This window comes from Schistocerca cancellata, chromosome 2 (genome assembly GCF_023864275.1).
Source record: "Schistocerca cancellata isolate TAMUIC-IGC-003103 chromosome 2, iqSchCanc2.1, whole genome shotgun sequence".
Taxonomy (NCBI): Eukaryota; Metazoa; Arthropoda; class Insecta; order Orthoptera; family Acrididae; genus Schistocerca; species Schistocerca cancellata.
The window spans coordinates 989706317-989850495 of NC_064627.1; positions in this window are offsets into that span (position 1 = coordinate 989706317).

Below are 144179 nucleotides of genomic sequence, written 5' to 3' on the forward strand. Positions count from 1 at the left end.
ATTTTCAGAGACGGAAAAAACGTCGACAGAAGCTTCCAACCCAAGAAAGATATTAAGCTTTCTCAAATTTTATGAATGCTATAAATATAGAATTGTTGTTGTCGTGGTCTTCAGTCCTGAGACTGGTTTGATGCAGCTCTCCATGCCACCCTATCCTGTGCAAGCTGCTTCATCTCCCAGTACTTACTGCAACCTACATCCTTCTGAATCTGCTTAGTGTATTCATCTCTTGGTCTCCCTCTACATTTTTACCCTACACGCTGCCCTCCAATGCTAAATTTGCGATCCATTGACGCCTCAGAACATGTCCTACTAACCGGCCCCTTCTTTTTGTCAAGTTGTGCCACAAACTCCTCTTCTCCCCAATTCTATTCAATACTTCACCATTAGTTACGTGATCTACCCATCTAATCTTCAGCATTCTTCTGTAGCACCACATTTCGAAAGCTTCTATTCTCTTCTTGTCCATACTATTTATAGTCCATATTTCACTTCCATACATGGCTACACTTCATACAAATACTTTCAGAAACGTCTTCCTAACACTTAAACCTATATTCGATGTTAACAAATTTCTCTTCTTCAGAAACGCTTTCCTTGCCATTGCCAGTCTACATTTTATATCTTCTCTACTTCGACCATCATTAGTTATTTAGCTCCCCAAATAGCAAAACTCCTTTACTACTTTAAGTGTCTCATTTCCTAATCTAATTCCCTCGACTACATTCCATTATGCTCGTTTTGCTTTTGTTGATGTTCATCTTATATCCTCCTTTCAAGACACTGTCCATCCGTTCAACTGCTCTTCCAAGTACTTTGCTGTCTCTGATAGAATTACAATGACATCGGCGAACCTCAAAGTTTTTATTTCTTCTCCATGCATTTTAATACCTACTCCGAATTTTTCTTTTGTTTCCTTTACTGCTCAATATACAGATTGAATAACATAGGGGAGAGGCTACAACCCTGTCTCACTCCCTTCCCAACCACTGCTTCCCTTTCATGCCCCTCCACTCTTATAACTGCCGTCTGGTTTCTGTACAAATCGTAAATAGCAATTCGCTCCTTGTATTTTACCCCTGCACCTTTAGAATTTGAAAGAGAGTGTTCCAGTCAACATTGTCAAAAGCTTTCTCTAAGTCTACAAATGCTAGAAACGTAGGTTTGCCTTTCCTTAATCTTTCTTCTAAGATAAGTCGTAAGGTCAGTATTGTCTCACGTGTTCCAGTATTTCTACGGAATCCAAACTGATCTTCCCCTAGGTCGGCTTCTACCAGTTTTTCCATTCGTCTGTAAAGAATTCGTGTTAGTATTTAGCAGGTGTGACTTATTAAACTGATAGTTCGGTAATTTTCACATCTGTCAACACCTGCTTTCTTTGGGATTGGTATTATTATATTCTTCTTGAAGTCTGAGGGTATTTCGCCTGCCTCATACATCTTGCTCACCAGATGGTAGAGTTTTGTCAGGACTGGCTCTCCCAAGACCGTCAGTAGCTCTAATGGAATGTTGTCTACTCCTGGGGCCTTGTTTCGACTCAGGTCTTTCAGTGCTCTGTCAAACTCTTCACGCAGTATCATATCTCCTATTTCACCTTCATCTACCTGCTCTTCCATTTCCATAATATTGTCCTCAAGTACATCGCCCTTGTATAGACCCTCTATACACTCCTTCCACCTTTCTGCTTTCCCTTCTTTGCTTAGAACTGGGTTTCCATCTGAGCTCTTGATATTCATACAAGTGGTCCTCTTTTCTCCAAAGGTCTCTTTAATTTTCCTGTAGGTAGTATCTATCTTACCCTTAGTGAGATAAGCCTGTACATCCTTACATTTGCCCTCTAGCCATCCCTGCTTAGCCATTTTGCACTTCCTGTCGATCTCATTTTTGAGACGTTTGTATTCCTTTTTGCCTGTTTCATTTACTGCATTTTTATATTTTCTCCTTTCATCAATTAAATTCAATATTTCTTTTGTTACGCAAGGATTTCTACTAGCCCTCGTCTTTTTACCTACTTGATCCTCTGCTGCCTTCACTACTTCATCCCTCGAAGCTATCCATTCTTCTTCTACTGTATTTGTTTCCCCCATTTTTGTCAATTGCTCCCTTATGCTCTCCCTGAAACTCTGTAGAACCTCTGGTTTAAACCGTTTAGCCAACTTTTTGCCGTTTCTTCAGTTTTAAACATAGAATTAAACATAGAATTACGAACGCTAATTTCTTGGATTTTCTTATTGTGATCGTATCGCTACATATAAATTACCTGGTTAAAAGTACCTCTGTACACCTGTTAGTGAAGTGTATCCAGCCTACGGCTGTATGATGGCTTGAACTCTGCTGGGGAGGCTTCCACTGACTTGTGTGAATTACTGTGGGGGGAGTGGGAGCTTATTCTTCCTCAAGAGCCGAATCTGATCAAGATAATGAAGTTGAGCGCCAGGGTCTGGAACAGAGTCAATGTTTGAAGTAATTCATCCCAAAGGTGTTCCGTTTGGTTCAGATCGGGACTCTGGGTAGGTCAGTCCATGGAATGTTGTTGTCCACAAAACCATTCCCCACAGATGCTGCTTTACGACAGGTTTTATTGCACGGTGATACAGACAACCATTGTCTGCGAGCTGTTTCTCTACCTAACTCAGTACCCAGTGCCGTAAAATGGGTTCATATCGTTCTGCGTTTAGCGCATTCTTAAGCGCGTTTAGGAGACCATAACTTATCCACGAAGAATACCTCCATATCATAACATCACCTGCTGCATACTTCACTGTTGGCACCACACATTATGGCAGGTACATTCTCCATGAATTCGACAAACCCAGACCCTTCTATCAGGGGGGCCTCGTCACGAACCACACAGTAGAACCACAGAGTAGTCTATCAGACTACCGAAGGGACTATAAAAATGTGTGGTTCGTGACGAGGCCCTTGTTCATTGTACCCCATTCTTTCTCATTCTTTAAGCACAGTTATTGTGCTAGCTGGAGTGGTGGCGGTACTTTGGAACCTCCCGCTAATTTCATACCATACTTTACAGCCACGCTCTGCAATGCTCGAGATCCCTGTCAGACAGTGTGGCTCGGCCTAGACCTAGCTTACTTCCGTTTTCCACTTCACAGTCACGTCACCAACAGTTGACTGTGGCACATTTAGGAGGACTGAAATATTTCTATTGGTTTTGTTACTCAGGTGACATTCAATATTTATTCTATGTTCGAAGTCACTGAGCTCTCCTGATCCACCAATCCTTCTGTTATTGCTTCCCTGTTAACAATACTATGCTTGCCACCTCATACCATACCGGCGAGTCTGGCTCTCTTGAAATCTAAACGTTAATTATGCATCGCATAGTGGCGTGCGATTACTTTTGATCCGATAGTGTAAGTGAGAGGAAGTAATATGTTGATTGACACTTTGAGGATGTAACGTTCTTTATATAATTGTATTTGTTACAAGTGTAACGTTCTTTAAAAATAACTTTGTGTTATCCAAATTTACTGTCTGATGTGTTGTTGAGCAAATGGTGTGCTTAATCAGTTTTACTGTAATAGAAAGAAAAATTAAACAACTTATTCTGGAAAACCAGTATCTAATGCCTATAACGTGCCTATAATGGAATCCATCCCTCCCAAGTTTACTCAGTCTCTTGACCACCGAGTTCTATGGCCCTGTTCAATAAACTGATAAAATTCCCTATGCAAATAAACAATGAAATTCATTTCCCTTAGCTGCTGAGTATTCTGTTCTCTCCTCTGTAGGCACACAAAATATTCAATCTTGGCTCATCGAAGTGCAATGCCAGCTGTAAAATAGCTTCATACAAAGAATGTCGCACGACATGGTAGAGGATGAGGTACTGATAACAGGATATGCTAAGACCGAATTCTTCAGTTCCAAACTTGTATTCAAAATAAAGTTTCTCCTTCACAAAATCTAATATGAAACATTTTATATCAACTTCAAAATCAGTCAACTTCTCAGCTGTTGTACAATTCTCACTTACTGACGTAGTTAACAATACTTGGATTGTTACACAAGAAAAGGTCTGACATTGTTTGACAAAATGTATTCGAAAATTTAACTTGTCAAATGGTTCAAATGGCTCTGAACTCTATGGCACTTAACTTCTGAGGTCATCAGTCCCCTAGAACTTAAAACTACTTAAACCTAACTATCCTAAGGACCTCACACACATCCATGCCCGAGGCAGGATTCGAACCAGCGACCGTAGCGGTCGCGCAATTCCAGACTGTAGCGCCTAGAACCAGCCGGCTAACTTGTCTGTATCAGGTTTACAAAGTACATAAAATTACAAATTGGGCGTACCTAATCAACCTATACATTAAATCTGATGGAAGATACTTCGTTCCTACATTCAAGGGACGGTACTGTTAGAATAAGCAAAATCCACATTGCGTTGCTGCATACTTAAAACTAAATATACAACATTCCATTACCTTACGAAACTGTATTATGCTGCGTCCAAAGGCCTACATCTAAATTCTCACAGCTAGCCACTAGCTTTAACTCTTACATTCTACCTTTAACAGAGTGCAACGGCAACTGCTACTGCCCACTGCGCGCCCCTACTTACAATCGATTCTGCCACTCAGGCAACATCTTTGGTACAGTGGTGTCAAAGATACAATCTCTTCTACATGTGAAAACCATTTCATCTCATTTTTCATGAAATATATTTCAGAATCGGCTCCACGTACAAGTGGGCCCCTCACAAGGATCGTACTACCTCGTAATTTCAAGAGTAAAGCTATGCATGATGCACGACTCCTATGTTGTACGAGTAGCTTTTACTATTGGAGTATTACGAATATCTTCATTGGACTCTCGCGCTTACCTAACGAGACTGTGACAAACCGTACTATTATTCGTTGGATCCTCTCTCCCCGTTCTATTAATTCGACCTGGTAAGGCGCCGAGACAGACAAGCATCACATAAGAAATTGTCGAATGTTTTGTTAACAACTTCTTTCATGAATCAATTAAGTCTTCTTAATACTGTTCCAATGAATCTCAGGCCGGTATATGCTTTTCCTAATAATTGTTTAATTATAAAATTAAATAATATTCAGGGTCAACTGCCAGCAGCAGCACCAATCGTAAATCCTCCGCAGGATCACTTGCACCTATTTTTTGTGTTATACTGTGCTCCATTTATTTTGGAAGCCAAACAAATCTAATAATCGGCATAAATTCCACAAATACCTATTATGTGCAACAAGGAGTACTGTTTCCGTTTTCGAGAGCGAGAAAGTAGCCGATCTTCCTTAAAACCGCAGAAAAAGCACACTCCTTTCCAGCTTCATTAGACGGTCAGTAGGCCACCCTCTGCCAAATACTAGCCTGCTGTCCTATGTAACAAATTTCCCCCTGTCTGCTTTCTCTCCCTCGTCTACAGAGCCTACTATTGAAACCATGTGCTTTCTGTTTCGTGGAATTTACTGTTTAATTTCAAACTTTCATAATCCTTCATGTTTCTAATGTCATCAAATACGACGTCGAAAGCACTGAACCCATTAACATCCAGACAATAATTTTTTTGTCAAGTTCACCACCAATTGCAATAAACAGTCACATAACCGGTTTCAGTGTATTGAAATGTGACAATATTCCACAAATAATTTTGTCATAATCTATAAACAGCATTACATGCGCACTGAATATCACGAAAAATAGCCCCAGATGTATCAACAAAATTTACACACATCTTTCCGTCACATGGTAAAACATACTGATAGCAAAAATTTTATGGTGTGCTCTTCATTTAGGCCTTAGGAAAGAGAGGAATAGTTTTGTGAAACACAAGAAACCGTAAAAAGTAAAAATTTTAATATTTTATACAGGCTCCAGTTACATTAATAAGACCACTGCCTGTATTCGATGTCTACGTGCAATAACCACGCACAGTCAGTACGTAGGAGCACTAGCAGTGGAGGGTAAATAAAGACGCGGAAAACAGTGCAGTCGTTGTCCCAAACTGTCGTTCACCCCAGTCGTCTATGGCTCATCAACAGTTTATGGACTTAGTCGTTTAGGAAATGCTTCGACCCTTGGCCCGAAAGCCAATGATCACGCCCTTTCGGTCATCAGATAAATCACTCGGTTTCCGCATTACGACAACGACTGCACTGGTTTCCGCATCCCCCGACACGCTTTATAGACACTCCACTGCTAGTGCTGCTACCTGCTTGTGGCGTTCGCTGTGTTATTCAATGGTTTGGTATTTAACTAATTCGTAAATGAAAATGGTAATGTTATTTCATTACAGTGACTAATTACAAAATAATTTTTTCTCCCGGCTAAAGATTTGGTCAAGTTGCTAAAGAAATCCAAGTTAACGTTGTGTTAAAGTGTTGTCTGTAAACTGTTCACTAAATCACAGTTCATACAACAGTTTCTATACAATTATTGATTATGACGGAAACAGTTATCTTCAGCAAAATGATCATTAAAACCACCGAATACCAGCCGCGCACAACACTGACATACGTTACCTGAAACAATATTCTTCGCAACTCGTACATAATTAATTTCGGCTCCATACATCAGCAAGAAAAGTTTTTGTAATATGGATCGTGCTATGAGCACTGTTTTTAAAGAACCAATCTGATTCGAGTTATTTTCATTAAAATGAGTTCGGGACCACCGGTACACATTTATTTTTACACATTTTTATTACCTTCGGCATTTGCCTGCAGAGTTGCGTAATTTGAATTTGCCGCTGAGATAATTGTTAAGATGGCGGCAGACAATTGATACAGACTTGCTGTTGTTAGAGAAAATTTCCATTTAACAGGATAAGTATTTGAAATGCTTATTAAACTTTACTTTCATATTGTGCACTATTTAGACTAATTTTCATCAAACAAACCTTTGATACTTTCGTAAGAAATACAGATAAAAACTCGATACAAATCGCTATCATCAATGGCTGCGCTCCTTGCAGCGGAAAGAGATAATTAACGCAGATAATGCTTATTGAGAGAGGAATTAAAGTTACAAATAACTATTCACTCATATTTATAATAATAATGAACTCTATTCTCAAGTAATAATTAACAAATAATTACAATTTCTTAACAGACCTCAGTTTGATATGCGTCTTGCGTCCGCAGCCTACAAAAGCCAACCAACAAAAGGTAAAAACAAAGGAAGACAAACGCAGATCATAAAAGGAATTTAGAATTATCATTGTCTTTGTATGATACACATCGATATGTCCAATTACATCATAAAATATTACATAAATAATTAATATTTATCATCGTTTTATTTCACTGTTTTCTTCATATGTCGGATAAATAATGTTTATAACTGTTAGACGCATAATTTCCTGTCGTCGCACTGTGGCTAAAATTTACCTCGTGGATGCTGTCTGTATGTGGTTACTGCACGTGGAAGTCGAATACAGGCAGTGGTCACGTTGATGTGACTGGGCCCTGAATAAAATATTAGAATTTTTACTTTTTACAGTTTATTGTGTTTCAAAGAACTATTCCCCTCTTTCCTGATCCCTAAATGAAGAACACACACGATAAAATTTTTACTATCAATCTGTTTTACCACGTAAAGGATACATTAATCACCATTTTTCGTGATGTTCAGTGAACATGTAACAGTGTTCGTAGATGTGTTGAGACGAATAGACGAGCAACTATTGTGCGACCGACCACCCAGCTGAAACAACAGACTGCCAACAGTGTCCCCTCAACGAGCGTTCGTCGTATGTTGCTGCCTCCGCGGCAGACCCCTCACCCACGCTGACCGCTGTTCATCGATGACGAAGGCTGGAATCGAAACCCCAGTACCGTAACTGGACGTCCACTGAGAGGCGGGCGACAACTGGCCTTTCCAGGTGAACCGCATTTTATACTCCATAACACAGATGACCGTTGGCTAGTACCGTCGTGAGGGTCCAGGCCGGAGGAGGGAACATGCTCGTCTGGAGAAGGTCTGTAGATTATGAGGAAACCGTTTGTGGACTATAGCCACATCTGGAGATGGCACTTAATATGCCGAAACCCACAATGTGGATGTTTTGTAGTAACTAGTGGTGATGTCCACGTAATAAATTATTGCCTGAACACAAAAGGTCACACTCTTCAGTTTCTCTAAATGTCAAGTCTTAATTAACATTATTGCCATTGTAAATCTACATCTACATCTACATGGATACTTTGAAAATCACATTCAAGTGCCTGGTAGAGGGTTCATCGAACCACCTTCACAATTCTCTATTATTCCAATCTCGTATAGCGCGCGGAAAGAATGAACACCTATACCGTTCCGTACGAGCTCTGATTTCCCTTATTCTATCGTGGTGATCGTTCCTCCCTATGTAGGTCGGTGTCAACAAAATATTTTCGCATTCGGAGGAGAAAGTTGGTGATTGGAATTTCGTGAGAAGATTCCGTCGCAACGAAAAACGCTTGCCTTTTAATGATTTCCAACCCAAATCCTGTATCATTTCTGTGACACTGTCTCCCATATTTCAGGATAATACAAAACGTGCTGCCTTCCTTTGAACTTTTCCGATGTACTCCGTCAGTCCTATCTGGTAAGGATTCTACACCGTGCAGCAGTATTCTAAAAGAAGACGGACAAGCGTACTGTAGGCAGTCTCCTTAGTAGGTCTGTTACATTTTCTCAGTGTCCTGCCAATAAAACGCAGTGTTTTGTTAGCCTTCCCCACAACATTTTCTGTGTGTTCCTTCCAGTTCAAGTCGTTCGTAATTGTAATACCTAGGTATTTAGTTGAATTTACGGCTTTTAGAGTAGACTGATTTATCGTGTAACTGAAGTTTAACTAGTTCCTTTTAGCATTCATGTTGATAACCTCACACTTTTCGTTATTTAGGGTCAACTACCACTTTTCGCACCATTCAGATATCTTTTCTAAACCGTTTTTCAGTTTGTTTTGATCTTCTGATGACTTTATTAGTCGATAAACGGCAGCGTCATCTGCAAACAATCTAAGACGGCTGCTCAGATTGTCTCCGAAATCGTTTATGTAGATAAGGATTATTATAGATAAGAATTATTATTAATAAGTATTATTACTGGAGCTTGCAATCATAGTCATACCCATAGTAGAATGTCAGCTGTGCAGGGTGGTCATGATTAAGCTTTCGGTATTTTAGAGGGCCCCCATGAAAAACAAATGATCGCAGGACAATGAAACTTTGCGGGAAGATTTGTAAGGGGATGTGGAGAGGAAATAACGAATATATCATTGAAAGAAACACATTTCAATTTACACATAAGAGGGTAACATTCGTTAATTGCGTACCAAGTTTACGGTCCAGCCTACAAAATTTGCTTACTGCGACGACCATCTGCATCCAAGATAGCCCGGAGCCGTACTATGGATACCAGTTCACAACTGTTCGCAGGACTTTTCGAGCGATGGACCATGGAACGTTCAGCTCTCGTGACACAGATCGTCCACTTACTGAAGATCGCACACTGTGTCCAGCATTCTCAGCCAGGACAACAGTGACCTGTTCAACAATTAGCCGTCGGCCTCACCCACAAGCAATTTCCAAATCGGCAGACACTTAGAACTTGCGAATCTTGGTCTTCAACTCCGGTGTGGAAAGAGGACCTTTCCACATTCCTTCAATGCGTCGATACTGCTGCTGTTTTGATAAAACAGCTTTACGACTAAAGCCCTGCTCACGTTGTCCAGACCCATGTTGACTGTCTGGAGCTGGAGTGTACACTGATGCTCGTGTTTCAATCTTACGTCACCGTACCAGTACCGGCGCATAGCGGCAAGTCATGAGACTAACACTAAATTGAAATATTGCAGCGCACAGTCTAGACATCGTTCCCATAAGCTGGCAAGGGAACCTCCCCATCGCACCCCCTTCAGATTTAGTAATAAGTTGGCACAGTGGACAGGCCTTGAAAAACTGAACACAGATCAGTCGAGAAAACAGGAAGAAGTTGTGTGTAACTATGAAAAAATAAGCAAAATATACAAACTGAGTAGTCCATGCGCAAGATATGCAACATCAAAGGGAGTGTGAGCTGAGAAGCGCCGTGGTCCCGCGGTGAGCGTGAGTAGCTGCGGAACGAGAGGTCGTTGGTTCGAGTCTTCCCTCGAGTGAAAAGTTTACATTCTTTATTTTCGCAAAGTTATGATCTGTCCGTTCGTTCATTGACGTCGCTGTTCACTGTAATAAGTTTAGTGTCTGTGTTTTGCAACCGCACCGCAAAACCGTGCGATTAGTAGACGAAAGGATGTGCCTCTCCAATGGGAACCGAAAACATTTCATCGCAAGGTCATAGGTCAACCGATTCTTCCACAGGAAAACACGTCTGATATATTCTATACGACACTGGTGGCGGCATGTGCGTCACATGACAAGAATATGTTGTCGACCCACCTAATTTGTACACTTGGCGAATGGGTAAAAAGATTCTTCTACCTTGCCCGATTTAGGTTTTCTTGCGGATGTGATAATCACTCCCAAAAAAGTGATGAAAACATAAGGGTTCGTCACATAAACTGAAAATAAAAAATTAAAATTTTTACTAGAGAGAATGCTTAAACTAAGGACTTCTCGTTCCGCAGCTTTTTTTTTTTTTTATACGCTCAGTCTTGCATCCCACCCTTTGGTTGTCGTTGTCGCTAATCAGATGAAGGTAGACTGTTCCACGATTGAGCTTCGTCTCCACTCACGGTGCACATGTTCTGCAAAGACAACCTTTGTTTTCAGTTGCATGCAAGATTACTGTCGGCTCTTCTACAGCAATCGACCTATGTAATTTACTGGTGTCAGATTCTTGCCATATCAAACGGTCCCTTCATGACCGTACTGCTACACAAAGCGTGCTGCGGCACGCATCTGTTCTTCATTGCAGAGCTACAAACGTGGGTGAGCTCCACCTACTCTTCAGCACGGTCAAAACGGTAGGGCTCGTCCGGGATTTGAAACCGGATCTCCTGCACCCAAAGCAGGAATCATACCCCTTTTTTATTTCTTGTTTTTTTTTACTTTTTTTGTATTTTAAGTACCTTTTGCGTGTTTTTTACCTAACAAAAGAAATAAAACAAAATCCTAGCCACCCCTACTTGGCACCGCCACTTGTGTCCCTGCCAAATAAAAATGAACTCTTACCTCTTCAGGCGTTGCCTTCCTAACTATACGTAACCACCCCCAACTAAAATGTGAAGAAACTACACTATACAGAACTAACGTGTGTGCATCAACCCACAAAAACACGAGGGAAGGGTATTTCTAGTAGGGTGCGGAAGGTACTTTTCTTATTTTTGTACTTTTTTAATTTTTATTTTTATTTCTTTAATTTTTGTTTATTTTTTTATTTATACAGATATCAATGTGCGAACAGTCATAGTTAATCAAACTTGGAAAACTAAAACTGAATAAAGACACCATCGAAGATAGTAAACAGAAATAACATGAAAATAAAGCTACCACTTCGTAGTTAGGCTTCCCAGCGACTGCGCCCACTGATAAAGATTGTTCAATATATGATCGTTTGCAGTTCGTTCTGACCTCATCTGCCACTGCCTGGAACATTCCAGCTACACGGCGGGCTGTGAAAGGCACTCCATAGGTAGTTTGCGAAGCATTGTCGATATCTGGTATGCCCGGAAATAGCATGATGTCTTTCTTGCAAATAGAGCCAGAAGTCAAGTAAATTCTTGTGTCCGTCACGACAGAGGTAATGGACCGCATGTCCACGTATCCAGGTGACGGAGTTGATTCGAGTCTTGGGGTAAAATGTCTCATCCGGAAACAATAACGTGCGTGCAGATATATGCTCCGGCCTAACTCGCGAGAGATAAGCCAGCATCTGCCGCACTAGGTGCCAAACCGGTTCCGCCTCTCCACAGCTGAGGCGGTGCTCGTCAGAATCTACCGTATTACAACCCACACAATTGGGAGATTCTGCCATGTGGATATTGTAGAGACGTTCTTGCGTCACCAGCTTCCCATTAACAACTACGTACAATTGGGAAACGACATCGGAATCAAACATGGCATCGTGTACAGTCTTCCACACCACGCGCCACCGTACGTCAGGATATTTTAGTTCGACCACATTTAGGGGGAGGCGTTGCAGCATGTCATGATATAGGCGTCGAGTTGTGGCCATTTGTGGTGTCGTGAGCGCTACACTGCAATAACTTTGTTCTAAATAGAAACGTCCTATACAGTGTGTCCCAGCTATCTTGTCCACCCAAAATATCTCTGGAACAATAACAGCTATTGGAAAACGACTTTCACCGGTATCAATGTAGGGCTGGGGCCCATGAATGTACATATTTGGAAACATTCTAAAACGAAAGCATATGTGTTTTTTAACAAAAACTTATGTTTTTTTAAATGGACCTCCTATATTTTTTCTTCAGCAATCCATAGCATGACAAAGCACATACACAATGGCGTTGATTGCATCGCAATATTCCCATTACATCCCAAGTTATTAAGACGCGAAGTTGACGCTTGAAACACCCGACAAGCGCAGCTAGCGCACGTCCTGAGGCTCAGGCGTGAACTCCATGCTGCCCGTAATCGCGATGTGATTGACATGTGTAATCACACTTCCATATTTATCAAGAGGTCCGAAACGAATAATACGGTCTGCTGCCATCCTGCATTAACGTCGTACATTCCAGCAGGTATTTATCCCATAGGCTAGGGGTGATGCGGTTCTGTAACATATCTGTGTACCGCAACGTTAGTCACAAAGTTAACTTCGCTTATCATTAATCCGTTACTAAAAAGGTAATGTCATTCAACGTTAAAACTTTACTTTGCTGTAGATCTAGCTCAAGTGACAGTTAATCATTCACTCGTGGTAGTAAAATTCATGTTGATGGTTTTAGTGAAACGAGCAAGTGGACTAAAAGTTTTACCGTTGTTTCGGACCTCTTGATAAGTATGGAGGTGTGATTACACATATCAATCACAGCGCGATTACGGGCAGCATGGGTTTCACGCCTGAGCCTCAGGACGTGCGCTAGCAGCGCTTGTCGGGTGTTTCAAGCGTCAACTTCGCGTCTTAATATCTCGGGATGTAATGGGAATATTGCGATGCAATCAACGCCATTGTGTATGTGCTTTGTCATGCTATGGATTGCTGAAGAAAAAATATAGGAGGTCCGTTTAAAAAAAACATAAGTTTTTGTTAAAAAAACACATATGCTTTCGTTTTAGAATGTTTCCAAATATGTACATTCATGGGCCCCAGCCCTACATTGATACCGGTGAAAGTGGTTTTCCAATAGCTGTTATTGTTTCAGAGATATTTTGGGTGGACAAGATAGCTGGGACACCCTGAATAAAAGAGGGGCGCTGGGATGTCCTGTAGTGGCACCGGCGCTCTTAGTGAAGCAGGTCGTAGCGCCGTCAGAAGCAAACTCGTGAGGCTCGTAGGACAACGGCGCAGCAGACATAAATGTGAGCTAACATAGAGGGCAATGGCCCTATCATGGACATTAACTAGGCCGAGACCACGTTTTTCCTTGGGGAGGGTAAGAGATACGTATCTGATCTTCAGTAACATACCAGCGGTGACGAAGTATCCCAGCGCTTCCATAATGCTACGAGCCATAGGGTTCGGAATGGGTAGCGTTTGGGCGACATGCGGCATGCGAGACGCAAGGTATACATTGGCATAATACGCCCGCTGAACGATGTTGAGGGATTGCAAGCGCTGATTTGCAATTCCGGCCCTAATTTGGTTAAGAAGGCGCCGATAATTGAGCGTCGTCGCGCGTCGCATGTCGTTCATGAAATCTAAGCCCAAGCAGCGGACAGTATCACTGTAGCGTAAGGGGGCAATGTGTTCCTGTGGTAGCCCAATCCCGATGATCAAGGCGACAGACTTGTCAACGTTGATTTGGCTACCAGAAGCTGTACCGTAGGTTGCACTCCAGTCCAAAGCCGCAGCCATATCGTCAGCTCCACGTATGACGATCATTAAATCATTCGCATATGCGGTGCAGCGATAGATGGAGCCGCCGAACTGTATCCCAGTGAGCCTGTCTCGGAGACCACACAACAAAGGTTCTAAGGCCAATGCAAATAACAATGTTGAGAGTGGACATCCTTGTCGTACTGATCGGCGGATAGGCATGGGTGCCGTCAGTCTTCCATTAACAAGAACTCGAGAAGTAGCCCCGTGCAGAAGGCGTGTCAACACGGTGATAAAGGGGTCGGGGTATCCCATGCGCCGTAGAACGGCCGTGAGGAAAGTGTGGCCCACACGGTCAAAAGCCTGGCTAAAGTCGATAGACGCGAGGGCTGCCGGCAAACGTCTCACCCGTGCAAGGGAGATGAGATCTTTGTAACGACATAACGCAGTTCTGATGTTGTTGGGTCCCCCCCCAAAGACGTCTGATCGCTGGACAGGACGTGCAATAATGTGCCGCGAGTACGTTCTGATAGCAGCCTCGAAAAGATCTTGAAGTCGCTGTTCAATAACGTTAAGGGGCGATAATCTCGGACATGATTCCGTCCCTTCGGCTTATGGATGGGGACAATCAGACCTTCCAAGAACGGTGCAGGCAACGGTATACCCGGGGACATCAATTCCTGAGAAATTTCAACCCAACACGGTACCAACAGTTGTTTAAATGCTTGATAGAACTCTAATGGTAATCCATCGATTCCTGGTGATTTATGGGGAGCACCTTTACCAATGACGTCGAGCACTTCCTCTTCTGTCACTTCTCCCAGTAAAGTCGGTACCATGTCTGGTGGAACTGTACCGTGGACATGTGTTGAAACGGCGTCTACCGTCGTCATATCAGGGAGCACTGCTGAATAAAGTTGAGCGTAATGCCCATAGAAGGCTTCTGCTATATCTACTTGTTCTGCCACGTGTCGTCCGTCGTCCGTTATCATGTCGGTTACCAGTGCCCTACGGCGCCTTCTGCGTTCTAGGAGCACGTGATGCATAGATGGTCTTTCTGGTTGTATCATGTCTGGAGCACGCGACCGTATAACAGCACCCTGTAAATGATGGCGTGCTAAGGAGACGAGCTGCACTTTCGCGCGATTGACTATGATCTGCCTGTCAGGTGAGGGCTCCATAGCAAGACATTCCCGTAGGACGGTGTAATAAAACTTTTCTGTGCTCCTCCTCCATGCCGCCGCTTCCCGGCCGTAAGCCATGAAGGTGCGCCTAAGAGCAGGCTTCGCACATTCAATCCACCAACTGAGGGTCGATCGGTAACGACCACGACGCAGTAAGGACGCGTTCCACGACTCTTCGATAGCATCTTTACATGCCGGCTCGTCCAGATGGGCAACGTTCAGTTTCCTGGGGGGCCTACTGCGCCACACACGTGCAGGTTGGAGGGCAATGGTGCAAATATATGCTGTGTGGTCGGTGAATGCAGTGGGCCAGAGCTCTGCTCCTCTCGTCGCCGTCGAAAGGGTATCTGTGACGTAAATCCTGTGTAACCGACTTGATGAATGACTTGTGTAATGGGTGTAACCAGGAGCTGGGCCATGGATGTAGCGCCACGTGTCGATCAGGTGGAGGTCACGCACTAGCATTTCCAATTCCTCACACCGGACGTGATGTGGCTGCTGATCAGACGGAGATAATGTACAGTTAAAATCTCCTCCGATCACCATATCGTCTATGCGGCCCATAAATAGACGCGTAATATCTTCAGAAAAAAAGCGGGCCCGACCTCTCCGCTCCCTGATCCTGAAGGGGCATATACATTGATGAGTCGGACACCGTTGACAGTTACTGCCATGGCTCTTGCACTCGGTAAGTGCAGTACGTCCGTAGCCGCCAAGCCGTCCCGTAGCAGGATAGCCACGCCACAATCGGTAGAAGAGGCGTGGGAGATGTGGGCGGTATATCCGTAGAAGTCAGGGAAACTAGCGACACATACTTCCTGTAAGAGGGCCACGTCGATGTCCGCCGCATCGAGCATGCGTTGTAGCGTTGTCAGTTTGTGTGGTGCCCTTATCGCGTTGATATTGATGGTGGCAAGGCGAAAGGTGTGCTGCCTAGCCTCTTCTAGGGTAGACGCCATGGCAATCAAAAATAACCGCAAGAGATGCCGGACCCACTGAACCCGTTACAAATTATGAGTCTTTCACGCTAGGAGTAGCATCCCCAATGCCACCCCCTCCCCTGTCACCCGTGCCCTCTCCAGGAAGTTCCTCAACATCGTCCGACCACAGTGGGTGCAACACGATGCTGTGTAGCTGATCAGCACCTAAATCTCTCTCACGTACGTCGTCTTTGGCAGAGGTAGTCGGAGCGCCATCCATCGACGCGACCTGCTGCATCTGTGGTGCAAGTTGTAACTGGGCACTCGTAGTATGGGCAAGTGAACCGTCTACACCACTTAGATCTGCAGCAGGCGCATTATCCATGCCGTCTGATGAGATGTCACCTTCTTGACCGGCCGTGTGTAGGAGGCAATCGTCAGAAGGGGTCCGCCGACGTCACTTGCGTCGTCGAGGCGAACGTTGCTTTCGAAGGTGGACATCCGTATCCGAAAGTGGGAGGCAATCCAGCGTCGTATCACCTTCCGCTAGGAAAGCCGCGGTCGGAACAATGTTCGCGTCCACGTCCACCGCGTTCTGAATGTTATGTTGTGTCTGGATTCCGTGGGACTGTTGCTGCTGTTGTTGCTGTGGAGGGGGCGACATATGGGTTGGCATAGGGGGTCCTTCCTCTTCCTCCCTTGGTACTTCTGACGTCGATGGAAGTGTCTGATCGCCCGTTTCGCCCTCATCTATGGTGCGCATCGTCGTCTGAGCGTACGTGAGGGGCAGGATTGTCGTCCCCGTCGGGGAAACGGAGTCTCCCACTGGTAGCTGCGTAATTCTACGTTGTAAGCAGCTCGATCGAACATGGCCTTCCTGCCCACATCCGGAACAGGTACGCGGTTGATCGTCGTACATGATGATTGCACGACAGCCACCGATGTTCAAATAGGACGGCACATGTTGTAAGAGGTATGCGATGTATGCGCTGCCTGCAACAGGTAAGACTTAGGAGAGTCTCTGACCAGAGAGCAGTATGTAGTTATTGTCGCTAGTCGGCATTAGTCGGCAGTAGTCGACAGTAGTCTGCGTGAGTCGACAGTAGTCTGCGCGTGTCGGCAGTCTGCTCTGGTCGGGACTCTGGAGGATGGGTATTACTGTAGAAGGTAAAGAAGCAGCCTTGCGCTTATCTAGTAATGTATGTTAACTGTCATCCAATTTCTTTCAAAAAATGCCCCAATAATAATTTTTATAATATAAAGTAATTTGTTTTTAAAAAAAGACATTCATTTCAATTTAAAGATTTTATTCAATGAATTATCTTTCCTTTCATGAATCACAAAGCATAGGCCAGTATTGCACGGAGCTGAGACGAAAATTTTTTTAGGTAAGAGCAGATATATTCGCAGTTTTTATTGAGGTAAGAATTTTTGCTTTTTTATTCAGAGTACAGGGCCGTGGCGCAGCATTGCTGTCGTCATAAAATTTACCAGGTTACTGATTTTTTTTATTATTTCCGGGTTTAGGAATTGAATTTTGTGGTTACATTAAATGTGAATGCATTACTGCACGGAGACTATAAATGGGAACCAATTTTGTTCAGAGGTTACAATATTTAAAAAATTCATTATAATTAATATTTCCGTGGGGAGGTTACACTTGGTTCATGGTTCATTCTCATTATTATTATGATTATCGTGGGGAGGTTACACTTGGCGACACTCGGCCAGGATCGTATTTCTTTGTGAATCTTCTGATAAGTAGTCATATATCTGCTCTTATTTACTTAAATGTAGTTTGCATCTGGCGCAAAGCATTTACTAATTTGTCACTCTTTCTTTCGCAGATCATCGGCAATTTATTGCTCTTTGTTGTAATTGTTTGTTCCCTTTTTTTTGCTTTGTCTTTGTTTCATTTGTGCTTAATTTTGATTTGTGAAAAATGTCGCGAAAAACTCTTAAAAGTACATCGCGATGTGCAATGAGTGAAATAGCCGACTCGAATAATTTGACCGATAATACTTGCGACACTCAGTGTAATGATGACAATCCTCCATTTACAGACAATCAGTGCCTACCGACCACTAGTAATGATTTTGATCCTAATGATGAACAAATAAATTCAATTGTGTCCTCTGTTAATTTAACGACAATTAATGACGCGGGACGTTCTGTTATAATGAACGCTGCCCAGCTTGACACACCCGGTTTGCAAAATTTACGTAATGAACAGATTTTTTTCTAACGAAAATGAACAGCGTACTCAAAGTACGACAGATTTATTTGATTCCGATTTAGTGACCAACAGTGCACATTCGTTTGGCAAACCTTTTCAAGAATTACTGAATGACCAAATGGTTACAGAAAACGTGACAATTGCAGGTATGCCATCAAACAGCACAGAGAATAGAGTAGATAATATTGGCTTGGATCAAATTATGGCAGTATTGCTACAACAGAGTGAAAATTCCAAACAGTCAAAGAAAGAACAAGACAACAATTTCAAACAACTTAATGAAAAACAAGACAACCTTAATGAAAATTTCAAACAACTTAGTGAAGAATAAACAGCTTAGTGAACAGATTACAGCCGTAGCTGCGCAATGTCATGATACTAAGGAACAATTACGTGAGGAAATTAAGGGTTGTGCTAGGAAAAGTAGTGAAGAAATTAGATCTGTTGCTCAAAAATTAAATAATAGACGTGCAGCTACAATTAAATTACTTAGAGACGAAATTAGTGCAGTCGGTAAACAATGCTCTGAAAACGCAACACAGTTACGCGACGAGTTTAAATTAATGTCAGCAGAACTTTCACGCACACTGGATGCAAAAGTAGACGCGAAATTTGACCAACAGAACAGTCAAATTGACGAACGTTTTAATCACCACTTACAAAATAGTGAAACGCGTTACCGTAAAATCATACAGGAACAAAATAAAGTAAAACGACAAGTCATGGAAACAATTACTGCACAGAGACAGGAAGATAAGCGTAAATTGTTTACGAAGGCGAAAACATACGTAGACAATATTGCTACAGTATCAGACGAAATTAATACTATCAAACAGTTGAACACCGAATAGGGTGATGAAATTTCCGATCTTAAATCAAAAACAGATACACACACAGTAGACTTTCAGACAGTGACCGACAGACTCGAACAATTAGAACTAATACAGGATCCCGATGCCATCAAAGCAGACATTAAAAAATTTAACGAAACCACACGTAAAATACAAAAGCAAATTAATGCTTGCGACACTAAAAACGATGATCAGGTAAAAATACTGACTGAAAAATTTGATGAATTGGCCAGTGGTATTGACGTTATTGAAAGTAATAATGACAGCAAATCAAACGATACTTCACAGATTTCGTTTAATCAAACAACTGAATTCCAAAATTTACAGCAGACGATCAGTGAGATAGATTCGTCCAATAATACATTACATAGAAAATTGTCAACTTTACAGCAAGAAGTGACAGAGATGAAAAATGTTTCAGTCAATAACACGTCACAGCATACGGCACATTCAGAACATTTGTCACACTCACACAGCCAGTATAATTTATGTAATTTACAGAGATTACGTGACTTAGATTCCGAACAATCACAGACAAATAGATTCTCATACAATCTTGAACCTGTTCAGACGTACAGAGACGATAATTTTGATTACAAACATTTTCTATCAGTGAGAAAATTTAAACGATTTAAAAATGACAGAACACAGAGTCACGCTTTGGACTGGATATGACGATTTGCTTTTGTATTTTTATCAGCTTGGCCTGTAATGCAGAAACTAGAATTGGCGTGGACACAACAATTTGTTTTTGAATTTTTACCGGCATTGCCTGTAACGCAGAAGCTAAAATTTATTCGCAGTGCGTAAGAGACCTCAGGGGATTCATTACGCTTTAATGAATATGTGCCGTAGTGTGCACAGGGCCCCGAGCCATAGTAGTGCTGTTTCATCTTTAGTTTTCTGCACTGCTGCCTTCTCTTCTACTATCCTTTATATCTATCAAAACAACTCTTCAACTATCGATCTATCTAGAATTAAGAATGAGTAAAGAAAACCTGATATGACAAATTTTACCGAAAGTGACAATTTTCATTAGACACTCCAGAACTACCAGCGTAATTTTGATAACAAACAAAATTTTAATCTGCAGTATGTACAAAAATTTTCAGCAGTTGCAAACACATTTTGGTAACAATACAGGTTTTTCTCCGCAACAGCACCAAAGCCAGCCGGTTAGCATACCTAACCAACAATGCAATGTACAAGGTCAACCAAGCTTTAATGTTTCGCCGCCTACACGTATAGAGTCAGCTCCAACAAACAGTAACGCACAGAAACAAGGAAACCAGTACGTACAGAAAACACACCATTTCAATTCCTATCGCAATGCACCGTATAGAAATGATTATCATGACAGACGTAAAAGTAATGAGCACAATTTTCTGCGTACGTTTAATAACGGTCGGTCTTATCAGCAGCAAAATCATCCGCAACAACATATTATCATGAATGAACCAGACAGTAGATATCATCCCGAACGTAACACGTCAGGAAGAAATAACAGAACAGTTCAAATAGTGGAAATGCCACAGCATCGTCCGGAAAATAATAGCACGTCAGATAGAATTTGACTAAATACAGTACAGGTTGCATCTTCCAGTAACGCAAGCAATACTTTTGACACAGAGAATTTTGTTCACGAAAATGTTATTACTTTTGACGACATCCGAGACACTCTTTTGCAGGAAAGACCAGTTACTCAAAAAACCATTTCACACCCTGTCATCGAAGTAAAAATTGGATCATCCAAATTTTCAGCAGTAATCGATTCTGGATCTCCTATGACAGTTATAAATGAGGAAACTTTCAACGAATGTAACAAAGAAAATACCTATCCTACGTTACCATTAGGCAAAACGAAAGTAAAAGGAGCAGTATCTGGTAAAGGAGTAGATGTAAAATTACAGACACATTTATCATTTTGTATTGCAGGTCATACATTTCACTCAAATTTTTGGATTGTTCCCTTATTGACGACAGACGTTATTTTAGGTACGAATTTTCTGGTACAACAGGACGCAATTATTGACTTTCAAAACTCCTATTTAATGTTAAAGGATGTTTAGAATTTCAGCGCTCTTTATCTGCAGAAGAATAAACAATTAATCGTACAGAGGTCATTTCCGCATCACGTAACATAGACTGTCGTTCCACATTGTTCACAGATACGTACGTGCACAACTATAATACTCCAGACGAAGCCGACTATGACGTTATACAAATGATTTCTGATAAAGTTAAACAGAGCAGTGCAAATACAGACGACGAACGCACGCAACTACGCAAAATTCTTTTACAGCAAGCTCCAGTTTTTGACAACGTTCCTGGTACTATGTCCGGTTTTATGTATGAATTTCAAGTTAAACAGCACGACACATTTAAAGCCAAACATTATCCCATTCCGTATATTTACAGAGAACAAATTAAGAAAGAATTGCAAGCTATGCTTGACCAAGGAATTATTGAACCGGCACTTAGTTCAAATGGTTCAAATGGCTCTGAGCACTATGGGACTCAACATCTTAGGTCATAAGTCCCCTAGAACTTAGAACTACTTGAACCTAACTAACCTAAGGACATCACACACACCCATGCCCGAGGCAGGATTCGAACCTGCGACCGTAGCAGTCTCGCGGTTCCGGACTGCAGCGCCAGAACCGCTAGACCACCGCGGCCGGCCGGCAGTTAGTCCGTACACAAACCCGCTCCATATTGTTAGGAAAAAGGATGGTTCACTTCGCCTCGTACTTGATTCGCGTCACATCAATGACATTATTATTAATGAAACGGATCGCCCACAGACACTAGAAGAACTTCTACAGAAATTTCATGGTACTGCTATTTATTCCACATTAGATTTGAAATCGGGATTTTGGCAAATTCAACTCCATCCGGACTGCAGAAAGTACACGGCTTTTCTTTGTTTTGGTGGCTGTTATCAATTTTGTAAATTACCGTTCGGTTTAACTATTTCTTCAACAGCATTTATTAACGGTTTGAATACAATAATTCCGACAGAACTTAAAGACAGAATCACAACGTATGTAGACGACATTCTTATTGCAGAAGCTAACTGGTCTGAACACAATCTGATTCTTGAACAACTGCCGAACTTTTCGTGCACAAGGACTCACAGACAATCTCAGTAAACCGTACTTTGGTAAAACTTCTATAAAATTTCTTGAACTTGTAATTTCAGCAGAGGGCATTGCGCCTGACCCGGAAAAACTTCAAGCTTTACGTGACATTACTGTTCCTACGACGAAGAAACAACTACGCAGTTTTTTGGGTTTAATTAACTTTTTTCGTAAATTTATCCATTACTCTGCTTTAGACACCCCTAGATTATGTCAATTGACAGGTAAAAACACTATTTGGTCCTGGGATAAGCAAGCACATTCTGAATTTATGAACCTGAAACATGCTTTGTTGAATGCACCACTTTTCTCGCACCCAGATCTTACTAGAAATTTTTCCATTGCCGCCGACAGTTCTAACACCGCTTTAGGCATACACATTTTTCAGGAAATTGAAGAAGATGGCACTACAGTAATTAAAAACATCACCTTTGCGAGTCGCATTCTGTCACCTGCTGAACGCAATTATTCTGTTACAGAACTTGAAACATTATGTGTTGTATGGGCATTTACGAGATTTCGGCATTTCCTTTATGGAAGACATACGACCGTTTACACAGACCATAGAGCGATACAGTTTTTAGTTTCCGCTAAATTTACACACGACAGATTAAGCAGATGGAAACTTTATTTACAAGAATTTAATTTTACAATTGTTCACATTCCCGGTACACAAAATATTGTAGCAGACGCACTATCCCGTTCTCTCAGCAACAATCAGCAAGACATCGCAACCAACTTCTGCAAAGCAAATTTCAGCGTCATGTACATTCAACAAGTTGCATTTGAAAATTTCATTTCGTCGTCATTACAAGACATAGCACAAGAGCAGAGTAAATACAACGTATGGAAAGAGATTAAACACCTTTGGCAAGATAGGAATAATGTTACCATTAGAAACCATTACACTACACGCAATGATATTCTGTTTCGCCGCTCTCACCCTGACAGCAACAATTGGTTATTATGTATTCCTGACGAGCTTGTTAACAAATTGATTTGGTATACTCATTTAAGTTACGCACATTACGGAGCCAGAAAATGTTTTCTTATACTGAGACAGAACTCTAATTTTACCAACTTGGAGAAACGTATTCGACGAGTTTTAGCGTAATGTAAAATCTGCCAGAAAGCAAAGTCAGATACGACTTCACATATTCCTCCATTACATCCCATTGTACCTGTTAAATTGAGACACATGGCCGCTGTAGACACTTTTGGTCCGATTCCCAGAACTAATAGAGGTTTTTGCTACACTTTGTCGCTGTTGAACTCACTTCAAAATTTGTTACCTTCACTCCGTTACGCAAAGCTACTGCTAAAACTGTTTCGAAAGCATTTGTAAAACATTTTCTATTTCATGTAGGGCATGTATTGAAAGTAATTTCCGACAATGGATCACAGATTCGATCTGCCATATGGACACGTATGTTACGAGCTAGAAACATTTCCCCGATCTACACTCCTGGAAATTGAAATAAGAACACCGTGAATTCATTGTCCCAGGAAGGGGAAACTTTATTTACACATTCCTGGGGTCAGATACATCACATGATCACACTGACAGAACCACAGGCACATAGACACAGGCAACAGAGCATGCACAATGTCGGCACTAGTACAGTGTATATCCACCTTTCGCAGCAATGCAGGCTGCTATTCTCCCATGGAGACGATCGTAGAGATGCTGGATGTAGTCCTGTGGAACGGCTTGCCATGCCATTTCCACCTGGCGCCTCAGTTGCACCAGCGTTCGTGCTGGACGTGCAGACCGCGTGAGACGACGCTTCATCCAGTCCCAAACATGCTCAATGGGGGACAGATCCGGAGATCTTGCTGGCCAGGGTAGTTGACTTACACCTTCTAGAGCACGTTGGGTGGCACGGGATACATGCGGACGTGCATTGTCCTGTTGGAACAGCAAGTTCCCTTGCCGGTCTAGGAATGGTAGAACGATGGGTTCGATGACGGTTTGGATGTACCGTGCACTATTCAGTGTCCCCTCGACGATCACCAGTGGTGTACGGCCAGTGTAGGAGATCGCTCCCCACACCATGATGCCGGGTGTTGGCCCTGTGTGCCTCGGTCGTATGCAGTCCTGATTGTGGCGCTCACCTGCACGGCGCCAAACACGCATACGACCATCATTGGCACCAAGGCAGAAGCGACTCTCATCGCTGAAGACGACACGTCTCCATTCGTCCCTCCATTCACGCCTGTCGCGACACCACTGGAGGCGGGCTGCACGATGTTGGGGCGTGAGCGGAAGACGGCCTAACGGTGTGCGGGACCGTAGCCCAGCTTCATGGAGACGGTTGCGAATGGTCCTCGCCGATACCCCAGGAGCAACAGTGTCCCTAATTTGCTGGGAAGTGGCGGTGCGGTCCCCTACGGCACTGCGTAGGATCCTACGGTCTTGGCGTGCATCCGTGCGTCGCTGCGGTCCGGTCCCAGGTCGACGGGCACGTGCACCTTCCGCCGACCACTGGCGACAACATCGATGTACTGTGGAGACCTCACGCCCCACGTGTTGAGCAATTCGGCGGTACGTCCACCCTGCCTCCCGCATGCTCACTATACGCCCTCGCTCAAAGTCCGTCAACTGCACATACGGTTCACGTCCACGCTGTCACGGCATGCTACCAGTGTTAAAGACTGCGATGGAGCTCCGTATGCCACGGCAAACTGGCTGACACTGACGGCGGCGGTGCACAAATGCTGCGCAGCTAGCGCCATTCGACGGCCAACACCGCGGTTCCTGGTGTGTCCGCTGTGCCGTGCGTGTGATCATTGCTTGTACAGCCCTCTCGCAGTGTCCGGAGCAAGTATGGTTGGTCTGACACACCGGTGTCAATGTGTTCTTTTTTCCATTTCCAGGAGTGTATATATCCAAGTACCACGCTTCTTCGAACCATTGTGAACGATTAATGAAAGAAATTGGTAAACTGTGTAGAATATACTGCCATAAATAAATATTGATTGGGACACACACATACTCTCATTCCAGGATGTAATTATTCCATACCAAATGAATCTACTATGCTATTTCCTACTGTTATAGTGAAAAATGTTGAACCACCTAACAAAATTAAAGAATTAGTACCTTTTCTACATCTCGTCGACTACGACACCATGAAATAATTGACATTGCGCTGAAAAACATCAAACGTGCCGCAGAGCGCCGGAGAAGACAGCAAAAACAGGTTTGTACACGCCGTGACTTTCACATTGGACAGAAGATATTAGTACGCACACATTATTTATCTAATAGAGGAAAAAGTAGATGTAGTAAATTTGAGCTTCTATATGCAGGTCCATATCGAATTCGCAGCATTCCTCACCCCAATGTAGTACACGTCGAAACTTTGAGAAACAGAACAACCAAAGGGAACCACCATATCTCCAACATCAAACCCTTTATTGAATGAACATACTTTATGATTTATCACACTGTAATGCCATTTCCTGATTTTTTTATGACCACTTATGCAATTATATTCACATGAACACTTACTGATGGTTATCATATTTTTTCTTGGCAAGTGCCCGGCAAGGTAAGGTTAGCAGGTCGCTTTTCTTGTCGTTACACATCAGACCGTGCACATTTTTCCAGATAAACTTACATATTTTATGACCAATTATGCGGTTCTATCTAGTGACATATTAATTTTATCAAATTCTTTCTCCATTAAAGTCTTCAACTCTCGCCTCTATCAACTACACAACATACAAGCTGAACAAAGAGAGGCATTTCTTGTTGTTACACATCAGACCGTGCACATTTTCTATTTTTCATGTATGTATGATTGTTTTACTGTTTTGTTTGTATGCACCATGAAATATTTAAAATATAACAAACATTAGTTGACTTTGACATTTTGCCTTATGATATCTCAACATCGTGACTATTTTACATTTTGCTGCTACATTGTGATACTCTGTGTACATTTTTGCACCTGAACACTGTCTATGTTTTTTGACATATTACGTTTTGTGTCATGCTATGCTGTATGCTCCATTATATCACTAGAAACCAGCTTTTATTTAATGGGTATATGATTTAAATGCAAGACATTAATCATTGTTCATCATTTTCAGAAACAAATAACGTGTAAAAGAAATAAATTAAACAGAAATGGGAATTTCACCTTCGGAATGAACGAAAGAAGATACAATACCTCGTCACGAAGAGTAAATGGATCAGAATTAACAAGCATTAACAAGAATATACTATTCACATCGTATAATAGCAATCTTAACTAATTTTTTCTTTCAGAATACGAGGCGATTGATGCAGACTGTCAGACAGAACTACACATCTTAGTTTTAATGATGAAATATGCTAGAAATAAGGAACTCTATACTATGAATAGTTGTATAATGAATAATGAAGTGACTTTTTTGCAGATGATAATGAATGATGATGAACAGTGATGCAGAATATGCTAATATGGATAATAAAGTTTTTCTTCACAGGTGATGATAATAATGGAATTATGGTGATATGGGTAATGAAGTTTTTCTTTGCAGGTGATGATAGTAATGATAATGAAGTTTTTCTTTGCAGATGAAAATAATGATGAAGTTTATATATTTACTGTTATTTAAGAAATGCTCTGTAGTTATTTAGGTATTTGTTGCAGTTCGTTTTGACAGTATGTCTTATGTCGCATGGTATGATGACTGAAGGTTTTGGAAAGGACAGCTAGAGAACATATATATTTAATACACATTTCACTACCTGTTAATTCGAAGTTCCCTACTTTTCAGCATAATATGCGTTACTTCTTTCAGTTTAATAATCCATTTTGTATTTTTTGGAGGAGAAATTATTCATGAAATTAATGTGCTATAAGCAGTTGGTCATTAAACCTATGTCATTCATGAATGTGATCACATATACTCTATTTGTTTCATAACCTTGCTACAGCTGACTCATGACGAATGACGTTACACATCTTCATTTGCAGCAATAAGTCAAATGCAAATTTTATTATGCCCCAGCAATTAATTATCGATCCCAACGCAATGCATCGCTATCACACAAAAAAATATATTACCAGTCCCAAATAATCCTACCAGTTTAAAAGAATTATAAGCAATACTGAATGATGTTTTCTAATAACAGACTTTGAGTAATAGTTCCAGAGTGTTACATTTTTAAATATGTCCTATGTCACTTGAATGATGAGTTCTGAGTAATATTGAATGATATTTCGTAATAATGCATGCATGCTCTACACTCATTAGCTCCTGTTTTGACTGATGACTTCTGATGATTTGTAACTGGCCACTGATTGCCAATAATTATTTTTAAATATGTCATATGTCACTTGAATGATGAAAAATGTATTGTAATACTCAATACTTGCTGGCCAATGAATGCCACTGTTTCTTATATTTTAAATTTGTATTATGTCACTTTTATGCTATATATATGAATACTAGTAGCTTGATGCTACATTCATTAGCTCCTGTTTTGAATGATGACTTCTGATGGTTTGTAACTGGTCAATGAGTGCCAATGTTCTCTGTAAATAGATAACTTATGAACATTATTCTGCAATACTTCATACATGGTACAGAAATGTTCAGTAACTGGGCGATGAGTGCCTCCAATTAATCAAATCAGTTGATAGACTAGTAATTATCAATTATGACTGGCATAAGACTTAATGTCCTTTACCTTCTGATCTAATTACCAGAAATTACTGTAATATCCGTTTGTCCTGTCTATCCTCATGCTCATGGAGCACAATATTTGGTTTTTGCACTAATTCTACGTTGGTGTACCTTACAAGAAGTGGTGTTGACACGACATGCTGTCCACCACCTTGACCGATGGAGATGTTATTATGGTCCCACTGTTTGGTGTATCTAATGTACTACCAAAATGATAACATGGAATATTAGTACGACATTTCAGTGTCTTGGCTACACTGATTGATACTTCTGGGAAAAGAACTGGTTTTCTTGATTCAAGCCTTAGTGTTTTGAAAACTCAGTCATTAAGAAAACTTGAAAAAGGCATAGTTCTTAGCGTTGGTGAAATGAAAGCAAACAGTAATTTATGTTTTGACCAGACAGAACAGATTTTTGGAGGACCGCACAACAATGCCCACGTTATCGTCGTCAGAATTTTCGTAGAAACTTTGAGACAGCCGTTTCTAAGGACTTGTTGACTGAAACGATTAAAATAATAGAAATTGTTGAATTTAAAATGAGAACATATGGACCATCAGACAAAAAGCTTTTAGGGAGTCTAAAAGTTACATTTGATAGCTCAGGATTTCAATATCCATCAAATCAAAACAAGGAAGTAGGCCTAAGCACTTTTTGTGATGCGCCTCATGCCTTAAAACTGTTGCATAATCATCTGCTTGGAGATGCTAATCAAGTGAAACCTGGCAGTTTGCTCACAGAAGAAACATTCGTTAACTTAGCTGAATTTCAAAACACTGCTGTAGATTTACAATATACCTATAGAGTTCACTTGAGGATTTGATGTGCTGAATTCCACACCTTCAATTGATGGATATAAATAAGCAGTGCGTATGGGAATTAGTTGCCAGATAAATACAACACGTTAAAAGAACTCTATGATATCATTGTCACAATGGCATCAATAAGAAGAAAGGAGGAGGGGCGAAAAAATAGAAAGAAAAAAATTGACCAGCAAATTTGCGTGATACCAAAGGAGATAAGAAAACGGAAAGGGGTAAACCCAAAAAAATAAAAGGAAAGAAACCTACTGAGGTTTTCTTCGTTTCAAAACATGTGTGTGAAATCTTATAGGACTTAACTGCTAACGTTATCGGTCCCTAAGCTTACACATTACTTAACCTAAATTATCCTAAGGGCAAACACACACACCCAAGCCCGAGGGAGGACTCGAACCTCCGCCGGAATCAGCCGCACAGTCCATGACTGCAGCGCCTTAGACAGCTCGGCTAATCCCGCGCGGCTTTCTTCGTTTCAGAAATGGTGTTTGATGTGTGTAAACAGTCTATACTCTTTGTTGGAAATTAACTGGAAGGATACAAGTACGTCATGTCACGTCTTCAAGATACTCTTGAAATATACTTTTCCAAAGTAAGGGGACTGAGGAGATTTTATAGCCACCCTTTGCATAACACCATCTCCCCCTCCCCCCCCCCCCTCAAAAAAAATAAGTCTAAGAATTTTCAGCCATAGTGTGAGCGAAATACTATGAGGTAGTACATTAAGAATGAGAAAGAATTTGATACCTTAAGCATTAACATACTGTCAGAAGCTCGAGATACGAGAGATAAGGGTAATCTTCTGAGAAGCAACACACTTACTGTCTACAGGAAAGTGAATGTGACAACAAGGAAGTGAAATAGATTGTTTCAGTCCCAATGGGGCACTGTTAAATGGGGCGTTCCCCAAGGATCGGTGCTGGGGCCACTGCTGTTTCTCATTTATATAAATGATATGCCTTCTAGTATTATAGGTGATTCAAAAATATTTCTGTTTGCTGATGACACCAGCTTGGTAGTGAAGGATCTTGTGTGTAGTATTGAAACATTATCAAATAATGTAGTTCATGAAATAAGTTCGTGGCTTGTGGAAAATAATTTGATGCTAAATCACAGTAAGACTCAGTTTTTACAGTTTCTAACTCGCAGTTCAACGAGAACTGATATTTTAATCAGACAGAATGGGCATGTTATAAGCGAGACGGAACAGTTCAAGTTCCTAGGCGTACGGATAGATAGTAAGCTGTTGTGGAAAGCCCATGTTCAGGATCTTGTTCAGAAACTAAATGCCGCTTTATTTACCATTAGAACAGTATCTGAAATAAGTGACATTTCAACACGAAAAGTAGTCTACTTCGCATATTTTCATACGCTTATGTCATATGGTATTATTTTTTGGGGTAATTCTTCTGATTCAAAAAGGGTATTTTTGGCTCAAAAACGGGCTGTTCGAGCTATGTGTGGTGTAAGTTCTAGAACCTCTTGTCGACCCCTATTCAATAGTCTGGGAATTCTGACATTGCCCTCACAGTATATATTTTCTTTAATGTCGTTTGCTGTTAGCAATATTAGCTTATTCCCAAGAGTTAACAGCTTTCACTCAGTTAATACTAGGCAGAAATCAAATCTGCATGTGGAATGCACTTCCTTGACTCTTGTGCAGAAAGGAGTGCAGTATTCTGCTGCACCCATTTTCAATAAGCTACCACAAGAACTAAAAAATCTTAGCAGTAGCCCAAACGCTTTTAAGTCCAAACTGAAGAGTTTCCTCATGGCTCACTCCTTCTATTCTGTCGAGGAGCTCCTGGAAGAGCTAAAAAATTAAGCAAATTCCAGTGTTCCATTCTTGATTTTCTTTATTTAAATTTACGACTTGTCACCTGAATATGTTTTTTTTTTAATTTCATTTTATCTGTTTCTAATATCGTGTTATAATTTCATGTATTGACTCGTTCCATGACCATGGAGACTTCTCCTTAATGTGGTCCCACGGAACAATAAATAAATAAATAAAAAATAAATAAATTGTTTCGGAGGTGGGGGCAATTTTGAGAATTGCACAGAATACTAAGGAGAAAATGTTCCAACTTTGAAGGTAAATGGTGTGTGTGTGTGTGTGTGTGTGTGTGTGTGTGTGTCTGTCTGTCTGTCTGTCTGTCTTCTCCTACGTTTTTGTCCTCTGTGGCTGCAACAATGTCCCATCATTCTGACCCTTCCCCTAGCGAGTGCTTCTGACATAAGCCTTTCTTCATGCATCAGTTCTGCGAAGCATCTCATTTGTTAGTAGTCCCGCTAATTTTCGCCATCCTTGTGTAAATGCTGCAAATGACCGTTTCTCTTCTCTGGTTTCCCACAGGCCATGATTCACTTCTATACAGTGCTGTGTTACATTTATATATATTTACATACATACTCTGCATACCACCGTAAAGTTAGTGGCGGATGGTCCCTCTACAGACGTAAATTCTACGAAATTTGTTCCTGAAATGGAGGCCCACTTTTAACACTTGTGGACATCTTTTTGTGAGGAGTACTGTTCTTACCTGCTGCGTCTGCCATTCGTTAATCTGTTTCCAAGGCAGCCTAGTTCCTTCACTTTATCTACTATGTGGTCTCCAATTTTGATATAGAGTTTATCGTTAAACTCTTTTTTGCGACGCCTTTTTACTGCCATGTTTAGTCTACATCCTGTGCTCATCAGACTGTTCGTTCCATTCAACGGGTGCTCCAGTTCTTACTTGTTGTACCAGACGAAAATGCTCTAGTCGGTGAAATGGTGGGTTCTTTTTACTTTGTTACGAGAGGAGAGCAAATGGATATTATAATAAATAAAATATTTCATCACTTTATTACAACATAGACAAGATGATTTACTTAATTTTTTTTACAACCCATTTCCTCAAAAATGTCATTAGTACTTACAACTGTCATTGAACATTAACTCTTCACGTGATAGAGACGAACTTCAAATCTCTCACTCAGAAATATATTTAACAATAACTTCCATACAGTGTGCTGCCTGATACACTGATCACACAGCTATATTGCCAGAAGACTATGCTGCCACCTTAATCGATGAGCGCAGACTCGACTGATCGGTCCTGCGCTCGGCCTTAAGTAGACGAGCGGTTGCGGCGGCGTAGCGATACGTCTCTGGGCGTGGCTTCGCTACTGCCACTCATTCGTCGATGCAGCTCACAAGAGCCATCTTTTCTTATGGTTTAGTTCGAGGTAGCAACCTTGCTTTGGCTCCTCGCTTTCCGGACGAAACCTGATTACTTACTATTACTGAAGATACACTCCTGGAAATTGAAATAAGAACACCGTGAATTCATTGTCCCAGGAAGGGGAAACTTTATTGACACATTCCTGGGGTCAGATACATCACATGATCACACTGACAGAACCACAGGCACATAGACACAGGCAACAGAGCATGCACAATGTCGGCACTAGTACAGTGTATATCCACCTTTCGCAGCAATGCAGGCTGCTATTCTCCCATGGAGACGATCGTAGAGATGCTGGATGTAGCCCTGTGGAACGGCTTGCCATGCCATTTCCACCTGGCGCCTCAGTTGGACCAGCGTTCGTGCTGGACGTGCAGACCGCGTGAGACGACGCTTCATCCAGTCCCAAACATGCTCAATGGGGGACAGATCCGGAGGTCTTGCTGGCCAGGGTAGTTGACTTACACCTTCTAGAGCACGTTGGGTGGCACGGCATACATGCGGACGTGCATTGTCCTGTTGGAACAGCAAGTTCCCTTGCCGGTCTAGGAATGGTAGAACGATGGGTTCGATGACGGTTTGGATGTACCGTGCACTATTCAGTGTCCCCTCGACGATCACCAGTGGTGTACGGCCAGTGTAGGAGATCGCTCCCCACACCATGATGCCGGGTGTTGGCCCTGTGTGCCTCGGTCGTATGCAGTCCTGATTGTGGCGCTCACCTGCACGGCGCCAAACACGCATACGACCATCATTGGCACCAAGGCAGAAGCGACTCTCATCGCTGAAGACGACACGTCTCCATTCGTCCCTCCATTCACGCCTGTCGCGACACCACTGGAGGCGGGCTGCACGATGTTGGGGCGTGAGCGGAAGACGGCCTAACGGTGTGCGGGACCGTAGCCCAGCTTCATGGAGACGGTTGCGAATGGTCCTCGCCGATACCCCAGGAGCAACAGTGTCCCTAATTTGCTGGGAAGTGGCGGTGCGGTCCCCTACGGCACTGCGTAGGATCCTACGGTCTTGGCGTGCATCCGTGCGTCGCTGCGGTCCGGTCCCAGGTCGACGGGCACGTGCACCTTCCGCCGACCACTGGCGACAACATCGATGTACTGTGGAGACCTCACGCCCCACGTGTTGAGTAATTCGGCGGTACGTCCACCCGGTCTCCCGCATGCCCACTATACTCCCTGCTCAAAGTCCGTCAACTGCACATACAGTTCACGTCCATGCTGTCGCGGCATGCTACCAGTGTTAAAGACTGCGATGGAGCTCCGTATGCCACGGAAAACTGGCTGACACTGACGGCGGCGGTGCACAAATGCTGCGCAGCTAGCGCCATTCGACGGCCAACACTGCGGTTCCTGGTGTGTCCGCTGTGCCGTGCGTGTGATCATTGCTTGTACAGCCCTCTCGCAGTGTCCGGAGCAAGTATGGTGGGTCTGACACACCGGCGTCAATGTGTTCTTTTTTCCATTTCCAGGAGTGTAGCAACGTCATCAGCGAACCTCATTAGTGAGGTATCATTTTACCCTGACTTTTAGTCCTACTCCAGACCCTATGTTTTATTTCGGTTGTCATTGCTTCTACATAATGGGAGAAAGATTGCATGTTTGCCATATGCTCTTCTTAATCCACATACTTCGTTCTTAGTGTTCATTCCTACTTATTCCTCCTGGTTATTATACCTTGTATTCCGTAAGATGGCGTTATTTTACAACTTAGAAACCTTGCTTACATCCAATACGACATAAGCAAGCCCCTTCAACGATAGAAAAGACTGGTTTGTGCTCGTTCATTAAAAACATGTATGTGACTGACATCGTCCAATACACTTAATTTATTGTATAACGTGCATGTTGGGTGACTGGGGAACAAGCAGAACTGTGAAACCCGTGATAGAACGGAAGGACACAGGAAGCTCACGCGTTCCTTCGGACAGTAGGACAGCACAGCCGCTTCCGCCCGTGAGCTGGACCACCTGCAAAACGGGAACGCGTGCCCGGAGGGCAGGAGTGAGAAACCGACCTGGACGGCCGAAAACACATGGCAGCAGGTATTCGCGTACTTTCCTACGGACGTAGAAAGAACTTCCAGAAACTTCGATGTGGATTCTAAACTACGACTGCTCAGCGTTCAGAAACGACGCCTTCCGGAAAGATGGTTTGCCACCAAAAATTAAGGGGGAGAAAAGACTTTGAGTAGCGAAAAGAGGAGAGAAGAAAGAAAGGGGAGAGTAGTTGCGGGGTCATGGATCAGGAGGGTCGTCTTGGAGGCCCATGGCAGTCGACGGACGTCTTCGGCTGTAATTTTGGTGAAGTACAAGTTTACTGTTGTCTCGCTGAGGAGAGAAGTCCTGCGGTCTTGCTTATGCACCGGCGTGTGGGAAAGGGAATTTTCATTGGTGAATCACTTGTTCTACTCCGTTATGCGCTGAGGTTTCACACTGCTCATTGAGATAGTAGTTCCTTCTTGCTATTTAGTACACGGGGGATGTCAGTTACTCCGCGACTAATCACAGATCGCGAGTACATTATAGGGCAGAGCCACACAGTTTAAGAGCCAGTATTAGTACAGGGAGAACCTGAAACTTGTAATCCTTACCTAGTTCTTTAAATTGCTTTTTTATGATGAATAAATGCATTAAAATCATCGCATTTATCCTTTAGTGTATTTTCCTGTCTCTGCATGATATTTTCTTGTCTCTTGTGTATATTTTATAATTTATTCGTTAAAATGGGGACTGGATTTTGTCGGCTTATCTTGACATTCTATCGTATCCACAGGATAAGATTAGGAAACGGATAGGTTATCACATGACAATTTACATAATTAATGAGAATAACTTACTCCTACTGGGAGACGTATAAGTGTTAGGGCGACTTCAGTAGCGTTAAAACATCCATTGCCCAAATAATCACTTGTGCGTGCTCATGGCAAGTCTCCGCCATCAATAGCCGGTAGAAGAAATGAAGTTACGACAGAACTCTATGAAACCGGCCTTTCCCTGTGGTTTACATCCATTTTTTCTGAAAATTTCATACATGTTGCACCATTTTTTTTAGTTATCAAACGCTTCCTATGGGACAACAATTCGTATGAATGAGTCTTTATTTATACGTCCGATATTGTTTATAATATACATACGTGGGCCAAAACTTTACGACCACTGCCCACAGCGAGATCGAATGCAGCCTGGTGGTGTTACGGGGACGTGCCACGACAAGGACAGTACGAGTATACAGGGTGGTCCATTGATAGTGACCGGGCCAAATATCTCACGAAATAAGTATCAAACGAAAAAACTACAAAGAACGAAACTCATCTAGCTTGAAGGGGGAAACCAGATGGCGCTATGGTTGGCCCGCTAGATGGCGCTGCCATAGGTCAAACGGATATCAACTGCGTTTTTTTTTTAAATAGAAACCCCCATTTTTCATTAAATACTCGTGTAGTACGTAAAGAAATATGAATGTTTTAGTTGGACCACTTTTTTCGCTTTGTGACAGATGGCACTGTAATAGTCACAAACGTATAAGTACGTGGTATCACGTAACATTCCGCCAATGCGGACGGTATTTGCTTCGTGATACGTTACCCGTGTGAAAATGGACCGTTTACGAATTGCGGAAAAGGTCGATATCGTGTTCATGTATGGCTATTGTGATCAAAATGCCCAATGGGCGTGTGCTATGTATACTGCTGGGTATCCTACATGACATCATCCAAGTGTCCGGACCGTTCGCCGGATAGTTACGTTATTTAAGGAAACAGGAAGTGCTCAGCCACATGTGAAACGTGTGTGTGTGTGCGTGTGTGGTTTGAGGTTTTCGGGTGCTAAACAGCGTGATCAACTACGACCTGCAATAAATGAGGATGCCCAAGTAGAAGTTTTAGCTGGTGTCGCGGCTAATCAGCACGTCAGTAGAAGACAAATTGCGCGAGAATCGGGAATCTCAGAAACGTCGGTGTTGAGAATGCTACATCAACATCGATTGCACCAGTACCACATTTCTGTGCACCAGGAATTGCATGGCGACGACTTTGAACGTCGTGTACAGTTCTGCCACTGGGCGTAAGAGAAATTACGGGACGATGACAGATTTTTTGCACGCGTTCTGTTTAACGACGAAGCGTCATTCACCAACAGCGGTAACGTAAACAGGCATAATATGCACTGTTGGGCAACGGAAAATCCACGATAGCTGCGACAAGTGGAACATCAGCGAACTTGGCGGGTTAATGTGTGGTGCGGCATTATGGGAGGAAGGATAATTGGTTCCCATTTTATCGATGGCAGTCTAAATGGTGCAATGTATGCTGATTTCCTACGTAATGTTCTACCGATGTTACTACAAGATGTTTCACTACATGACAGAATGGCGATGTACTTCCAACATGATGGATGTACGGCACATAGCGGTTGAAGCGGTACTGAATAGCATATTTCATGACAGGTGGATTGGTCGTCGAAGCACCATACCATGGCCCGCACGTTAATCGGATCTGACGTCCCCGGATTTCTTTCTGTGGGGAAAATTGAAGAATATTTGCTATCGTGATCTACTGACAGCGCCTGACAACATGCATCCGCGCATTGTCAATGTATGTGCGAACATTACGGAAGGCGAACTACTCGCTGTTGATAGGAATGTCGTTACACGAATTACCAAATGCATTGAGGTTGACGGACATCATTTTGAGCATTTATTGCATTAATGTGGTATTTACAAGTAATCACTATGTAACAGCATGCGTTCTCAGAAATGATAAGTTCACAAAGGTACATGTATCACATTGGAACAACCGAATGTTGAAACGTACCTACGTTCTGTATTTTAATTTAAAAAAAAACCTACCTGTTACCAACTGTTCGTCTGAAATCGTGAGCTATATGTTTGTGACTATTACAGCCCCATCTATTACAAAGCGAATAAAGTGGTGCAACTGAAACATTCATATTTCTTTATGTACTGCGCGAATATGTAATAAAAAATGGGGGCTCCTGTTTAAAAATAACGCAGTTGATATCCGTTTGACCTATGGCAGCGCCATCTAGCGGGCCAACCATAGCGCCATCTGGTTTCCCCCTTCAAGCTAGACAAGTTTCGCTCTTTGAAGTTTTTTCGTTTGACGCTTATGTAGTGAGATATTTGGCCCGGTCACGATCAATGGACCACCCTGTATAGGTGACGTAGAGACGAATAGGAAATATGGCAACGAATCGGGAAATTCGCTCACTCAAACGATTCTCATAAAGGGCACATTGTTATGGGTTGTTGACATCTTCAACTTTTATAGTCCTGTCTTCCTCAGTTGCGTGTAATATTATGGCATATTAATAATTGTTACTTATGGACCGTCTGACAGCAACTGAATAAAACACAATTTTAGTGTCATACGCGTTTCGCCTTTATTTTCTGCAAGGCATCATCAGTGGCCTGGAATATGTACATATGTTAGCTATTTTATTTATATTTTTGTCATTGTGCCTATAGGTTATAAACAGTTCTGGTGGTTGGTATTTCCTATTAAGTAGTAATGTTTTGAACTGTACTTACAGGTTGCGTGGACAATTTCCTACATATTACGCTCCTGTTGCATTTTCGGTGTTGTTCTTCTTCTTATGAACGCCAATTTGCGGTTTTTTCCCCATTCCACAACACTATGCACTGAACGCTTGTTTTAAAGCAATGTTTTGGTTTCTGTTACCGATTGTCAAATGTTTTTACCAAAGACCGAATGTTATTGCCAAACTTATGAGTGTAACTATTGAAGTATCTGTGGTCTGTTCGTGTATGCATTTGTGTGTGGGTTTGTGTATGTGTGTGTGTGTGTGTGTGTGTGTGTGTGTGTGTGTGTGAGTGTTTTTTGGTGTGATATATATTTTTTGTGCTGTGTGTGTGTGTGTGTGTATGTGTATTTTGGTGTTTTATATATATATATATATACTTACTTATCGCGAATGGACCCAGAAGGATCACGCAAAGCTTTCTGACGTCGTTTCTTCCATACTTCTTTCATCCGTTCTCCATGTTTTCTTTTTCTTTCTTCTGTCCATTTTGTTCCTGGTCTCTTTAGTGCTTCCTTCTCCGACAATACAATCCACTTTTCCACCTTATTTCTAAAAGTTTTTCTGTCTTTGACATCTTTAAGTTCAATATTTGCTTTTTGTAAATCTAATTTTACTTGGCTAATCCATGGTGTTGTTGATTTGACTTTTTCTATGTAAGTGAGAATTCTGTTGGTGAGTCGTGTGGGGGGAAGTCTAGTGACATGTCCATAAAATTTTAATCTTCGCCTTCTTATGTCTGCTGCCAGGTTTGATATAGTTTCTGTGGTTCTTCTTGATTGTATCCGATATCCTTCTTCTGCTAATTTTGGACCTAAAATCTTTCTCATAATTTTGCGTTCTTCTTTTAGTATTTTTTCTAAATCACATTTTGTGTGGAGTGTGAGCGTTTCACTAGCATATAGTGCTGCTGGCTTAATTACTGCGCAGTAGTGTCTGATTTTTGTGTTCGAGGAGATGCATTTTTTATTGTATATTTCATGTGTCATACCATATGCTCTCTTCATTTTCTGTTGTCTGATCTTCTGTGCAACTTTCTCTCCTCCGGTTGGCTCCAAAATTTCACCTAGGTATTTAAAATGTTTTACTCTATTTATTTTTCCATATTTTGTGTTCAAACTGTGTATATGTAATTTTGTACAGAAAAATTCTGTCTTTTGAAACGAAATTTGTAAACCTACTTTATCCGCGCATTCCTTAAGGATCTCTATTTGTTTGGTGGCGATTTCTTCATCATCTGCAAGTATGGCCAAGTCGTCCGCGAATGCTAAACAAGATATCTCCACGTTGTCTTTGGTTCTACCAAGATGGATTGGTTTCCAGTAGGATTGATTTTTTAATTCTTTTTCCCATTCCTTAATGACTTTATCCAGGACTATATTAAACAGAAGTGGAGATAGCCCGTCACCTTGACGTACTCCAGTTTTTATGAGAAAAGGTTCAGAGATTTCTCCCCTGAATTTAACTTTAGATACAGTGTCTGTCAGTGATTCTTTGATAAGCCTTAGTGTTTTGGAGTCAAGTCCAAGTTCCTCTAAAATGTTAAACAAAGATTGCCGGTCTATTGAGTCATAGGCTTTCTTAAAATCTACAAATGTACAAATTATGGGGGCATTTCTAATTGCTTTGTGTTTTAATATTGTCTTTAAATTAAATATTTGTTCTATGCATGAGCGACCGGGGCGGAAGCCTGCTTGATAATCACCAATTTGGCGTTCCAGCTGCTCTTGTGTTCTTTTCAGCAGGCATGTTGAGAGAATTTTGTAGGTGACTTGTAAAAGTGAGATTCCCCTGTAGTTATTGACATTTGTTCTGTCTCCTTTTTTATGTAACGGGTGAATAAGGGCACATTTCCAATCCTCTGGTAATTTTTCTGTTTCCCATATTTTTGTTATTATTTTTGTGAGCTCTTGCAACGTCTTTGGTCCTAGGTTTTTTAATAGCTCTGCAACAATGCCATCTTCGCCAGATGTTCTATTATTTTTTAAGTTTTTAATGTGACATTTGATTTCTTCCTGTGTTGGTGGTAATGAATCCGGTTGAGCGTTGGCACTGATTTCTTTGGGAAACCTTAAACTAGGTTCTGGGCAATTTAGTAGGTTAGAAAAATATTGAGCCAATACTTGACAGTTTTCCTGGTTTGTTAGGGCTAATTTACCATCTGGTTTTCTGAAACATAAATTTTGAGGGATATATCCTCGTATTTTATCTGCGAAAGTTCTGTAGAAGTCTCTTGTATTATAGTTTTGGAAATTTTCTTCTATGGCATCCAGTTGTGCCTTTGTGTACTTCCTTTTTGCTTGCCTAATAGATTTTGAAACCTGTTTTCTAACCTCGTTAAATAACTGTAGACTTTCTTGTGATTTTTTACTGTTATATTCTTGAAATGCCTTTTTTCTCCTTTCCAATGCATTTTCACAGTCTGAATCCCACCAAGGGTGTTTGAATATCTTTTTCAAGGGGATAGTTTCCTTAGCTATTCGCGTGATTTTAGAATGAAATTCTTCCCATGTGTTTGCCTTTTCCTTCTCCCATTCTTCTTTTACTTTAGATTCTTTAATCTTCTTGGTGTCATATTTCTGTATTTCTGTTTTCTTCTGATGACTTCTTCGTGCTGTAAACTTGATTTTAATTCTAGTTAGGTAATGGTCTGAATCAATGTTTGCTCCTCTGCGTACTTGGACGTCGTAAATTTCTTTTTGTACTGGGTATGAAATCGCCACATGATCTATTTGAAACTCGCCAATTTGTTGTATAGGAGATCTCCATGTCTTTTGTTTTCTTGGACATTTTCTTAGAGATGTTGACATTATCTTCAGGTTATTCTGCTTACATAGTTCGACGAGCCTTGTACCATTTTTATTGGTAAATTTATGTGCAGGATATTTGACTACGGTCTTTTATATATATATATATATATATATATATATATATATATATATATATATATATATATAAAACACCAAAATACACATCATATGTACATATTCCAGGCCACTGATGATGCCTTGCAGAAAATAAAGGCGAAACGCGTATGACACTAAAATTGTGTTTTATTCAGTTGCTGTCAGACGGTCCATGAGTAACAATTATTAATATGCCGTAATATTACACGCAACTGAGGAAGACAGGACTATAAAAGTTGAAGATGTCAATACAGCTATGTCAAGCATTCCCTGTCAACGTGTATACAGGATATAAAATTCAACAAAACATACAAAAAGAACGATTTAAACACTTCTACAGTGGCACAAAAGTCGAAATCATTTGCAGAACGATATTGGTTACTACATGAAATTAAGACGCTCTATTCGAAAAAACAGCACCTAAACATGATGCTCTATGAGACTCATCCAGAATTGGCAAAAAACGTAGGAAACACCGCAGTTTTCATGGAACTAGTAGAAAAAACTGAACACAACACATACACAGCAATGAAACATAACAAACCAAACATAAACAGAAGATAATGAAACTAACAGTAAAAAAGACGCAAAAACACATTTACGTTTTAAATGTGAAACCACATGAACACCAACACACATTTCATCCACGCTTAGTTAACCTAACAGAGACATAACTACACGAAAATGAAAAAATGCTCTTGGAAAAAGGTTTGAAACACTGCACCAATAGCAAAGTGAACAATCAATACATAGAAAATCTCATAGTAGAAACCGAACACATCCTTACACGTGAAGAACAACAAAATAACTGTGGAATAAACATAGGACTGACAAGAGAACTAGTAAAAGAAGAAATAAAAGGCATAATAAAACAAACACAGCAGACACACAATAAGAACAACCAAACAGAAGCAGCTACTATGAAAAGGTTAAAACAAAAGTTAACAGACAATAACGTATTAATAACAAGAGCAGACAAGGGAAATGTAACAGTACTCATGGATAAAGAGCAATACATCACAAAAACCAAGGAATACATAAACACCAACGCCATACAAAAACTGAAGTCAGATCCAACTACACGATTCCAGGCAAATGTGAAACGAACACTGAAAAACATTGAACACACATTCACAGACAAACAGAAATACTACTTAACACAGATAAACTCACAAGCACCAACACTCCGCAGTCAACCGAAAGTACATAAAGACGGAATGCCGATGAGAGCTGTTATCAACTTCAACAGAGCCCCAACATACCGCATAGCCAAACACCTCCAAAAGTTAGATGCAAAACACTATAAAAAGAAAACTCTTCCCCACATCATCTGGAGACACACACACACAGCAAATATATATATATATATATATATATATATATATATATATATATATATATTGCTGTGTGTATATATATATATAACACCAAAATACACATACACACACACACAGCACAAAAAATATATATCACACCAAAAAACACTCACACACACACACACACACACACACACACACACACACACACACACATACACAAACGCACACACAAATTCATACACGAACAGACCACAGATACTTCAATAGTTTCACTCATAAGTTTGGCAATAACATTCGATCTTTGGCAAAAACATTTGACAGTCGGTAACAGAAACCAAAACATTGCTTTAAAACAAGCGTTCAGTGCATAGTGTTGTGGAATGGGGAAAAAACCGCAAATTGGCGTTCATAAGAAGAAGAACAGCACCAAAAATGCAACAGGAGCGTAATATGTAGGAATTTGTCCACGCAACCTGTAAGTACAGTTCAAAACATTACTACTTAATAGGAAATACCAACCACCAGAACTGTTTATAACCTATAGGCACAATGACAAAAATGTAAATAAAATAGCTGACATATGTACATATTCCAGGCCACTGATGATGCCTTGCAGAAAATAAAGGCGAAACGCATATGGCACTAAAATTGTGTTTTATTCAGTTGCTGTCAGACGGTCCATAAGTAAAAATTATTAATATGCCGTAATATTATGGGGTGTTGTTTGCGAATGAGCGTCTCGAAAGGGCGAAGCCAGTGGGCCCTTTGCATGCTACAGTCGTATCTACGGAAAGTGGCTGCAGGATTGTGTAATCACGGTCAGGCGACAAAGTGTGCAGATCGGAGGCTTGGCCGCACTGTGCACAAGGACAGAGGGTGATCCGTGTCAGTTCTCACAACAGAATGTTCCGGAGCACGCAGTTCCGCTCACATTGTTGAACATAGGGCTCGACAGCAGATGACACGTATAGCTTCCCACGTTGAGCCGACGACTTCATCAATTATAATTTCAGTGGGCACGAGAGCATGCAGAATGGAATGTTAATCGGTGAAAACTTGTCGCCTGTTCTAATGAATCGCGTTTTTGCTACATGAGGTAGATGGTGCTGTATGGATACACGGTGAACTGCTTCTGGAAACTTTCATCGCGTCTCTGTACTGCACTATAGTTTCTTCTGTAGATTGTCGCACAGATGACAAAGTGGTAGATATCGAAATAGACGACAGAGGGATAGAGAAACAATTAAAATCGCTCAAAAGAGGAAAGGCTGCTGGACCTGATGGGATACCAGTTCGATTTTACACAGAGTACGCGAAGGAACTTGCCCCCCTTCTTGCAGCGGTGTACCGTAGGTCTCTAGAAGAGCGTAGAGTTCCAAAGGATTGGGAAAGGGCACAGGTCATCCCCGTTTCCAAGAAGGGACGTCGAACAGATGTGCAGAACTATAGACCTATATCTCTAACGTCGATCAGTTGTAGAATTTTGGAACACGTGTTATGTTCGAGTATAATGACTTTTCTGGAGACTAGAAATCTACTCTGTAGGAATCAGCACGGATTTCGACAAAGACGATCGTGTGAAACCCAGCTCGCGCTATTCGTCCACGAGACTCAGAGGGATCATAGACACGGGTTCACAGGTAGATGCCGTGTTTCTTGACTTCCGCAAGGCGTTCGATACAGTTCCCCACAGTCGTTTAATGAACAAAGAAAGAGCATATGGACTATCAGACCAATTGTGTGATTGGATTGAGGAGTTCCTAGATAACAGAACGCAGCATGCCATTCTCAATGGAGAGAAGTCTGCCGAAGCAAGAGTGATTTCAGGTGTGCCGCAGGGGAGTGTCGTAGGACCGTTACTATTCATAATAAAATATATAAATGACCATGTGGATAACATCTGAAGTTCACTGAGGCTTTTTGCGGACGATGCTGTAGTATATCGAGAGATTGTAACAATGGAAAATTGTACTGAAATGCAGGAGGATCTGCAACGAATTGACGCATGGTGCAGGGAATGGGAGTTGAATCTCAATGTAGACAAGTGTAATGTGCTGCGAATACATAGAAAGAAAGATCCTTTATCATTTAGGTACAATATAGCAGGTCAGCAACTGGAAGCAGTTAAATCCATAAATTATCTGGGAATAGGCATTAGGACTGATTTAAAACGGAATGACCATAGAAAATTAATCGTCGGTAAAGCAGATGCCAGACTGAGATTCATTGGAAGAATCCTAAGGAAATGCAGTCCGAAAACAAAGGAAGTAGTTTACAGTAGACTTGTTGGCCCACTTCTTGAATACTGCTGATCGGTGTGGGATTCGTACTAGATAGGGTTGATAGAAGAGATAGAGAAGATCCAACGGAGAGCAACCGCGCTTCGTTACAGGATCATTTAGTAATCGCGAAAGCGTTACGGAGCTGATAATTAAATTCCAGTGGAAGACTCTGCAAGAGAGACGCTCAGTAGCTCGGTACGATCTTTTGTTGAAGTTTCGAGAACATACCTTTACCGAGGCGTCAAGCAGTATATTGCTGCCTCCTATGTATATCTCGCGGAGAGACCACGAGGATAAAATCAGAGAGATTAGAGCCTACACAGAGGCATTTGGACAATCTTTCTTTCCACGAATAACACGAGACTGGAATATAGGGGAGAACCGATAGAGGTACTCAAGATACCATCCGCCACACACCGTCAGATGGCTTGCGGAGTATGGATGTAGATGTAGATGTAGACCCATGTTGGTGGGTGCTGTATCATACTATGGGGGACATTCACCTGGGCTTCTATGGTACTTGTGATGATCTGAGACACCGCGACAGCTGTGGACTATGTGATCTTTGTCTTGAATCACCTGTGCCCATTCATGCTTGCCGTCTTTCTCGTTTGTGATGCCCTCTTCCAGCAGGATACGTGCCCGTCTCACAGGACCTCAATCGTGCTACAATCGTTTGGGGAGCTTGTTAGTGAATTCGTGTTAATGTGTTGGCCCTCCGATTCCCTTATCTGAACCCGATGGGTCACATCCGGAGAGTGGGACGGCCTGTCGAGCACCAGCCCCGAGCCACAAAGTACCGCCCCATAATATACGAAGAATGAGTGGCCTGTGCTTAGATATCTGATACAACATACTTCCGCATTCCTACGAAGGACCTTTCGAGTCGACGGCACTCATAATTGCAGCTGTTCAGCTGTTTCTCGTTTCAAGTGGTCATAATGATTTGTCTCATCAGTACATGTTAATGTAGTTGATAGCAGATACTGAGTGAGGCTGTTCAAGGACGATGCTGTAGTAGATAATAAAGTTGCAGTGCTAGGATCCAATAGAGAAATGCAGGGAGATCTGCAGAGTATCGACAATTGGAGCGGGAACTGACAGTCGACCAACATAAATAAACGTGACGTTGTAAGTTGATTGTGTAATCTACATACGGCTATAGACATTTACCACACAAATTTTGATCGCGCTTCTAGTACTTCGGCAGCCGTAAACAAATGTAGTACGTACTGAGACAATGGTACTGTGGTAGAATCGACAGTCCGGAAGTAGGAAACTCTTTGGGTGCCAGGACTCATTGGTTAGTGTGACGCACCTATTGCTTTGATGACGAATATGGTACTTGTGAATATCAATTAATTGGAAGGCACAAGGCCTCAACAATATTGTGTGTTTCTACCAAACAAGTTTTGTACTTATGTGCTTGCCAGCCAACCTCCTTCCTGCCTAATCATTATACTCGAAGTGTACGAATGAGTCACCAGGAGCGCAGCTTTGGAGCCTGCGCAACGAAAGTGAGACAGGTGAGTTTCATTGGGTGCAGCGTCGCATAAAGCGCCGGCTCGCTGCATCAAACTACATCTACATCTATACTCCGCGAGCCACATGTCAGTGCATGGTGGAGGGTACTTAAGTACCACCATCTGATCCCCCTTCTCTCTTCCATTCGCAAATGGCACGTGAGAAGAACGATTCCCAGTAAACTTATTTATTAGAACGAGTGCCAAAAAACTGGATACATGTCTGGGACTCTGCCGAAATATGAAAGCGATCACATGACAAACAGGTGGGTAGAGTACTAGAGTTACTGTGCCTGCCTGTAGTTCGGCTAGTAGCAACGGCTGACGGCTCGTTTTCATAGAAACGTTGTATTTTGTACTTCTTATCTAACCGGTAGAAACCGTTCCGAAACAAGGAGGTAGATGATTAAGTTACAGAACTGCTCTAAAATTTCCTGGAATCTTTGCAAAGCACGAGACTGAAGAGAATTTTTCTGTCAACAACTTCAACATTACGAAAATCTTGAAGTACACCTTCTCAGAGAGAGAAGAGTAGATTGAGCTATAATATTTCAAAACCCGTCGACTGAAAGTAGAGATATTGTGATATTTAGAGCCTATTACGTATATTCTGACCATTTTCTAGTCTTAAGAAGTTATCGCACTTCAAATATTGTATTGGTCGCAAGTGTTTACGCACTTTTTAGAGTAACATAATGCTGCAAGGGGAGGGTCTTGTTTTTCCTAGCTGCATTACGACTTTGAGGGCTTGCCACTTGTTACTTTATGCAGGCCGTAGTGCTGTACACAGACGTCTTAGTCAGAACCCACGACTCTCATCGCGCAGCAGAATTGTGCTGCGCAGTTGTGGTCGCGGGTATTGTTGTCCATGCAGCGTTATGTGGAGGTGGGGCTGCGCGGTGTTGCCTGGAACTTTATATTATCTTCTATTTACTTGAGGCAATTACACTTATTTTTGAAGAGAAGTGCATTATTTTGGAAGTAGTAAATTATAAATTTATGGCCAGTTTTTATAAGATAGTAAAAAGAAGACGGTAGAGAGTAAATATAGATTTCCCTTCAGCAACACTACCCAGGGAAGAGGACTTTGTACTGAACATCAAGTCCAACGTCCCCTTGTGATTCTAGCCTTGTTACTATTATCCGCATGAACATTACTTCTCGAGAAATTTCTATTTGCTCAGTCCATGCTGATCTAATCCAGTATACATCAGTGTTGTTTGTTAGCGTACTGTTAATGTTTGTTAGGTTACAAAACTACTACTACTACTATTAGGTCACTACATAAGCTAATTTTGCCTGGATTTGGAATAACATCCGGCCACGATCTGATCTAATTAAGTTATGTACGGATATTACGTGACTGTAGGAAAAATAACAACTAACCTGTTAATTATCCTTGTAAATATAAATTTGTCTAATAAAACTAGTTTCTTTGAGTAGTGTACTTGTTGATTTTGTATACATATTGAGAAATATCCAAGATATGTCACTGCTGTATAGTAACAAAGTTTAAATTACTGCTGTGTGTACGATACTTTACCTTACATTTATATTACTTTCTTATTATTACATTTACAATGATGTGTGCATTTATATTATTACCTTATAGTGATGTGTATAGGTTTAACTTGCAATCTAGAACGATGTCTACCCGTAGACTATTCTAATCACTTTTACGTTTCATAACAATCATACGTAATGAGATGTAAAATATGATATTTGACTAATGTTCATGTTAAATGTTGTGTATGTTTTATGTTGTATGTGTTTTGTGTGTCTGTTGTATCAGGTTTGCAGTACTGATTCGTTTCATCGTCAGTACTGGAGCTACTCGTACTACACCGAAGAAACTGGTACACCTGCCTAATATCGTGTAGGCCCCCCGCGATCACGCAGAAGTGCCGCAACACGACGTGCGGTGGACTCGACTAACGTCTGAAGTAGTGCTGGAGGAAACTGACACCACGAATCCCGTAGGGCTGTCCATAATTCCTGTAGGGTCCATGGATTCATTAGATTGTCTCCATACCCGTACACTTCCATCCGCTCGATACAATTTGAAACGAGACTCGTCCGACCAGGCATCATGTCTCCAGTCGTCAACAGACCAATGTCGATGTTGACGGACCCAGGCGAGGCATAAAGTTTTGTGTCGTGCAGTCATCAAGGGTACAAGAGTGGGTCTTCGGCTCTGAAAGCACACATCGCTGATGTTTCGTTGAATGGTTCGCAAGCTGACACTTGTTAATAACCCAGCACTGAAACCTGCAGCAATTTGCGGAAGGGCTGCACTCCTGTCACGTGGAACGATTCCCTTCAGTCGTCGTTGGTACTTTTTCCAGCCGCAGCGATGTCAGAGATCTGATGTTTTACCAAATTCCTGATATTCACAGTACAAAAAAAATTGCTCTGAGCACAATGGGACTTAACATCTGAGGTCATCAGTCCCCTAGAACTTAGAACTACTTAAACCTAACTAACCTAAGGACATCACACACATCCATGCCCGAGGCAGGATTCGAACCTGCGACCGTAGCAGTCTCGCGGATCCGGACTGAAGCGCCTAGAACCGCACGGCCACGGAAGCCAGATATTCACAGTACACCCGTGAAATGTTTGTAATGGAGAATCCCCACTTCATCACTACCTCGGTGATGCTGTGTCCCAAAGCTCGCGTGCCGACTATAACACGACGTTCAAACTCATTTAAACCTTGATAATCTGCCATTGTAGCAGCAGGAGCCGATCTAACAACTGCGCCAGACAGCTGTTGTTTTATACAGACGTTATCAATCGCAGCGCCGTATTCCACCTGTTTACAAATCTCTGTATTTGAATACTCATGCCTATACCGTTTCCTTTGGCGCTTCAGTGTATTTACGTCGTCCTGTCATTGACTTCTACGCCTTCCGTATTGATGAGTCTGTTCTGATTTTGAGACGCTGTTAGTCATTGTCTTCGCTTGTGTCACTGTATCTCGGTTCCTCAGTGCGTTGTACATTGTATTTTCTGTCATGTGTGCTACGTTGTTACGTCAGTGCCTGTATCTAACGCATTCCGAAAGGAAGTGTTCGGGGAAATCAATTTCCCCTCAAGTGTCCTAATTGCTTTCTGAAAGCAACATGGCTGCAGGTGTGTGGAATAAGGGCAGTGTCCATTCAGAAAATGAACGACGCCTCAGCTGGGATTGAAATTGCGCATTTGTAACCACTCCGAGATACTGGGGAATAATGAATGGACTGGACAATCCTTACCACTTTTGTTCCACTCTATTTGTCAAATATCACACGCCAATTTTTTAGTTGGCGCCTATCTTCAATTTTCGGCCCAGTGATTGGCCACTCGCTTTCTCTCACGTCTACCCATTTCAGCTATTGCAGCGATGATTATGTCTCTCTCTCTCACGTCTGCCCGTTTCAGCTAGAATATTGCAGCGATGATTATGTGATGCTGTTCCCAAAGCCTCAGATAGTCTAAGTAGCACACTATTCTGCCCCCTTCTGCCGCCCCTCCCCCCCCCCCCGCGCGCCAAACTGTGATATAATGACGATAGCGAGTCTTACCCCTATTTGGCAGCCCCAAAGTTCAGTACCGACTCAAAAAGTGCACACTGATACATTCTTATGTGTGTAAGTGGTAGTCTCTATCGTGTCGAATTTAATTTCATTATTTTGTGAAGTACACTTCCGGCTTCGTTCGTGTCGTATATGCGTATATGTTCGTTGAAGACATGTTGCTCATTAGTGTGCACCTCCAGGTATTGAGTTACAACTTCGCTTTTTATGTATATGTTGTTGATTTTAGTTGCCGCTGGCCCTGGAGTGATCCTTTCAGCATTATGATGTTTTTTCTGCTGCTAAAAATAATTTGTTTTGGTTGAACCATTGTGTAGCAAATACTGGTCTTATTTTCCAACATCGCTCTTGTGCTGGCCGATATTACAAGTAACAAGTCGTCAGAATACGCAAGCATTTCCTTTGAAGGTGTATCTCCCTCGATTAAATTCAAGAGTTATTCACTGAAGCTCAGTTGTGATATCCCAGAAGATGGGTCCGCAGACAGCGCCTTGTGGACATCCTTTGGTAACCCTATTGATAATCTTGCAGTTGCCCTCTTGCCACTCGGTCTCCGAGACTACTGTACAGGCATCGGGACCTGTAGTTCTCGAAATCGTGGAAAGATTGCTGGACACCAAAGCTTATCAAAGGCGCCAACAGTGTCTATAAGAATTGCAACTACATACTCACGTGGTCCCTATACTACAATTTGGAAAGTCCGATCAATGGATCCTCAGTAGATTTTTCCAATTTAAAGCCAAACTGGTGTTGATTAAGGCTATTATGTTCCCTGTGGGCCTACAGGTGGTTACATAGATGCCTCTCATGGATCTTAGCCAATCTGTGGCTTTTTTAATTACTACTGTGTTAGCATCAGGCCATCGTTAAACGTAGGGTAATCTGCGGTGAGACCTGGTGCAGTGTTTCTAAATGGATATTGTATGGTCCTAGTGTTTTCTTGCTTTTCAAGTCAGGACTGCAGGTGCAAACTCCTGTCCCGCAAACGCACAGGCGAAGGTGTGTGTGTGTGTGTGTGTGTGTGTGTGTGTGTGTGTGTGTGTGTTTGTTTGTTTGTATGTTTCTGTTCGTGGATCGTCATCGCGAAGGAGTTTTTCGAGCAGTTTTTGTGCTGTTCGTCCCCACCCTGGAGTTCCATCACCCCTCCTTAGCATAGCAGGACAAGAGGGGACTTAATTTCTCTGTCATTACTTTTGTATGGTGTTCCCCTTGTTCCCCTCCCCCCCCCCCCCCCCATGTTCTGTTCTAGATGTATCGCGGCATAGTGTTCCCAGTGTCTTGTCTACTCATGATTAATCCAATAAAACTATATAATTCCAGAGACAGTTTCAAGTATCAAACATCTGTGACGTATATATGCAGACTGAAGTGACGAATTAAAATTTATACCCAGGGTGGGATTCAAACCAATGTCTCCTGCTCACTATGTAGATATACTAACTACTACGCCACCCTGAGATACTGGCCTTGTTTAACTGCACGGACTACCCTAGTATGCCTCCCTCATCAATCGAAATTCCCATTTACCCTTCAGGCCACTTGGTATTTCCTATACCCTCGAAAAGCTTTGCAGAGCTTCCATAACTGTACTCGAAGAGCACTTCAGTATCGAATGGAAATGGGGACGCTGCCCCTATTATGTATGTATGCAGATTGAAACGACGAAGGAAAATTTGTACCAAAGGCTGGATTAGAGCTGGGGTCCCGTAAAAAGGAAGAAAGATTTGGTTTAACTTCCTGTCGACATTGAGGTCATCAGAGACAGAGCACAAGCTCTGATTATGTCAAGGATGGAGAAGCAAATCTACGATGACCTTCCAAAGCAACAATCCCGACATTTCCCTTAAGTGATTTGTGGAGATCACGGAAAACCTAAATCTGGATGAGTGGACGCGTTTTCGAACCACGAACTTGGGCTCCTGCACAGTAGGCAGAGGCACAAATCACTGTACCACACTAGCACTAGGGTAGTCCGTGCAGATGTTCAAAACCCCTGTGCGAGGGTGGAGTAGGGGTTAGCGCATCTGCCTAGTGAGCAGGACACCTGGGTTCGAATCCTGGCCTTGATAGAATTTTTTATTCACCGCTTTAGTCTGCATATATACATCATAGTGTCTCTTAGTTTACTGAAGAGTCCAGATTTTCATATAGACATCCCTCTTCTTTGTCATAAGCTGAAACTTTGAATCATCGAGATATATGACTCCCTTTGCTATGCATATCTTCAGGACGCGTTGGTTCAACATGTTTCTAAAAAGATGTGAGCATGAAGCGTTGTGAATCTAGGAAGTGAAACACTATTCTTTGTGTGATCATCACTGAAACGACATGTATATCCGAATGGTGCCAGAAATGACACTGATCTTATCATCCTACATCCCAGACTCACCAAAGTGCTGAACTAGAAAGTGGGCATCATACTCACTTAAATTGTGGAAAAGACCGCTATGTGGTGTGGCAGTTAGTACTCAAAGATAAAAGGCTTGTGAGCTGCACCGTGGGACTTCCCGTCCCCATTACATGACAACAGGTTCTACAGGGAGCTTCCTCATCTCTGTTCAGTCGCGGTCCCCAGGTACAACGATCAGCTACCTTCCTTGTACAATGCATCATTCTCCTTCTAGTTGGTCGTGAGGACGTTCTCACTATAAATGTTATAAACATCCCATGCAAGATTTTCCAGCTCAGGGAGCTAAAAATGGTTCAAATGGCTCTAAGCACTATGGGACTCAACTGCTGAGGTCATTAGACCCCTAGAACTTAGAACTAGTTAAACCTAACTAACCTAAGGACATCACAAACATCCATGCCCGAGGCAGGATTCGAACCTGCGACCGGAGCGGTCTTGCGGTTCCAGGCTGCAGCGCCTTTAACCGCACGGCCACTTCGGCCGGCTCAGCTCAGGGAGCAACCATCTCACAGTATTCCCTCGACATAAGATTTTAATTTCTTCTGATCAGAGTTGTAAGTGTAGATAACTTGATAGGTAGCCACATGTCGTATGCGTCATTCTTTGACAGTGGTATGGGACCGCAGTTTTGAATGCAGTTTTTGCATCCCTGTTTCCCTGTAGTCGTATCTGTCTCTCCCAGATGGTGATTGTCCTCTGGAAGATCCTCCTCTTGCATCTCATAAACTGCCTCAATGTAAACAGTTCAGAGTTTCAGGGAGCATCGGTCTCACGCTGGCTGGTGGTGGTCCATATATATTTTCGTTAGGTGGTTCGTAATGCTTGCTGAAGTCTGTACGCTGCCCCCAAGTCCAGACTCTCATCTACGTTTTCCACAATTTTCTCTCTTATGTAATTTTGAATATCTTCCCAGTTCGCCCTGGATGCGCTGAAAGGGCCTTTGTGTGCGCGCACCTCCCTCGCCATATGGTGGCATTACAACAACAAAAATGGAAGAGCGGGTGGAGAAAATGGCCGGGCGCTATCAGCGCGTCTTGGGTCAAGGCTGCTGGTAATTACGAGCACACGCTGCCCGCCCAGAATGAGGGTCATTAGCAAAAGGCAGCGCCGGCCGGCGCAGTTCCGCCAGGGGCGCGTCATTCCCCGGCACGGTGGCCTCGGCGCGGGGCTGGAGCTCTATACACGCTGACCGCCTAAATGGTGACGCGCCGAGCTGTCGCGTCCCAGCGCCTAAATGGAGGCCCCAGAACTCAGCTAGACTGCAAACGGGCTATCGATCCCCTCCAGTGTGACGCAAAAGCGGACCTGGCTATTTGCAGCCGCGTCCAATCGAGAAGTCTAAAACGAGTAAAACAGGCAGGTGCTCAGAGAATGTACCTTTAGAACAATGTACCACTGTACTGAGGAACCGTCTAGTCGACGTACGTAGAAGCAATTTTAGCTTTTCGTATTGCGTACTAATGATTTGGCAGGAAATGTTAATGATGACTTAAGACTTTTTGCTGTTGATGCTGTGATCTATGATGAAGCACTGTCTAAAATAATGGGCGGATCTTGATCAACTTTCAAACTGATGCGCAGGTCGGTAAGTTTCTTCAAGTAATAGTACATATAAAACTGAGCGTTTCCCAAAAAGGAAAAAAATAGTACTCATAAGTTACAACTGGCGTCAATCAACTGATATAAATACCTTCTTTTATAAAACATTCATTGTAAGACTCTCAGTAGCAATTAGTAACACTGTTACATTATACTGGTTTGACCACATTTACTGTCCATTTTCAGATCTTATTAATCACTCGTTGCGAAAAGTCATGAATCGTCAACAAGGTCATAGTCATAAGCTGTAACATATAAGGAACAGCACTATAGTGCCCTTCTGATATCTAGCATGAGTAAGTGTACTATAGTGCTCTTTTTCAATTTTATAGCTTATGACTATTTTAATGGCCTACACTTTTAGGTTCATACTTTCGACGTACGTACTATAGTGCTCTTTTTTAATTTTATAGCTTATGACTATTTTAATGGCCTACACTTTTAGGTTCATACTTTCGGTCTGTGGCCTATACTGCACAAATTGACTGATGATTCCATAGTTAGTTTCACAATGTACATTTACTGCAGCCTCCTCACAGAAAAATAATATACCACATAAGACAATAGTAACAGTTATGACCGTCCTAGATCAGAGACAAGTTCAAAATCAGAGTCCAAAGAATGTTGTTTCACTGGTCGCTGCAGCACGACTACACCATAGTATTGGATGCCAGGAAGAGTGCTGATAGTGGCTGGACAGTGTAGATGAGTGACGCCAAGAGATGTGGAGTTGGCTGAAGCTCCAACAAATTACATACAGTACATGAATGGCGCTGGTGGCCTGATCAGAACTGCAACTATAACTGACTGCCGGTGTTTTTTCCCCTTTTTTTCCATACCCCACACCCCATATGAGCAAGGGTGGGCTGTTGCCGATACAGTACTCCGCTCTTCACCAAAGAGCAGTCTTGAAAACATAACGAAGAAGAGCTAAAAAAGAACATGAGGACTGTTTTCTTTTAAATTAAAAAGATTACCAATGGACAGCTAAAAAGACGAAAATACACACAATTTACATAACACAACTGCAATGTGGTGGTATAATTCTATGGAAATATACTGGAGCACTGAATTTTCACTTAAAATCTGAAGGACCCGCACTGTGTGAGAAGCATTGTGGGAGGAGATAATATGTTCAATAGGGCTGAGAGGTGTGGGTAAAGAAACAGAGATCTGTTAGGTAGGGGAAACTATGGAGATGATGGATGGGAGGTGAGGCAGATAGTGGGAATGCAAACAGTGGGAAAGACAGAGGGTGAGGCATAGCGTGGTGTGTGGGAAGGGTAGAGCTTACAAGAGGAAAGGGATGAAGATGGCTGGAGAGGGAAAAGTGAGGAGGAGCCCTGATGTGGAGTAAACTGTAAGTGGGGAAGAGATAAAGTTGACAGAAGGAATATATATTGGGTCAGATCTCATTATATGGGAAAGGGAATTGGTTCAAATTCCACTCAAATGTGATGTAGAGTGTGTGGTGATGTGGGGATGGATGGATTTGTTAGTGAAGATGTTACAGCATACCAAGTGTGGTGACCTGAGGTGAGACAATGGGGTTGTTGGAATCTAGTCTGCAGATACTATAGGAGATGTGGAGGTGCTCAGTGTGATTGAGGAGAGGTGGGAATCTGGCTGGTGGAGGTTGCACCACAGCTTACATAGACTGTGGTGGATGGATATCTGTGGGCTCTTGATGATGATATGAACTGTGAATGCAAACTAGTCCCCGATAGTAGCACTGCTGTTCATGCTGTGTGCACTGTCTATGAAAGATGTTATTGACCTCTGGTGGAAGTTGTTATTGAATCTAAACTTGCATCGAATTGGCGAGACACATGAACTGCCTACAAAGGAGTGACTGTGGGCAAGGGGCAGCAACCCACAGCGGCAAATGTCATGCCTGAAAGAAGACTAGCTGAAGATGCAGGGGCCCAGCCTTGAATACACTACATAGACTACAGCCAGTACTCAGTGCCATAGATAGAGCACCGAGAACCAGGCATATTGCCCAATACTGAACAATGATCTGACTGATCAGCTACAGAGAGATGTTTCCACACTGAACTTCTATGAGTCACTAGCCTGGGATACAGACCAACCCTCAGGAAGCTTCTGCAATCTGACCCAGTACCATGTAGAAACAACTCAACCTTCCACACGGTTAGCACTGGACCTGGACTGCTGCATTTAAACCACTGGAACCAGCCTGCTATGATTCCAAACAGATGGACAATGTTGATGTGCCCAGTCTCTGTCGATACAGCCTCAGAGTTACACCATTACAATGATACAGCAGCTACCACCCCACCACCCCACTGGTTATGAATCGCTGATTGGTATTCGACCTTCTTGGCCATTGCAAGAAACCTTCTGCCACCAACTGAACTAGGCCACTCGTCGATGTATCACTGACATCTAACACAGAGCTGAAGGGCGAAGTCCAGGGTTCATTCCTCTACCATTCTGTCAGAATGGCACTGCAAGCTCCAGTGTGTGACACCTTTGCTGCCTTGCCCCTGGTCGCCCACTCTGAGCTAAGAGAAATTTCCGTCCTTGCTGACTCAGCAGCCAGCGTGTCAGAAATGTCAAGCTGAGCACGCCACCCCCCAGGCAGCATGTGTGTGCTGCAGGCAGTTGACTACATCTACCTCTCTTGCCATGTTGACAGGAAATATTACGAGACAACATCAAATTGTGCCATATCAATATAGTTGAATGTATCAGATGGATTAATGAAGGACAGTTTTGTTCACACTCATATTTCTCTCCAACCACCTTTTTATGCCATTACATTCTAGAGAGACTGAGTCACCTTTGCAATTGTACAGGTCCAGAAAGTACCCAGGGGGAGTTGAGTGACAATCACCAAGACGGCTCCCTCCAGTAGCAGTCACTGTGGCCTTGAGCCATTACATTGTGTTCTTTCTAAATAATTTTGACTTTCCATTGCTCATGATTAATCAAATATGAAGACAATCATTAAATGAGATTGAAAGAATGGTATTTATCAAAAAAAACTAATTTGAACTGAGACTGTTACAATAAGTATTTCTGCAAACGTTACGCAGTTACAGCATCTGTCATGTCATTATGTCATCCATTATTACTATACATATATATTCCTAAATGTACTGTTAGCGGCTAGAAATGGGGTGATCATTATGACAGTCATATGTAAGTCAGGTAGCATACCTCAATTCGTTGGTAGGAGTATGCTTAGAAAACTCTTGTGTGACATATTGTATACAATTGCTCAAGTTTGTAGTACCCACACCTTGTAGTACGAGCATAGCATACTGAACACATACAAAACATGGTAGAACTACTGATCACAGGCTCGTTTGACAGGAGAGTGTCACGAAGGTGATAAAATACTTAATTGTCAGATGGATGAAGACAGGCACTAACTACTCCACAAAAGCCTACTCATAGAGTTTCAAGGAGCGCAGTTAAATGAGAAATATAGGAATGAACAGTAGCCAACTATGCCTTATTCCCGTAAGGACCATGAAGAGAAGGTTAGAGTAATGAATGTATGCATCGAGGCACCAAAGCAGTCATTCTTTCTACTCTCCGCACACGAATGGAATGGGAAGAAACCTTAATACATAGTATGATAGGAAGCATCCCTGTCATGTACATTACAATGGTTTGCAGAGTGTGGATAGACACATCTGGTGTAAGTACTTTCTTTGAGACTACCGAGGGAGACGGAGTTGCTATATTAATCTCCAAAGTCAGGTAAAATATGATAGTCTTCATCTTGGCTTATTAATGTCTCAAGGACTGTATAAATCACTTGTGTTGAGTGCTAGGATGGTTCCGTAACTGTACCCATGGCCATTTCTCCTTGGGCCTTATTAATATTGAGACAGTACACCATGTACTATTTCCTCATTGTCAGTTGCATATCTAATTACCATTTGCTACAAAATGTGTATACAGAACTAAAGCAAGCCAGTATCTCTTGAATTAATTTCGATTATAATCTACTGTGAGGTTTGGAAAAAAATAACATTGCTATATTATTTATTGGGAGGTTGGGTTTTCCTGTCTTTTTTTCATTACACTTAATTAACACATTTACATTGCTGGACAAGAAAGTACAACATACAGATGGGAAGGAGGAAACAGAATGAAACCTCATGGATTGAGAGGATATGTGATGTCATTTCAGTGATTAAAAAATGGAGTTAAATTACTTGACAGTATATGCCCACTTATAAGTATGACTTTGCACCCCCCCTCTGCATATAATCAGATGAGGAACGTGTCGTATAGCCCTTCTGTTCTTCCCTGAGGCAAGCTGTCCCTCAGCAGCAGTAAGAGGTTATGTTGAGTGCAGATGACATGTTTTTATTGCACAGCCTACTTTTGACAAATTAATTCTATTTTAATACGAATTGATTTAATTAATTCATATTAAAACAACGTTGATTTTATTAATTCTTCAAAAATAGGTTGTACAAAGAACATGCCAACTGCACCCAAAATACCCACTTACTGCTACTACTATATAAAAATCCACATTAATTTCTAGAGCAATAGAATTACTTCTTAATAAAATTACATGTCATTAAATTCATTATTATTATTTTTTAAGCTTTTCATTTCTAATATTCTCTGCTTCAAAATAATTAAAATCATCAGAAAGATTATTAACATAACAAATACAAAATTTTAGTTGAAACTTTGCTACTCAAAACACTATTTTTTCAGCAAAAGTCCCTGTCTTTTATGGAGAAATTCTGAGCAACACCATACAGAATTTTTTAGAAGTACCAGTATTGAAGGTGGATTACAACCATGAAATGCCCCTTCGATACGTTTCGTGATTTTAATCCACTCAATCTGGCACTGGGCTAATTTCACAAGGCGAAAATTTTATTTTAATTTCATTTGTATCTCAAGCAGCACATTCTAGTAAGATGTTTAAACAGTGCAATTCGATTAAAAAATAAGTGAAAAAATTGTTTATAAACGCTGTGCCACTCGAAATATGTGGTATGTGTTAACTTTTTAAAATAATTTTTAGCCATTATGACGACGATAGTAAACTACTAAAATCACAATAACTCAAAGTTTAAACCTTTGCTATCTATTAAGGAACTTGCAAAATGTGCTTAAAAATTCATATTAATCTTTGCTTTGTTGATGGCATCTAGTAATCAAAATTTAAAACACTTCCTTGTGCACCACTGCTGTGAACATAACTGTGTAACAAAGCAATGGCTACTGTGTGAGTGAGATACAGATAAGAAGGCAGAGCAAAATGGAATGTGTGATTAGATATCCTTATCAGCCACACCCAGCTTGCTCAGCTGATAAATCTGCTAGTGCAATGGTTTACGCAGCAGCTGCCTTGTGGGGGCAGTTAAATAGATCAATTTTAGTTTATTTCTCAACCAAATATTAATCGATATTAAAAATTCAAAAAGCTAGCATAATCTACATCAAAAGAACTATCCAGAAAAAATATAATTAATAAAACTGGATATCGTCTGCTGATTAATATTTTTCAGTAAGTCTTCTGTATCGAGAATCTCATGTCAAATTTTTTTACTCTACATGACTGTATAGAGATGTGTGCCATTTGGTACCTTATTATTAAATATACCCACGAATTTCATCAGTGTCTTTTGACTTACAGCAATATTTTTTCTATGTGTCATGTTAATCACATATATATGAAAATTTGTTATGAAATTATATGGATTTATATCAATGTCTCCTTTGAATTAAGTAATTCCTTTAAAATAGAGAAAATCGTTATAAGCTTTCATATAATTATTTGGTGGTTCTAAATTCCACGTTTCTTGAGGAAATATTTCGTTTCTTCCAGTTCTGAAACATAGATTATTGGGCTTTATGTTATCACATAGTGATAGATCACCCATTGGTCATTTTTAGATTAGTTTCAAATAAAAATAAGTAAGAGATATCAAATTCTATTGAGTTGTGTCAATAGTGAGATGCAATTCCAAATTCTTCTTTTTACTTACCAGCAACTTCCACAGTCTGTAGTTCATATAAAGACCTTGGAATTTTAGAAATTTCAGCATACTTACTCGTTGTTCAAGCTGATAATTTGGTTTGTATTTAACAATAGGTACACGAATTTCCATAAATTTTACAACAATTTCATCATCTTTTATTTCAACTCCAGCATCATTGCAGTTAGCCCATCTAATAAGAGCATCTACAGTACTGGAAGTTCAACCTCCAAGGAAACATTAGAGTAAGACCCCCTTCCCATATATAGTTTTGTAGTTCCTAAATAAACCACCAAGAATATCCAGTCGATAAAGCACTTCATTTTTCTTACTCTTTATTTTTCCAATATTACGTGTGTGTCCTTCAATACTCATTTTATCATTAAGAGATGCAGTCAAATACAACAAAACTGGTGATGAAATAAAAGGCTCTACTCTAGACACAATATTGTTCCTTTCTTTGTGGTTATAAAATCAGAAAGCTTTGCCACATAATTAAAATTAACTTTTTATTAGATTTTCCATCGTAAGTTGGATAATCTCTAGCATCAGCTCCAGTTATACTAAAGCTCATGTACAATTGAGCATAATTAAGATGACATCATCCAACAACTATATTTATGTTAATTTCTGTATCCTTGTTAGGAATATTTAGATTATTTTTTGATTTTTCATTCACAGGGTGTGTATGGAACAGGTAGCTCTCAATCTTGTTCATTTAATAAGAATATAATTTTATTAAGTCGTTCTAAAACAAAACAAGCTTCAATGAAGACAATTAAATCATCATTTTGATCGGTTATAGCTACTTCTAATTCCTGCATAGTATCAAAAATTGGAAAATATACAGGTTAATGTGGTTCATGTATTATTGGTCTACCACATTCAATGTTAGGCTTCAATGAAGCAATGATATTTGTTTCTCAATGAAAGGGATCAGTATGCTTCACAAACATTCCATCAGCTGGATTAAAATTTATGTTGATTAATTTGAGTGGAATAGTTTTAGGAACATCATTAGCAACAGGTTCTTTATTAGCTTCAATAGTCTGACCACTAAAGTGAACGACACTTTGAACATTATCTTTTATATCCATACATAATTTAACATCACTCTCAGTAATAATTCTATTTAAAATTTCATGTGCTCTAAGGTGAATAAATTTTTCCAAGCTTTTTGAACTGTTTTGGCCAACAGGAATTTTTTATTATTCTCTATCACAATATAATTTATTATATTTCCATGTAACACTTGGATTTTAAAAAGTTGTATAAAAACAACTTGTACACATTGCCATAACTTTCTCATATGGATACATTCAGTCTTTTTTTGAGAACAGATGACTCACCACCCAACTGAAATACTTGACTTGTTTAGTATTAATAAGAATTTATTTAATTAAATGAAAATAGATGAGAAACTAATAGTAAGAATTCAGAAGAAAACAAAATATTAACATGGTAAGATTTCATCATTTTCTATTTGTGCTATAAGAGGACCAAGCGGATGTGGAAAAACAACATTAATGATTAACAACTATATTCTAGCTCCAGGATGGTTGAATTGGAATAAAATTAATCACTTGTACATTTATTCAAAAAGTTTAGATCAGCTGAAACATCAAGAGCTTATAAAAATGTGTAAAAAAGTTGAAGATAGGAATAATAAGAAGATTAGTACTTGTATTGAAAAAATGACGAAATTATACCACTGGTCAATGCCAAGATAATTCACTTGTAGTTTCTGATGATTCTGTTCTTGAAAATCAGGATGTAGTTAGAGAATATTTTACTAGAGGCAGACATAAAGGATTAGATCATTTTTATTTAGCTCTGACATATTCTCAAGTACCTAAACCATTAGTCAGAGACCATATACTTTTTATTAAATGTTCAGACCAGACTATGAAAATGTAAATTATATTTACCATGAGTTTGGTATTGGAGGTTTATGGTTTGATGATTTTAAAGAAAAGAGTTGGAACTGTTGGAATGAAGATCAGTTCTAAATTTTTACAACAGATAGTGAAGGAGAAGTTAGATGTTGTACAAAAGATTTCCTAACCTAACTTTTTTTATCCTCATTAAATGAGCACTATAAAAGATGATATTGCAAATCTACTACACCAGGATGAGGGTATTTTACGTGAATATATAACTTCATTGAAAAAAGCTCTTGTTTACATAACAGAATATGTAAAATCAGAAACAAATTGGTCACCATTACACTAGTTCTTCATGGGTTAGTAAAAAAGCTAAAGATGGGCCAGAAATCTGTGGTTGCTATTCTTTTTTTTAGAAATGTAACAGGAGACTACATTATCTTATTAACTTTTATCACTCCTTACATAAAAGGTAGATGTTAAAAATGAATTTAATTAATATGTTTTTATCATTTGGTAAATGTTTTCAAAATATGACCTACAGGTTGTTAAAGAACGTAAATGAAATAGCAAAAAATTAGAAGAACTAAAAGAAGGACTCAAGTTTAGGAAAAACCAACCATAAACAGAATACAAGAAAGATAAAAAATAATGTCCACCTGTTACTGATGCAACTGAAAATGTTACAGAAATAATCCGAATTTTAGGTGATAATGCTCTGAAAGGTGTTGAAGAAAATAAAGAGGTTGAAAAACAAATGGTTCTATGCTGTCATAGACGTTTAGAAGAATTTGGAGATGTACCAGGCTATGTAAGTCCAAAGAATTAATGGTCTGATGATTATCCTGCTTTGTATGACTATACATTAAGAGAATCAAAAATACAAGCTGTATTGATGAAGTATGAAGAAGAGAGTAAAGATAGAAAAAAGATTTCCCAAGCTGAAGGGGAAATTAGAAAACTAAATATCAGTGGAAGAAGTGCACTGATGAAGTATGAAGAAGAGAGTAAAGATAGAAAAAAGATTGCTTAAGCTGAAGGTGAAATTACAAAACTAAATATCAGTAGAAGACTATTAATAACAGTGAAGATAAAGCTTTTGGATTGAAACCTGCTGCTAGTTTAAAATATATTAGTAATTTACCAGTAAAATTTAAGGAAGATAAATTAACTATTGGTGGAAAAGAAAATGAAGGCCCAGACAAATTAATGAATCTTTTAACAAAAAACAGATTACTATGGTTGATATGGGTGAAACATCTGATGCTACATCTGCATCTATGTCTACATCTGCATCTACATCTACATGGATACTCTGCAAATCACAATTAAGTTCCTGGTAGAGGGTTCATCAAATCACCTTCATCATAATACTCTGTTATTCCAATCTATAACATCACACAGAAAAGCAAACACCTCTATCTTTCTGTGCGATGTCTGATTTCCCTTATTTTATTATGGTTATCGTATCTCCCTGTGTAGGTTACCATCAACACAATATTTTCGCACCTGGAGAAACTTGGGGACTGAAAACTTTGTAAGAAGAAGCTGCTGCAACAAAAAAATCTTTGTTTTAATTATGTCTAGCCCAAATCCTGTATCATGTAGTGACACTCTCTCCCTTATTTCTTGATAGTACAAAACGTGCTGCTCTTTGAACTTTCTCGATGTACTCCGTTAATCCTATCAGGTAAGGACACCTGACCACACAGCAGTAGTCCAAAAGAGGATGAATAAGCATGGTGTAGGCAGTCTGTTTAGTATATCTGTTACATTTTCAACGTGTTCTGCCAATAAATGCAATCTTTTATTTGCCTCCCCCACAAAATTTTCTGTGTCCTTTTCAATTTTATTTGTTCATAATCGTAATTCCAAGGTATTTAATTGAATTTACAGCCTTGAGATTTGACTGATTTATCATGTAAGTGAAGTTTAACAGATTCCTTTTAGCACTCACTTGGATAACCATACACTTTTCATTATTTAGGGTCAATTGCAAATTTTCGCACCACACAGATATCTTTTCTAAATCGTTTTGCAATTTGTTGCGATCTTCTGAAAAATTTACTAGACAGTAAACCACAGCATCATCTGCAAATAACCTGTGACAGCTCTCTCCTAAATCGTTTATATAGTAGAAATGACACCATCTTGGACAATGGCAGAATTCACTGCTGTTTTACTCTATGACTTTCTGTCAGTTATTATGAACTGTTACCTTTCTGACAGGAAATCACGAATCCAGTCACATAACAGACAATATTCCATAAGCACGAAATTTCACTACAAGCTGCTTGTGTGGTACATGACGAAAGCCTTCTGGGGTCTAGAATACGAAATCAACTTGAAATACTTTGTAAATATCACTTGACACTTCATGTGAGTAAAGAGATAGTTGTGTTTCACAAGAACGATGTTTTCTAAATCCACTTTCACTGTATGCCAATAGACCGCTTTTCTTGAGGTAATTCATAATGTTCGAACACAGTATATATTCCAAAATCCTGCTACATATTGATATTAATGATATGAGTGTGTAATTTAGTGAATTACTCCTACAACCTTTCTTGAATATTGGTGTGACCTATGTAACTTTGCAGTCTTTGGGTACAGATCTTTCGGCGAGAAAGTGGTTGTATATGATTTTTAAGTATGAGCTATTGCATCAGCATACTCTGAAATGAACCTAATAGGTATACAGTCGATACCATCTGTTGATATATCAAATTATGCAGATATACTACGTAATTCAGGGGCATTATGTTCTGATAATGATCCAAATAAAATAAGATCAAGTAAAAGTAAAAAATAAAGACGTTTAACAAATGGAATTGGTGATTATTTTCCAGAAATTAAGAAATCCACTTACAAGTTCAGATTTTTCAGATGTAAAAACAGATGAAAGCTTAACAAAAAATATATATACAAAAAGCAACTGAATATATTTGGACACATGATATTAGAGATTTTATTTATAGACTAGCAGTTATCCATACAGACATATTAGCTGGAAATAAAAATTATCATAATGAAAAAGTGGATTGACACAAATATTAACAAATAAATTTAACAGTTTTATTATCAACAATCCAAAATGACTTCCATATTTGATTAGATTTTTAAATAGCTTGCTACACACATTCTGGTAAAGTGAAAATTATGGAAAAGGATTAGTTAACAGATTAATTAACAAATTACCTTTTGAAATGCATCTACTTGTCTACAGATTTTGTGATCTGGGGACCAAATTAGATGAAGGATTAGCAAGAGGAGATCAGCGAATAAATTCATTCATGAATACAATAATACAAACATTCAAAAATAACGCTGAAGCCAATAGAAGTCAATGAAAAAAGTTTTGAGAAAGAAAGGCAATCAAGTATATGTTAAGAATATGGTAATTCACATAATAGTAGGGTAAATAAAGATAACATAGTTTTATAAAAGTGACAGATAAAGCAGTCTTTAGGCTGCATCAATGATTTCTTACATCTTGCAGAAGTTGTTGTTCGTTATATCCATTAGTTAATAGAAGGTAATTTCTGTAAAAATTAATTTCTGATTCAATTCTGGTTTGTATTCTATTTTTATTATTTCTTCAAGCTTTGAGTGTCTAAAAGTACTAGGGGCTATTTCCTGAACTAAATTTTCACTCTGTAGTAAAGCATACACTGATACGAAATTTCCGGTCAGATTAAAACTGTGTGCTGGACCAAGAATCGAACTCAGGACCTTTGACTTTCACAAGCAAATACTCTACCCACTGAGCCACCCAATCACGATTCACGACCCTTCCTCACAGCTTTATTTCCGCTAGTACCTTGTCTCCTACCCTCAAACATCCCCCACAGTTTGGCAAAGCCATGTCTCTGCAGTATCCTTTCTCCAAGAGTGTAAGTTCTGCAAGATTCGCAGGAGAGCTGCTGTGAAGTTGCGAATGTAGGAGACGAAGTACTGGCGGAAGTAAAGCTGTGAGGAGGGGTCGTGATTTGTGCTTGGATAGCTCAGTTGTTAGAGTACTAGCCCATGGAAGGCAAAGGTCCAGTGTTCAAGTCTCAGTCTAGCACTCAGTTTTAATCTACCAGGAAGTTTCAAAGAACCATTAGATTTATGGCAAAAATATATTGACATTAAGTTTCGTCAAGACGACAATAATCCTGATATTTTAATTATAAATAAAAGAGAGTGTATGTATAGTCACAGATTCTGTACGGTATAGGTAATGTGTTAGTTCATGCATTTTTTCCAAATATGAATAATGATCCAGCGGGAATACACATGGATGATGGTGAGTTGTGGTACTTCGAAACTGAGGGGAATACCCCAAAAGATAGAACAAGTAAATTTAAATTTATAGTTCATGCAATTGGTCATGCATTAGGTCTAGAGCACACTGATGTTTACAGAGCAATAACACATCCTTACTATAATGGTTCAGATTTAGAATTATATGAAGATAATTTCGATAGTATTCTGAATTCAGGAACATTAATCGACTGTTGTATTTTTCAAGGATAATACATTCCATAAATATAATGAATGAACAAAAAATTAATTAGAGCTGGTACCACTAATATATCATTATTTGACATTGATCGTAATAAACCATCAGTATTAGTTTCTGAGGCAGTAAATATATTAAAAGACATATTGCTAAAACTAGAAAATTTTACATTTCTTAGTAAATTTCTTAGTATATAAATGGAGCAGTTGCAATATAAACCCTGTAAATACTGCAAAATTGAGAAGTCAACTAATAGTTTTAGTTCATAGAAATATACAAAAGATAGTTACAGGACAACATATAGACAATGTATAAATGAATATCATATAAGAGTATACAATAGTGAAATTCCTTGTGTATGTGGAAAAATGTTTCTATATATTATAAAAAACACTTGCAATGGATTCTCAGTAAAGAACATTGGAAGAGACTGTTGTCCACAGGACATAATGAACAACTGACTGAAGGTAAAGGATGTGTTGACTGTCAAGAGATTGATGAAACATTATATTTTTACTCAAATCCATTGTATAAAGATAAACATTCAAGTAGAGATAAGAAATGTACTCAAGAAAATGTGAAAAATAAGAAAGCATATTTTAAGATTCCTCCATAATTTTTTTTATTAAATAGATCAGTTCATGATTGCCCAATTTCTTACTTGTGGTAGAAGAAATAACATAACCAATCACAATAGATTAAGTAAATGAGAATTAATGTAATTGCATCACATAATTTAACTATTCCTACAAGAATTGTCAGTAATGTGATGGTAGTTGAACTCAACACTAGAGCCTAAAAGCTTGGTATTAGAGGCTACAGTAAATTAAGGAAATCAAAGTTATTAAATTCAGTTATTTTACATGATTTTCTATTTCATCAAGAATTATCCCAAAAGATTAAAGCAAGACCAAAATGTATCCCCAAAAAATTATTTTTACAGACTGGATGATGATGTCTTCGAAAAACCTCAAAACCCAGACATGAACAAATAGTAACATTAGATCAAAATTATCCATTCATGAATAAATTTTTTCAGCAAGGAAAAGAGAACAAATCACCTGAAAAGGATTTATTTGAGATTAAAGAAATAAGATCAATATTTAATGAAAAATTTAAAGCTCGGTTTGTTCACTATAGAATTGTCTTTAACAATGCTAATATTAGTGAGATTATATAACAAAAGCACTTAACTCTACAGTTCAAGCAGCTAAAAATAGGACTAATTTTAGAAAAGGAGATAATCTGAGTATGAGAACAGAAAATACAAAAGTATTTTACCCAATTTCTACAGGATATAAAGTGTCACATAATACTAAACTATCTGTTCAAGTCTGTGTAAAAAAATCAGACATATTATCAACTGATGAGTCTATTGCTATAATAAATACTAAATTTAATATTCAAATGTTAGCATTTCCAAGAGATAGCAAAGATAGTAAAATAGTAAATTTAGCTGATGATGAAAAGACTAAAAGGTGCATTACTGTAATTCATTATAGTGATAACCTGTGTTGTCCCAGAGCAATAATAGTTATATAAATGAGTCATACATTTTATCTTAGGCAGAGTACTAACTACTGGTGAAATCACAAAAATTAGAGAAGGCTATAAATACAAACTACATAAAGAGTTAGCCAGGATTATGTAACCAATTAGTAGGAAAGATTTACTCTACACGACATTAAAATGGCTTAACAACTATTGGATATTCAAATAAATGTTGTATGCACTGAAAATTTCAATTAAGTAATTGAGCATGGTCCTCAGAAAGCAATATATCTGTATAAAAATCACAACCATTCGATGTAATTAACAGTATGTCAGTTTCTTATGATTCCATATGTCTGTGATACAGCTAACAAAACATGTAACAATAAGGAAGAACATAAATGCAAAATAGAAAGAAAAATAAGTTTTATACAATGTCACACAACATAATACAATGGAAAATAATAAAACTATACAAGTCATATATATAACACATAAAAATAAAACGTAAGACATTGTGAAAATTTTACTAGATGATTTAACAATCACCAAGAAATTTGTGACATAGCTTATAAATGGAAGAATGTGAAAGAATTTGTTTTGACATTAAAAAAACATAAATGTAGCTTTGAAAGATGTAGAAACTGTGATCCAAAGTAGAAATCAAAAATCGTAAACGTTACATACAATACAAAATACAAAAAGATGATGTATGTGAAAGAAAATTTAGTGAAAAATATGTAGTCAAAAGTTCCAAAAATGTACTAAAATGGTTGTTGTGTAAATGGAGAATATAAAAATTATTATACTTTTGCATATTCGAAATGCAATAATGTAATTGCAGGAAAGCAGTTTAAGTGTTGTAAAAAAGGATTCCCTAAGAAAATTCCTTTTACCTATACTGAAAAATACATGTCATTTGAATATGAAGCTCAACAACAAACAGGAGTACATATTCCAAAACTCATAATAGTTCACAATTGTAGTGGTGATAATGTTTATAAATTTAAAATTAGTTACGAATTCTGTAGCTGGATGATCTCTAATAAACATAATGATTATATGTTTATAGGTTATTATGCTGAATATTATAATTCACAGCCCATTCTGAAGTATTGTGTTGAAAATACAATTATTCCATATACTATCTACACAGGAACCAAAGTAATGTTACTGGAGAAAAAACAAATAGTCTACAAATTACAGACAGCAGCAACTTCATACCTGGAAAATTTACTAAATTTCCAGAAACATTTGATTTGGAAGAATTAAAGAAAGGTTACTTTCCACATTTATTCAATACATGGGAAAATAAAAGTACATAGGACCAGTTCCTGATATTAAATATCATTGTCTTGATGCTACGAAACTGAAACATAGGAAAATATTTTTCAAATGGCATATTCAAAAGGTTAAAGAAAATTATGTGTTCCATATGAAGAAAGAAATTTTGAATACCGTAATCCTCATTTGGATATATTAAGAAGAAGCTGTTTAGAACCAAGAACGAAGATATAGCTAATATATCCATTCTGTTATTTAACAGTTGTTGGAGTCTGCATGACTATATACAGATCTAAATATTTACCCAATAGAAGAACTGCTGTATTGGATAGAAAAAAAAACGAAAATTATAGTAAAGGAGCTGTAGCTTGGTTAAGTCATTTGAACGGTGATGATGGTGATGAAGTAAATATGGGTGCAGTAAAAGGAGATGGTTTTGATAAAGACACCAATGCTGTGTATCAATACCATGGCAGTTTTTGGCATAGCTGTAAAAAATGTTTCCAAGCTAAAGTTATTAGCAATAAAAATCAAGAACCAGTCAACTCTCTATGTCAAAAGACATTAACACTAGAAGGACCATCCCAGTCAATATAATCAGTGATTATTGTTTAATATTTAACAAACAGCATACATTTTAATTTATGGGCCTTATTTTTCATAACTTTTAATGTAACTTGTCTTTTATAATTGCTGTAAAAGACAAATGTCTATTACAAAAATTCAACGAATTATAAACATTTTACCTTAATGTACCACAGGCAGCCATGCTGACTGTGAATGTTTTTATGTGTCATATCTGTAAACGTGCAACAATGGATTTTTTCATCTGCTCATCTTATCTTATTTCATTGTTTGGATTTCATTCCTTCCCTCTCTTTACATTTTACTTTATTTAGTGGAAGAGTGAACATACTTTAGTTTGTGTTCTCTGTCAATACGCAGTTGTGCTCTGCAGAAATTTTGCGTTTTTTATTATTAGGGCGCTCCAGTGTTTTCGTCCAGATGAAGAATTACTGAATTACAGGAACAGTTTACCAGATGAAGATTCTGAAGGAGGAGATATTTTTTAATGTTATGAGTTGGATCATAAAAATGAAGAAGATTATAAAGATGATACGGACTATCAGTCCCATGAAACAGAGCAAGGCAAATCATCAGAGTCGGAAGATGAATTTTCAGAACCTGTACTAATAGCACAGTGCTTACACGTTCGATTCCAGTGGCACCACAAATTCCCACTCACAGCCAAGGAAAGAAATGGAAAAAAATCGCGTTTATCTCAGCATCCTGAAGTTGGAAGTGCAGAGACTGCAGCAGACAGAACAATGTGGACTCGAATTGCACCAGGGCATTAACCTGGAAGATTTGGGTGTCACAATGTGTTGGTAGAAAATCCTGGGCCAACGTGTAACGCTAAGAAATTTACAGTCGCAGGCCATTACTTGAGTACATTGTGAGTGTTGTTAGGCAAAAATATTCTACAGAGAAAAAAAAGCTTTACATAAATTGGAGCCCAAGAACTTCTCCACATGAGTACCCAAAACTGGCCAATTAGAAGCTACCATAGCTATAATGTATGCAAATTGAATGTATGGACGAAAGAATTTCTCTCTGAAAATTCTGTGACCTCAAGTGAGGGGGCCAGCATTTGTTTCTCACTTGATGAGAAGAGATAAGTTCATAAAAGTCTTGCGATTTTTAAGATCTGATGACAAGCACATTCCTGCCGAAAGACTAAAGATGATGCCTGTGCAGCAATTACCCCAGTATGGGATTCATTATTTGTTATTATTATGTGCATATGGACCCTGTCGGATCACACATTACATTTATGATTCGCCTTTCTAATAGCCCATATAGCTTTCATTCTTTCACTATGTGATTTCTTCCTTTCTTCTGACCGCTTCGTCCCTGATCTTTTAGGGACTTCATTCTCTGGCTTCACTACCCATCTATTTATCTTCTGACGGTATATTTTCCTGTCTAATATGTCCGATGTTCCTGTCTGTGACTTTTCCAAGTAATATTTGACTTCTTCTATCCATGAAATGTTCTTCAGTTTTGCAGTATATTTCAAAATCGTATGAGTTAGCATTGAAGATGGGAGTCTATGAATGTGGCCATAGAGAGAGAACTAGCGAGAGTTCTCATGTATCGATGTAAGAAAGTAAGTTTAGAGCAAACGTATGTCGCATCAGTAGATGACAGCTATACTGTAAGATCCCGGTGCAGTTCAAATTGCTTTACTTTTCCCAAGGAGACAGCCGAACATGAAGTAATTCAGCAGTATAGTGAAAAAACAATGTGAATGATTTTCACATCTGAAATTTCTCAACTCCCATCCAAATGAATTTCTCCCTTTAGATTCCGTCAACACCTGGAAGCGATTCTCGTTTTTTTGTATCGATTCACCTGTTGCATCGTGAGCTGAAGACGCTAACACCCGTCGTGGAAATGTTGTTTGGGGAAGAGCTCGTGCGGCAGCAAATGTTGTGGATTAGGAACGGACAGCCCGTTTGAAACCACTGGCCAATCAGTCAGAGTGCAGGGCGGAACGGTGTGTCGGCAATTAGTTCGATGGACGCAAGCCAGTCGTCGGGCGGGCAATTGCAGCGGCATACGTTCCGTTAAAAATACATGTTGGCACCCGCCTATCTGCCTCTGTACTGGCCACGTCGAACTGAAACAGGCGAAAGCACGTTATCAATCAGAGTATCGCCATCCGCGAATTTTTGTTGATAACGGTCTACCGTGTTCCAGTTTTCGTCTTCGTGGAGTTCATTGCTCCCTAAGATTCTATAGTAAAATATTATCAAAAATGCGCCATAAGATTATTAGCTATTTTATGAAGCGAAATTAGACCGTGCGACGTGATAATCGCTCTGGTGACGCTAGTAAACGGCTTATTAAATAAAAATATATCAATCTGTATATATGATATAGGATCTGTAATCTGATTAACCTTTACTGGCTGTCATTTATCCGCTTTCATATATAAAAAAAATCCTTTGGATATAGTACATTCAGTTGTGTATGGAATACAAAAGTTATGTTTGTACTTCTTTAATTTATAAGTCAAAGGGTAGTTTGCAGTTAAACCGTTGCCAATAACATAAACTGCACGCATAGTAATATTTTATTTGAGCAAACATTCAGAATTTTATATTCCGAAAAATCACGAGCTCGTAAAATTTCGACTCCGCTAACAATTACTTATTTTATGATTGACATGCTTTACTCGAAAGTTCTCATTTTCTTCATTGTAAAGAAAACTTTGTTTTGTTCCACAATTATATAATTTGGGGAGTATCCTTATTCAAAATAACTGTTGTCACAAGAATTCCAAAACGTTGCGAATTCAGAGGGTAATCATTGCAAAATTCGAGTCTCGGTATTTTTTAGCGCTGTTTTCATCTGTATTCAAAAATATGACAAACAAACGTATTACTTAAGGAAATATTTCAAAAGTAAAACATTATTTTCTTGACCGATCTATAGCGTCTTTAATGAAGTGAGGAAAATTTTACGCGCCCAAACTTCTGGCCATAAAATTACATTATTTCAGAGTCATTTATCAAATACACAAGCAATACGTAGGCAATAGTTAATCAGGATGACTCCACTGGCAATTTTGTAACAGTGTTGACAACAATTACAAATTTTTATATTGTTATTGAATATGACATCACTCTGTACTTCAGACGTTAGTTCAGCTGTCCTCCGAAAGATTTAAATAGGCTACATTCAGTCATTCCATTACTCCGTCTCCACTAAAACGTAGTCAAGTCAATTTTAGGTTTGTACAATATAAACTTGCCTTTGGGTGTGTGGAGTTCTTTAAGTGGATACTTTAATTAACGGAATCAATGAATATCGTCCTGTAATATTTGATACAAGTAAATCATCACTCATCAAATTAATGACTGCAGAATCAAAAAATGATCCTAATTAATTCAGTTTATTACTCATAAGTAATCAAATATCAGAAGACACGGATTTAACAATAACTGAAATATGTAACATCCTTAAAAACCAGCTTCACCGAGATTGCTTGTAAAAATTTACAAACAATTTTGGCCAATCTGGTTTTTAAGAATAATTCAGATTGCCCCCAACAGTTAACACAAAGCCAAACATATGTGAAATCCATAAACTATTAGCTTGGCAAACTTGGATAAAAGCGCTGGAAAGGTATGAGATGAAGTTCTAGGGGATGCTTATCCATTTTCAGTACAGGGACGATGGCACTTTTTCGTCATTTTGATGGGAATTCACCCTCAGTCCAGGTGTGGTTGAAGATGTTAAGGAGAAGACGCAGACAGTCCGCTGATATGTGTTTGAGCATTTGGTTGTCGATGCTTTATCCCTGGGTATGTATCAGGACAAAGGGCTAGGGCACTGAAGAACTCCAACTCGTTGAATGGAGCGTTATAGGGCTCCAAGTGGCATGTATTGAAAGATATTTGTATTCATTTCATCCACTGTTTAATGATACGAAAGGCAGTTTGATAGTTTTCACATCCACAGGCTTGAGCTTAATCCAGAGCAAAATATTCGGCGGCAGCGTTTGGGTCAGTGAAGGCAGCAACATTCAAGGAAATACCAGGGGTCTGATCTTCGCCTAAATCTGCGAAAGTGGTCGAGTGGTTGAAACATAATGTATTCAACATTCTTGCTTCTGCTGCTTTACTAGTTGGAGGACCTGAGCATGAAGCCATTTAAAGGCAGTGAGGTGCTCCATCTGTGGATGCTGCTTACAGAGTTGGAGAGCCTGCCTGCGATCTCTAATGGCCTCTGGATTTCTGAGGTCCACCAAAGTACTATCTTCCTATGGGAGATCCCAAAGAACAGGGGATTGCTAAAGCTGGCCGATAATAGGATGGCTGCAGTCACCTACATGTAGTGTGGAGCACGACAGTGGACATGGAAGCAGCCCAGTCGGCTTTGTTGAGAGCCCATTTTGATGGGCGCCCAGGGGTTAGACGCTGAGGGAGGGACAGGAAGATCGCTCAATGGTCGCTACCACTATCCAGTGGATGGATGGGAGAAGACCGAGGCTGCAAATAGAAAGATCAATGGCTGAGTAAGTCCCATGTGCTGCACTGAAGTGTATGGGAGCAACAGTGTTCAAGAGACAAAGGTCGAGATCTGCCAGTAAGTTTTCTGTGTCTTTACTGCGGCCTGTGGCCGAGCGGTTCTAGGCACTTCAGTCTGGAACCGCCAGACCGCTACGGTTGCAGGTTCGAATCCTGTCTCGGGCATGGATGTGTGTGATGTCCTTAGGTTAGTTAGGTTTAAGTAGTTCTAAGTTCTAGGGGACTGATGACCTCAGATGTTAAGTTCCATAGTGCTCAGAGCCATTCTTTTGTTATCCGAGAACCCGAGTTCGATTCCCGGTATTCCTTGGGAATTTTTGTTGGTGGAGGGAGTGGAACGGGGTCCACTGAGCCGCATGATGCGAGCTGACGAGCTAGTTGACTGAGAAGTGCCGTCGTCAAGGCGAAGAAAACCGACAACGGCCGGAAGGACGGTGTGCCGACCCACAGCCCTCCATACCGCATCCAATGACGCCGTTGGTACAGGATGTCACGTTGGTCCCGATTAACAAATTAGGGCCGGAAAGCGGAGCAATTTGGTCGTGAGATCGTTCATTCGTAATGCTTAGTGCCGATCAAAAATGTAAAATAAATAGTAATCGATACAGCAACGTGACTGTTATTAGTTTTTACTTATTGCTTCTCCGAACTAACATTCAGGAATGTAATTTGTACTACAGAACGTCGTTTCCTATATCACTTTTTCTTCTTTAATGGACAGTATTTCCCAAATTGTCCGTGACCCTTTCGTTCTGTTTTAGCTGCACACTGAGGTGACAAAAGCCATGACATAGCGAAATGCACAAATACAGATGGTGATAGTATCGCATACAGAAGGCATAAAAGGGCGACACATTGGCGGAACTGTCATTTGTACTCAAGTAAGTTATGTAGAAAGGTTTCCATCGTGATTATGGCCACACAACGAGAATTAACAAACTTTGAACGCATGACAGTTGGAGCTAGACACACGGGATATTCCACTTCGAAAACCGTTAGGGAATTCAATACTTCGAGAGTTTGCTTAGTGTTGCATTGCTAACAGACAAACCACGCTGACTGAAATAATCGCAAAAATCAATGTGGAACATACGACTAACGTATCCGTTAGGACAGTGCAGCGAAATTTGGCATTAATGGGCTATGGCAGCAGCCGATCCACGCGAGTGCCTTTGCTAACAGCTCGACATCCCCTACAGCACATCTCCTGATGTTGTGACCAGATTGAGTGGACCTACACGACTGGGAAACTGTGGCGTGGTCAGATGAGTCCTGATTTCAATTGGTAAGAGTTGATGGAAGCGTTTGAGTGTGGCACAGACCTCACGAAGACATGAACCCACTTTGTGAATAAGGCACTGTGCAAGCTGATGGTGGGCCCATAATGGTGTAGCCTCTGTTTACATGTAATGGACTGGGTTCTCAGGTCCAACTGATCGGATCATTGACTGGAAATGGCTATGTTCGGCTACCTGGAAACCAGTTTCAGCCGTTCATGGTCTTCACGTTCCCAAACAGGACGGAATTGTTATGCATGACAATGCGCCGCTTTACCGGGTAACGCCAGCGTGCCTTTTATATCCGGAAGAAGAGCTATACCCCACCTGGAAGAAAAATGCTGTCAACTGGTTGAAGGGACACGCGGTATTTTACCTGCTGTCCAGTAAAGAAAGGAGCGAAGGAGATTTTTGTACGTACATTTCCGACCAGCATCACAAGCTACTACGCATGAATAATTATTATGATACATACGCCAACTTCCTCAGAAGAACAGTCATGTGAACTCCATTGTAGATGATGCGATTCAGAACATGAAGAAACGAGAGACAATTTGATCTTTGAAAAACAAATACGATCAAGTGACGAACATAACTATCTGGTTTAGACTTGGATTTTTTTCTAAAATGCCAAGGAACTTGTAATTAATTTTAATTTGTTTTATTACTTTTAAATGTCAGTTGAAAATTATGTACTACTGTGGAATGTTATGACTAATAAAAAAAAAACCGGGCAACAATTGTTCGCGATGGTTTGAAGAACGTTGTGGATAGTTTGAGCGAGTGATCTGACCACCCACATGCCCGATATCAACCCCTTCGAACATTTATGGGACATAATCGAGAGGTCACTTTGCGCACCAAATCGTGCACCGGCAACTCTTTTGCATATATGGACTGCTATAGAGGCAGCATGACTCAATATTTCTGCAGAGGACTTTCAACAACTTGTTGAGTCCATGCCACATCGAACTGTTGCTCTATGGCAAGCAAAAGGAAGACCGACAGAATATTAGGAGGTATCCCATCACTTTTCTCATCTCAGTGTATGTATGTTACGTTGTTCCATCTCAATTGCTTCCTCTTCTAATTACGTGCTTTTGACTAGCGTAATTCCGCCAATGCTCCTCACCCTAACGTATTTTTATTTGAGTTATTTTGTCGTGTGTTTCACGCTTCCTCTCCTTTGCATGGTTTCTTTCCTTGACTGTGCTGGATTTCAGCGTCATATGTGCTACGCTTTAGTAGGGAATGCTCTCAGTCAGAAGGCAGTGTGGTGTAAAGGTGTGAAGCAAGCAGGCAAGCATGCCACAGAGACACATTCGTGCTTTCTGCAGCCAACTGAGTGAGTTCGAAATAGGTCAAATCCTGACCCTTCCGAGTGGCGGGATGATCCTTTCGGAGAATAGCCACACAACTTGGAGACGGCTGCGCCAGTTGTTCAGCGATGGTGGTATCAGTGGTCACGTGAACATTCTCATATCCGTAGATGAGGTTCCGGACGTCCACGCAGCAAAAGTCAAAACGACTTGCAAGATGATTTATGTATGGTGCGAAAAGTGGCAATTGACCCTGAATAAAGAAAAGTGCGAAGTTATTCACATGAGTACTAAAAGAAATCAGCTAAATTTCGATTACGCAATAAGTCACACAAATCTGAGGGCTGTAAATTCAACTAAATACTTACGGATTACAATTACAAATTACCTAAATTGGAACGATCATATAGATAATAATGTGGGTAGAACAAACCAAAGACTACGATTCATTGACAGAACACTTAGAAGGTGCAACAGGTCTACCAAGGAGACAGCATACACTACGCTTGTCCGCCCTATTCTGGAGTATTGCTGTGCGGTGTGGGATCCGCATCAGGCGGGACTGACGGTTGACATCGGAAAAGTACAAAGAAGGGCAGCAAGTTTTGTATTATCGCGAAATAGGGGAGATAGTGTCACAGACATGGTACATGAATTGGAGTGTCAATCATTAAAACAAAGGCGTTTTTCATTGGGACGGGATCTTCTGACGAAATTTCAATCACCAGTTTTCTCCTCCGATTGCGAAAACATTCTGTTGGCACCCACCTACATAGGGAGAAATGATCATGACGATAAAATAAGAGAAATCATGGCTCCCACGGAAAAATTTAAGTGCTCCTTTTTCCCGCGTGCCGTTAGAGAGTGGAACGGTAGAGAGACAGCATGAAGGTGGTTCATTGAACCCTCTGCCAGGCACTTTATTGTGAATAGCAGAGTAATCACGTAGATGTAGATGTAGACAGACGCCCGCCAGGATCGTCATATTGTCTACAGGCACAGCTGCCACACCACAGATAAGTGGCCTTGTTATCCCGGATGTGACAACACGAACAGTTGCAAACCAGTTATTAGCAGTGGGACAGCAGACATGCACGCCTCTAGCCCGTCTTCCATTCAAGCCAAAGCGTTGATGTGCACGGCTTAACTGGTACCATCGGCGGATCAGTTGGAGGACGAAATGGCACAACACGGTCTTCAGTGATGAAGCAGATTCTGCCTGCACGCTAGTGCTCGTTTGTGCATACGACAAAGACCTGGTGAGCACTGTCTCGTAGAATGCATTCATCCAGGACATACTGTCCCCACTGCGTTGTAGTAAGCTACAACTCTCGTTCACCTCTGATATTTCTGGAAGGGAAGCTAACCAGCGCTCGGTATCTGCAGATTGTTGTTAGACCCTTTCTTTCGCTACGCTTGCAACAGGAAAGTGATGTATTGCTCCAACAGGACAATGCCCGCCCATATACTGCCTCTTAAACTCAATGTGTTCCACAAGACGTACATCAACTTCCCTGGCCAGCGCGATCCCCAGACGTATCTCCAATCGAGCACGTGCGGGATAAGGTGGGATGAGAAGTGGCCTGTGCAACTCTTACAGAGCTACGTGATCAGGTTGAGCAGACGTTGCATAACATGTCCGAAGACAGTATTCATCACATGTACGATCGACTGGATACCTGAGTCAGGGCGTGAATTGCCAACCACTTACGAATATGAGTGTTCGATCATGCCGATGCGTGGTACCTCAGAACTGCTCGTGCTAATGATCCGTAAATAATTTTTTTTTCTTTTTTTTCTCTTGTGTTTCCTGGGCGAGGATGTCCGCTGCAGACGATAAAATCCTATGGAAACACTCCAGAAGGGCTTATCTCCAGTGATTCAATCATCCCTTCAGTCCCCCTCCTTCAGCGACCCAGTCGCCTAGCAGTATCAGATTTTCGCCGCCTCTCGCACAGTTTGTGTTCCTCAAATTCCTCCCGTATTTCCTCGATTCCCCAGCCACCTGATTGGCCGGCGCGTGGCTGGTTTTGCTGCTGAGTGCGACGCAGACGCTGCAGCGGCTCTTAATGGGATATCGGGCGGCGGCATCGGCCGATACGGCCGGCGGGGGAAAACTGTGCAGCCGATAACGAGCCGCGTTAATTAACGGCGGGCCTCGTGGCATGGCCGGGCCGGCAGGGGCCGCAGTCGGCAGTCGGCAGTCTGCACGCTGTGCAGATTTGTGGCGCGCGTCGCCTCCCCACACATCTCCCAGTCCTTACTGCAACCTACACCTTTCTGAATCTGCTTAGTGTATTCATTTATTGGTCTCCCTCTACGATTTTTAACCTCCACGCTGCCCTCCAATTCTAAATTTGTGATCCCCTGATGCCTCATAACATGTCCTACCAAACAGCCCCTTCTTCTTGTCAAGTTTTGCCACAAACTCCTCTTCTCCCCAATTTTATTCAGTACCTCCTCATTAGTTACGTGATCTTCCCATCTAATCTTCAGCATTCTTCTGTAGCACCTCATTTCGAAAGCTTCTATTCTTTTCTTGTCCAAACTATTTATCATCCATGTTGCACTTCCATACGTGGCTACACTCCATACAAATACTTTCAGAAACGACCTCCTGACACTTAAATCTATACTCGATGTTAACAAATTTCTCTTCTTCAGAAACGCTTTCCTTGCCATTGCCAGTCTACATTTTATATCCTCTATCCTTCGACCATCATAAGTTATTTTGCTCCCCAAATAGCAAAACTCCTTTACTACTTTAAGTGTCTCATTTCCTAATCTAATACCCTTAGCAGCACCTGACTTAATTCGACTACATTCCAGTATCCTGGTCTTGCTTTTGTTGATGTTCATCATACATTCCTGGAAATGGAAAAAAGAACACATTGACACCGGTGTGTCAGACCCACCATACTTGCTCCGGACACTGCGAGAGGGCTGTACAAGCAATGATCACACGCACGGCACAGCGGACACACCAGGAACCGCGGTGTTGGCCGTCGAATGGCGCTAGCTGCGAAGCATTTGTGCACCGCCGCCGTCAGTGTCAGCCAGTTTGCCGTGGCATACGGAGCTCCATCGCAGTCTTTAACACTGGTAGCACGCCGCGACAGCGTGGACGTGAACCATATGTGCAGTTGACGGACTTTGAGCGAGGGCGTATAGTGGGCATGCGGGAGGCCGGGTGGACGTACCGCCGAATTGATCAAGACGTGAGGCGTGAGGTCTCCACAGTACATCGATGTTGTCGCCAGTGGTCGGCGGAAGGTGCACGTGCCCGTCGACCTCGGACCGGACCGCAGCGACGCACGGATGCACGCCATGACCGTAGGATCCTACGCAGTGCCGTAGGGCACCGCACCGCCACTTCCCAGCAAATTAGGGACACTGTTGCTCCTGGGGTATCGGCGAGGACCATTCGCAACCGTCTCCATGACGCTGGGCTACGGTCCCGCACACCGTTAGGCCGTCTTCCGCTCACGCCCCAACATCGTGCAGCCCGCCTCCAGTGGTGTCGCGACAGGCGTGAATGGAGGGACGAATGGAGACGTGCCGTCTTCAGCGATGAGAGTCGCTTCTGCCTTGGTGCCAATGATGGTCGTACGCGTGTTTGGCGCCGTGCAGGTGAGCGCCACAATCAGGACTGCATACGACCGAGGCACACAGGGCCAACACCCGGCATCATGGTGTGGGGAGCGATCTCCTACACTGGCCGTACACCACTGGTGATCGTCGAGGGGACACTGAATAGTGCACGGTACATCCAAACCGTCATCGAACCCATCGTTCTACCATTCCTAGACCGGCAAGGGAACTTGCTGTTCCAACAGGACAATGCACGTCCGCATGTATCCCGTGCCACCCAACGTGCTCTAGCAGGTGTAAGTCAACTACCCTGGCCAGCAAGATCTCCGGATCTGTCCCCCATTGAGCATGTTTGGGACTGGATGAAGCGTCGTCTCACGCGGTCTGCACGTCCAGCACGAACGCTGGTCCAACTGAGGCGCCAGGTGGAAATGGCATGGCAAGCCGTTCCACAGGACTACATCCAGCATCTCTACGATCGTCTCCATGGGAGAATAGCAGCCTGCATTGCTGCGAAAGGTGGATATACACTGTACTAGTGCCGACATTGTGCATGCTCTGTTGCCTGTGTCTATGTGCCTGTGGTTCTGTCAGTGTGATCATGTGATGTATCTGACCCCAGGAATGTGTCAATAAAGTTTCCCCTTCCCGGGACAATGAATTCACGGTGTTCTTATTTCAATTTCCAGGAGTGTATATCCTCCTTTCAAGACACTGTCCATTCCGTTCAGTTGCTGTCTCTGACAGAATTACAATGTCATCGGCGAACCTCAACGTTTTTATTTCTTCTCCATGGATTTTAATACCTACTCCGAATTTTTCTTTTGTTTCCTTTACTGGTTGCTCAATATACATATTGAATAACATCGGGGAGAGGCTACAGCCCTGTCTCACTCCCTTCCCAACCACTGCTTCCCTTTTGTGCCCCTCGACGCTTATAACTGCCATCTGGTTTCTGTACAAATTGTAAATAGCCTTTTGCTCCCTGTATTTTACCCCTGCCACCTTTAGAATTTGAAAGAGAGTTTTCCAGTCAAAATTGTCAAAAGCTTTCCCTAAATCAAAAAATGCTAGACTCGTACGTTTGCCTTTCCTTAATCTTTCTTCTAAGATAAGTCGTAAGGTCTGTATTGCCTAAAGTGTTCCAATATTTCTACGGAATCCAAACTGAGCTTCCCCAAGGTCGGCTTCTACCAGTTTTTCCATTCGTCTGTAAATAATTCGCGTTAGTAATTTGCAGCTGTGACTTATGAAACTGATAGTTCGGTAATTTTCACATCTGTCAACACCTGCTTTTTTTGGGATTGGAATTATTATATTCTTCTTTAAGTCTGAGGGTATTTCGCCTGTCTCGTACATCTTGCTCACCAGATGGTAGACTTTTGTCAGGACTCGCTCTCCCAAGGTCGTCAGTAGTTCTAATAGAATGTTGTCTACTCCCGGAGCCTTCAACAATGGTTCAAATGGCTCTGAGCACTCTGAGGACATCAGTCCCCTAGAACTTAGAACTACTTGAACATAAGGAACACACATCCATGCCCGTGGCAGGACTCGAACCTGCGACCGTAGCGATTGCGTGGGTCCTGACTGTAGCGCCTTGAACCGCTCGGCCACACCGACCGCCCCAGAGCCTTGTTCCGACTCAGGTCTTTCAGTGCCCTGTCAAACCCTTCACGCAGTATCGTATCTCCCATTTCATCTTCATCTACATCCTGTTCCATTTCCATAATATTGTCCTCAAGTACATTGCCCTTGCATAGACCTTGTATGTACTCCTTCCACCCCTCTGCTTTCCCTTCTTTGCTTAAAACTGGGTTTCCATCTGAGCTCTTGATATTCATACAAGTGGCTCTCATTTCTCCAAAGGTTTCCTTAACTTTCCTGTAGGCAGTATCTATTTTGCACCTAGTGAGATAAGCCTCTACATTCCTGCTTACAAGGGAACCTCCTCATCGCACCCCCCTCAGATTTAGTTATAAGTTGGCACAGTGGATAGCCCTTAAAAAACTGAAAACAGATCAATCGAGAAAACAGGAAGAAGTTGTGTGGAACTATAAAAAAATAAGCGAAATATACAAACTGATTAGTCAATGCGGAAGATTTGCTCCATCAAGGAAGAAAACATTTCAGGAGCACCGTGGTCCCGTGGTTAGCGTGAGCAGCTGCGGAACGAGAGGTCCTCGGTTCAAGTCTCCCGTCGAGAAAAAATTTTTCTTTATATTCGCAAAGTTATGATCTGTCCGTTCGTTCATTGACGTCTCTGTTCACTGTAATAAGTTTAGTGTATGTGTTTTGCGACCGCACCGCGAAACCGTGCGATTAGTAGACGAAAGGACGTGCCTGTCCAATGGGAACCGAAAACATTTGATCGCAAGGTCATAGGTCAACCGATTCCTCCACAGGGAAACACGTCTGATATATTCTATACGACACTGGTGACGTCATGTGCATCACATGACAGGAATATATTGTCGACCCACCTAACGTGTTCACCTGGCGAATGGGTAAAAAGATTCATCTACGTTGCACGATTTAGGTTTTCTTGTGGAGGTGATAATTACTCCCAAAAAAGTGATGAAAACATCGGAGTTTGTCACATAAACTGCAACAAATGAAGCCAACAGTCGCACACTTTTCCCTGTGCTCTGTTAAAACATATGTTTTTAACTTTTTCAAATTTTTCCGTGTGTAGACCGTCAAATCCTGCATATGTCCAAGCAAATCTGAACATGTCCTGGAATTTTGGAGAGCGAAGTTGATTTATGTGTGAGTACCTGAACTTTGATAATTGTCTGAAAATAAAAAATTAAAATTTTCGCTCGAAGGAAGACTTGAACCAAGGACCTCTCGTTCCATCGCTGCTCACGCTAACCACGGGACCACGGCATGACTTAGTCATGTGTCTCCTTAAGCCATCCCTGCTTGGCCATTTTGCACTTCCTGTCGATATCATTTTTGAGACGTTTGTATTCCTTTTTGCCTGCTTCATTTACTGCATTTTTATATTTTCTCCTTTCATCAATTAAATTCAATATTTCTTCTGTTACCCAAGGATTTCTATTAGCCCTCGTCTTTTTACCTACTTGATCCTCTGCTGCCTTCACTACTTCATCCCTCAGAGCTACCCATTCTTCTTCTACTGTATTCCTTTCCCACATTCCTTTCAATTGTTCCCTTATGCTCTCTGAAACTCTGTACAACCTCTGGTTCTTTCAGTTTATCCAGGTCCCATCTCCTCAAATTCACACCTTTTCGCAGTTTCTTCAGTTTTAATCTACAGGTCACAACCAACAGATTGTGGTCAGAGTCCACATCTGCCCCTGGAAATGTCTTACAGTTTAAAACCTGGTTCCTAAATCTCTGTGTTACCATTATACCTTCTAGCATCTCCAGGATTCTTCCATGTATACAACGTTCTTTTATGATTCTTGAACCAAGTGTTAGCTATGATTAAGTTTGCTCTGTGTAAAATTCTACCAGGCGTCTTCCTCTTTCATTTCTGACCCCCAATCCATATTCACCTACTATGTTTCCTTCTCTTCCTTTTCCTACTCTCGAATTCCAGTCACCCATGACTATTAAAATTTCGTCTCCCTTCACTACCTGAATAATTTCTTTTATATCATCATACATTTCTTCAATTTCTTCGTCATCTGCAGAGCTAGTTGGCATATAAAATTGTACTACTGTAATAGGCATGGGCTTCGTGTCTATCTTGGCCACAATAATGTGTTCACTATGCTGTTTTTTAGTAGCTTAACCGCATTCCTATTTTTTTATTCATTATTAAACCTACTCCTGCATTATCCCTATTTGATTTTGTATTTATAACCCTGTATTCACCTGACCAAAAGTCTTGTTCCTCCTGCCACCGAACTTCACTAATTCCGACTATATCTAACTTTAACGTATCAATTTCCCTTTTTAAATTTTCTAACCTACCTGCCCGATTAAGGGATCAGACATTCCACGCTCCGATCAGTAAAACGCCAGTTTTCTTTCTCCTGATAACGATGTCCTCTTGAGTAGTCCTCTCCCGGAGATCCGAATGGGGGATTATTTTACCTCCGGAATATTTTACCCAAAGGGACGCTATCATAATTTAACCATACAGTGAAGCTGCATGCCCTCGGGAAAAATTACGGCTCTAGTTTCCCCTTGCTTTCAGCCGTTCAAAGTACCAGCACAGCAAGGCCGTTTTGTTTACTTTTACAAGGCCAGATCAGTCAATGATCCAGACTGTTGCCGCTGCAACTACTGAAAAGGCTGCTGCCCCTCTTCAGGAACCACACGTTTGTCTGGCTTCTCAACAGGTACCCCTCCGTTGTGGTTGCACGTACGGTACGGCCATCTGTATCGCTGAGGCACGCAAGCCTCCCCACCAACGGCAAGGTCCATGGTTCATGGGGGGGGGGGGGGGGGAATTTACAAATAGGTATCTAAATTTACACTGTATAATGTAAACGAACGGGTTGCCTGGTTGCTCCCTAGTCGCCGTTTGGAGATGGAGCCTTACCCCATCTATGAAGAGTCCATGCTTCTGCAATGATTGGTGCGTATCCTGCTAAACATTGTCCACGCGCTGCGCGATTGGTCAAAGGCAGGGTGTTCCTTCCTTATGCAGGGCAAGTTTTGGCAATGCAGAGAACTAGCCTTTGTCTAGTGTCTCTCCAATGAATCTGATAGGTCGAACTGAAACGTGTGCAGTTCCACTGTTGTTTTCATGAGTGGTTTCCTTGATCGAAGCCGGTTTTTTCTAGGATAACCAAATTTTCAGTGATAGGGACTTGCGGACTGCCTGATTTGCGTTTAAACTTACGGAGTAGAGCTGGGTTTCATCGAAGTGCACAATGGCAGAATGTGGAGCAATATGGACAATCTTTCGACAGGGGTTGATCTTAGTGTATCACCGATAATTCTCACTGTGTTGTTCAGCTATGCATCAAGAGTTCGAGCGTGTGCACAATTGAGCCGTACAGTAGCGCCATATTCGGTAACAGAGTAGACTTGCCGAAGTGCTGAAGTGCGCAGAGCTTCAGCAGGAGAGCACCAGGTTGTTCCGAACATCTTAAGTAAGATGTCGTTCCTAGTTTGCATAATCACAGCCGAGTTATTCAGATCCTTGTTCTAGGACTGGGTCAGGTCCAATGTAATCCTTAGATATTTTGGGTGATAATTGTGGTGAAGTTGTCTGTCACCGAAACAGACCTGGAGCTGTCTACTCGCCGCTCTGTTGCACAAATGAAAGCAAACCGTCTCTGTCTTGGTGGGGTTTGGTTTCAGTCTCTGTCTCCAAAAGTATGTTCCCATTATCGCCAGATCAGATTTTAACATAGCTTCCTTTCCTTCAAACTTTCGATATCCCATTGCCAGCACCCAGTCATCGGCATATCCAAACTTACGAGATCCAGTTTTAGGCATATAGAGATGTACAGATAGGACTGTAGTCGGGCGAGGACAGAACCCAGAGGTAGTTCGTTATTTAGCTTTTTGAAGAACTAATCCTATGGTCCAGAGTGATCTGGAATGATCTTCCAGCAAGCATGATATGTTGGACTGTTTCTCTGCACGGAAGTATTTGAATGAGCTTCTAAGAGAAGACCATGTCTCCTTACTATGTCAGAAGCTGCTGAGAGGTCTATAAACCTAGTTGATATTTTTAAATTCTTTTAAAAACCATCAGCTGCTGCTGCTTTAGCTTCTTCCTGTGACGTGGATAAATCGGCGAAAAGCAAACTTCCATCTTCCAGTGACTATTGGGTGGTTATACTTAATGTACAGCTACAGCGGGCTGTAATTGTCGTATGGCAGTGAAACTTCCTAGATACGCTGGTTGCGCTGGAAAAAACAAATGAGTTCGAGTTTTGACCACCAGGTGGAACTCTGGCACTTTACAGCATCTCGTCGACGTTTCTGAAGCTGATACTGAACAAACGGTGCAAGGAGTGGTTAATAATAAAGTCAGTATTATACCTTTCTCACATATTTAACCTTTTCTGCCCACATCCCGTATCCAGTCCATTACATAAGGAAACAATTCCATACATCTTTCTTGCAGTCACAGCGCTAGATATGCACCTGAAACCCAAAATGATAACTAATTTTTCCCAGGTGAAATCGGTTACACGTTAACGCATCCGAGTTTCGCTGCCATACGATTGTTACGGCCGACACCGGACCTCTGTGAGCAGCTGAACTTTAATTATAACCACCCGGTACTTTTGCGAATGCATTTAACTATTCAGTTTGTGTTGTGTTATCAGTCTCCATCTTTTCAGTGTTTTGCGTCTGACTCCTTTATAACCACAAAATATATATGTGTCCTACAGTTTTTGATGATCAAGTACTTTTTCAGCTAATGACTGGGGTGTGCGTTGTACCTGGAGGATAATGTACCTGGGAACATAAAATGTTTCCTGGTCGGCGTTTCAGTCTAGTGATCCATTTTAGAACCACGCGAAGAAAGCGCACTAGGGACCGTTTCTCTCATTTTCTGCAGTTTCTGTTGTGAGATATGATACTGCCTTTTGTGGAGTGTTTGTTAGTATCTAGCGAGCTAACATTCCGAAGATGTTCGGGCTCACATGCGGTTCCCCTTCATCGAAATGTCTTGGCTCAAACTCGTCTAGGCGTTGAACCGAACATCTCGCATTACACGCCCTAAATTAGACACTTGTGAACCTTTGGTTAAATTGCCTGGCTGGTGGCAAGTTTTCGAAATACAAAGTTAACATAGCATATAATAACAGCAATAATAATATCGGGAACTAAATTAACGACCCATAAATGATGCAGGCCACACAGTTGCGACTTGGTTAGAATAATGTTTATTCAGAATGAAAACTAATAGTGGATGTGGTCGTATTTAGAGTTACTGTTACGCTCGAGCGCATATCCATTTGACACAGTTCGATCATTGACAATCTCATCGCGAAATACAAGTTATCTACGCGAAAAGTTCGAGTTCACACCAGACGCGCGGCTGCTCCCCGCTCAGAGACTAAGTCCCACGATACCACACAACGCGGAATTTTCTAAGTGGTTTCACTTCCTAGCTGCCTAAAGACCGACTGTCCGCTTTCGCGTCTTAATCCGAACTGTACCCTTTGGTGTCTCCAGCCGAACTGTCCGCTCTCGGGTCTGCACCAGCACTCTCCCTTTGCCCGTCCCAGACCCGGCCGCGTTTCCCGCTCGCCGAACATCTTCGCTCAACTGACTAGGGCAGTTCTCTTTCCTCAAGCCGTCCGTCTGATTGGCTACAGCTTATTCTACATTACTTTACATTTTAACATATTTAAATAATCAAAGCTTGACCACTTTAAAGTTCTAAATAAAGTAACAATAATATCCATCACATAATAAACGTTAAATTCTTTTGCATAAAACCAATACAAGTTCCTTCTTAGCTTTGGATGCCAAGGCCAGTAGCCTTGCACCAATGTGCTTTCTCATAAATATATAAAGAACAAAAGTAGCAATTATTCACTATACTTTATACAAATATTGTATTACCTAGCAATTCAGTAAGGTGTCATGCTGTCATCGTTGAATGTGTTTTGTGTGGAGGAAATGATCTGATGCTTAACTGTAAATACTGATAATTTAAATTTACTATATATCTTTTAAACAAATAAAGTTACAGAGTTGATATTTACAACGTTTGTCATTTTAATGATGCACTTCTGTACGAAATGTCGACCGTTAAGATCGACCAAAGCGTTCAGATTTTAGCATTCAGGTCTTTGTTACAAAACTTGTTAATTTCACTTTAACAGTAAATCCTAAACTATTATAGATATGATCACTATTCAAGTTTTATTGCGATCACCATGAAAATTTATGGAGGATGGCAGATTAAAATTACTGTGGCTTGCATTACTACATAATTAAATATAGTTTTCATAAATGTTTCTCTTTATCGCCGATCTAAGGTCCGTCATATGTGACACTGCTACGTCTCCTTCGCCATAAAAGGCTTCTACTGGGTTTCCCTATGACGTAGATTCTCGTCTGTCTCACTCATACAATACAGCAGTTAGGCCTCAGTAGACAATAGAGGCCTGTGAGTTTTCCCATCTCGTGGTGAATCTGCGCCCTTTGTGGCACGCCGTCCTGGACGACAGTGTTCGTTTCACAATTCCTGTAGGGTGACTCTTTCGGCCATAGATTTAAATGAGGGCTCAATGCTCGTTAACGCACACTTTGAAGTACCACATATTTATGTGCTGCATAATATATTAAAGCACTTTGGAGCATAATGTTGATTCTTCAGTTGCAGCGTAGTGTGGTTAGTAAAATTCAATAATATTGGGTTGGTGCGTAAGTTCTTAACGTTTCTTTTCACAAGTTTAATAAACACAACATATAGCCATAACAGAGACTTCGGTCATCAATAGCACGTTTTCCTTCACTATTTACAACAGTCTGTTCGTGACTAGAAATCACGTGGTTTTGAGCCATATTCCGAGCGCATTTCCATCCAGAAACGAAGTTCCTTAAAGGCTGTTTCATAAACAGCGGAGAAGGCGAAAATCTGATGGTGCCAGATCAGGTGAATAAAGTGGGTGCGGAATGACTACCTAACCGACCTCCTGCAGTGTGTTTTTTGTCATTGAAGCAGAATGCGCATGCGCCTTACCGTGGAGTAGCATCAGTTCACATAGTCTTCGTGTTCGTTGCTCATTTACTGCGTCTGCAAGGCGTCTTAGTTGCCGACACTAAATGTTAGCAGTGATAGTTACATCTCGGGGAAGCAATTAGTAGTACATCAAACCGTCGCTGTTCCACCAGATCATAACGTTATTATTTGCGAATGGGCGCAGGTCACTGTACGGAAAGTTGCTGCTTTGTTTGGGCTCAACCATTCCTTTCTTTTCCGTATGTTAGCATAAAGACATAATTTCTCGCCACCAGCAACGATACAGGAAAGGAATGGTCACTGTTGTTCACGAAACAATTGACAACGAGGAAGCAGAGTTGCACATATGATCACCAGCTGATTTTTGTGATTTTGGCTTAGAACACGCCGTAGCCATACACCCAAGTTTTGAACCTTTCCCATTGCTCGGAGAGGTCACACGGTGGTGGAATGGTCACAGTTCATCACACGTACCAGTTCTCGAGAATACTAACGTGTATCTTTGTGGATTAATGCGTTTAAACGATCTTCATCAAACCCCGGAGATCTTCCTGAACGTACAGAGTCACTAACGTCAAATAGATTCTCCTCAAAATGTGCTCTGTCCAGTGGCATTATCCCCAATCATGGTTCAAATGTTTCTGGCTGCCTCCCCTGCTGTCACCCCTGTACTGAATTCGAACAGAAGAATATGTCGGAAATATTCCGATTTCTCCAGTTGGTACTCCATTTTCCAGTTTCCACAGCTCCACACAAATGACAAAATGGCAATATGTAAATTCAGACAGTAACAGTGAACTACACATAAAAATGAAAGTCGACAAACAAACCCATAACAACGGGAGTACCAACGTGGTCAAAAACGCTACTAACGTAAGCACCAGCCTGCAACGATACAGATATCGTTACAACACTAAACAATATTCTTATGAACAGAACTACTAAATTTCGATTAGGTAAATTGTTCCTCTTTATACATGATAACCTGAAATACACTCCTGGAAATTGAAATAAGAACACCGTGAATTCATTGTTCCAGGAAGGGGAAACTTTATTGACACATTCCTGGGGTCAGATACATCACATGATCACACTGACAGAACCACAGGCACATAGGCACAGGCAACAGAGCATGCACAATGTCGGCACTAGTACAGTGTATATCCACCTTTCGCAGCAATGCAGGCTGCTATTCTCCCATGGAGACGATCGTAGAGATGCTGGATGTAGTCCTGTGGAACGGCTTGCCATGCCATTTCCACCTGGCGCCTCAGTTGGACCAGCGTTCGTGCTGGACGTGCAGACCGCGTGAGACGACGCTTCATCCAGTCCCAAACATGCTCAATGGGGGACAGATCCGGAGATCTTGCTGGCCAGGGTAGTTGACTTACACCTTCTAGAGCACGTTGGGTGGCACGGGATACATGCGGACGTGCATTGTCCTGTTGGAACAGCAAGTTCCCTTGCCGGTCTAGGAATGCTAGAACGATGGGTTCGATGACGGTTTGGATGTACCGTGCACTATTCAGTGTCCTCTCGACGATCACCAGTGGTGTACGGCCAGTGTAGGAGATCGCTCCCCACACCATGATGCCGGGCGTTGGCCCTGTGTGCCTCGGTCGTATGCAGTCCTGATTGTGGCGCTCACCTGCACGGCGCCAAACACGCATACGACCATCATTGGCACCGAGGCACAAGCGACTCTCATCGCTGAAGACGACACGTCTCCATTCGTCCCTCCATTCACGCCTGTCGCGACACCACTGGAGGCGGGCTGCACGATGTTGGGGCGTGAGCGGAAGACGGCCTAACGGTGTGCGGGACCGTAGCCCAGCTTCATGGAGACGGTTGCGAATGGTCCTCGCCGATACCCCAGGAGCAACAGTGTCCCTAATTTGCTGGGAAGTGGCGGTGCGGTCCCCTACGGCACTGCGTAGGATCCTACGGTCTTGGCGTGCATCCGTGCGTCGCTGCGGTCCGGTCCGAGGTCGACGGGCACGTGCACCTTCCGCCGACCACTGGCGACAACATCGATGTACTGTGGAGACCTCACGCCCCACGTGTTGAGCAATTCGGCGGTACGTCCACCCGGCCTCCCGCATGCCCACTATACGCCCTCGCTCAAAGTCCGTCAACTGCACATACGGTTCACGTCCACGCTGTCGCGGCATGCTACCAGTGTTAAAGACTGCGATGGAGCTCTGTATGCCACGGCAAACTGGCTGACACTGACGGCGGCGGTGCACAAATGCTGCACAGCTAGCGCCATTCGACGGCCAACACCGCGGTTCCTGGTGTGTCCGCTGTGCCGTGCGTGTGATCATTGCTTGTACAGCCCTCTCGCAGTGTCCGGAGAAAGTATGGTGGGTCTGACACACCGGTGTCAATGTGTTCTTCTTTCCATTTCCAGGAGTGTAGTAACAGCTGGCTCCGCTGATGCTGGTGTTGATGAGGCGCTGTATACACTACTGGCCATTAAAATTGGTACACCAAGAAGAAATGCAGATGATAAACGGGTATCCAAAGGACAAATATATTGTACTAGAACTGACATGTGCTTACATTTTCACGCAATTTGGGTGCATAGATCCTGAGAAATCAGTACCCAGAACATCCACCTCTGGCCGTAATAACGGCCTTGATACGCCTGGGCATTGAGTCAAACAGAGCTTAGATGGCGTGTACAGGTAGAGCTGCCCATGAAGCTTCAACACGATACCACAGTTCATCAACAGTAGTGACTGGCGTTTTGTGACGAGCCAGTTGCTCGGCCAGCATTGACCAGACGTTTTCAGTTGATGAGAGATCTGGAGAATGTGCTGGCCAGGGCAGCAGTCGAACATTTTATGTATCCAGAAAGGCCCGTACAGGACCTGCAACATGTGGTCGTGCATTATCCTGCTGAAATGTAGGGTTTCGCAGGGATCGAATGAAGGGTATAGCCACGGGTCGTAACACATCTGAAATGTAACGTCCACTGTTCAAACTGCCATCAATGCGAAGAAGAGGTGACCGAGACGTGTAACCAGTGGCACCTCATATACCATCACGCCGGGTGATACGCCAGTATGGCGATGACGAATACACACTTGCAATGTGCGTTCACCGCGATGTCGCCAAACACGGATGCGACGATCATGATGCTGTAAACAGAACCTGGATTCATTCCAAAAAATAACGTTTTGCCATTCGTGCACCCAGGTTCGTCGTTGACTACACCAGCGCAGGTGCTCCTGTCTGTGATGCAGCGTCAAGGGTAACCACAGCCACGGTCTCCGAGCTGATAGTCCATGCTGCTGCAAACGTCGTCGAACTGTTCGTGCAGATGGTTGTCTTGGAAACGTCCCCATCTGTTGACTCAGGGATCGAGACGTGGCTGCACTATCCGTTACAGCCATGCGGATAAGATGCCTGTCATCTCGACTGCTAGTGATACGACGCCGTTGAGATCCAGTACGGCGTTCCGTATTATCCTCCTGAACCCACCTATTCCATATTCTGCTAACAGTCATTGGATCTCGATCAACGCGATCAGCAATGTCGCGATACGATAAACCGCAATCGCGATAGGCTACAATCCGACCTTTATCAAAGTCGGAAACGTGATGGTACGCATTTGTACTTCTTACACGAGGCATCACAACAACTTTTCACCAGGCAACGCCGGTCAACTGCTGTTTGTGTATGAGAAATCGGTTGGAAACTTTCCTCATGTCAGCACGTTGTAGGTGTCGCCACTGGCGGCAACCTTGTGTGAATGCTCTGAAAAGATAATCATTTGCATATCACAGCATCTTCTTCCTGTCGGTTAAATTTCGCGTCTGTAGCACGTCATCTTCGCGGTGTAGCAATTTTAATGGCCAGTAGTGTAGATACACCTAATGTAGACGCTCATGCCATCTAGCGGTTGTAGTGAAAAAATCTGGATTTAAAAAAGGGTGGGTTACGAATCACCATAACGAGCTGGCACCTCGTGCTGCAAATTGCAAACAAACTAAGTTGCACATTTACTACATTATATAAAGAATGTTTACTTTATTAAAAAAACTTAGAGTGTTAAAACGAGTTTGAAATTGTGTACTGTTCTTTATAAACAGTTGTGGTTTTAGAAAAAAAAATAATAACTGTTAAGGGAATTCCCACATATTAATCTGAGCGGCGGTATCCCATCTTTTTTGAGAAGAGATAGCTCTCGAACAAAGATTGTCTAAGTACTCAGCAGTAGCGTGAGCACAGTGCACGGGTATTGGGTTTCCGTGGAGAAAATCCAAAACTGTCAGAATTAGCCTCGGATGACTGCCGAATGTTGACACTATTTTATAAAAAGAACAGCTAAACTGTGTGTACCGGTAGAAGAGGTTTGCCCTGACTTATTGTGGAGTAAAAAGCAGGCTGTATTTTGGATCATGGGGCTCTGCAAGCTGCGAGAGACATATTGCTGGTTGTACGTACAACTGAAGATAATGTAGATTCAGAACCACAAACAGCAAGCTGACACTTCACATTACAGTAGCATTTGTTAAATAGGCTTGGACATGCTCATCATCACATGAAATGCAACAGTCTTATTTGGTCTGTGCTACAACATACGACGGCTGGAACGTAAAGTAGGCACCAGCGGTGTGCAGAACCCGTTGCCAGCAGTGTGGAAGGCGTAGTACACCGTTAGCAGAGCCTGTTCTGTAGATGGTGCGAATGGAGCGGTCTACTGCCTGTCGAAACTCTGAAGCGAATGCCACGAAGTGGTTTCTTCATCTTCGGAATCAAATCAAAGTCACAAGGACTTAAGTCCGGGTAGTATGGTGGACGGTACAGTACTTCCCAGTCCCATCGACGGAACAGAGCAGCCACAGTTTGCGCTGTATGCGCCCGCACATTGTCGTGCAAAATGATGGCTGGGTTGCGCAAGAAGTGTCGCCGCTTCTTTCGCAAAGCTGGTCGCAGGTGATGCTCCGAAAACGACCAGTCTTGAAACTTTCTGACAGATTAAAACTGTGTACCGGACTGAGACTCGAACTCGGGACCTTTGCTTTTCGACACTACGCGCTTCGCGTGTGCTCTGCGCTGGGTACTCGCCGGCGCAGCTCATTGCGAGCGCGGCGTCCCAGGCTGGGGCCGCGGCCCTGAATTAGCCGGGCCGGCCGTGAATGCCGGACCTGTTGCTCCGGCTGGCGTGAGACAGCGCGCGCCGCCGTTACCGAGCCGCTTAGGCGGGGCGCGTCCGGCGCCCGCGATGGATGTGTCACGTCGACCGCCGCCCCCCGACCGTATTCTGATCTCGAGTCCGCAGTTCACTCGCGGGAATATCGGCGGTGACGTCTTCAGGACGACTCAACAGTAACATTACCAACGGACGCTTTACTTTTATACCGGGTGTGTCATTCGAGAGGTATACAATAAGTAATGCAACACATTTTTTTTTCTGCCAGTTTCCGTTGAAAAAAATGTAGCATTTGTTGTGGGTCATCGTGCCAACACTCTCGCTTCAGCACCTACAGTTTCCTGAACTGCCGATAGGTGACAGCACCATACGTAGCCTTCAAAATCGCACCAGTTGTTGTTGTTGTTGTTGTTGTGGTCTTCAGTCCTGAGACTGGTTTGATGCAGCTCTCCATGCTACTCTATCCTGTGCAAGCTTCTTCATCTCCCAGTACCTACTGCAACCTACATCCTTCTGAATCTGCTTAGTGTATTCATCTCTTGGTCTCCCCCTACGATTTTTACCCTCCACGCTGCCCTCCCATGCTAAATTGGTGATCCCTTGATGCCTCAGAACATGTCCTACCAACCGATCCCTTCTTCTGGTCAAGTTGTGCCACAAACTTCTCTTCTCCCCAATCTTATTCAATACTTCCTCATTAGTTATGTGATCTACCCATCTAATCTTCAGCATTCTTCTGTAGCACCACATTTCAAAAGCTTCTATTCTCTTCTTGTCCAAACTATTTACCGTCCATGTTTCAGTTCCATACATGGCTACACTCCATACAAATACTTTCAGAAATGACTTACTGACACTTAAATTTATACTCAATGTTAACAAATTTCTCTTCTTCAGAAACGCTTTCCTTGCCATTGCCAGTCTACATTTTATATCCTCTCTACTTCGTCCATCATCAGTTATTTCGCTCCCCAAATAGCAAAACTCCTTTACTACTTTAAGTGTCTCATTTCCTAATCTAATACCCTCAGCGTCACCCGACTTAAGTTGACTACATTCCATTATCCTCGTTTTGCTTTTGTTGATGTTCATCTTATATCCTCCCTTCAAGACACCATCCATTCCGTTCAACTGCTCTTCCAAGTCCTTTGCTGTCTCTGACAGAATTACAATGTCATCGGCGAACCTCAAAGTTTTTATTTCTTCTCCATGGATTTTAATACCTACTCCAAATTTTTCTTTTGTTTCCTTTACTGCTTGCTCAATATACAGATTGAATAACATCGGGGCGAGGCTACAACCCTGTCTTACTCCCTTCCCAACCGCTGCTTCCCTTTCATGCCCCTCGACTCTTATAACTGCCATCTGGTTTATGTACAAGTTGTAAATAGCCTTTCGCTCCCTGTATTTTACCCCTGCCACCTTTAGAATTTGAAAGAGAGTATTCCAGTCAACATTATCAAAAGCTTTCTCTAAGTCTACAAATGCTAGAAACGTAGGTTTGCCTTTCCTTAATCTTTCTTCTAAGATAAGTCGTAAGGTCAGTATTGCCTCACGTGTTCCAGTATTTCTATGTAATCCAAACTGATCTTCCCCGAGGTCGGCTTCTACTAGTTTTTCCATTCGTCTGTAAAGAATTTGTGTTAGTACTTTGCAGCTGTGGCACCAGTAACAGATTGCATTCCAAGAAGAGAGGCGCAAACAAGAGCATCGTAAATATTCGCAGGTGCTTGCAGAATGTCTACAGAGAGCTGCCAGTGAACGAAAGCACGGTGAGTCGTAGGGTGATGCGTCTGTCTGTCATCAACGAAACAAGGTCGCGCAAGCCTGGCCGATCTCCCGTGTGCCCGCCGGATGCACACGACTGTGATTCCTGCTGTGCTGCAATGAATGTGTGGACGCTCTCATTCGGGGTGATGGACGAATCACAATCAAACACCTCACTGCCCGACTGGACGTCTCCGATGGTAGTGCTGCACACTCGTCTACCAGTTGGGGTTCACAAGAGTGTGTGCCTGCTCGGTTTCTCAACGCCTAAAGGGAAACCACAAAAAGCAACGAAGGGCCATCGGTGCAGAACTACTTGCTGCTTACAGGCTGATTATGACAGTTCTTTGTCGAACATCGTCACAGGCGATGAAACAGGGGTTTATCACTCCGAACCGGAAACAAAACGCAATCTATGGGGTGGTGTCCCACCCTCTCCTCCGAAGAAAACGTTCAAAGCTACACACTCAGCTGGTAAAGTCATAGCGACGGCCTTCCAGGACTCGGAAGGGGTGATTCTGTTTGATGTCCTCCCTCGCGGTCCAACGATCAGCTTTGAAGCATATTATGCTACCACCAAGAAATTGAAGAAACGACTTCCAGCGTGTTCTTCGCCACAGAGGTACAAACGGACTTCTACGTCTTCACAACATCGCAAGGCCTCACACGAGTCTGCATACACGAGGGAAGGTCACAAAACTTCACCCTACAGCCCGGATCTCACACCTTCCTACTTCCATGTCTTTGGTCCAATGAAGAATGCACTCCGTGGGAAGCATTATGTGGATGATGGGGAGGTTACTGATGCAGCAAAATGTTGGCTCTGATGTCGAAAAATAGAGTTGTACCGCGCAGGTATAAAGGCCCTCACATTAAGATGACCTAAGTCCGTCCCATCGAACTGACAATACATTGAAAAAGGAGGTGTTGTACCCAGAAGAGTGTGGAATAATATACTGTATTGCAATCCTAAATAAAACCAATCCGCTTTCAGAAATAAAGTGTTGTATTACTTACTGAACGCCCCTCGTACTTAATCTTCTGCAGAATCGCAGGTTCTCCGTCGACTTCCAAGAAAAGCGTAGCCGATGGAGACGAAAGAAAAACCGGCGTCCGACAGCGAAGTTTGCTGGATCCAGATCTGTTCAATACGTACACGAACGGCCAACTCATAGCACCCAGTAAGATTAGCTTCTTCTATGCCGATGACCTTCTCCCACTGACCGGAGAGCAGGTTTTGAATCATGAGAAACACGGAAATTAGTCGCTAATTGAAGACAGTACGATACGGTGTTGAAAGTTTCCTTTAAAAATTATTTCGTTTGATTTTGAACTCCTATTGGCTTGGTTGGTTGTAACTTCGCTGTTGTTTCGCTTTGGGTGACTTTGTGCATTTCCAACTGCAGGGAAAACCATATATATCTGCCTGCGAGAATACAGCCTGACTGTAGCCCTGTTTTATAATCTTTCTAAAAAAAAAGTGCAAACTGATTGAATCCTATTAATCTGTGTAATTAAACAAAGTGGTAGCTATCCCTTAGTGATCTGCCTCCTAATTCTTTTCATGAAATGGTTCCTGTGCGTAGCAAACTGGTCCTGAAATGAAAGGCCAGTGTGGCCGTGCGGTTCTAGGCGCTGCAGTCTGGAACGGAGCGACCGCTAACGTCGCAGGTTCGAATCCTGCCTCGGGCATGGATGTGTGTGATGTCCTTAGGATAGTTAGGTTTAATAAGTTCTAAATTCTAGGCAACTGATGACCTCAGAAGTTAAGTCGCATAGTGCTCAGAGCCATTTGAACCATTTGAACCAAGCATGAAATGAAAATATTTTACCTCGTAATGTACCTGCTTGGAAACGCGGTGCTTGCTGTTCTCTGTACGCCAGCTGCAAATTTCTAACTGCAGTTGCTGTGAGCTTGGTGCAATGCTCCAGACAACAAGTAAACTATTTTATACCCATCATTGAGTGCGACACTATTTAAATAAAAATGACTTGGATCGAGAATGTGGACAACGCTCTTAGGTGAAATATTTCTTTAAAAAAAGTGTTTTTAAATTAACTGATGTATTATGACTTGCATTAAATTCGTGTTACAACACCGACTAACACTGACAAAAGGCAACACTGTTATCAAACTCTTACTCTTACAAATGTTAGACAAATCATTAAATAAACGCGAAAAATACCTTACAGTGAGAAGTACTCAATCTATCGCTTGCGCCAGTGTCCCGCATTTTTCGCGGGATTGGCGTGGTTAAATCGGATTTGGCGTGTTAATGTGAAGGGATGGCTGGATGCCCTTCCTGCCGCCACCCCGTACCCCTGGGACGGAATCAGAGTACCCCATCTGTCTGCGTCCAGTGTAAATCATGGGAAAGTGCGGATGTGTTTCAACTGCCTGTGAGTCGTGTAACTGAGGCGGGACGTGGGGACCAGCCCAGTATTCACCTAGAGGGATGTGGAAAACCGCAAAAAAACCGCATCCAGGCTCGCCAGCACACCAGCCCTCGTCGTTAATCCGGCGGGCGGATACGTTCCGGGTCCGGCGCGCCTACCCGAGTCCAGTGAAAAGTGCTCAATCTTTAATGAAAAGCCAAAATTTCGCTGATATAGATGTCTGATCCAGCAGTGGTTCCAATCTACGTGTGACTGCAATGCAACTAAATGAAAAATATTACCTTCATTCCTCTTCATATCCTTTTCTAATCTCATGACATCTGATTTCAATCTAATTCTTTAATCGAATATTTCTCCCGTTTCACAATATTGGAACACAAATCATTTCTCTTAAACACTTAACTTTACTTTTACATTGCCTCGGGTCCTCTGCTCAGCGTCTGTCTCACTACTCCTGTAACGCTATAGCTCCCGCTCTCCTCGCTGCCAGGCAGCGACGACAAAACAAGCTCTTCCAGCGACACAGCTGCTCTGACCAGAGACAGCGCGTGAATAATAAACAATCCAAAATTGTCGCTTAGCGTTTTAGACATCCAAAGTATGTACAACTTCCAGAAATGCAAAAAACTCCCAAAACTGAACATAGCTCTCAGTGACACATGTGTAATCGTAATAGGTTGCTTGAAATCCACTCCAGTCGAATGGCTTTATTACGTCGTAGTGACAGCACCACCTCCTGTTCGAAGAAAACAAGGTGCAAATGAGGAACGAAAGAAAGTGGAGTAAGAGAGAAAGCATCATCTGTATGGGCATGAACCGCAGGCATAAAGCTGAGCGAGTTGGTGCAGTGGCTAGCACACTGGACTCTCATTCGGGAGGAGGACGGTTCAAGCCTGTGTCGGACCATCCTGATTGACATTATATGTGCTTTTCCTAAGTCACTTCAGGCAAATGCCGGAATGGTTCATTTGAAAGGGCACGGTCGACTTCCATCCCATCCATCCCTAATCCCTTAATCCGGTGGGGCTGATGACCTTGCTGATTGGTCCCCTCCCTCAAAACAACCAACCAACCAACAGAAGTAGGAGTTTCCTTAGAATATCTACGGCACTTAGAACCACTGTTTAAAAACTAGTTGCAACTGTGGATGACTGTTGTTGTGGTGGTCTTCAGTCCTGAGACTGGTTTGATGCAGCTCTCCATGCTACTCTATCCTGTGCAAGCTTCTTCATCTCCCAGTACCTACTGCAACCTACATCCTTCTGAATCTGCTTAGTGCATTCATCTCTTGGTCTCCCCCTACGATTTTTACCCTCCACGCTGCCCTCCAATACTAAATTGGTGATCCCTTGATGCCTCAGAACATGTCCTACCAACCGATCCCTTCTTCTGGTCAAGTTGTGTCACAAACTTCTCTTCTCCCCAATCCTATTCAATACTTCCTCAAATGTTATGTGATCTACCCATCTAATCTTCAGCATTCTTCTGTAGCACCACATTTCGAAAGCTTCTATTCTCTTCTTGTCCAAACTGTTTACCGTCCATGTTTCACTTCCATACATGGCTACACTCCACACAAATACTTTCAGAAATGACTTCCTATCACTTAAATCTATACTCGATGTTAACAAATTTCTCTTCTTCAGAAATGCTTTCCTTGCCATTGCCAGTCTACATTTTATATCCTCTCTACTTCGACCATCATCAGTTATTTTGCTCCCCAAATAGCAAAACTCCTTTACTACTTTAAGTGTCTCATTTCCTAATCTAATTCCCTCAGCATCACCCGACTTAATTCGACTATGACCTACGTTTCCCCTGGCTCGAAAGGTGTTTCAGAAACTCTGTCTACTGGCTATGATGAGAAATGAGCCACTTGGAAGTCCCTGAGCAGACTGATATCTAGAATTGGCAGATGAAAGGTTAATTTGGCTACACTGACGAAGATGATATTCAGTGTGACTGTGGAGAAGACCAGGCTATTCATCATCTGCTTCAATGCTCACTATGTCCCGCATTCTGCACGGGAGATGAACCCCATCAAGGAAAAGAAAATGCATTGGAAGTGGCCATGTTTTGGGCAAAAGTAATAAAGTCATAACTGTGTATAATACATATGTTTCTGATAAAAGAATAAAAAAATTGTAGCTTGGTCTCTTTTGTTGGTGCGTGTCTACGTAAAGCAATGAGATTGTGGGCCCGCCTTGATGCGGATACTTTTTGTTATTTACTTCCACAAACTAGTTTCAGCAGAATACCACCATCTACGTCTGCATCTACGTGGCTAATTTTCAAATCACGTTTAAATGCCTGGAAGATGGTCATCTAACCATATTCACAATAATTCTCTATTATTCCACTCTTGAACAGCGAGCGGAAAAAGCGAACACCTGCATCTTTCCGTGAGAGCTCTGCTTTCCCTTATTTTATTTTAATGATCCTGGCTCCCTATATAGGTCGGTGTCAACAAAATACTTTCGCATTTGGAGGTGAAGGTTGGTGATTGAAATTTCGTGAGAAAATTTTACCGCAACGAGAAAGCCTTTGTTTTAATGTGTCCACCCAAACCCAATATCGTGTCCGTGACACTCTCTCCCCTTATATCTCGATAATAGAAAACACGCTGCCCTTCTGTGAACTTTCTCGATGTACTCTGTTAGTCCTATCTGTTGAGGATGGCACACTGCACAGCAGTACTCATAAAGAGGGCGGACAAGCATAGCGTAGGCAGCCTCTTTAGTAGATCTGTTACAGCTTCTTCTGCCAATAAAAGGCACATTTTCTACGTGTTCATTCCAATTTAAGTTGTTCGCAATTGTAGATCCTACGTATTTTATTGAATTTACGGCCCTTAGCTTTTATTGGTGTACCGTATAACCGAAGTTTAACGGATTCCTTCTAGCACTCATGTAGATGAACTCACACTTTTCACTCTTTAGGGTAAATTGCAAATTTTCACACAATATAGATATATTTTCTAAATCGTTTTGCAGTTTCTTTTGATCTTCTCATGACTTTACGATACGATAAACGTCAGCATCATTTGCAAACAGTCTAAGACAGCTGCTCAAATCGTTTACATACACTGTCTTGGGGAACGCCATAAGTCACTACTGTTTTGCTCGATAACTCGCCGTCAGTTACTACGTACTTTGACCTCTCTGACAGGAAATCACGAATCCGGTGGCATAACTGAGACGATATTCCATAAACTCGAAATTTGATTACAATTCGGAAATACGAAATCAATTTTAAATCCTTTGTCCATACCATTGAACGCTTCGTGTCAGTAAAGAGCTAGTTGTGTTTTATAAATCCGTGTTTACTATGTGTCAATAGACCGTTCTTTTTGAGGTAATTCAGAATGTTCGAATGCTATATGTGTCCCAGAACACTGTTGCATATCGACGTTAATGATGTGGGCCTGTAATTTAGTGTATTGCTCCGGAACCTTCCAGCCTTTGGATACGAATCTTTCGCCGAGCGACCGGTTGTATATTATTGTTAAGTATGAAACTGCTGCATCAGCATACTCCAACAAGAACCTACAGGTTCACTCTGGATCGGATGACTTGCTTTTATTGATTGTTTCATTACTCCCAAGATATCTATTTCTAAGTCATTCATGTTCGCACCTGTTGTTGATTTGAACTCTGGAATATTTTCTTTGTCTTCTCTGGTGAAGGAATTTCAGAAGGCTGTGTTTAGTAATTCTGCTGTAGCAGCGCTGTCATCGTAGTATTCCCATTCCTACTGCGCAGAGAAGTCATTCGTTGTATCTCGCCGCTAACATGCGATACATTCGACCAGGATCTCTCTGGATTTTCTTCCAGATTTAGAGACAAAGTTTCGTTGCGTAAAGTATTATAAGCATGTTCAATCGAAGTCCGTGCTAAACTTCGAGCTCCTGTAAAAGATAGTCAATCTTGGGGATTTTGGCGTTCATTTAAATTTGGCATGCTTTTTTCATTCGCTCTTCAACAGTGTTCTTGCCTGTTTTTTGTACCATGGGGGATCAGCTACGTTGTTTGCTTATTTATTCGTTATTACGTATGTACTTTTTGGTTACAGGCAATGTGTAAATAATATTATAGTACCCTTTGATATTAAAAACACTGCCTAATTTCTATATTTGCTGTCGTTTTTTCGGCATACAGCATGTTATCTGTAAAGGTATGAGCGGCTGTTATTAATGAATATGAAAATGTGACCTGACAAACGACAGGCGTATTACAAATGAAATTTGCAATTTTATTGTAGTGCAATTTTCGTGTGCACAAGTGTGTGGCGCAATCTTCCCCGTACTCACGTTAGTTGGCCCGCTTTTAGTTTCTCCGGAAACACAAAAAGACACACAACGTTTCATCTTGGCAGTAATCAGATATTACGCCACCTTAACTGTTGACGTGTGTCGCCAGATGTAATGAACATCACAAGAAAATTTTGAAAGCAGTAGCGGAAATTCTGACAACTTCCGATCCTTAATTACGAGTCTCTGTAGGATGAAGGTGGGTCCGCACCAAAGTGATATCATAATTCAACCGCAAATTACAATCGTAATAACGCTCACGTTTGGAAGTTCACATTTGTATATTGTTAATAATGGCCGCTCGTACCTATGTAGAAGACATGCTGCATGCGCAAGAAACAACAACAAATCCAGAAATTATGTAGTGATTTTAAAATAAAAAGATAGTATAAAATTACTCACACAATATCTGGAAGCAGAAACAACATACGTAATCACTTTTTCTCGTAATGTATTGTAACGATGGTAGTTTTTGCATGTTTTAGAATAAAGAAACCCACTGATGATGGAGGTATTCTCTGAAACTATTTTGAGTAAGTAGTTAAACAAAAAGTGATTGCATCAAAGTGGATTCACAATACCACACTGTATCATAATACATGACGAGACACGACTTAAATTAAACGGAACTGGAAACAACAACATTCCAGCAAATAAAAATCAGCAATCGCACTGTTTGTGAGATAATCAAGAATGCATGTTTACACTAGCCGTAACTGATTTCAGTATAGTATTGTCCTAATTACTATAAATTAATTTCAAACGTAAACTTTCAAAGATTTCTGCAAAGAGAGAATTGACGACAGCTACAATCAGATTTTATGGTGAATATTAATGTCCTGTCTATAATCATAATTGAGTGCCAGGTAACATGTATATTTGGCCTCGCGAACAGACTGAGAGCTTTCCATTTCTCGTAAAGCATTTTTCATTTCTCTCGCATGTTGTGGCTATTCTCTTAGCCAAAGATATCCCGCTAACTAGCGCTTGGCAAATGATGCTTGCCTTCGAACAGGCTCGAGATTTCCCGAAACGCCGCAGCATTCGATACAATATCGAGCTTATTCGAACATTCACGTGACATTTGCCTCGCACGGCACTAGTGCAAGGGATACGCAAGTAACTACGAACTAGCCACAACAATAAACTATTGACAACTTCGTGAAACATAGGAGCATATAGCGTTCAATCTTACCTCTCTACACTTCTGTTTGACACATATACAACCCGAGTTCTCAAACAGTACCGGCACATATGGATATACACTCCTGGAAATTGAAATAAGAACACCGTGAATTCATTGTCCCAGGAAGGGGAAACTTTATTGACACATTCCTGGGGTCAGATACATCACATGATCACACTGACAGAACCACAGGCACATAGACACAGGCAACAGAGCATGCACAATGTCGGCACTAGTACAGTGTATATCCACCTTTCGCAGCAATGCAGGCTGCTATTCTCCCATGGAGACGATCGTAGAGATGCTGGATGTAGTCCTGTGGAACGGCTTGCCATGCCATTTCCACCTGGCGCCTCAGTTGGACCAGCGTTCGTGCTGGACGTGCAGACCGCGTGAGACGACGCTTCATCCAGTCCCAAACATGCTCAATGGGGGACAGATCCGGAGATCTTGCTGGCCAGGGTAGTTGACTTACACCTTCTAGAGCACGTTGGGTGGCACGGGATACATGCGGACGTGCATTGTCCTGTTGGAACAGCAAGTTCCCTTGCCGGTCTAGGAATGGTAGAACGATGGGTTCGATGACGGTTTGGATGTACCGTGCACTATTCAGTGTCCCCTCGACGATCACCAGTGGTGTACGGCCAGTGTAGGAGATCGCTCCCCACACCATGATGCCGGGTGTTGGCCCTGTGTGCCTCGGTCGTATGCAGTCCTGATTGTGGCGCTCACCTGCACGGCGCCAAACACGCATACGACCATCATTGGCACCAAGGCAGAAGCGACTCTCATCGCTGAAGACGACACGTCTCCATTCGTCCCTCCATTCACGCCTGTCGCGACACCACTGGAGGCGGGCTGCACGATGTTGGGGCGTGAGCGGTAGACGGCCTAACGGTGTGCGGGACCGTAGCCCAGCTTCATGGAGACGGTTGCGAATGGTCCTCGCCGATACCCCAGGAGCAACAGTGTCCCTAATTTGCTGGGAAGTGGTGGTGCGGTCCCCTACGGCACTGCGTAGGATCCTACGGTCTTGGCGTGCATCCGTGCGTCGCTGCGGTCCGGTCCCAGGTCGACGGGCACGTGCACCTTCCGCCGACCACTGGCGACAACATCGATGTACTGTGGAGACCTCACGCCCCACGTGTTGAGCATTTCGGCGGTACGTCCACCCGGCCTCCCGCATGCCCACTATACGCCCTCGCTCAAAGTCCGTCAACTGCACATACGGTTCACGTCCACGCTGTCGCGGCATGCTACCAGTGTTAAAGACTGCGATGGAGCTCCGTATGCCACGGCAAACTGGCTGACACTGACGGCGGCGGTGCACAAATGCTGCGCAGCTAGCGTCGACGGCCAACACCGCGGTTCCTGGTGTGTCCGCTGTGCCGTGCGTGTGATCATTGCTTGTACAGCCCTCTCGCAGTGTCCGGAGCAAGTATGGTGGGTCTGACACACCGGTGTCAATGTGTTCTTTTTTCCATTTCCAGGAGTGTATAAACATTTATGCTGATTTTTAAGTAAATGTAACAGACAAAGCCCAAAATATTGTCCTCCAAAAAGAACTACTAGACTTAACCCAGTATAGCATTTCATTTGTTTATGAGAGGCATTAATGTCCTACCATGTAGGTAGGTTAGGAGCAAGTCAATCCTTGTTCAGATATTAGAATAACAGATGGAAACGTTACCATATTTTAATCAATTTGGAAACATGACGGCAACATTCAGATGAAACAAAGAAGACAGTTAAAGATGAATTGAATGCCGAACAAACGAAAAGTATCGTATTAAAAGTGACTAATTTTTATAATGAGAATAATTACAGATGCGAGACCCGTCTTGGGGGTAGTACCGTCAGAACTCACTAGATAGCGGGACCAGGGATACTGCATCGAACGCTGCAGTGCTTTGGAAAATGAGCCTTTTCGAAGGCGGGTATCATTTGCGAAGACCTAGTTGGAGGGACATCTTTGGCTAAGAGAATAGCTACAATATACGCGGGAAATGAAAAATTGAGAACTGGACAGTATCATAACTGCAATCTTTTATTTATTTATTAGTTACTTTTGTTACACATGATCTGCACCCTAGAAGATATTACAGAGCGTGTTTCACAGCTATTTTTTCTATTAAAATCCACAGTGAGAGTATCAACGAAAATCATTAGATCGAAGGCCGATCAAAAAATCGAACAAAACACGAGATTTCGCGAACTGTGACGTAATCTGTTCGAACAGTCCAAGTCGAGTTCAAAGACAGCCCTACCGGTGTGTGTCAGCAAGACGAATGATTTTCGAACTGAGCCAAATCCATGAACATAGGATAATCTGAAAATCAACACACTTCATACGCCGCAATCGCAGCCTAGACTCTTTTATTGTCCCAAGATGACTGGTTTCAACAGTCGTATGCTGCCATCATGTGATCGTATCGAAGTTGCTATATAACTGTCATGTTACACTACGTGAAGTCAAAGACTAATGGGGGAGTTTTATAACAAGTTCCGTGAGATCAGATGATCGACAGGAAAGACTGTTCAAACCAGTCATCTTGGAACAACACAAATGTCTGCGTTGTGATCGTGACGTAAGAAGTGTATTTATTGTCAACCATACCAATCAACCCACAGCATGTGCACAGCATGTGCACCGTGCAGGAGAAGTGATTGATCTTGGCCTCCATAGGAAACAGGAATAGAGGGGCAAAGAAGCCTGCTATCGCGCGTTCCTGGCTGACTTGGGACAATAAACCGCGTGCGTGAACTGGCGTTTGCCCCATCGTAAACGGTACCCATACTCAGCACCTGTGATGCGGGTTAAAACTTGGAGAGATGCTCTCTGATTGGCCTGTTCCCGTGACAGGGGCATCGTGTATTTGGAGGGACAGGGATGGTGACCTCGTCCTGCCGTTGCCCATGCATGCAGGCAGGCCACCAGGGATGATTTCAAAAGTCTGATAACCCAAGAAATCAAAGAATCTGTTTCTTTGTTTAACAGAAGAGTCGCGAATCGCTTCAGTCATATCTGAGCCAGGTTGAATTCCTGATGCAGTAACAATGTGTCCAAGAAATTTCTATTGTCTCTTACCAATCTCCGATTTTTCTACACTACTGGCCATTAAAATTGCTACACCACGAAAATGACGTGCTACAGACGCGAAATTTAACCGACAGAAATAAGATGCTGTGATATGCAAATGATTAGCTTTTCAGAGCATTCACACAAGGTTGGCACCGGTGGCGACACCTACAACGTGCTGACATGAGGAAAGTTTTCAACTGATTTCTTATACAGAAACAGCAGTTGACCGCTGTTGCCTGTTGAAACGTTGTTGTGATGCCTCGTGTAAGGAGGAGAAATCCGTACCAACACGTTTCCGACTTTGATAAAGGTTAGATTGTAGCCTATGGCGTTTGCGGTTTATCGTATCGCGACATTGCTGCTCGCGTTGGTCGAGATCCAATGACTGTTAGCAGAATATGGAATCGGTGGTTTCAGGAGGGTAATACGGAACGCCGTGTTGGATCACAACGGCCTCGTATCACTAGCAGTCGAGATGACAGGCATCTTATCCGCATGGATGTAACGGATCGTGCAGCCACGTCTCGATCCATGAGTCAACAGATGGGGACGTTTCCAAGACAACAACATCTGCACGAACAGTTTGATGACGTTTAGAGCAGCATGGACTATCAGCTCGGAGACCATGGCTGCGGTTATCCTTGACGCTGCATCACAGACAGGAGCGCCTGCGATGGTGTACTCAACGACGAACCTGGGTGCACGAATGGTAAAACGTCATTTTCTCGGATGAATCCAGGTTCTGTTTACAGCATCATGATGGTCGCATACCTGTTTGGCGACATCGCGGTGAACGCACATTGGAAGTGTGTATTCGTCATCGCCATACTGGCGTATCACCCGGCGCGATGCTATGGGATGCCATTGGTTACACGTCTCGGCCACCTCTTGTTCGCATTGACGGCACTTTGAACAGTGGACGTTACAATTCAGATGTGTTACGACCCGTGGCTCTAACCTTCGTTCGATCCCTGCGAAACCCCACATTTCAGCAGGATAATGCACGACCGCATGTTGCAGGTCCTGTACGGGCTTTTCTGGATACATAAAATGTTCGACTGCTGCCCTGGCCAGCACATTCTCCAGATCTCTCACCAATTGAAAACGTCTGGTCAATGGTGGCCGAGCAACTGGTTCGTCACAATACGCCAGTCACTAATCTTGATGAACTGTGGTATTGTGCTGAAGCTGCATGGGCAGCTGTAGTTGTACACGCCATCCAAACTGTGTTTGTCTCAATGCCCAGGCGTATCAAGGCCGTTATTACGGCCAGAGGTGGATGTTCTGGGTACTGATTTTTCAGGATCTATGCACACAAATTGCGTGAAAATGTAATCACATGTCAGTTCTAGTATAATATATTTGTCCAATGAATACCCGTTTATCATCTGCATTTCTTCTTGGTGTAGCAATTTTAATGGCCAGTAGTGTAAATTAACCACATATCGTCCCCTATTAACACGTCTTAATGCGATATTCAGTTCCGTACAAACTTTCCGTAAGTTATTCATGCTCAGACTGGATACAGTCCTTTGGCTCATGAACTGTGTAGGTGGGTTCCGGTATTCTGTTTATTATGTCTGGCATTAACATTTTTCAACTTAGGCATTTATCTATTATGTACACATAAACGTGAAACAAAACATGTCTGTACTAACACAAAAATGTGAAAACAGTTGTAGACACAGATCCAGATGATATGTTTCCTCGTCTATACACAATGAACGTCCGACTCATATCAGGCGATTGACAATGAATGGAATCTCATATGAGAGAAATTATTCGACACTGGAACATCTTTTGGTTTCCACACAGGAGCTATGAATGACGGCGTTGATAGTGATATGTATCCTCGGTACAAAAGTTTTCCGAATGTATAAGACCTAATCTACAAATGGAAGTAACTTACCCGTTTCATTTTTCCTACATCGAAAAATTTTGACTTTTCATGAGAGCCCACCCAATGTCTTAGTTTTCTTGACACTTGCTGTTTATTACCTTCTACCGGTTTTTGTTGTGCAATGATCTACGGGATATTTGTTTGCACTTCTTCAACTGTACTTGTGTAATGCATCTCTCACTTCAGAATTTTGGACTTTATCATTGACTTTTTTTTTATTTTATACAAACAGGCATGGCGTTATTCTTAGCCATTATTTATACATGAGTAGTTGTATTGTTTACACGAGTGTCGACGGGACGTTACTCTCTCATTACATATGTAATTTACTGGTACAATAATAGATGAATTTTTTGTAGAACTTGTCTTTCATCTTATACCTTTCACTACCAAGTGAGTTCACTACTGAGTGAAGGACATTAGTGTATGATTATTGTAATTACTGTCATAGAATTACCATATGAAAAAAAATTTCCGTTCCGTTTTGCAGTCTGGGGAGGGATGGGACGTACAGAGTTATTCACAGATTCCTCCAGGGTTTCAGAAGACAATGTCAACTAAAGTTACAAGACATACAGAAGACAGGCACACATCAGCAACTTCACAGCCCTGACGGTGCTGTAAAGGTATTGCAACTTCTCATTTCAGAAGCCTTGTCTGGCAACTTCCACATTGTCAGCTTCCTGAATACTGGTTCTTGCGTACTGCATGCGTGTTCTTACGACGTGGTTCCTAGTTACTTTCCTAACTTCCGACCCCTCCTTATGACGTCGTTTCGCGGAGTGGTCAGGAAAGCAGTGTGCTGCGCCAGTCAGGACGGTGGTGTAACACCACATAAAATGGTCCCTGGTCCGAGATGCGGAACTTTGGTCACACCTTCTCCACAAACGTAACACTTCACGTACTCGGCAGTTATACTGGATAACTGCAGGAATTTAATCGTGCACAACGTTAGTCCCTTGTAAACTGCATTGCCACATCCACTACTAACGAAAAACAGAACACAAAATTGAATCTGCAGCCAGAAACAACACATAATACTAATAATAATTGCAGACCCAACGCCCATTACTGCCAACATTAGCTCAGTAACAAACCGCCAGAAACTGCTTCAACATTATTATCACCAACGGCACTTCAGGAGTTTAGTATCACTGCGACACGCACAAACAGTTTAGAAACAGAAACATCCCACACTAGAGAGTGCTACTATATAGTCCAAAACCCCTCTGCAAACACATACATTTCTAGTACATCACACAACCTCGTGACACAGCACAACGCAACATACGAGTAGTTACATCACGCGTGGAAGCAGATGACGTATCGAACGCTCGCGTTGACGAGCATCTCGACGTGAGAGAGATGTTTTACACTCGTGAATGGTTCATTGTAGTTGTCCATTGTTAACCTCACAACACGAACCAACGATAAGTACCCATAAACGACAGGGTATCTGTAAACGATTAACTGACTTGTATGTTCAAATGTGTGTGAAATCTTGTGGGACTTAACTGCTAAGGTCATCAGTCCCTAAGCTTACACACTACTTAAACTAAATTATCCTAAAGACAAACATAAACACCCATGCCCGAGGGAGGACTCGAACCTCCGCCGGGAGCAGTCAACTGACTTGTATTCGCAATGTGTTCATCCCTTCACAAGCAAACAGCGTCTTACCAAACCGCAGTGCCCCATACAGCGAACCGCGCCATCACACTGACAACATCAGATACCTCCTGTACGTCAATCACGCTGCCCACAGAACGTTACAAGGCGCCGACGATAATGTCATTGGCTCGTTTGGACCGTGCTACCGGAATTCAAGAGACTGCTTCCGACAAAGCTTTATGACGTCCCAAAGAATGATTGTAGAAATTTATAGGTAGGTACTAACGCGCACCTCTTCAGTGAAACTGGGAGCTATTAACACGCTAAATAATTTCAGCGGCGAAAGTTACAAGCATATCGCACAGCTTTCACAATATGCAATTAAATTCCTTTACAGATATCCCTTTGTTGAAATAATGGACCAAAGAATGTTAACAATTTTGAAGAGGTTAGCTCTTGCCTCTAATCTGCAGAAAATACGTAAAGTATCAAAACTCGAATCAAACGATGCAAACATTTAAGAAGAAATGGTGTTAACTTATGCGAACACCAGTCTGTCCACTGAATCATTTCCTGAAGAATTTATTGTCACCTGCTAGGGGAAGAACTTCTTCCTCACACCCAGTAACAAACTAGTAATGAATGTGTATAACTCATTTAAAGAACAATCTGGTTATGTTTATAGTTTACCGCTGGCATTTGGGTTTTATTGTAGTAGTTCGGGAGGTGATGACAGTCTGGGACTCCCCTTGTCTCCCTCCCCGCTTCGTTTGCTCTCATAGCGGGCTCTGTAACTATGTGATACGCCATTGTTTCCTCTAACCTGCAAATGTTAAAGAATAGTGTTATAAGGTACTCCATCGTGAAACATTCCAGTTGTCCCATAGGGGACATTGATTTCATGCAAAACAGTGAATACCGCCGGAGGTAAGAATTACTCGATGACCATCTTGACTGAACGCTACAGTATTTCCATACTTATGAGATTCGTAGATTAAAATTTCATTCTTATGAGAGCTTATTTTTGGCATTTTCTTTTGTATGTTGTAGGAAGCCAAGACCACAGTTCTACAGTTTTAACTTGAGGTAGAGGGGCTTCTACAACATGTAATTATCACTACATCAGTTTCAGTAAAACACTTCAGTAACAGATACTTAACTCTATAAGACATCCATATGCTTATGTGGGATGGTAATGTAAACCCCCGGTGTGTATAACATATGAAGTGTGTATGTGTGGCTGCCTAATGTTGTCTCTGCAATGGAATTCTCACACCAATAAGCGATTAAACTGGCCATGTCATTGACAACCTATACCTAGGGATTTGCATAAGATTAAGTATCGGTCTGTGGTTTTATTTCAGTTTAACACATCAGAACAAACATTCTTATCAGGGTGATACTAGAATGAATTACAATGCGACACTATAATCTGTTTATTCCTGAAGAACATGTAGAATTCGAAAATTGTGCAAATATGAAATACAGGACATCGAATTCTACTCTACATGTAATTTCGAGATTAGCAGAACATATGTTTCAGTTTAGACCGCGCGCTCATTTTTTGACGGGCATGAAGTTGGCTGAGACGAGAAACAAAGACCTATACTCTGACTGGCACTTTCAGAAACATGTCAGTGAACAAGCAAATGGAACTGTAGACATTTACTGTGACTGTTTCCCTGTCTGCTGAATTGAAGTGTGCATATCACATAGTAAAGTACGAGCAGTGTTCTACTGCACGGATGATCTGCTATTTGGGGGGCTTTGGAGCGTTGCAGATGATGTATTTAGCATACCTGCCTATTCAGTGGACGCAGTATGTCGTCGACCAACTCGCAGAGCTGAAATTACCTCAGTACAAGACAGAACACGAGTCAAGATTCCTGTTTTCTCATTACCCAGGAACAGAAATTCGACTTAAGTGTTTTCCTTTAAAGACGCACTTCAATGTTTGTCAGACTCCACATAGAGCTGAAGAATCGTCACTCGAGTAAACAGAATAACAACTCTGTCTCAGAGAAATGGCTGACGCACTCTCCATGTCGAAAGCAATACTTCTTCAAATCTGAGCGCCAGCCCCTCTGCTATGGGTATTGCCAGTGAAGTCCCTTCTAGCGATCCTCAGAGGCAAGTGCTCTCGATTCTGCCAGCAGGGAAGTTTCTTTTCCTCCCGCTGTACAATGCTCCCCGCTGGACATGCAGGGTCAGTGCTTACGCTCCAGGCGACGAGTCCCAGCAGCCGCTGGAAAAACATTACGTTCCAATATATGGTCCCTGAATCTACCGGCCAATCGCCAGAAATTCATACTCATTTTAGAAGAATTTTTGGAAGGCTGCATTCCCCTCCTTAATGAGTCTCTGCATTTTTTTAGCTGGAGGCGTGCTGCAGTCTACCCGTGGGAAGAATTCATAAAGCTCAGCTCATGAACATCGTTTGTGACGACGACGTTCCTTCGCACTAAAAGCATGTCCTTTCGCATTCTTCCGCCCCTGACTCTCTTTCTACAGGTACACTACCCTGAAAATTTTTCGTCTCGCCAGAGAGCACCATCGCTACCACGCACTGCATAATGCGAAGAGATGCTCCCCAGCCCTTCCTTAGCCGATAACGGCATCTGAGGATCGCAAGGCCATTTCGTCCGTTCTGTCAGTGCTCATCCCTAATCAACTCCCAGACGTACAGTATCACAGTAAATTGTTAGTACATGATGCTAGCCAGTAACAGCCAGACAAATGATTAATCCGATTTTGCATCGTATATACACTCCTGGAAATGGAAAAAAGAACACATTGACACCGGTGTGTCAGACCCACCATACTTGCTCCGGACACTGCGAGAGGGCTGTACAAGCAATGATCACACGCACGGCACAGCGGACACACCAGGAACCGCGGTGTTGGCCGTCGAATGGCGCTAGCTGCGCAGCATTTGCGCACCGCCGCCGTCAGTGTCAGCCAGTTTGCCGTGGCATACGGACCTCCATCGCAGTCTTTAACACTTGTAGCATGCCGCGACAGCGTGGACGTGAACCGTATGTGCAGTTGACGGACTTTGAGCGAGGGCGTATAGTGGGCATGCGGGAGGCCGGGTGGACGTACCGCCGAATTGCTCAACACGTGGGGCGTGAGGTCTCCACAATTCATCGATGTTGTCGCCAGTGGTAGGCGGAAGGTGCACGTGCCCGTCGACCTGGGACCGGACCGCAGCGACGCACGGATGCACGCCAAGACCGTAGGATCCTACGCAGTGCCGTAGGGGACCGCTACGCCACTTCCCAGCAAATTAGGGACACTGTTGCTCCTGGGGTATCGGCGAGGACCATTCGCAACCGTCTCCATGAAGCTGGGCTACGGTCCCGCACACCGTTAGGCCGTCTTCCGCTCACGCCCCAACATCGTGCAGCCCGCCTCCAGTGGTGTCGCGACAGGCGTGAATGGAGGGACGAATGGAGACGTGTCGTCTTCAGCGATGAGAGTCGCTTCTGCCTTGGTACCAATGATGGTCGTATGCGTGTTTGGCGCCGTGCAGGTGAGCGCCACAAACAGGACTGCATACGACCGAGGCACACAGGGCCAACACCCGGCATCATGGTGTGGGGAGCGATCTCCTACACTGGCCGTACACCACTGGTGATCGTCGAGGGGACACTGAATAGTGCACGGTACATCCAAACCGTCATCGAACCCATCGTTCTACCATTCCTAGACCGGCAAGGGAACTTGCTGTTCCAACGGGACAATGCACGTCCGCATGTATCCCGTGCCACCCAACGTGCTCTAGAAGGTGTAAGTCAACTACCCTGGCCAGCAAGATCTCCGGATCTGTCCCCCATTGAGCATGTTTGGGACTGGATGAAGCGTCGTCTCACGCGGTCTGCACGTCCAGCACGAACGCTGGTCCAACTGAGGCGCCAGGTGGAAATGGCATGGCAAGCCGTTCCACAGGACTGCATCCAGCATCTCTACGATCGTCTCCATGGGAGAATAGCAGCCTGCATTGCTGCGAAAGGTGGATATACACTGTACTAGTGCCGACATTGTGCATGCTCTGTTGCCTGTGTCTATGTGCCTGTGGTTCTGTCAGTGTGATCATGTGATGTATCTGACCCCAGGAATGTGTCAATAAAGTTTCCCCTTCCTGGGACAATGAATTCACGGTGTTCTTATTTCAATTTCCAGGAGTGTATTTGTGTATCCCGCCTGGTAGGCGGCACGTGAAGGGTAGTAAACTGAAGGGTAGGCCGAATGTAGGAAGCGAATAGGAGCAAGAAAAGGTGAAGTACCGTGGTACTGCGTATAAGTTAAAACTCTTTTACTGGTTTTTTTCTTTATTGTTATTTTAAAACCTGGACAACAGGCAGGCTGTCAGCAGCGTTCGACGCTGCTCTTCAGCCATAGAATAGACAAGGAGAAAACAACAGAAAGAATACACATAAGTTACATAACGGTGGGTAAGAAAACAGTAGACACATAAAGACAAACACGGAGCCGTTCACACTCGACGATAATCCACACTACAAACTGTTGTCACGACGCACTAACACTGAAGATGGCGATGGCACAGGTGAACGATGGAGTGCGACGGTGAACACTGAACACTAAACACGACGGCACACACGAGACACTGATGGCGATGATCTCTGGCGCGCGAATGTTCACTTAGCGTGTGCGAGTCCGGGGACCTGCCAAGAGGGGAAGAAGGGGAAGGTGGGGGAAAGGGGAGAACAAAGATGCCAATGGCTGAAGAGATGGTGGGAGGAGGAGAGGGTCAGGGGAGGGGAAGCCCGGGGGAGGAGTGGGGAGAAATGGAGGAGGGAGGGAAGAGGGAGAGAAGGGTGGGTGGGTGCCCAAAGGAGCAAAAACAGGAAGAGGGAGGGAGGATCAAAGTTGGTAGGAGGGGTAGATGGAGGGGAGGAGGGCATCATCGAGGAGAGGGAGCTGGGAGAGGGTAAGGAGGGTGGAGAGATGGAGACCGGGTGGGACGTGAGAATACAGGCATGGCAGCGGGTGGGGGTGGGAGAGGATGGGTGAGACAAGCAGGTGAGGAGGATCGAGTTTGCGGGAGGTGTACAGCATCCGTATCCTTTCAAGGAAAAGGAGGAGGTGGGGGAACGGAATGAGATCGTATAGGATCCGCGTGGGGGAGGGGAGACAGATGTGATAGGCGAGGCGGAGAGCATGGCGCTCAAGGATTTGGAGGGATTTATAAAATGTAGGGGGGGGGGGGCGGAGATCCAGGCCAGATGGGCGTAACAAAGGATAAGGCGGATGAGGGATTAAAAGGTGTGGAGGATGGTGAAGGGGTCCAGACCCCACGTACGGCCGGAAAGGAGCTTGAGGAGACGGAGTCGGGAGCGTGCCTTGGCTTGGATTGTCCGGAGATGGGGAGTCCAGGAGAGGTGACGGTCGAGGGTGACGCCAAGGTGCTTAAGGGTGGGAGTGAGGGCGATAGGGCGGCCATAGATGGTGCGATAGAAACCAAGGAGGCGGAAGGAAGGGGTGGTTTTGCCTACAATGATCGCCTGGGTTTTGGAGGGATTGACCTTGAGCAACTACTGGTTGCACCAAGCGGTGAACTGGTCAAGATGGGATTGGAGAAGGTGTTGGGAGCGCTGCAGGATGGGTGCAAGGGCAAGGAAGGCGGTGTCATCGGCAAACTGGAGAAGGTGGACGGGGGGTGACGGCGGCGGCATGTCCGCCGTGTACAAAAGGTACAGAAGGGGGGAGAGGACGGAGCCTTAGGGCACACCGGCGGAGTCTTTTACTGGTGTATGAACATGTACAAATAATATTAATTAACTTCAGCTGAGATGAGTACGTAGGTGCTAAGCCGCACAGGCATCAACTCTAACAGCTACTAGCAGTTGGACAAACTATCATTGAAGTAACTGAAGTAACAAAGTCTGTAATGGCTAGCCCCCTATGAAGCAGAAACTAAGTTGCTTGGTCGTCGGTTCGGAATCAAAATAGGCTGAGTCTGGAGTGGCGTTCCTAGAGCTGCACAGTGCCGGCTAGAGGGCGCTGTCGTCGGTATCGGTGTCGTAGTGCCAACCTAGCAAGAGCACCTACGTTGTGCCATCGTAGCCATAGATACCACAAATATGATCTAATGTAAACATAAATCTACAAGAATATTAAATGTATGATGGATAAACCTAGCCGCCTTACAATAAGATATAACACTATCTCAGAGCACACTCAATAGAAAACCGTTCTTTAAACGGAATAATGGTACCGCTTTGGTCGCAAGTGTGTATAGTTCTTGCAATGGATGTCTGCCTGAAAATGTTCGTAATTTAACATGACAGTGAAATATCATTAAACTGTGAACTGTAGTATATTGCCCTGTGCAACACACCGGGTCTGAACTACGATGAGGATGCTTTCAGACTGGGGTGAGCGACGCTGTGCTTTGACATAAGTAGACTTCCAGCAGCATAGGGGTATGGAGCCTCTTGAGGGCGCGCCGTTTTCGACGTCTCTCATTCGTGGCTGCCTCTGGCAGCGGCTTTCTTTAGTTTGTGAGACCGTCATGAGATGCCAGCTTTACCACGGGATCTCACACTTCGGACTACACCACATTTTCAGTACAGAAAAAAAAAACATTCCTGTAGATGTCTGATGCTATGATGTCTACTGATTTGTCTAACGTCACCGAATCTTTTCAAGTGGGGACTGAAACACAGCACGTTCAGAGGCCATGCGAGTGCACCTGATCACCATCTTCCTGACTTTGCGGAAGGTTGGATCATTGGCACAAGGGTCACAGATGGCTGAAATGCAAAGACTAATGAACGAGGAGTAGCGAGACGGACTCAGGACAACATTGTGGAAAGAATAGTAGGCAATGGTCGTTCCAGAACGACTATACCACGGCGTGGTTGTAGAAGTGTTCGACTGGCTCTGACAAACAGATGCATGATAACAGCTCGGTACAGGTAGAGTGTCACCACGAACTGTCAGAAATAAATTACTGGAAGCTGAGTTGATATCTCGAGTTGCCATGCGTCTTTTATCGCTGGCAACATACTACAAGCAATAGAAATTTGAACAGTGTAGAGCCAAAGTGAAGTGGGACGTTGAAAGGCATTCTGTGGTGTTCAGTCAAGTCTGTGGCGATCAACTCCTGAAGTCTTCGAGTGGGCAGCTATTAGAAGTGATAAGAGAAATGATTTAGTAATTGTTATTAGGAACCTGAACGGTCGCCACTATGCAGCAAGGATGATTAACCCTGTTGCCGTACATTTCACGACCAGGACGCCAAACCGTATATTCCAACAGAATGACCCAACATTGCAGTTCATACCACAAACTCCTTGAGGAATGTAAGGTTCCCTGACTGACCCTCCAGTCCAGTAATTTATTCCCCTACAGAGCACGTCTGGGATGCGATGGGAAGACATGTACTTTGATACCAGCCTCCACTCAGCAGACTTCATGAGCTAACGCAACATGTGTTTCAGGCATGCCAATAGAGTTTTCAAGATGGCATTCGAGGGCTGTTTGCTTCCGTGCCACATTGAACACAAAATTGTATTCATGCTCATTGGGAATCAAACATCATACTGATTTTGATAATGGGCACCAGTTCCGAATGGAGTGAAACTTTAATCACTGATACAAAATTGTTGAGGCTTTCGTGGCCACTTGTTGACAAACTGCCTATTGGCTTCTGTCTCGGGTTCTTCGGCCGACATTCATCTAATGATTTTTCTGACGTTTCGTCAGTACGAGTGGCTGGCATTGTCAAAGCTTCACCCTCCATTGCCGGTGGTTAGTGGTGGGCAGGAAATCGCGTATCTGTTAGAAATCACAGTGACTGAGAAGTCACAGATATCTCAGTAGCAACTTTACAGAATCTAACTGCGATTTCAGTCACAGTTAGCAGCCGCAAGTAGTATTTAATATTCAAAGACGTGAGCCATCTATTGGTCGAATTTAGCACTGCTTTCTGCGATTTCAGTGACAAGTCGCAACTAAGAGTCGCAAGTAGCATCTAAAAAGCGCGGTTAACAGTGGCATCTGTTGGCCAAAGTTCGTACTACGTCCATCTCTGCGGTACGCTATGGAGTCCAACTGCGATTTCCGTGACAAGTCGCAACTAAGAGTCGCAAGTAGCAACTAAAAAGCGCAGTTAACAGTGCCATCTGTTGGCCTAAGTTCGTACTACCTCCATCTCTGCGATACGGTATCGAGTCTAACTGCGATTTCCGTGACAAGTCGCAACTAAGTGTCGCAAGTAGCAACTAGAAAGCGCGGTTAACAGTGCCATCTGTTGGCCAAAGTTCGTACTACGTCCATCTCTGCGATACACTATTGAGTCCAACTGCGATTTCCGTGACAAGTCGCAACTAAGAGTCGCAAGTAGCAACTAAAAAGCGCAGTTAGCACTGCCATCTGTTGAGCAAAGTTCATACTACGCTATTCGCTACCGAGTCAAACTGCGATTTCTGTGACAAATCGCAACTAAGAGTCGCAAGTAGCAACTAAAAAGCGCAGTTAACATACTTTTCCTAGTGTCATCTGTTGACTGACGTACGTACTTCGTTATGAGAGCCTTGTGCCTCACGAGATCGATGTGCTGTGTGTGCATATGAAGGGCTTATTTCAATAGTGGTACAAGTCCATTTTTGTTCATTTTGAGATACAGAGTCGTAAAGTTAAATGAGCGCTGACAAATCTGCATTTGAGATACCAGAAATATTCAAGCATATGGCTTCTTGCTAGAGATGAACCTTTATTTATGTTTGTTTGGATCACTAATTTCAGAAGCATTATAGACAGAAAAGTGGAGGCAATGGACTTGTACCACTATTGAAATAAGCCCTTCATATTATATGACGACATGCACATTCAGCATCAGTTATGGTTGGTCAAATACTGCTGTGACTCTGAATGTATTATATTAATAAGAACCAACATTGCCTTTTTCTCCTGAAAATATCAAGTAACGTAACAAATGTGTTTGATTCTGCTTCCAATATGACAGTTTTGGTTAATACTCCACATGCCTACAGGGCTTTGCAATGTTAACACAGCAGAACTCAGACATCTGTATAAGTGTAGAGAAATGGAAACAGTCATATGAATGCCTCACTCTTGTTCCGAAATAGTTCAAGACTCGGGAGAAAAGTTTTACACCTGGTGTTCTACATGGCAACTTCACACACAAGAACTTTTTGCCGACACTACTACCACCTATATAAGTAAGCTTTTCCTGTGTTACTTTCAAGTAATGCACTTAAGCTATTCCTGATTTAACTGGAAGATCTGTACTTCCCACTTTCATATCAACAGCCTCAAAATGCATATTGTAGACCTCGGGATGAGTTACAGGTCAGTGTCACACCAAAATTGTGGAGAAAGGGGGGGGGGGGGGGCGGCATGTCACTCTCCAATAAGTGTTTACCAATAAGTAAGTGGCGGAAAATTATAGGTATAGGACGGCTTAAACATGTGGAAAATGAGATTTTTATTATTCACTCACTGTATTTGACATTTATTATTCCTTTAAAATCGCACAACAACTTCAATAAAACTCAGTTTAATCATTCACACACTTATTTCACAATTATTTCACTTTTAAACTGCAAATCCTCTAAGAGTTGTCTTGAATCTTCACGAGTCTCTCTCAAAAACAGCCTTGATGTGGATAGATACGTACAGCAACCAGTAATCAGAGTCAGAACTGTGTCTGCAAAAACACAAGGATTATTAAACAATTTTTGCTGTCATTAATTACTAGCAATATAATTGACAGAATAGATTGTTAATATTTGCTATAAAGAATATCACATTTGCAAGAACGATCTCACTGAAGTAATTAAGTCCATCGAAACGCTTAGAAACTAACCTCTCGTCTGACGAAAACGGTCTAAAGACGCAGTGGCAATTTCTTCAGATCTGTTGACAATGATATTTTGAGTTATCACTTTACTGAGTGACTGAAATGTAGTTCAGGTACCTGTGAACATAACAATATGTTAGAATTCATTTTCTAAATACGAACTATTACGGTACTGTACGGCTACTTACATATTAATTACACTATTAATATTTTCACAGTTGTTTCTTTAATACAAAATTAAAGCCAACGGAAGAAAAAACGTAAAACATACTTGCCAATGACAGGTTTGTCGAGATGCAATTTTCTGTGTTGACAGATGTAACTTTTTCATACGGTGGTAAGTCGCAGAAATCGCAGGAATCACAGAAATCGCAAAAGTAGCAGAAGTCACAGAAATCGCAGAAGTAGCAGAAATCGCAGAAGTAGCAGATGTCACAGAAATCGCAGAAGTAGCAGAAATTGCGGAAGTAGCAGAAATCGCAGAAATAGCAGTGGCGGAGGGATGCACGACCTATGTTCCTTAACTGCGACAAATCACAGTTAAGAATAACAGATACTGAAAAGTAGCATTCACAGAAATCACTGATATCGGAAAATCGCAGTTTAGCCCATCACTACCGGTGGTGCACTGGAGCCGAGCTCGCGGGCGCAGACTATATGTACCTGGCGCGCCAACGTCCGAGGGCTTCTCCGCGGTCATTTCCGGTGCGGTTCTCCTCTTGCTACCTGCGACGGTCGTTCGCTGCAGTACGGGAAGCCAGGATCCGTTTACCTTAAGGCTTTCCTCTTTCTTGTTCAAACTGTTCGCGTGTTTTTGTATTTCTACAGCTTCTCTGAACAAGCGCGTGTGATAGTGCTTCTCTACAGCCAGAACTTCCGTGTCGGCGAATTTTATTACGTGGTCGGTCTCATTCAGTCCGTGCTCTGCCACGGCCGATTTCTCCACCTGCCCCAACCTGCAATGTCGCTTATGCTCTTTGATCCTGGTATTAATGGATCGTCCAGTCATTCCGACATAAACTTTTCCGCATGTGAATGGTATGCGGTATATTCCCGACATTGCAAGTGGGTCTCTTTTCTCCTTCGCCGATCTAAGACACTCTTTGATCTTCCTTGTCGGTTTGAAAATCGTCTTTACGCCATGTTTGCGCAATATACGGCCGATTCTGTCCGTCACTCTGGGAATGTATGGCGAAGTAAGGAACCAGAAAAAGAAATGTCGGTTACGGCCTTTCTGCCATACATTCCCAGAGTGACGGACATAATCGGCCGTATATTGCGCAAATATGGCGTAAAGACGATTTTCAAACCGACAAGGAAGATCAAAGAGTGTCTTAGATTGGCGAAGGGGAAAAGAGACCCACTTGCAATGTCGGAAATATACCGCATACCATGCACATGCGGAGAAGTTTATGTCGGAATGAGTGGACGATCCATTAACACCAGGATCAAAGAGCATAAGCGACATTGCAGGTTGGGGCAGGTGGAGAAATCGGCCGTGGCAGAGCACGCACTGAATGAGACCGACCACGTAATAAAATTCGCCGACACAGAAGTTCTGGCTGTAGAGAAGCACTATCACACGCGCTTGTTCAGAGAAGCTGTAGAAATACAAAAACACGCGAACAGTTTGAACAAGAAAGAGGAAAGCCTTAAGGTAAACGGATCCTGGCTTCCCGTACTGCAGCGAACGACCGTCGCAGGTAGCAAGAGGAGAACCGCACCGGAAATGACCGCGGAGAAGCCCTCGGACGTTGGCGCGCCAGGTACATATAGTCTGCGCCCGCGAGCTCGGCTCCACTGCACCACCGGCAATGGAGGGTGAAGCTTTGACAATGCCAGCCACTCGTGCTGACGAAACGTCAGAAAAATCATTAGATGAACGTCGGCCGAAGAACCCGGGACAGAAGCCAATAGGTAGTTTGTTTAATCACTGAATTCCCGTTAGGTGATTAAAATCTGTAAAAAGTTTGATAAATGTTGGACTGGTGCTTCCTGATGTAACATTTCCCATTCCAGTCAGTGACTTTCAATTCCAGAGCCTAGTCTTCAGGTGGTAACTTACTGTTTAAATTCGAAACCAGAACAGCTGTTAGCGTGAGTGACATAAAAGTAGATATCTTAGATGTTGCGAAACAAATCACTTAAGAAAGGCAAGTCTTCCGGTCCAGATGATACACCAATCAGGTTCCTTTCAGAGTATGCAGACACAATAGCGCCTTTCTTAGTACTCATATACAATCGCTCACTTGACGAAAGGTCTGTTCCTAAAGACTGGAAAGTAGCACAGGTCACACCAATGTTCAAGAAAGGAAATAGGAGTAACCCTTTGAATTACAGACCCATATCACTGACCTCAATTTGCAGCGGGATTCTGGAGCATATATTGTACTCGAACATTATGAATGGACTGAGCAAAGATTGGGTAATTGTACGGGCGCTGATAACCACGCAGTTGAGCGCCCCACAAACCAAACATCATCATCATCATCATCAACATTATGAATCACCTTGAAGAAAATTACTTATTGATACATAACCACCACGGATTCAGAAAATATCGTTCTTGTGCAACACAGCTAGCTCTTTATTCCCATGAAGTAATGAGTGCTGTCGATAATGGATCTCAGATCGATTCCATACTCCTAGATTTCCATAAGGCCTTTGATACCGTTCCTCACAAGCGACTATTAATGAAATTGCATGCTTATCGAGTATCGTCTCAGTTGTGTGACTGGATTCGTGATTTCCTCTCAGAGAGGTCACAGTTCGTAGTGATGGACGGTAAATCATCGAGTAGAACAGAAGTGATATCTGGCGTTATGCAAGGTAGTGTAATAGGCCCTCTGCTTTTCCTGATTTACATAAATGATCTAGGTGATAATCTGAGCAGCCCCCTTAGACTGTCTGCAGGTGATGCTATAATTTATCGTCTAGTAAAATCATCAAACGATCAACTCCATTTACAAAATGATCTAGAGAGAATTTCTGTATGGTGCGAAAAATGGCAAATGGCCCTAAACAAAGAAAAGTGCGAGGTCATTCACATGGGTACTAAAAGAAATCCGATAAATTTTGGGTATACGATAAATCGCACAAATCTAAGGGCTATCAATTCGATTAAATACCTAGGAATTACAATTACAAGCAACTTAAATTGGGAAGACCACATAGATAATATTGTGGGGAAGACGAAACAAAGATTGCGCTTTGTTGGCAGAACACTTAGAAGATGCGACAAACCCACTAAAGAGACAGCCTACTCGGTGTGGGATCCATACCAGGTAGGATTGACGAAGGACATCCAAGAAGTGCAAAGAAGAGCAGCTCGTTTCGTGTTATCGCGCAATAGGTGTGAGAGTTTCACTGATATGATACGCGAGTCGGGGTGGCAGTCACTGAAACAAAGGCGGTTTTCTTTGCGGCGAGATCTATATACGAAATTTCAATCACCAACTTTTTCTTCCGAAAGCGAAAATATTTTGTTGACACTAACCTACGTAGGGCTAATTGATCATCATAATAAAATTAGTGAAATCAGAGCTCGAACGGGAAGATTTAGGTGTTCCTTTTTCCCACGCGCCGTTCGAGAGTGGAATGGTAGAGAAGTAATACGAAAATGGTTCGATGAACCCTCTGCCAGGCACTTAAGTGTGAATTGCAGAGTAACCATGTAGATGTAGATGTGGATGTAGATGTTAAATACAGTGTGTCCCACATGAAAGCGGTAAGTCTCAAGTACTTGTTAATCGTCTCTAGTCGAATTGCTTATACGGTGGCAACACTGTCTCGAAAGTTGAATACATTGAATTTTATCGTAAAGCTGAGTGCAGAAGTGTGTTCATGCGTCAGCTGTGATAAGCCCATACTGTTGACTTGTTACAGAAATAAGGCAGTTTGCATTAGAACAGCGAACTGATGTTGCGGAGTTTTGTATAAAGTTATTCTCCGTCGAGGAATGTAAATAAATGTTTCAAGTGAAGTAACGCGGTAGGAAACTCCCCACGATCCAGCACATTCGAGATCAGTACAACAAATGGAGGACTGTAGGCTCTGTTCAGAATGTCCAGAGTAATAGGCGACCGACAGTGAGGACCCCATAAGCTACAAACAGAATTTGCACGGATGTTGCAAGAAGCACCCCGACGTCTGTAAGAAGGTTATCGCAGTAGGTTGGTGTATCCCACACATTGCGTCACCGTGTACTAAAATATATGAAATTAAAAGCCTTTCGTGTGATTGTGGTGCAAGAGCTGAAATCTGAATACCAGGAAAAAAGACATCATTATTCTAACTGGCTGTTAACATCAGTTGCTAACGGTTACTTGGGCCCTTTGCTTTACTTCATGTCAGACGAGACCTGGTTCCAGTAGTCAGGTTGTGTAAACTCCCAGAATTTCAGATACTGGCCGCAGGGCAACCTATGTATTCTGCATGAAGAACCACTCCACTCAGAAAATATAGGTGTTTTGTGCGCCAATTGGCCCCATATTTTTCAGTTACACCTTAAACAGTGCTAGATATCTAGAGATGTTTGACTCTATCTGTAGTGCTCAACAGATGTTTGGAATACTATAGTAAAATGTAGTCTACAGTAATACAGTTCTCATTAACCTACACCCTTCATACATGATCCAGTTAGAGCCCATATGCTGGACGGTGTTTATCACTGGCGTGCTTTGTAGTCATTTCCCAGTCATCTAGACACACCACTGCCGCAGCGGCACACCGTGTGCAGTCCAGTATCAACAACAGCTTCATACAGTTTATGTTCAGCGCTGCAGTGACATGCCATGAAGAGGCATACAACACTTTGAGAGATTCAGGATAGAACCTTTACTTTCAGCGAGTCATACACAGCAAGATGTTGTCGATCGGTTACACTTAACTGAATTTGATGTGTCTAAGGTGTGGAGAAATACAGAGAGACGGAAAACGTGAACGATAGACTTCGCACTGGTCTTCCTCGTACAACACTAATGCAGGATCGTTTCCTCCAACTATCGACTGGTCCGCAGCTCGTGGTCGTGCGGTAGCGTTCTCGCTTCCCACGCCCGGGTTCCCGGGTTCGATTCCCGGCAGGGTCAGGGATTTTGTCTGCCTCGTGATGACTGGGTGTTGTGTGATGTCCTTAGGTTAGTTATATTAAAGTAGTTCTAAGTTCTAGGGGACTGATGACCATAGATGTTAAGTCCCATAGTGCTCTGAGCCAACTATCGACTCGCAGGCGCCCGAAACCAACTGCCAGAAATATTGGAAATGACTTTTCCCTGGCAGCAGGGGTTCATATCTCAGATCAAACAGTGCGTAGGAGATTGAACCAAGGTGGTCTTCAATCCAGAAGACCAATGGGAAGTTTTGCATTGAACGGAACCGACGCAATCGAAGGACCTAGGCTCTTGCATATCAACATTGGACCATTGTAGAATGAAGTAATGTCATTTTTGCTGACGAGACCACGACTTGTTTGCGACCAGACACTAGACGTATTACGGTTTGCAGAAGCGCTAGACGACGCAAGAAACGCCGATACATTCAGGAAGTCCATCCGTTTGCAGGTAACGTTCTTGGCAGTAGTAATGCCGGGACGGTGGACGCTCTAATTTCCATCTACGGGAATTTGACTGGTCACCAATACCTTCAATAAATTCTACAAACCATTGTAAGGCTCTACAGACGTGAAGTCGATAACAACTTCATCCTAGTCGACTCTAGCAGTGTCTCGGAATCTCCAAAGTTCCAAAGTTGCAACATCAGCCGGATGCACTGGCAACCACAGTCCGCAGACATGAATTTAATTGAGCATGTATGGAACTTGTTGAAGGTGGACAATCGACAGCGGTCCAATCCACCCGACAATCTTCAGGACGTCACTGAAGCTTCCATTGAGGAGTGGGACCTCATACTCCAAGTATGATGGTCTCACTGAGAGCAAGCCTCGCAAAGTGGAAGAAGTCTTCCATGTGCGGGGAGGACATACTCACTACCGACGACTGATAATCATCGTCATGAGTTAAAAACAATTCACATGTTTTTTGGTATTACGAAAGAGCCTGCTTTGTTTTGTAGCGATTGTTTGTAACTAATCAAATTCGTTCTTGTTTTCAGAAGGAATTACGTTTATTTTGCTCATAATATATTGTACAAACCTCATTGGTTTTAGGAAACTCTTTGATACTCCAAACCTTTGTTGAGATGCACAAAAGCTTATGCAGCATTCCAACAAGGTGGAGCAACCGCTCACACATCCAACCAAAGTATGGCCCACATCAGCAATGTGTTCCCTTGAGACAGACTTGCCAGTAGAGGCCTCTAGCCACCCAGATCCCCGGACTTATAATTGTATGGTTTTCATTTATGTGATTCAATAAAAAGCAAAGAGTATGCTGATAATCCTCGCACAATAGACGATCTTAAATGGAACAATGATACTTGGTTGCCCACGGCCACCACTTCCATCATCTCTTATAAACAGGTAACGGCATTTTCTTTCGCATTACTTTTACCTGTTTTTTTCAGTTAGTTCATTCTTACTTTAATCTCGAACGCGAGGTGTACCGGTATTATGTAGGACTATTCACACTTATTATTAGGTCTAAAACTTTCCTTTCACCTGTTTTTTCTCGAAATTCGAGGCTTTATTATGAAAAGCTTTTTAAAAAAAATTACAGTTCAGAGTATGTGCCATCATGGTCACTACTTCCTCTCATCTTTCGGATGGCATACGAAACCTGCAGCGGAAGAACTGGGCGTCTTTTGAGGAGGTCCTTGAATCGATCCAATTTTGCAATTGTTCGTATAATCGGAAGAGATGGTCAGCCAGACCGTGTGCCATCAATCGGAGAAGGTGATAGTCAGAGGGAGCAATGTCTGGTGAATACGGCGGGTGGGGCAGGAGTTCCCACTTCAACATTTCCATGTATGTTTTGACGGGTTTTGCGACATGGGGTCGAGCGTTGTCATACTGCAAAATCACCTTTTCATGCCTGTGGTTATATTGTTGCCGTTTGTCTTTCAGGACCCGGCTATGACGTATCAATTTTTTTCAATAATGATCTGCTGTGATTGTTTCCGTCGTTTTCAGTAGCTTCGAAAATCTTCTCTCTTCCACCGCAACGCAGGTATCCAAAATCTAAATCACCCTTCTTGAAGCACTGAAGCCAATCTCTGCACGTTCTTTCACTAATAGGTATCTCACCACAGAGTCCCAGTCGCGGATTTTCTTCATGTTAAAGCGGAAAATCAGAAATTCTCGCATATGACGAGAACTGAACATGTAAGCTGACATATTCAACCGAGAATAATTTTATTATGCAATCACAAATCGACTAATATTTTTATGGCACTATTTTGCCAGATCCATAAGCTTATTCTATGAGACTTACCATCTATCATCCGCACCACCATTTTCCACTACTGTCATCTATTACAAAAATGTGGAAGCAAAGCTGTGGACCTATGATATATGAAGATATTTTCATTTCAGTTATCGTATTTTTTTATCAAGAAAATTCCATTTTAATTTAATGACACACATTATATGAGTACTTTAGTGTTATCCTAGCACCGCCGCTCTGGCCAAAGACGAGTCAGTTGGGCCTGATCGACCGCCATATCATCCTCGGCCAATGGCGTCATCAAGATGCGGTATGGAGGAGCATGGTGTTAGCAGATCGCTCTACCGGCCGTTCGGATTGGCAGACCTGGTGCCACTACTTCTCATTCCAGTAGCTCTAAAACTGGCATGAGGAGGCTGACCAGATTCCGTTCCAGTCCTCCCATCAAGAAACCCCCCCCCCCCCCTCCAATCCCACGTACGCAGCTGTGCTGACCACTTGGCTATGGCAGCATAGACGTTAGCCTTATATTAATCATAAATGCGGCCATTGTTAAAGTTGGGATCGCTTTTCCCTCTAAGGGAATGGTATTGTTCATAAAGCAGTTGAAGAATTGTTGTTGCATAGAGGTTGGAGTCACGAGCTGTCACTGTGTGGATAGTAGAGACTAGTGCTCAAATTTTACTGAAAATGTGCAGGATCCTTACTTTAAGTTAGGATGCAAGAAACAGTATCTGAAACATTGCATCGTTATATGGAGAAAATATTTGTATTAACTGTAAGCAGGTGTTAAGCTTTGACCTGTAGTCGTGTGAGATGTGACTGTGGGATTGAAGCCGAGAGCATTTCAGTTAATTACGAAGAAAATTTATGCAGTTATTTAACTGTTCTCTCTGTTAAACAGTAGCCAAGCAACAAAAATCTCTAACCGATGTTAAAGAGTTACTATAACGATGATTCTACCATAGCTGGGCTATTGGTTCATGGGTAGGAAGCACTACATTACAAAGAAAGTGCATGGAATGTTAACTGATGGGGTTTGTGGTCATACTGGGTTGGACGCATCTTAAATAGCCTGGTTAGAACATTAAGCTTCCATCCCATTCTCCGCTACTGTTAAGGATACTCGTCTCTGAGACTAGCCTATTGAGGTGGAGTGTTGCCATCATATAGGATGGAAGTATTACTCCTTGAACCAGCTTGAGGATAATTTGTCAGATATGTGTCATTGCAGCACTTCGTGCAAAGAATGTACACCAACATGAAGATACACCACTCTACAGACAGACATTGCCATTTATGAAGGAATACTTTAACAGCATAGCAGTGCAGCCTGCATTGGTGCGAGATTCCGCTCCCCCCCCCCCCCCCCACCTACCCCATTCCCTCTCTCCTCTGACGTAGCCCAATTTCTTTATGTATGAAATGATGGGAAATTTAAACAAATGGTGCGAATATTAAAAAAAAAAAGTTGTGGGATATCCAAAATACTCCAATTGTGCTACAGCTTTCCCCCACTCCTAAGACATCATTGTGGAGGTAGGACTGTTGTCAAAGACATAAAATGGCGGGAAATTCATGTACCCAAAGTGATTCATTGCACTGTTGGTGTAAAATTTATAAAATTCAAGATGGTGATCGAAGATGGCTGTCTTGGGAATACAAGCTCAGCCCCACGACATCAGAATCCAAGATGACGATGCGAGATAGAGGACTTGGGAATAGTGGTGCAGGCTACTTGGTTGTCAGATTTACCCAGCCCAATGACATCGGAATACATTATAGCGGACCTGAGGGACAAGGGTGCTGGCTGCAAGGCTGTCAGAAACCAAGTTGGCGATCCAGGATGGTGACCTGTGAAATACTAGCATAGCATGCATGGTTTTCAGATTCCCCCTTCCCTGTAACATCAGAATTCAAGATGGCGGAGCTGGAGGTATGGTCGCAGCCTGCATGGTGGTCGGGCCACTTGTCCTAAGTTAAAATGATCGTAGCTCGTAGCTCTAAGATTCCTCCACTCCTCTGACATTACAGCTCAAATTTTGTCACCCTGAGTTTGGAACTGACTTGCCCTAAGTCCACTTGTGCTGTTATACCACGTACTTATACGTTTATGACTATTACAGTGCCAGCTATCACAAAGCGGTCCAATTAAAACATTCATATTTCTTTACGCACTATACGAATATGTAATAAAAATGGGGGTTCCTATTTTTAAAAAACGCAGTTAATATCCGTTTGACCTATGGCAGCGCCATCTAACGGGCCAACCATAGCGCCATCTGGTTTCTCCCTTCAAGCAAGACAAGTTTCGTTCTTTGTAGTTTTTTCTTTTGATGCTTATTTCGTGAGATATTTGGCCCTGTCACTATCAATGGACCACCCAGTATACTCTGTAGGCAGCAACTTCCAGCAATACTGACAATGACGTAGAAAAACAGGCCACGTAAAAGTGGCAGGCGTAAAACTATAACAACACGAATTATATTGTGTTCAGCATAGCTTCAAATTTACCTTTTTATGGTATCTTTGTCATTTTACGTTTTAATGTTGATATTTCAGATGCTTTTATGACATGTATGTCTTTGTTTTCCTACTTACTACTGTATATCCATGGGTTAAACAAATTATGTTACTAGTGTGTATAATGTAATTGCATCTGTAACCACATCATTTCCACGCGTATATTGTAATCCTTTACGAAAGTGCGTCATATTGTATCTCATTTACACCTTGTACTTTGTTTTAATCTACGTTTGATTTAATAATTCCTTTCATTTTGTAATTTTTAACTATTGAGATCCTGCATGATGTCTATTTATTTTGCAATACTTATTTACTTTCAATTTTTGTATTGCATAATTCGTTGTTTTATAGTTTTATGACTGTACAGTTCCCCTATATCTTTCATGTTCATATAGTACATAGTCGTATATTCTTTGTATGCTGTCCTAGTGGTTACGTTCTTCGATAGCCAACTATCATCTGTACAGTTGCTAACACCATCTGTTGACGGCAATTACTTCGCTACAATTATGTTTCTCGGTGCATGGTCTGATCAGCACCTAGTTCCATGTACATGAAAGCTATATTTTCAGCTCCTTGTGTGCTCTTTTTTGGGTGTCTTATTTTTGGACTGCATAGAAAATACTAATGTAAACTACTGTACACAGTGCGATGTGTTTTCCTGGAACATCTTTTTTATACCGTATTGTTTTGTTTTTACCTCAGCTACGATTGTTGATGCTGGTGCATCAAAATGTGTCAGTATATTAATTTGCGACAGAAGACTTTTCACAATTCATTGTATCCCAGATTCAAAATTGTCCTAACCTCAAAATGTCTTACAGCCCGCACATTCATTATGCATTGAAATATAAAAAATCATAGCCACACATCCATCCCAGGAGGATTGGGGGGGGGGGGAGGGGGGGGGAATCTTGTGCAGTGCCTCAGATAGGCAAAAAAAAAAGACTTCGGTATAACACTTCTAAAAGTTCACTACAAACAAATCATGTATAGAATGAACGGTAGATATGTCAAGAACCAGCCCCACAGATGCATCTTTTTCTTCGTTATTGTCATTTTATCCTCCTCTTCCGATATGAGCAGGGGTTGGGCTGTCAGTGATGCAAAATTCCGCTCTTCGGTCAAGGAAATTTAAAAAAAATATGACAAGACTGAATAAAAGCATTAAGACCGTTCTCTATTTTAAATTAGGAAACAAAGATAGACAGCTAAAAAACTAAAACGTATATATTTTTAAAACACACAGCAGATTGTTGACTTTCTTCTGAGAAAAAAAAAACTGAAGCCCTGCACTCTCACGTAAAATATTAAGGACTTGCACTGGGTGAGAAGCATTTTGAGAGAAGAGAATATGTTCCATAGAGTTGAGGGGTGGGGGGAGGGGTAAAAAAGATAGGGGTCAGTCAGGAAAAATATGGAGATGAAGGTGGAGGTTTGGGTGGATCGTAAGACTACAAAAGGTGGGAAAGACAAAGGTGGAGGATGAGTTTGATGTGTGTTGAGGCTAGTGGTACCAGGAGCAAAGGATTGGGAATGCATGGAGAGGGCAAAGTAGAGAGGAGCCCTGACGTGGGGTGGGATAGGTGGGAGGATTTAAAGTTGGTAGGATGTATAAATATTGGGACAGATCTGGTAGAGGGAGTTGATTGAAGTTTCGTTAGATAGGTTGCAAAGTGTGTGCAGGTGTAGGACAGCGAGATGTGTTTGTAAAGATGCAGCAGCATACCAGGGTTGGTAATCAGAGGGGAGACAATGGGGTTATTGGAATTTAGTTTGCAGATAGTATGGGAGTTGGTCAATGTGGTTGAGGATGAGTGGGAATTTGATGAGATGCTAGAGGATATTGCATGTGTGGGAAGGTAAACAGATGCAGAATGCAAGACAGAGTGCTTGACGTGATGATTTGGAGGGGCTTACAGAACTTTGGTGCAACAGATATCCTTGGAAAATTTGTGTAGCAGAGAATGAGTCAGATAAGGGTTTTGTAGGTGTGGGGAATAGTGGAGGCGTGTAATCCCCAAGTTCGCCCTGTTAGTAGTTTTAATCTGCTGTGTGCTTTCTGTTGGACGGTTAGTAGATATGGCTTACACGTAGTTGCCAGTCTAGGGTTATTCCAAGATATTTTAGTGTTTTAATTAATTGGATATGACGATCGTAAATGGTGATGTAAAAATCATGCAGGCAGAAGGTGAAGGTAGTTCGCTGTCCAGGATGCTGCGCTTATATCTGAATAAATGAAACTTTTTTTTAAAAAAGCAAATTCACTAAAACAAAATACAAATAAAATGAAAATCCTTCTACATAAAAGTAGTGGTGTCTTTCAAGAGTAACATTACTCGATGTAACTCCCTTTAGCCGCAATGACCTCTTCCGATCTTGTCCTGAAGTGATAGCATGCACTCTTCAAAACAGCGCTGGCCATATTCGCGAATGCTGCTTCGATAGCGGTGCGTAGAGATGCGATATTGGGTGCTTCGTCATATTGGTAACTCTTTCGACCATGCACCAAATATTGTGGTCGAGGAGTTTCAAGTCTGAGCTACTCGAGGGACCAGAACTCCTTTGACCAGAACGTATCAACGTTATCCGGAATGCAGTTTTGGACTAATTGCCTCGTTTGAGGTTCTCTTGTGCCATCCGACGCGTTGTTCACTCGCTGAAATTCAATACTAACGCAACTTTCCTCAGCGATTGCCTCGGGTCCTCCGATCCTTTTCGATGAATGTCGCAGTTCGTGACACACGTTTCCTCGAATGAGGTTTCCTCGCCGGCTTTGCGGAATCTTTCCCAGAGTTCTCCAAAGCATTATACCTGGCCATAATATCGTAAATAGTTGGTCTCGGGTACCAGAAAAATCGAACTACTTCAGTGGGTGAAGGCCCAACGCGAAGCCTTTCGATAGGCACGACTCTTCGGTTGTCCGTAACATCTCGGCTGTTTCGAGGTTGTGACTGATTACTAGATGCCTATGGTTTTTAAGAACGCCTATCGCGACCTCCGGTGGAACTACCACATGGCGGGAAATTCAAATTGAAATTCAGCCGGACTGAAGTCACGCACCCTGTATATTATTACGTCGATTTTGGAGCTGTTGATCTTAAGGGGCCATTGCTTATACCCGGAGGTAAAGTGATTGAGGTGGATTTGGAGGGACCATTGGGATTCCAGGAGTCTAGGTTAGAGGGTGAGGAAAGTGGTGTCATCAGCATACTGAAGGAGATGGACTGCTCTATGTGGTTTGGGCATACCACCAGTTTAGGGGAGATAAACGAGAGAAGAGGACGGCGCCTTAGGTCACTCCTACAGTGGGATGCAAGGCACAGGAATTGGGATTCTTAGTAGAGACAAAGGATGGGCAATTAGAGAAAAAGGAAGCAGTAAAGGAGACGTAGTTAACTGGAAGTGCATATGTCAGGAGTCTAAAGTGAAGACCAGAATGCTAGACTTTGTCTTGCTTCCTTAGGATCGAGGGAGGCAAATTTGCTGATTTACGTGAGTTGAGCTGAAGAAATAGGAGATGGGTGAGGTGCAGGAGTTGGTCAGCCAACGAGAAATCAGGATGGACGCCACGCTACTTCACAGGAAGGAGGTAGCGTTGCTTCAGTTGTTGATGGATGCGGCAGGAGAGTATGGATTTAAAGACCTTGTTAAAAACTGAGGTGAGATATGGGGTGGCAAGAGGAGATATCATTAGTAGGTTTCCGCGGTTTGAGGAAAAGTAGGATTTTGGAAATTTTTACATAGTCGACGAAAGTAACTCATGGAGAGGTTAGTGACGAGAAAGGAAAGGTTCTATTCCTCAAGGTGTCAATAGGTAATGCAGTGTTGACTTAGGGAAGTGTTGCATTTTTTCTGGAATACTTGTTTTATATCATGTTTTGTGGTTAGTATATTTAATTCTGCTTGTAGTATGTTGTCTAAGTACTGGAAGCTGGGAGCCAGGAGTCGGAGTGTCGTGTTTGTGCATTCATGGATGGCAAGGGAACAGGTTGTGATCAAAATTGAGCGATCATAGATGGAGAAGATGTCAGAGAAATAGCATGTAAAGTGGTCAACTTTGCTCTAGTTTTCAGATAAGGGATGTTTGTTGTGGACAAGCAGTTAATAAGGTATCGGGTTATTGGCAGTGATTTAACAGAATACTTTCCATTATGTAGAAGAGTTAATAGGGCGTGTAGTGTTGAGTCTGGTGCGTGTTGACAGCAGTACTAGAGTTTTTCAGCACTGAGTAAATTCTATATGTGTATCCTGTCACAAGTCTGCAAGAAGGAGTGGTACAAGCGACGTGATTCTTGGAGGACTAGGAGTAGGGCTTATGAGGAGAGGTTGGGACGGTGAGGATACATGGTCTTGGTAGGAATGTGGGTGCATATAGTATATGACAAGGTCTTTTGCAGAAAGAACGTGGCATGGGGGTTATCATCACGTGGCTGGAAGTCAGGGGATGGCTCTAAATCTGTGTTTTTATAGATTCCTGGTAGGCATTCCAGTTGGCATAGGAGTAGTCTTGGAGTTGAGTTTTGTAAGCATCCTCAAAATGTGATATTTTTGCAGTGAAATGTTTCTCTAAAAGATTAAAAACTAATCGAACAGTCCACGTGTACTGCCAGTTCATAGTGTTCAATGGGCACAATATTTCGACAATCGGACATGTCACCATCATCCGTTGCACAGACGAATTGAGCTCCTCAGGGCGCGTTGCGAACTAATGTCCGCTGTCCCACGAGCCACTCTGTCCACGATCTGCACCCGCAGCCAAGCGTCAGTATCGGCGGTCGTGGAGACGCTAGTGTCTGTGTCTGTGATGACGTTCATGTAAGTTCTCTGACCGCCCTGAGAATGTCCTCGGTTTGTGGAAGGTCGACATATACCACATTCCATGTCAATGTGGGATGACGTATATTTGACAGACAGTGTTCAATGTCAAAGACCATTGCCGAGAAAACCAGACGCACATGCGACTGATGTCAGTGGTAAGAGAGCACTGTTTGACCGAGAATCACGTGACGGAGTACAAACATAGCAGAATCTTGGCACAGACGTCCGAGTACTGGGACAACGTCGTTATATAGGCCATAGAAATTCATACCTGCAACGATTTCATCAACTGAGATTGTGGCTACACTCTTAGCAAGGCTTGGGCACCATCACTGAGTTTAATTACGAAGACTCTCAGCGAACAAAACGATCTGGCAACCATGGCGGACAGGGGACTTACAGTAGTGCCATCACAGACGCCGACGCTAGCGTCTCCGCGACTGATGACTCCAACACGCGACCGCAGGAGCGGACAGCAACGAAGCGGCTCGTGGGGGCAGGAGGTATTAGTTGGCCACGCGCCTGCAGGAGCTCAGTTCGCCAGCGCCCCTGATGATGGCGACATGTATGATCGCCGAAATATTGTGCCTGTAGGACACTATGAATCAGCAGTACAACTGTCGATTTTTCGATCAACAAATATGATTGGAGAAACTGAAGAATCACAAGTTAAAAACTATTTGGCGAGAGTCGTAAAGATGAAAACCAAAGCTTTGAATTGACGAGATAGGACACATAATAAGAAGGTAGTGTTACCTATGTATCACATAGGTCAATCTGTTATGATGTGCAACCCATATGTATGAAAGGAAGAACTAAGAAGTCTGTGACACATTATCAGGGCCCATTTCAGATGATAGAAATGATGTCCGCTCACAATGTCAAACAACAACTTCCAACCCAAAATAGACTATATCAGTTGAATTCGGCCCCTTAAGAGGACCATAGATGTGCTGCCTCCACTGTCAGCAGTGTCTTCCAAGGAGAAGATGGGTGAATCTGGAAAAAAAAGGAAAAGAGAAAGATTAGGCAAGCAAAGCGAGACAGTTCCATACTCACCCCTACACATCACTATGCTCAAACTTGCTGACAGATTAAAAATGTGTGCTGGGCTGAGACTCTAACTCAGTGGAATTAAAGCTGTGAGGATGGGCTGTGAGTCGTGCTTGGGTAGCTCAGCTGGTAGAGCACTTACACATGGAAGGCAATGATCCTGAGTTCGAGTCTCGGCCTGGCACACAGTTTTAATCTGCCAGGAAGTTTCATATCAGCGTACACTCCACAGCAGAGTGAAAATATCATTCTGGAGGCATTGCTATGCTCTTAGACTACGAGCAAGAGTAATAAACTAACAACAGTATTTCCTCTTCCTTTAGGGCACATGGCTCTACCCCAGAACAAGAACAAGCAGTTCCAGCACAAAGCACAGTGCTGAAGATGAAATGGAAAAGGAAAACAAGAAGCCTTATCACAATAAAACTGTTATGGTGTTGCAGGATACTGGATGCCCTCAAGGTACATGCTCTAACAGGTGGTGTCAGTAGTGGGGCCCCTCCCTCAGGCGTGGGTGTGCATGTTGTTCTTAGCATTAATTTAGTTTAAGTAGTGTGTATGTCTGGGGACCGATGACCTTAGCAATTTGGTCCCTTAGGAATTCACACACATTTGAACATTTGAGTAGTGGTGCAAGGGGGTAATCAGCACATATTGTGGGTTGCCTACATCAGGGGCAAGTATACATTCAGGAGCAAACCTATTGTTCTCTTTTGATTGACAGGTCCTTAACCTATTGTTCTGCTAAGAGGATTATGACCCTGTGAGGATAATCTATACTTTTGTTTGACAGTTGCTTAACATCTATCCTTTTGTTTGACAGTTGCTTAACCTATCATTTGGTTAAGTGGTTTTCCAAGAAACCCCCACCCTTCCTTCTTCCCCTCCTCCACCTTCACTTCTCTGGGAATTCCTCACCCCGACACAAACATGATTTTGATATCAGTTTGATTGACTAATTAATTAAATCGATCAATTAATTAAGCCCTCTCTCCCTGGGACACTCCACAGCCCTCCTGCAGCGATCCCCCACCTGGAAATTGGCGGAAAAAAAGACTTGGTTGACTGTCCATTTGGCGGGAAATCGATTGCAGTATATGGAATATTGTTTAAACAATTTGGAAATGAGTGGAATATTGTTTATTTAAACAATTAATGAGATAAAAGGCAGTGTACAGTTTATTTATTTAGTTCAAGAATTTGTTGGGAATTCGATTGCAGTGTACAGAATATTAAACTTCCTGGCAGATTAAAACTGAATGCCGGACCGAGACTCGAACTCGGGACCTTTGCCTTTCGTCAGAAAGTGATCTACCGACTATGAGCTATTTTTTTTAATCTGGGAGGGAGGGGGGTCAAATGGTTAAAATGGCTCTAAGCACTATGGGACTCAACATCTGAGGTCATCAGTCCCCAGAACTTAGAACTACTTAAACCTAACTAATCTAAGGACATCACATACATCCATGCCCGAGGCAGGATTCGAACCTGCGACCATAGCAGTCACACGGTTCTGGACTGAAGTGCCTAGAACCGCACGGCCACCGTGGCCGGCTAGGGGGGGGGGGCTATTTATTGTTTAGAACTACTGTACACATCAAAGCTGCAGCTGCCTGTTAAACTGTGCACCACATCTGGTAGCACGGACGGTCAAGAGGAGTCGGCAACCAGAATAACAGATTAGGTCAGCCTGAGGCAGTTACAAAGAGTACGCCAATATCTCTGATCTTGCCCACCGCAGCGAGCGCTGGCGAAGTGGCAAGTGTGCTGGGTGGGCATGACAGACGCGGACATGTGTGTGTTGCATGTGAGAAGCTTCAAAATGATAGATGTTTGCACTGTATAACATCCGAATTCCTACCACTCCGGGACTGCTACGGTCGCAGGTTCGAATCCTGGCTCGGGCATGGGTGTGTGTGATGTCCTTAGGTTAGTTAGGTTTAAGTAGTTCTAAGTTCTAGGGGACTTATGGCCTAAGATGTTGAGTCCCATAGTGCTCAGAGCCATTTTCCTACCACTCCAATCATCCCTGTATGCCATCAATGGCCTTGGGTAGTACACTGTTGCTTACATGCACGTCCACAACTGTGGCTGTGATCACAGCGGTAGTCTTCACCAACCTCTGAACATCGGCGCTGGCGCTATACGTTGAGACGGGTGCGCTGTGTGTGGACGTCTGGGAGCTGAGTCCAAGAGATGTGCGAAGAATATCTGGCATCTAACCACAGCAGCTACTGCTATTGACTCCATCATAGTTTGTGTGTGTCGCGTTTAGTGCTTCTCAGTACATCATAGTGGACTCTGTCTTGCAGTGGTATTTGCTGTTGTCTCTATTCTATCACTCAGGGAAACTTTCTGCTCCTCCTTCAGCCGAATGTAGCGGAGAGAACCAACTTAGGGCTTACATAGTGCTTTAATGACCCAATCGCGAAGTCAGATTCCTGGTTGATAGCGGTTTCTGACAGCTTATTGCTGTGGACTGGATCTGGTTTAAGTGTGTCACGTTTACTGCTTCTCAATACATCGCAGTAGACTCAGCCTTGCAGTGGTATTTACTATTGTCTCTAACCTCCTCCTCCTCCTTCCGCATGTAGCGGTGAGAACCTATCTAGGAATTCTGTAGTACTTTCAAAAACCCACTCGTGATGTTAAATTCCCGATTGAGCAATTTATTGTTTCTGATAGCTGTATTGCGAGCATGCATGCATTCAGTATGGGGAGGTATGCCTTGCATATGTGTGGGTCGGTGCAGAAAGCGAACAGTGCCCGCCTCGAGATCGCTAGCTTGTTTGATCTATAGGATTAATTTTCAATAGGTATGTTCAGTGGAACTTTGTGGTGGACGATGGTGTTCATGCTCTCAGAAGTTGGTGCATACAAGACCTCAGATATATTTAGCGCTATGATCTATTTGTTTTGGAAATTTAAATACTTGATTTCCATAATGTTTGTGTGTTATCCGCAAACGTTGAAAATATGTTTTATTACAATGAAGGGTCATCATAAGGCAGAGGTGAGCGATCTATTTGACTCCTGCAAATTGTTAAACAATTAATTTGATAGGGTAGCGCAAATGACTTATTTCACCCTATTTTTTATATCGACATTGTGTCAGCAATAGCCAATAGGAACAATGAATACTGAGAATAGATACAAATCTCTGTCTGCATGTTTTGAGACGTTGGCTTGTCCACTCCACAAACGTGGAGTGGAAAAACAGAGACAGGAAGCTGGTCTGGAATTTCCCTATCAACAGAACGCCGGCATTTGACGCTTTGTTTGGAGATAGTGCGATCAAAGGTAGCTTAAATGTGGTCCATGGTCGGTAGTATTTAGCAACGTGATCTGTAATCAGAACATTGGGCAGTTCTGACCTTCATGGCGGTGCCCTGGCAATAGACATACCCAGAAGAACCCAAACAGTGGCTACTATAAACGCATTTAATTCTATTCATGATCTTCGGACCCCTTTTTCTTGGTTTAACTGTCAGAGCAATACGATTGCTATATGTTTCTCGATCTGTACAAAGTAGTTTTCCACTGACATTCTAGTAATTTTTACATCTGTAGAAAGAGGCGGTGGATTTCGAAATATGTCATGAGCTTTTAGATACGTAACTATTCTGATTTTCCCGTCTGTGCTTAGGCACCAGTGTAGTTCGAGAAGTGAGGAAAATAAAAAATAAGTGCCTTAACATCCCTGATCTGACAGCAAATATAAACTAAGCCTACTCAGCGTTTCAATGCTCGATCACAATAAAACTGTTTAAATATTCCATACTATAATAGATTTCCTGACAAATTCTTTAAATTAACTATATTCCATATACCACATTGTATTCTGTAAATTGTTTGAATAAACAGTATTCCATACACTGTAGTCAGTTTCCTGACAAATTCTTTAACTAAATAAATAAACTATATCCCAATCACTGCCTTTTATCGCATAAATTGTTTAAATAAACACTACTTCACATATTGCACAATTTTTTAAACAATATTCCATACACTGCAGTCGATTTCCTGACGAATTCTTAAAATAAATAAATGAAATATAAACTGCCTTGTATCCCATAAATTGTTTAAATAAACAATATTCCACACATTGTCTAAAGTGTTTAAACAATACTGCATACGCTGCAATCGATTTCCTGCAAAATGAAAATCAACTTAATCTTTTTTCTGCCAATTTCTATGTGGAGGTGAGCAGAGGATGGGCTGTGGGGTTTTCCAGAGAGGGAGGGGTTTATTAATTATTAATTGTTCAACTTAATTAATTGGTCAATCAACTTGACATCAAAAGCATGCTTTTATTGGGAAGGGAAGTTACCAGAGAAGTTGGGGTGGAGGATAGGAAGGGGGAGGGGTGGGGGGTGTCTTGGAAAAGCACTAACAACAGGAGTGATAATCCTCTCAGCAGAACAATAGGTCAATCGAAAGAGAATAATAGGTTTGCTCCTGAATGTATTCTTGTCCCTGATGTAGGCAACGTGAAATGTGGGCAGATACGCCTCTCGCCCCGCTACTGGTCTGGTTTACATAACAAATGGACATGATGGTGACAAGTCATTAGTGAACCCTAAGAATATATTGCTATTATTGGACGCTAGACAATGAAATTCGGAGTTTGAAAGACACATTCAGCAAAATACAGTTTATGATAAATAAGGAGAAGGTTTAACGATCCACGGAGAGTGTAACAGTTTCTGCAGTCAGCTTTTACATGTGTACAGAATTAGCTGCATCGGACAACGGAGTTAGTCCTACGAAAGCGACGAGAAGGAGGTTGGCGTGAGGCGGGAGGCGGTACTTTGAAAACAGTTTTCGGAGCAGCAGACGCAGAAGAAGTAGTCAATATTAATAAGGCATTATAACAAATACTTAAGAATCATCATAGAAGGTTGTATACATGGAAGAACCCTGGAGATACTAAAAGGTATCAGATAGATTATATAATGGTAAGACAGAGATTTAGGAACCAGGTTTTAAATTGTAAGACATTTCCAGGGGCAGATGTGAACTCTGACCACAATCTATTGGTTATGACCTGTAGATTAAAACTGAAGAAACTGCAAAAAGGTGGGAATTTAAGGAGATGGGACCTGGATAAACTGAAAGAACCAGAGGTTGTACAGAGTTTCAGGGAGAGCATAAGGGAACAATTGACAGGAATGGGGGAAAGAAATATAGTAGAAGAGGAATGGGTAGCTTTGAGGGATGAAGTAGTGAAGGCAGCAGAGGATCAAGTAGGTAAAAAGACGAGGGCTAGTAGAAATCCTTGGGTAACAGAACATATATAGAATTTAATTGATGAAAGGAGAAAATATAAAAATGCAGTAAATGAAGCAGGCAAAAAGGAATACAAACGTCTCAAAAATGAGATCGACAGGAAGTGCAAAATGGCTAAGCAGGGATGGCTAGAGGACAAATGTAAGGATGTAGAGGCTTATCTCACTAGGGGTAAGATAGATACTGCCTACAGGAAAGTTAAAGAGTCCTTTGGAGAGAAGAGAGCCACTTGTATGAATATCAAGTGCTCCAATTTAAACCCAGTTCTAAGCAAAGAAGGGAAAGCAGAAAGGTGGAAGGAGTATATAGAGGGTGTATACAAGGGCGATGTACTTGAGGACAATATAATGGAAATGGAAGAGGATGTAGATGAAGATGAAATGGGAGATACGATACTGCGTGAAGAGTTTGACAGAGCACTGAAAGACCTGAGTCGAAACAAGGACCCAGGAGTAGACAAAATCCAATTAGAACTACTGACGGCCTTGGGAGAGCCAGTCCTGACAAAACTCTACAATCTGGTGAGCAAGATGTATGAGACAGGCGAAATTCCCTCAGACGTCAAGAAGAATATAATAATTCCAATCCCAAAGAAAGCAGGTGTTGACAGATGTGAAAATTACCGAACTATCAGTTTAATAAGTCATAGCTGCAAAATACTAACGCGATTTCTTTACAGACGAATGGAAAAACTGGGAGAAGCCGACCTCAGGGAACACAGTTCGGATTCCGTAGAAATGTTGGAACACGTGAGGCAATACTGACCCTACGACTTATCTTAGAAGTAAGATTAAGGATAGTCAAACCAACGTTTCTAACATTTGTAGACTTAGAGAAAGCTTTTGACAACGTTGATTGGAATACTCTCTTTCAAATTCTGAAGGTCTGAAGGTCTGAAGAGACCTTTGGAGATAAGAGAACCACTTGTATGAACATCAAGAGCTCAAATGGAAACCCAGTTCCAAGCAAAGAAGGGAAAGCAGAAAGGTGGAAGGAGTATATAGAGGGTCTATACAAGGGTGATGTACTTGAGGACAATATTATGGAAATGGAAGAGGATGTAGATGAAGATGAAATGGGAGATACGATACTGCGTGAAGAGTTTGACAGAGCACTGAAAGACCTGAGTCGAAACAAGGCCCCCGGAGTAGACAACATTCCATTGGAACTACTGACGGCCTTGGGAGAGCCAGTACTGACAAAACTCTACCATCTGGTTAGCAAGATGTATGAAACAGGTGAAATACCATCAGACTTCAAGAAGAATATAATAATTCCAATCCCAAAGAAAGCAGGTGTTGAGAGATGTGAAAATTACCGAACTATTAGTTTAATAAGCCACAGCTGCAAAATACTAATACGAATTCTTTACAGACGAATGGAAAAACTAGTAGAAGCCGACCTCTGGGAAGATCAGTTTGGATTCCGTAGAAATACTGGAACACGTGAGGCAATACTGACCTTACGACTTATATTAGAAGAAAGATTAAGGAAATGCAAACCTATGTTTCTAGCATTTGTAAACTTAGAGAAAGCTTTTGACAATGTTGACTGGAATACTCACTTTCAAATTCTAAAGGTGGCAGGGGTAAAATACAGGGAGCGAAAGGCTATTTACAATTTGTACAGAAACCAGATGGCAGTTATAAGAGTCGAGGGACATGAAAGGGAAGCAGCGGTTGGAAAGGGAGTAAGACAGGGTTGTAGCCTCTCCCCGATGTTATTCAATCTGTATATTGAGCAAGCAGTAAAGGAAACAAAAGAAAAATTTGGAGTAGGTATTAAAATCCATGGAGAAGAAATAAAAACTTTGAGGTTCGCCGACGACATTGTAATTCTGTCAGAGACAGCAAAGGGCTTGGAAGAGCTGTTGAATGGAATGGATGGTATGCTGAAGGGAGGATATAAGATGAACATCAACAAAAGCAAAACGAGGATAATGGAATGTAGTCGAATTAAGTCGGGTGATGCTGAGGGAATTAGATTAGGAAATGAGACACTTAAAGTAGTAAAGGAGTTTTGCTATTTGGGGAGCAAAATAACTGATGATGGTCGAAGTAGACAGGATATAAAATGTAGACTGGCAATGGCAAGGAAAGCGTTTCTGAAGAAGAGAAATTTGTTAACATCGAGTATAGATTTAAGTGTCACGAAATCATTTCTGAAAGTATTTGTATGGAGTGTAGCCATATATGGAAGTGAAACATGGACGGTAAATAGTTTGGACAAGAAGAGAATAGAAGCTTTCGAAATGTTGTGCTACACAAGAATGCTGAAGATTAGATGGGTAGATCACATAACTAATGAGGAAGTATTGAATAGGATTGGGGAGAAGAGAAGTTTGTGGCACAACTTGACCAGAAGAAGGGATCGGTTGGTAGGACATGTTCTGAGGTATCAAGGGATCACCAATTTAGTATTGGAGGGCAGCGTGGAGGGTAAAAATCGTAGGGGGAGACCAAGAGATGAATACACTAAGCAGATTCTGAAGGATGTAGGTTGCAGTAGCTACTGGGAGATGAAGAAGCTTGCACGGGATAGAGTAGAATGGAGAGCTGCATCAAACCAGTCTCAGGACTGAAGACCACAACAACAACAAAAAATACTGGCAGATATTAAAGGCAACCAGGAACCAATGGACTTCTCTACAGTCCAGCGCGTCCAACCAGGAACCAATGGACTTCTCTACAGTCCAGCGCGTCCGACAGGAAAAATACATAATAAACAATACCAGACAGTTGCGCACTTTGGACACGACGCTAATGTCCTACATTCAGGCCGCAGCAGATACGAGAACCACGAACTGGGCATGCTCAGAGTCCATCTGGATAACATAGATACTCAGTTAATGATTGCAAAATTAGTATACAGTCTTTGTAATAGCATTACTGTTCCATACTTTGGAATCACAGAATCACAGCAAGCCTCCTTACGCGCTGTTCACGGGCCAATGCTACTACCACTGGACCGATTCCTGCAACGATTGAGGAAAATATGAGTCGAATTACTCGCACCATTAGAATTGATAACAATAGCAAGTGAAGAATTTCTATCACTATACTATCGTAAGACCATCGTTTCGAGTAAGCAAGTGCGCACCGATCTGGAAATTCATGTCCAAATACCACTAAACTGAAAGGATTACAGATCTGAGTGTTACGCTTTTCATGCATATCCTGTGGCACGGAGTACCCTATGGAAATTAGTGCCGTTAAAAGCTCACGAATTGTGCTGGTGGCAGCAAACTGACAGTCCCATGCCCTGCTCTTCATGAGGGAATTCCTACACTGCCCAGCAAGACCAATCACCATTTGCCGTGCAAAACACGTAAATATCGTCCCAAGGTCATCTGAGGTATCCTTTGTCCACTCCCAAAATTCTGATATAGAATGACCGAAAAAAGTAATATTAGACAATATAAAGTTTAAAGAAAAGAGTGAGTCTTCACTGGTTGAACTTCATAATAAACCAAAGAGTCGTTATGAAAACTCTGCCTATGTTTTAAAAAATATTAGAAAGCGACCATAGGTCACAAAATCTGCTAATTCACTTCGCTAACAACACATGAGAGAGCACCACAATACCAAAACCGTAAGTTAAACACGAAAAATGTGATATATACTCATTCCCGTTTGCACATGCATTATAAACAGAAAAATAAA